Genomic DNA, 140437 nt, shown 5'->3' with positions numbered 1-140437 from the left:
AAAGCTGTAATAATCTCCCAGGCCCCTCCTCGTGGCATTGTGAGCTCAGGTGTTGCCAACACCTGTTTAAAATGCTCCTCCCGGAGAAGCCTGGTCCTGGGAGACACAGTCAGGCAACGTCTACAACAACAGGCAAGCCTTTTCAAACCTGGGCCCAAGTTCAACTGCAACCGCACCTTTTCATGTTCAAATAACGTTAGACTCACAGATAATTTATGCAAGTAATACCTAGATTTGCCACGCACCGTTCACCCTCGATCTGACATTACTCCTGTGTGAGCCGCGCGGTTATCACAAGTGCTGACCGCTCCGCAGACTTTGCTTGGCTTCCGCGGTTTTCCGTCATTTCCTCGGCGAGCATTCCACCGAAAGGACTTCAGATCCCACTCCCGGGGAGTGGGGATCCGGGGGGCAGCCCCACACACGCCTCATGGTCCTGTCGTTGGGGTCCCCCCAGCACCTCGTGGGCCCCCGGCTCCCAGCGGGCTTCCTGGGAGGCAGGCCCCCTGTCCACCGCTCCTCAGCGTCTCGCTGCCGATGACAGGGACGCCGACCGTCTGGCCGAAGGACCATCACTGGGCTCCCCCGTGTCACGGTAACTGTTTCATCCTGTGTGGTCAGTGAGTATCTTGGGGAGACGCTCTGAAGGGGTGTGTGTGTGTGTGTGTGTGTGTGTGTTATATATACACACACACATATATGTATCCTTTGACCACTAATTTTGCCTCCATGAGTGGATCTGGCCACAAGAACTCTATCACTGTGGTGTTCTGATCACCATTTTCTATTTTCCTGATTTTTTTTTTACATTTCTTCACTCTACTTCTTCTGTGAGGAAGAGCTGCCCTTCCCCTCAGCTCATTTATTGTTTCAGTTGTTTCTATCAGTCTGAGCTCATGGGCGTTCACTTTATTTTATGGGTCATAACAGAACCTTTATGACTGATCGGTCACTCACGCTGTTCCGGCCGTGGTCACCGGGAGCCCTTCCGGGCAGCTCCCTGGGGAGCCCCTCCTGGCTGCGGCAGCACGGTCTCCAGCTCACCTTGTTTCCCCTGCCCCTGCCTGGCACCAACCGATTCTCCAAGGACCCCTGGTGCCTTTCCCCCGATATTTCAGTGGTGTTCAGAACCAGATGTACGGCCCGGTGAGCTCGCACGCCTGGGTGTCGTCGCCTCTGGCCCCGTTGATGGCCGGAGTGAGAACCGAGTGTGTCGGCTAACCCGGGGGGCGCACGCTTTCCGCATCTGCCATCGGTGCGCACACCTTAAAAACCACGACGCCTCTGACTGGGCCCCAAACGGGGGTTTGCTGTGGCCACACCTGCCACCCTGCAGCTTCTCTCTCCGACATGAGAGCCGGGGCCTTCATTGTCTGAGCTGTGCTCCCTGTTTGTTCTTATTTTCCATTGACAATAAGGTTTTATTGCTCGGTGGTTCTCCAGGAACTGCTGGCGATCGAGGGGGAAGCTGCTGTCGGAGGCGGGTCAACATCTCGCCGCCGTGGGGGCTTCTTTCTGCTGCGGAGGCGTTTCCGAGGACGCTGGGGGAGGGACTGCGTTCCCGGCAGGTGCACCGTCAGCCCAGCCGCGGGCCCAGGTGGATGTCTGCCTGGGGGGCCGCCAGGGGTGCCTGCGGGGCCCACGCTGGGCCGTGCGGTTTGTCCCTGGTGCTGCCCGGATGTCCGGCAGTCGTTCGTCACACGCAGCTTCACATCCCCTCCCCGGGCGTGCAGGGCAGTGGTGCCGGGCTGCCCAGCTCTCTCCGGTGTCGGCCGAGGGTGCACCTCGTGAAGGTGCACCCTCCTGGGGGAGCGCGTCAAGGCTCTGCCTCCCTCCCCAGGTGTCCCCCAGGGGTGGCTCCCGTGTCGCCCTGGCCGCTCCCCCAAGCCCTGGAGCCGCTGCCAGGCCGCTCCCCTGACTGGCTGGGCCCCCCTCGTTTCGGGACACGCTCCCTCCCCCAGCTTCCTGAGGCCTCCAGTGGCCCCCGAGGCCCAGGTCCGGGTGAGGCTGGATGGGTGTGGCAGCCCAGGAACACACCCAGACCCTCTGTTTCGTTTCGTTTCGTTTTGTTTTTCACCAAAGTTTACTAAAGAAGTGCTTCGGAGCTTGTTGTGTGCCTTTGGTTAATTTTTACAGTTCAGAAATCATCATTTTTCACAGTTTTGTCAAGCTTTCGCACTGCTTTTTGGAAAGAGAATTTGCTGAGCTTCTGACTTTGCCTTTTTGCTAATCTCCAGCCATCACAATATTTTTCCTTTCCGTGGCCTAAAATAGATGTTTCGCTGAAGACTGACTGTGAGTTAAGAGTCTGGAAATTCTTAAATCACCATGTTTGCTTTTTGAGACGAGCCCTTTGCCCCCGGCATGTACCCGACGCGGGCAGCAGGTTGTGGGGACGGGGAGAAACACTGACATACTCACCCTCGTTGAATCGCGTCGGTCGGATCTGGTCTTCACTCCAGTCTGTGAAGACATTTAGACGCTGAATCGTCATTCGTACATATTTGTAATCCCTGCCAGATTTGCATAATCTAAGGATATGATCATCAAAACCTTTATAATGAAGCTCAAAATGCCAATGGGAATTTTGAGCAGAAAGAGGGCCAGGAAGGCCAATTATTATTCTAATTTTCCATCACCTTAGCCTCTGGCTTTACATTCCTCAGATTGTGCTCATTCTGCAAGCCCCCAATTTGACTTCGTGAAGTTGCTGCAGCAAGGAGCTGGTTAGTTATTGACCAAGAAGGGGCGCACGTGGAATCAGACAGGAAGTGTGGAGGAGCAGGAAGTGGCAGGTCGCAGCCACCCAGGGGGCGAGGGGGAGCCCGGGGCAGGGGGAGCCGGACGCCCGTCCCTGGCCACCCGAGGGGGCAGCACCCACGTGGGACACAGACGGGATGGGATGCAGGCACGGCCCCCTGGAAATCCAGGGGAGGGTGGGAGGGTCCAGAAGAAGTCTGACCCTAGCCAGGCAGCTCGGTTGGCGGTAGCCTCCATGGTGGTCCTGTAACCCAGGCCGTGGGTCCCAGCCCCGGTTGGGACGCAAGTGGGAGAACCAATCGCGTTTGACTAGAACAGTAAACATCAAAATCAAAACACACCCTCGCAAATCAATGAACAAACCCTCGGGTGAGGATTTTTTAAAAGTACTTTTTAAAAAAAGAACTTTGTTCCCAACGCCACGATGTCGTCCTCTCAAGGACCGTGTTGACCAGAACACAGGAAAACATGGGGGGGTGGGCCTCAGAAGCAGAGCTGAGCGCTGAGCTGGCGCAAACCCCGGGGACGCGGACGGGAGGGAGCCGAGCGAAAGCAGGCTTCGGGGTGGGTGGGTGCGTCCCCCCGGGGCGCCCTCTTCGTCCCTGACCCTGGGTGTTTGCGTTGGCTTCTTCCAATTTTTAAATCAGTTTTGGCAGAGACTTGTAAATGTTGTTGGTCTTTTCAAAAAAAGCTACTTTTGGATTTGTTCTTCCTCTTCAGATTTTTTTTTCTTTAAACTAAATTCTGCTAAAAAATGTATGTTCTTTCTGCAGTTTCAGATTCCTTGAATTCTCCGAACTTATTTTATTGGATGCTTGGGGTATCCATTTTGAGACTTTCTTGCATTTTGACATAAGCACTTAAGATACACATTTAATTCCAATTTTAACTGTAGCCGCCACATTTAATATGTAATATTGTCGTCACAAGGCCAAAATACTTTTAGATATATATTTTGGTTTATTCTTTTCTCTATGGGTTATTTCTTAATTTCCAAACATATAGATTTTTAATAATTTTTCTGTTCTTTTCCCCTTTTGCTAAGTTCCAACCTGGTTTCAATGTGCTTTGAGAGTGAGGAATGCATGGCACCAGCCTTCTGGTGTTTTTGTAAATGACGACTCTGTGGACCAGTGTGCGGCCACAGTTTAACATGTTATGTGTCATTGAAAATGAGGCACGTTCTGAAATTGCTGTGTTACTAAATGACAACTAAGTGGAGCTTTTAAACTTTATCATTTTAACCTTCTAAGGCATGTTTAACTGTAGTCCTTATTTGCCAGTTACTGAGATAATGTTATGAAAACCATTCCACCAAGTTGCCCCGACCAGCGTGGCTCAGTGGGCTGGGCGTCGCCTGAGGAGCAGAAATTGTTCCGTCTGGTTCCTGGCCTGGGCTGTGGGTTCGGCCCCGGTGGGAGCACACCGGAGGGGGAACGGGCGATGCTCCTCTCTGACCGGAGCCTCTGGCGGGTCAGCCTTCTGGGCCCCCGACTGCAGCAGAACCTGTGAGGAGGCCTTGGTAGGTTTCAGCCTTGAAATGCTGAAGTCAGGCATGTGTGTGTGTGTGTTTCTGCCACGTACCACGGTCAGGACCGGAGACGCCCGGGGCACAGCGGGCACCGAGCACCCAGGCCCGGCGGGGAGGGGCTGCTTTCGCAGCAGCTCCCAGCCCGGCTGACCCCGGCCCGCTGGCCTGCTGCTCCCCGAAAAGGACAGGGAGTTTGGGAGGATTTTGTTTACATGACGCTAAGCCCCAGATGACCTTAGATTCTAAATAAAAGTTTCATTTGTTTAACAGGTTTGTTTTTAAAAGGAAATAAATCATATGACAGTTTTATTATATGTATTACAAACTAGAGTGGTGAACATTTTACTCAGCGTTTAAAAATCTTTAATTAAGACCTTTCAGTACATAAAGCTTACATAACAACATCCAGCAAAAATCTAAAAAATCTAAACACGCTTCTAAAAGCCAGGATGGTGCCGCGTGCATTAGCAGTCTCGGGGCTCCGGTCTGTGCTGGGGGAGGCCTGGAGTGTCCCCTGTGGTCTCACCCCTCGGGGCCTCCGCTCCCAGGGCCACCGGTCTGGTCGTCTGGCACTGGGCGAGTGGCGTCTGTCTCCCACGAGGTGCCGGTCAGGACTGGGCTGTGGTGTCCACAGGCGACGAGCGCTGGTCCCCAGGGCTGCCTGGGGTCAGCCGTGCACCGTGCCACCCCCGGTCCGGGCTCCTGCTCAAGAGCACCCCCTTTTCTGTGCTGGGACACCCGGCCGCCCCGGGGGGTGGGGCTCTCTGATGTTCACCAAGGCGAGGGGCGGCAGAGCCACGGGCTGTGCCCTGCGGGAGTCGGGTAAGGGGCGGAGCGTGTCGGTGCCACGCCTGGAGGTGACACGACCCACCCACCACGCCCAGGGGACGGGGCTCTGTGCCACGTCACACGCTGTCTGCTGTCCTGAGGAGGCCGTGTTCCCGTGGACCGGGAGCTCTGCGGGTCCGCACGTGGGGGGGCGGCTGGCCCGAGGCTGTGGCGTGGCGTCGCTGCGTGACATGCAGGAGAGACGATGCCCCCTCACCCAGGGAACCGGTGGGCTGCAGCGGACTTCCCTCTGCACCTCGGGAGGCGCCGGGCTCGGCCGCAGCCACTCGGTCGGCACGCCGGCTGCGCCGCGGCCTGATGGGGGCGGCATGGGCGTGCCGCTGTCCACGCGGGGGTGCCAGGGGGTGCTCAGTCACTGCCCCTCCACCACGGAGCGTCTGTCCTTGGAGTAGAGGCATCCACGGCGGGTGGGCAGGCAGCCCGTGGCGACGTCCCGTCTGAGGAAAACGTCGGGCTCTCGGTCGGCCTTTCCCGAGGACAAGGTGGCCTCTGCCAGCTGCCGGGAGGTCGCAGCAAAACGCTCACCCCGTGAGGCTGTGACGACGCGGTCCTGCCTGTGGGCGGCAGTAAGGGCCCCCTTCCCCACACAAACACCACAAACACGCACCGCCTGCAGGGACCAGGACATCCCGGGCACTCCTCCCCAGGCGCCATGCTCCCTGCCTCCCGCCGGAGAGGCTGCATGAGAAGGTGAGAAGGAAGCGGGCTGGGGGTCACGCAGGTGTCCTCCGGTTCTACCGGGGGCCGCGCTGCAGCCAGAAGCCCGTGGCACCAGCCTGGGCGCGGACCCAGCCCCCGACCAGAACAGAGGGTGTTGCCCAGACCGCAGCCCTGCCAGTGGCACAGCCTGGCCGCTGGGTGACCTGTGTGTCCTTTGCCTGCATGGCCCATGTGTGTGTCTCTGCGTGTGTGTGCGTGCACGTGCGTGTAGCTCATTTGCCTAGTCTCCAAGAACCTGACGAGAGTCTTCTGTATTTTTGTGTGAGCGTAAATCCGTCTTACTTCCTCGACACGGACATTTGTGCGGCTCTCCGGATCGTTCCTTCCCAGCGAGGGCCTGATGCCTCACATGTGGAACGCGTCCAGTCTGTCCTTCCTGGAACCAGCGTCGTGCGTGTTTCCCCGGGTCAGTGCGGAGCCCGCTGTGCACTCCGTGTTCCCTAATTACACGGGTTCACGGCCACACGTCTTGCGCCTAAGGCTTCCTTCCTTCTCCACCCACTGCCTCTGGCTCACGTCCGCCCCGAGGTTCCATCTTGGCTCCCGTCTTTGGGTGACAGCAGCCAGGGCGTGGGGCCGGCCATCCTGGATTCTGGAACCTTCTCTGCTCCTGTCTTGTGAGTGGCAGCTGTGCCCCTGCAGGTACCTTCTCCTACACGGCCCTGGGTGTCACAGCAGTCACCAGTCAGCCTGTCTTGTAAACTTTAATTTTTTTAAGATTTTATTTATTTATTTTTAAAGAGAGAGGAAGGGAGGGAGAAAGAGGGAGAGAAACAGTAATGTGTGGCTGCCTCTCACTCACCCCCTACTGGGGATCTGGCTACTAACCCAGGCATGCGCCCTGACTGGGAATCGAACCGGCAAACCTGTGGTTTGCAGGCCGGCACTCAGTCCACTGAGCCACACCAGCCTGGGCTGTTTGTAAACTTTGAAGCTCAAGTCTTGCTATTATTATACAATTATAATAAATCCTCCACTCCTTGCTTCTTCCTTGGTTGCTGGCCTAGATATTAGAATAATTCTGTCCTTTCTGTTTTAAAAACAGTTATGTTGCGTATATGAAATCGGTGATATTTGACTGTTTTTACCTGGGAGAATGGCTACTCCCCACGGCTTATCCCGCGGGATAAGAACGCGCCGCAGCGACCCTGCGCACGGCGGAGACCCTGAGCGGCGTCACTAGGCGAACCGTGGAAGTGCGGTTTGCGTCCCGTTTGTGAGGGGTTAGCGTCCCAGAGTGAGGTGTCTGCGCTTCCCTTTCACCCTTCTCCCCGGAGGGGTTTCCCTAAACGGCTGGCCCTTCGTTTTCTGGTCACACGGAACAGTGTCACCTAACACAGAGAGGCCAATGGGGTCGGTCATCATCTGCAAGGCTTGTCTCGTGCGGGGGTTTCGGGTGTAACTTGACGGAGAGTCGGCCACCGTGCTGAAGGTTTCTCCAGCACTGGAAGGCGATGTCTCTGCTCTGCGGGTCTCTCGCCTCCAGAGGGGACTGTCCCCTCCCCTCTCTGGGGCAGAGGCTTGGGGGCGGCAGGGGAGGAGGCTCAGCTGCTCGGTGCAGAGGACAGTTAGCCCCCTCTGCCTCCAGACAGCACCCCCTTTCTCCGGCGCCTCACCCCCACTGTGCCTGGACTGCCATCCCCCTTGTCTGCTGTCCTGGTCACCTGGTCCCTTTTCGTCCCCTCCCCCCCATCACTCCCCTCTCTGTGCTGCGTTTCCCATGATATCACAGGGGGTTCTCGGAGGGAGGACTTGGTGGGTATTTGCTCTGCCCTCTTTCACGCGGAAGGCTTCTCCTTCTAACAAACAGCTAAGCTTGAGAGCAAGGTTAAATGCATCCAGGAACTCAGCCTTTCAGGACAATGTGGACATCGCAAAGCCCCAGCTTACTGGGGTTCCTGAAGGTGGCGATGGGGGAATAATCGATTCTTTAGCCTCGACTTCGTTTTAAATATAGGATGCCAGGTTTGTGTGGCAGTCTTCACACTCAAAAAGTGCGGATCCAACCTGGATAATGTTTTTTCCTGGTGCTTCCCCCGTCACTCCTACCGAACGCCCTGCTGGGACGGGGAGCAGCGGGAGGGACACAGGGACCAGGCAGCAGCGGCCCTGGCTGCACCGTCACAGGGGAATGAACTGAGGTTCAGAAAACATTGGTCAGTGGCCAGAGTGACACTAGAGCCTGGATTTTACCTTTCCTAATGGAACGTTCTTTCGTCCTCCCTGTGGCGTCCCAGCCCCCGAGTAAGTTTCTAGGCGAAGGCTAGGAGGCTGTGAATGTGGGGTCTCAGGCTGAGGACACTTTGCTTCTCTCGTCTTTCATTGCCTCAGGGTGTGGGGGTGGATCTGGCAGGCCTCTGCACGGTGCTTGGAAAACTGGGGCTCCCATGGTCTCCCCGGGTCCTCACTAGGCACTCTGACTCCCAATTCCTTCCCCCACCTCTTGGGGCCCTGGTGGCCGAGGTCCCACCTGGGGTGCCGCTGCAGCCGGGAGGGGGAGTGCTCCAGTCCTGCTGGGCCCCTCCTGTCCTAGCGGAGCTCCCCAGCTGCGGATGAACGGGCTCCCAGACAAAGGGGGGTTGTCAGATTGCTGACATCGGAGAAGCAGAACACCTGTGAGGTCACCTGAGCCAGCAGCTTCCAAATGTGTTGAGGGAGATCTGGGGAGCATCATGAGCTACAGAACTTACCTTGAAATTCTGCCCCAAGTGATTGGGCACCTTTGCCCCATTGTACAGTTTCTGACGTGGGCACACACCCTCCAGAGTGTGCGCTGCGCCTGTGTGACGGGGCACACACCCTCCAGAGTGTGCGCTGCACCTGTGTGATGGGGCACACGCCCTCCAGTGTGTGGGCTGCACCTGTCTGATGGGGCACACGCCCTCCAGAGTGTGTGCCACACCTGTGTGATGGGGCACACACCCTCCAGAGTGTGCGCTGCACCTGTGTGACGGGGCACACACCCTCCAGAGTGTGCGCTGCACCTGTGTGATGGGGCACACACCCTCCAGAGTGTGCGCTGCACCTGTGTGACGGGGCACACACCCTCCAGTGCGTGGGCTGCGCCTGTGTGACGGGGCACACACCCTCCAGAGTGTGCGCTGCACCTGTGTGACGGGGCACACACCCTCCAGAGTGTGCGCTGCACCTGTGTGATGGGGCACACACCCTCCAGAGTGTGCGCTGCACCTGTGTGACGGGGCACACACCCTCCAGAGTGTGCGCTGCACCTGTGTGATGGGGCACACACCCTCCAGAGTGTGCGCTGCACCTGTGTGACGGGGCACACACCCTCCAGAGTGTGCGCTGCACCTGTGTGATGGGGCACACACCCTCCAGAGTGTGCGCTGCACCTGTGTGATGGGGCACACACCCTCCAGAGTGTGCGCTGCACCTGTGTGATGGGGCACACACCCTCCAGTGCGTGGGCTGCGCCTGTGTGACGGGGCACACACCCTCCAGAGTGTGCGCTGCACCTGTGTGACGGGGCACACACCCTCCAGAGTGTGCGCTGCACCTGTGTGATGGGGCACACACCCTCCAGAGTGTGCGCTGCACCTGTGTGACGGGGCACACACCCTCCAGTGCGTGGGCTGCGCCTGTGTGACGGGGCACACACCCTCCAGAGTGTGCGCTGCACCTGTGTGACGGGGCACACACCCTCCAGAGTGTGCGCTGCACCTGTGTGATGGGGCACACACCCTCCAGAGTGTGCGCTGCACCTGTGTGATGGGGCACACACCCTCCAGAGTGTGCGCTGCACCTGTGTGATGGGGCACACACCCTCCAGAGTGTGCGCTGCGCCTGTGTGATGGGGCACACACCCTCCAGAGTGTGCGCTGCACCTGTGTGACGGGGCACACACCCTCCAGAGTGTGCGCTGCACCTGTGTGATGGGGCACACACCCTCCAGAGTGTGCGCTGCACCTGTGTGATGGGGCACACACCCTCCAGAGTGTGCGCTGCACCTGTGTGACGGGGCACACACCCTCCAGAGTGTGCGCTGCACCTGTGTGATGGGGCACACGCCCTCCAGTGTGTGTGCTGCACCTGTGTGATGGGGCACACGCCCTCCAGAGTGTGTGCTGCACCTGTGTGATGGGGCACACGCCCTCCAGTGTGTGTGCTGCACCTGTGTGATGGGTCCCGTCACCTTGAGAAGCTTTGGGTCGTGAGTAGGACGTTCCGTGAACAGGATCTCAGGCCGAGAGCAGCCAATTACAACCACTAACCGCCCCTCACGTGCCGGTGCTCGAGGACCCCCTTCTTCCTCTTCGTAAGTCAGATTCCGTCCAGCAGAAGCGCCCGCAGACCACGATGTGGAACGCGCCAGTTCTCAGGGGCTCCCCCCCCGTCCTGGACCGGGACACTGGACACTCGTGCGACCCAAGGACAGCTGCCCGGACCCTGTCCGTCTCCTCCTCTTGCTGCGATTCCAAGAGCTGGTCCTTCACAACAGCTGGGGTGTAAATCATAAAATTTTAAAGTTTAGAAAATATTCCACCATTAGAGCTATGAATTACAAAACCTGAATTTAAATTCTAAAATGTGTGGGCTCTCATCCAGAAAACATATTTTCTGGGCACCGAAAACCACAGGGACTTTCATGTGGGGTCTGTGTGTCACAGGAGGTGCAGCATCCGTATCGGCAGGACATAATCGCACGAGTCCCGTGGCTTTTCCTTTGTCTCTAAACAAAGGCCACTGATCCGTGGCTGGAACCCAATCCGGTGCGGCTGCAGGCTGTCCGGGCACAGCCCCCCTTCCCGCCCAGCCTCCGGAAGCAGCGGCAGCAGGAGGAGCTGCACCGGAGCAGCTCCGGCCTCCGTCAGCAGGTTTGGGGGGGGGGTGCGGGGGGCGCTGGAGCTGGGCCCCTCCGACCTGCATCTGTCTGATGATTTTTACCCACCAGAGCCACGGACATGTGTCCACGTGCTTTTCCCCGTGTGACCGCGCTTCTGGTCCTGAGATAGCCCCACGTAAAATAAGGAAAGTGTCCTTATTTGATGCTTCTGAGAAGTCAAATATTCACCTGTATTATCAAGCATCCATTCCAGGTGGAAATGTGTTAAAGTCAGATTTAAACCCTGCAACTATAAGTTCGGTTGGTCGATGTGCAGCTGTTTTCAAAGTTGACTGACTGTAGTACTCAGCACCACCCGTCGTATTTGGGAGACAATACGCCAAAAGTGAGTAGTTATTATTTGGGGGTGTATGAAAACGAAGGGGACACGCCCGTCCCCCTTTCTGGGTGTTCCAGGGGAGGGTTCTGGAGGCAGCAGAGTCTGGGAGGAAACGGTCTCTTCCACATTTCTCTGCACTTACCACGGAAAAACCTTTAGAGTCCTTGCACAAATCAAATCTCAATTTACTCTGAGCAGCCAAAGGCCACAACAGCATTGAGAGTAACAGCAACCCCCACCCGCGAAGGCCCACGGGTTAAAGATTTTGCACAGCCCAGTGTTGGGTGGGAGCGGCAGATTTACTGTGCAGAGGAGTTTCCTTCCACCAAAATGCTTTTCCCGTCCTTGTGAGGTGGTAAATTATGTGTTGTTACTGCTTCAGTTCAAAGCAAGTTTTTGTTTTTCTTTGTGGCGGTGTGATGATTCTTAGAGCGTGGATTCCTTTGGTGCTGGGTAAAAAGAAGCTGCTCGGTGGAACAGGAGAGAAAAGCGACACAGATGACGTGGAGGCGCTGCAGCGTGAGACGCAGGGCGCGGGCTGGAGCAGGAGAAGGGCCGGCGCCGGGATTACCGGGAGGCCTTCCGCACAGCAGCCCCGGGTCCGGGTCGGGAGCAGGGCTGCAGAGCTCAGGGCACAGCCTCGAGGGGTGGCTGGGAGGCTTGTAAAGCAGAAACCGCTGCAAAGGAGGAGGAGTCCGGGGTCGGGGAGGGGAGCCCACTCTCGCAGTCAGGGGAGAGGGGGGCAGGCGGAGGGAGCTCAGCGGCCCGGGGTGCGCGGAGGGGAAAACCGGAGGAAGCGGAGCTCGAGCGCCCCCTCGCGGCCCCCTGGCCTCCTGCTCCCGTCTGCCCAGGTGACCTGCGGCCACGGTCCAGTTTGCTCCCCGCGGTCTGGGGCACCGAGCGCTGCGGAGCCAGCGCCTCCGCGGGGCAGTGGGGACACCAGTAGCACACCCTCTTGCACGAGCAAGGGACCCTGCGGTCCTTGGGCCTTTCCTGTCGCGTCTGAGAGGTGGCACGCAGCTAGGCATTTCCCAGCAGGGTGTCTAAGGGAACAACGCGGCGCAAAAGCGGCATAACCGCATGTCGGTTGGGTGAGATACTTAATGCGAATGAAAGGGATGCTTAAACACTGCACATCTGCCTGACTTCCTGGGCGTTCTTGGTGATGGTGCTACAAGACAGTCATCTTTCCTTGGGGTGCCGTTTTTGCCAAAACAGATTTTCGGATTTGTTTTCCCCGTGTTTGGTTCCGAGCACTTCCTCCACCTCACCGGTCAGCACCTCCCAGTCTGAGGCGCGGGGAAAGGCCGCCTGCCATCGTCGGCGCGCCTGGCGGTGAGGAGGGGACAGTGGGCGGCCCTGGGCAGCACGTGCGGAGTCTGAGGGGGCAGCAGACGCCCAGCCTGCCCGCCGGGCCTGCCCCAGCCAGCCTCGCCCAGGGGGGCCTCGGCGCCTGCCCCCCGCAGCCGACCCAGACGCTCCCAGGCTGGGCACGGTGCCCCCCAGCACCCCTATCCAGCCCTGCAGGGGGCCTTGGGCTCTGCACTGTCATCTCGGAAGCACGACCTGAACGTGACCCCGTGTCACTGAGGCCACCGGACGGCCCGTGTGGGAGCCACCACCTCCGATCACTGAGACCACGGCCACTGGTTCCCAGGGGTCCCTTCCCAGCCTCGGACGGCCTGTTGTCGCCCGAGAGGCCCACTCCGCCGGACCCCTTGACCCGGACCTCCAGGGGGCCGCCCAGCTTCCCCACGACCCGCCTCAGCTGCAGGTCCTCAAAACACGTTCTCACCGGCTCCGGCCAAACGGCCGGAATGCTGTTGCCCGTCCCCTCGCTGTTCACTGCCCGGTGCTCCGTTTCCTTTTCTCCACTTTTTCTAGTTGGAAACTATTTCTTGTGCTCCACTTATCACGTGCTTAAATTTAAGTTTTTCTCCGTTCTTCTGGGCATCGGCTTCCCTGCCGAGGGCTGCCACTCAGCACTTCCTCACCTCGCCCAGGCTGGGCCGGGAGAGCGGCTCTGTCCACCAGTTCCTGCCGGCTGCCCGCCTGCAGAGCCTCCGGGCTACGGCCGAGCGCTCAGGACCCGGCCGAGCGTCACAGGGCCCACCACGCCCCCGCTCTGCCGCCACCGAGCACTTGGGTCCTGGCCATGCCAGCAGAGGAACCTCTGCAGTCCCAGTCCTGCTGCCTCAGCAGCCAGCCCCTCCCTGCGATCTCAAAGCTCCTGTGACCTGCGCACCTGACCCGCACACCTGTGCACCTGACCCACACACCTGCACGGTTGGCTGCTGCTCTGAGGTCATGAGGTGTCCCCCCAAGCCCCAGGGGCACCCTTCTGAGTTTGACAGGTCTTTGCAGTCAGGATGCAGTATCACCTATAAGGACCTGCAGCTACTCCACATGCCACTGGCCGTGCTGCTAAATTATCATTTATTGGCTCGGTTGCGTTTGGCACAAACTTCCCCGTTGGTGCATCTCCCTGCTCCCAGGGACGACAGCAGCGAATGGGAAACAGAGCTGCTCCTCGACGAGTTCCTGCCAATAGGAAAAGAGTGAGGACCAAGGGCAGCAGCGAGAGCACTTTGTGACTTCCGTCCTTTAATGATCTTTGAAAAGAAATGAGAAAAATAAGACGATTTTTATAATGAAGACAAAGTAGTGAGAGCACACTTTTGTGACTTCCGTCCTTTAATGATCTTTGAAAAGAAATGAGAAAAGTAAGATAATTTTCATAAACTGTTAGATGTGCACATTTTAGCGCGCACACACACACACACACACACACGTCTCTGACACGTGGCTGAGTCGAGCACCTGCCGTGCACTCGCCCAGACCAGCGGGCACCTCAGGGCGGCAGGTTCCGTGCGCTCTTCTTTTTTGTGCTTGACTGAAATGATTCAATGTTTCACAGTAATATGCATAGTTTCACTTGAAAAGACAAGTCATTTGCTGAGTTCCACCTCTGGTTTGGCAGACTAACATCTTGTAAAGGCCTGGACTTCTGAACACACGGCGGCAGGAAACAACTACCGACAGCTCTGAGAGGCGAAAGATGTGAGCAGGGTTTAGAGAGTCACCAATGTGGACGAGGGTGTCCCACGGGGCGCGTTTCCCGTTGCGGTGGCTCTCACCTGCTAAAACGTCGCTAAAATTCCCTCTTTCTTCCTGGCCTGAGAAGGGGCCGGGGTGACGACACATGGGGGGGAGGGGAGGCAGGGGGAGGGCAGAGGGCTGGCGGTGGCTGTGTAGAGACTGGGCCCAGGTCCACCTGTGAGGGCAGCCCCCCACCCACCCCCCATTTGCACAAAGGGAGAGTGGAAGGCGGTTATTGCCACAGAAAAGGAACAAAGAGAAGGGGGCATATGGAAAGGGAAGCCACAGCTACATTTTAAATACAAGAGGACAGAAAAATGAAATCAAGAGTGTTTTTAATCTTAGAAACCGGCATACACCCATAATGGACACTGGAGTCAAAGAAAGAGGAAATGATTACCTAAGAAATACAGAAAAAATTTCCAGAAGCAATAGGTTCAAAATTGCTGTGTCTCACTGACTATTCTGAGTAATGAGCAAGAAGAAAGTAACACCAGTATGTTATCATTGACTATCATAACATCTGAAAGTGACCTTAACGTTTTCCAGAAAAAGGGTAAAGGTCACGTACAAGGTAGAAGGGTCTTCCAAATGTCGTAAAACTCTACACATCAGCATCAGAATCTGCGAGGGCTGCCTCCCAGACACACCCCAGTGGGGGATGGAGCCTGCAGCCTAGGCGTGCACCCTGACTGGGGACAGACCCGAAACCTTCTGGGGTACGAGATGATGTTACAGCCGACTGACCACTGGGCAAGGTCCAGAAGGTGCTTCACATTTCTAAGGGAAAGTGGTTTTCGACCTGGATGAATTATATACACACACACACACACACACCACGCCACAGCAAACTGCACAGCGAGCTGGAAGAAAGAATAGAACCAGCTTTATACACCTAAGGGCTCCTTAAAAGGCGGCTGGAAGTTGCACTCAGGCAAAAGAAGGAGTGAGTCACGACACAGGAGGACAAGGGCCCTGCCAACAAGTGCTGACCCAGGACAGAGGGGGAGGCACCCCGGGGAAGGCAGCCCCAGAGAACGCAAGGTCACGGTCACCGTGGAAGCCGGTGGCTGCGGCTGGGAGGTTTCAACGACACAGAATGGACCCATACACTCAGAGGGACTAGCTCTGAACATTCGCAAATGTTCACACAGGGGCAGCAATACATCCGTGGAGCATTTGTGAAAGAAATTATAGCCTTGAAGAGTAAGCAAGTGACAATTAAGGAATTAATTCAGGAGAACAGAAAGCGTCATGGGAAAGGAGACGTAGTCGCAGGGAGTGTGGCTCGGCAGCCACAGCGTGAACACCGACTGCTGCCGCCGTGACACGGCCAGTTCGCAACGTCGGGAAGACATCAGGAACGGATGGATGCCGGCGTCTGCAGCGGAACAAGTGGGCAGCAGGGTCCCGTGTGGCCAAACTAAGAAAGGGTCCCCTGAGCACAGCCGGGAGGGCGGTGTTGGCACCGGCAGGTCGATGTGGACCTTCCCCCGGGGCTGCCCAGTATCTGACCACAGGATGGCATCGTGAGCCCAGAGAAGCTGCAGGCTCCTTGTACCTGGTCACAGTGCCTGTCATTCCCTCGGGGAAGAGGTGGCTCCGATTGTAAGTTGACGGCTCTCCAAACACTGACTCACTGGGAAAAACAGCCTGCTTGCCACGAGGCATTGACCTTATGCTAGTAGAACCAATAGCAATCCTCTGGGCCACCCGGAACCTCTGGCTGGATATTAATTAACCAGAGAAATCTTTAGGGTGTGGTTAACCTTTGCGACTGGCCAGATCCTGGGGGAGATAAGGGCTCTGGCAAGCTGTGAGCATTCACGGGATCTCCCGTAGCCCTGCCGTAGCCCCTGAAGTCCCACGGAAACAAAGCGGCCTCCTGGTGGGCTCCAGCAGGTCGCACTGATCTGACGCGGTGAGAACCGGGGCAAGGCGGCGAGGCTGCCTCCCCACGGTGGCGTTTAATTCGGCCACGGTGGGACCTCCTGCCGCCCAGCCACCACACACACCACCAGGAAGCAGCGTTTCTTACCTTCTGCAGCAAAAGTCCTAGAAAGCCCCCCTCTACAGGGTCCGGAGGACCAGTGGCCGAGGGCCGGGCTTCCTCGACTCACACGAGTTCTTTGTAAGCCGTTTTTCGGACAAACTGCACACCTTTGTGTCATTTCCTCAATTACCTGACCGTGTAAGAAGTGTGGCAAGGCTCCAGGATTTCCGGGGCCTTCGTGTGTGTGAATGAGGCTGTTGGAGGCACGAAAAGCCTGCCCACGCATAGGACAGCGGAGGGACAGGAGCCACTGCGTCCTGGGATCCCCTCTTCCTCTGAGTCTCCCACTTTCAGGTCCCGGAGGGCCGCACGGGCCGGGCCCCCCGGGGCTTCCACGTACCCAGCCAGATCCTCGCCCTTCTGCAGCCTGGTCTTTGGACTCCCTTCCCGTGGGTGTTGCGTCATTCCCCCTTCTGTATTAAGGAAGTTGGGGGGCGGGGGGGGGGGTTGCAGTGACTCTGATAAGTCAGCCGCTCCCCCGGCAACAGTTCTGCTCCACTGACAGTCCCCACGCACACGGACCACGGACCACGGACCACAAAGGTTGTGCGGTGTTTAACTGGCCCGTGCCACCGGAGGCTGCTGAGCTAGACACCAAGCACCACAGGCCAGCTGTGCACAGGCTGTGGTTCATCCGTCCTGACGTTCTCCCAGCAGGGGCACCTTTTGACCCCAGCTGCCAGGTCCTGACCACTCCCAGCCCCGGAGGAGAGGCTGACCCTGCTCTGGCTGCCGGGCACGGCTCACGGGTGGCTCTCCTGCGAGAGGCACAGAGGGGCGGCAACGGGCCTGCCGACGCCAGTCCTCGTGGGACTCGGGGCTTTGCTCCCCGAACTTGACATCAGCGTGAGTGCCGGGCGGGACTCCCAGCTGCTGTGCAAACCGTTGAATCGGCCCCTGGTCCTGAAGACGGGACGAAGGAGAGCTCCGGGTGGCACACCGTCTGTGTCCCCGATGCTAACGGACCTCGGGGTTGGACGTCTGCTCACAGGTGCTCTGCGGCCTCGAGAGGAGCTTGCCAACCCCTGAGGCCTCGGTTTCCCCGACAGCACAGTGGGACAAATGGACTTGAGTCTTAGTGCTGTGGTGCGGTGCGTGCAGGGTGGTGAAGGTGAGGGCGCCTGGCACACGGCTTGGCGTCTCTCCGGTGCTCAGCTAACGGTCGCTGCCGGCACGGCTGAGCAAGTGAGTGGGAGTCAGAGGCCACAATTCCACCGAACCAAGGTTGTGAGGGTCTTCTGCGGGCCCAACCTAAACTTCATGACTGGTAGCACAGCATCCAGATGTCATTTAAAACTTGGTTACAAAATAGCATTTTAAATGTGGGAACCCACCACGCAGACACACACACACAGGGAATGCAGCTCTGGAGGGCCTTGGTGTGTAGGAATTGTAAGCACCGAATTAACAAGCTGCACGATTTCACCTGCTTTCCTTCCGGGCCTCGGTCTGTCTGCTGTCTGCTGTGGCATAACGGTGTTTCAGAAAGTCCGCTCGGTGCCGTTACGGAGTAAGACGGCTGCGCTGTGAGTACAAAGTGGTGCTTTTCCTTAAGAAAGACTTAGCCTGAGGTGGCAGGGAGACCCCTGCTCGTGGACTTATTTTCAGCAATAAAGAGGACGTAAGGGACTCAGTAACACTAGAAACAGAGCTCAAATGACCAATACACATCATAGTCAAATTCCGCCTCTTTTTGGAGGAGAAATTCTGTAAAGTCAGAAAGCCATGCAAAGACCAAAAGCATTTCTACGCACCATCACCAAGGTGACCCTCATCAGAAGATCCAGGGGTGCGGGAGGGCGCCCCGAGTCCCAGAACTGCCGCTTCTGCCCCTTCGGCACCCAGGTCCCTGCCTCCCTTCAAAGTCCTCCCACCCGTTTCAGCAGGTGCGCCTTGGAGCTCAGCAGTCAAATAAGTCTAGGCACCTTAGGAAGCAGGAAAATGTGGCCAGCAAGAGTGTGACAAACGCGATTCAGTCCTCCCCTGTAGATGAGGGCCACGGGCTCTGCCACAGCCCCGAGCTCCCTCAGAGGCGGGGCCTGGCTGGAACCCCGGGCACGTGTGTGCCCCCCGGCCAGCTGTCCCGGGAGAGGCCGTGTCTCTTGTCCAGCTGCAGGGCATCCGTCTCCCTCCTCCTGTTCTGGGTCCCCGACCCTGAACAGCGGTCAGCTAGAAGCAGCCTTTTGCCAACATGAAGAGGGAGGGAGGAAGGGTGAGAAACTGCTTGCAGCCCCCGCTGGAAGAGGCGTCCCTGGGAGCCGTCCTGCGGTGAGGAGCTCTCTCTGCAAGTGGCCACAGTCACTGGTGGGGGGACAAACCCACAAGAGCCGGGTCTCAGCCCCTGGGGCCGCTTGGTGGGCCCTGGGCGCGCTGGGCCAGCCGGTCTGAGGCTGCGAGCCCCCCACCCCGGCCCCCCCACCCCCCCACCCCAGGCAGGTGTCTGCTTTCCTCTCTGTCCCCTAGCATCCGCCCCAACGCCTAACACGGAGCCAGTGACCCTTCACCAGCCCCCTGCGCCGCTCCCCCTGGTGGGGCCCCAGCTGCAAACACCAGGAAGACGCAGGCCCTGGCCTCGGGAAGTTCAGGGGTCCGTGCAGGTATGGACGTCAAGTAACCTGACTCCACCGTCCAACATTCTCTCCTGGGAGGGCAGAGGGGCAGAGTGGGTGTGCGGTCCCACCTCCTGCCAGCGTGGCCTCCCCTCGGCCGTCCTCGCGGCTGAGGGGCACTTCCCAAGGGCTCTGCTTCTTCCGCTCGCCCGTCCCGGGCGGTCAGGCGGTCTCTGGCCCGCGTGCCCGGCTCCGGGACGTGAAGCAGGCCCAGGACAGAACTCGGGCGCTCTGTGTGCCTCCGCCCGAACCCGTGCCGGCCCGACGGAGGTGGGTCTGTCCGGGAGCAGCAGAGAGAGGCCAAGCCCCTGGCCCCGAGCTCCGCGGTGGACGGGCGAGGGCGGGCTCGTGGTGGCGGCGGTGGTGGCGGCGCAGAGACTGGGGTCTGAATCGGGCATTTTAGGAATGAGAGGATCTTCCTCAGCCTAGAAACCCAGACCGGGCGTAAGATCTGAATGTCTATCAGGTTCGTGGGTGAGTTTGTCTTCTGTCGTGATGGACGATTGCCCCGCACGTAACGCTTCTCAGTGACCGGAACTCTCCCGTGAGACCCCGGTTTTCACCTTGCGGGAACCGTGGGTCCACAGGCTCAGCCGCGGTTTTGACCGCGTTTTGACCTCCCTCCCGCTCGCCGGCCGCCCGTCTCCCGATCGGCCGGTGTCCGGTTTCAGTCCTGGCGCCGAACGGCACGGAAAGTGCCAGGACACTCTTCGACGGGAGCTGTCAACGCTGACACTTGCTAAATCACACATTTCTGCTCAGAACAAAACAAGGGAGTTTGAACACGCACCAGGAGTCTTAGTCACGGAGCCCTGCGATCACAGGTGTTGCCCAACAGAGGCAGGCGGGGGCGGGGGGGGGGGCAGGGCAGGGCACGCTCAGCGGCCGTCTCTGTGACTCACTCTGCAGTCACACTTCGTTCCCCACAGAACCGCCTCTTCCCCACATCAGCGTCCCGCCGCGTCCCCCCAGCTTCTTACACTCCTGGGGCCTGTGGGCGACCCTTCTGGACCGTGGTCACCTTCCCCTGGTCAGCCCTGAGCCAGGGCCCGGGCCTCCGGTGGGCGGGCGACTGACTCCCTCCGAGCTGCCCAGAGTCGGCCTGCAAGGCCCGGGGCAGAACGGGGCAGCAACTCTGTTTTCTGTCTGTCCGTCCGTCCGTCCGTCCGTCAGAAGGGACGCACGCAGCCACCGCACGCAGCCGCCTGGGAGGGGGAACGGCAGCTGCCAACCGTCTCCCCTTCACCTCGGCCCCCCCTCCCCTCAGGGCGGGAGCGTGCACACACGTTCCGGAGACGTCCTGCTCAGTCTAGTTAGCCGCGCACGCTTTCCGTGCATCTGCACGTCCTGCCGCGGGGTGGCCCCGGCAGCGAGATTCTCAAATACCAGGGCAATTAAAGCCATTACGCAGTCGCCACTCACGGGGCCGCAAACCCTAACAAACGCATCCGTTGACTTCAATTAAATCCTCAAAATGTGCCATTGGCTCGGACGGCCTCCGGCCTCACGACTCTGCAGCCGGCTCCCAGAGGCACAGGTTGGAGGTCTGACCCGTCAAAGGAGCGAGAGGCCCAGGCGGAGTCACAGCTGCCGAGTCCAACCACAAACAGCAACCGAACCGAGTGCGGCTTCGGCCTCTCTCGGCAGTGGGGTCTTAAACAGTGCTGCACCAGTTCAAGCAGCCTCGAAGCTCTGATGGAGATAAACGAGGAAGGTTTATCCAAGCGTCTTGGCGTGCACAAACGGGGGGCACAGGTAGACGCAACCCCAGGAGGGTTCTGCAGAAGACGGGACGCTGAGTTCTCACAGTGAGAAGCCCCCACCCCCGCTCGAGAACAGCCTGTCCTGCGTCCTCTGCCCGAGCACAGGCCCAGGACGGCCATCGGCTGGACGTCGGGGTCTGGGCGAGGGACGCCCGTGTGGCTGGAGACACCCTGCTCTTCTCTCCGATGCAGGAGGGAGCTGCGGGTCAGCCAGTGCAGCAGCTGTGACCCAGGTCCCCAGGACTCGTACGAGGGCGGCCTGGCCGAGGTCGGGGAGACGGGCGCAGGGTCAGGGTGGGGTGGGGCAGCAGGAGGTGGCCACAGGCCCAGGTCCTGTGTTCCGAGGATTTCTATTGGCCACAGGATGGGGGGAGGGAGTTACCTGTCGATGGAGGGGCACAGGTGGTGCCAGCTTTCCCAGGGGATGTGACCACCCCAACACGGGTACACGTGGGGTCTGTTAGCCTGAGTCCCTACTGCGCTCCAGACCCCGTTTGTTCACCCCACTGTAAAGCAGACACGTGACAGGAGGCCGTTAGTTAAAGTTGGGGCAGTCACCCACAGTTATTTATGGGCTCCTTCTATAGACACGAGGGACCCCTCCCAAAACAGGCAGTGACCAGAGGCAGGTAATGAAGCAAAGTTGTGTGACATGCGTCTTCTTTGGGCACTCGGGGCCCCCACCCCCTTCCAGGCCTTGGGGTGAACACAGAGCCTGAAAGCCTTTCTTCCCCAGACCTTGGAAACGATACACAGAACGTCAAGGACGTCCCTCCTCCGGTGCTGGCGCGGTGTTTCCTGTGGTGTGGGAACACCTGGCACTGTTATCCGACCAGGCTCAGGGCCGCTGAGCCGGTGGGTGAGCCATGCCTCCCTCCTCCTCCCTGCCTCAGTTTACCATCTATCCTCCCTAAGACCGGGAGGTCTGGTCACATGCTGTGGGCCGGACACCTGAGTCCTTTGGGGTCAAGCCAAGGGTTAGGTGCGTCCAGGACCAGAAAGTTAAAAAAGTTTAAGTCCGCAGGCGAGTTACGTAAGAAGAGAGTCTTTCTTCCTGCCTCAGCCGCCATGATGTTAGTAATTTTAGCAGCTCAGTTAAAGTGAGTTTGTTTTACCCACTCCCTATCTTCACTCTTTTCTCACCGGTTTGGAATTTCCTGGTCAGCACTAGGGAGGGAACCCGCCTGGTAGGACCCCTCTGCTCCCCTGCGTGAGGCTCACGCTTTGACTCCCTCGATCCGCCGTCTCTCCGCCCACCAAAGCCTCCCCCTCAGCCCACCCCCCGCAGCGGCCTCGGTTGCCAGGTGGGACGGCGCTGGTGCCCCATTGCTCAGTGCAGCCGGGCAGATCTCCACACCCACTTGGCTGAATTTTGTTCTTTAACACACCTCCCGTGAGCACTGAGCTTACCAGCTGGGTGACGAATGCCTTTGATTTGTATGCATTTTCTGTAACCATATCTACAGACACTCAGATTCTGACCCATGAAAATTTCTTGCGTGAGGATCACTGATTTCCGTAATGACGGGGCTCTTTCCAGCCTGTTATCACCACGTTTCTCGACATAGTCCGGGGGGACTACCCCAAGGCAGCCCCTGGGCCAACTCGTACTTTCCGATTCGCCGAGGAAATGCTGGCACCACTCAACTTCCATCTCGCCGGCCGCGGTTGTTGGTGTGAGTGCTCCCCCCCGAGAAAACGGGGCGGGGGGGGGGTTGGCTGGCCTTCCGAAAGTCTTCCAGGGTGGATGTCTTCATCCAAAACCATGCCAATCATCCTGAGATGGTATTTAACTTATTTTCAACATTTAATTCATTAAGTAATTAAATTATTTTTTAATGTATCGGAACAGGGGACCAAGATTCTGGTCACTGTTCTCCAGAGTTTTCCATCTCCAACTACCACTGGGTTTAAGGAAAGTGGGTGCAGTAAGGAGGCAGATAAAAAGGCAAAGTGCCTCGTTTCCAGAATGACCAGCTACACAGAGAAGTGCTCTGACACAAAGTTAAACTCGGAAACCTCACACAGCCAGGCACCGGAGAGGGACGGAGGGCCAGGGCCAGGGCAGAGAGCCCCCCTCCCACCGAAACGACGAGAATGGTGCTGGGGACAGCGGGCTGCAAGCAGAGCATGTACCACCGGCAGTGAGAACTGGAGACTCCTCTCGGCACCCACCTTCGTGCCGGGCAGCCTTCGCCTCACGCCTTGTCCATCAGAACAAGCGTCCAGTCTGCCCTCTTACCTGCGAGAACTGTGGGCCCAGAGAGGTGTGCGCACCCACCGAGGTTCCCACAGGTGAGGGCCTGACCTGGTGCCCAGTCCCTGGGACCCGCCCGGACTCGGAGAGGCTGGCGCAGGCACTGTGAGGAGGCCCGTGCAGGTTCAGGAGCAGGGAGTGGGGGGTACAAAGGAAATCATCCTCTCCCCTCGTCGTGGAATTCTGTGGTGTCAGGTGTTTTAGAGGCGTTTTGATGAAACTGGCAGAGGTCTGGAGGAGTAACTTTTGAAAAACGCAGCGTCCTCCCACGGGCTGCTGACCCTGCGGGATCCTCCGGACCCTCTTCCTGGGCCTGTTTCTCGGCCCGACGCCCGTGACTCCTTTGGGAGGCTCCGGACTCACAGTCTGCGCCCGGGCTCCAACGCTGCGCTCGGGTCCGTGTCGGTCATTCGCGCATCGGACTTGCTTTGGACCGGTGTCCTGGCTGTGGTGTCGCCCTGGAGCCCGCAGGCCACCCCTGCTCTCGGGCACCCTCTGCCCCCCCCTCCGGCCGCCCACCCTGCCGCCGGCTCCCTCCCCTCGCCTGGCCCTCCCCAGACTCAGTGGTTCTTTACCTCTAACGGCTTCCTTCCTTCCTACCCCTGGCGGGTGGCTTCTACTCACTGTTCGCCTCGGCTCGGGTGGGGAGCTCTCAGAACCCCACCCCCCGCCGCCGTGGCGGCTCTGCCCGGACACCTCAGTTACAGACACGCATGGTGTCCTTCCCCGCTGCTCGCCTTTGCCCCAGCACCCCCTCCCCCAACAGGCTGCGCGCGGAGCCCAAGACCCCAGCGCAGCTTCTGTGATGCAGGGAAAACCAGTCCGCGGGGTAACCCAGGAGCTTGTTGGCTCCCCCCGCCCCCCCCCCCCCCGGCCAGCCGCTGTCTTCCTGTCGGTCCAGCTCTGGTTTTGGCGACCTGCCCAGTGTCCCTGCGACCTTTCTCTCTCCCCCACCTCACGCGCACACGCCAGACCCTCACTCATCTACCACCTGCCGGCTCCGTGGCCACGGCCGTCACTTCTCTGAGCCTGGGTTCCCACCTGTGAGGGGGCTTACGGAGACACCCAGCTCCCAGCCTCGTCCCGCGCGTGCACGGCCTCCCCAGGAGCCTCGACGTCGGCAAGTGTCAGCTCCACGTGTCAGGCCGCGGTCTCGGACGAGCCCAGCTCAAGGACTCACCGGTGGGGGGGGTTCCAGCTGGGGACGTGCACGGTGCTGCTGCGGAGCCCCCTCCACACTGCAGAAAGTGCCCTCCCTCCCTCCCACGCACGTGACGGCAGAGGAACGTCCACGGAGCAGGACCCACCCACAGCGGAGGCCCTGCCCGCGCAGCCCCGCCCCCGAAATGCGTCTGGGCGTCCGCAGGGCGGACTCGCGGCGGCACCCGCTCCCCGCGTCTGTCCCTCGGGCCGCCGGAGCCTCCTCTGCACCTGGGCCGCTCAGCGGTGCCGAGGCCTTGGAGATAGATACACACACGGTCCTGAGAACGGCGTGACCCTGGCTCGTGGGACCCTGGGGACCCTGGGGCGTGGAAGGGGCTGCTCACAGTGGCCCTTGGACAGCAGGTGCGGACCGGGGCTTCCGGCAAACCCAGGTGCGCAGCCGCCCCGCCCGCAGCGGCAAGCTCTCCGCTCTGGCGGGGACGATGCCACCCCCGTGGAATGCTCGGTGGTCTCCCCTCAAGGGAGTGTGATTCAGCTGTCAGGGGTTTCCTCACGTCACCAGCCTCCCCGCCCACGAGACCCCCACCGGGACGTCCACGCTCCGCCGCCACCGGGAACCGCGAGGGCGAGACAACACTCGCCTCCCGGACGCCGCGAGCCGCTGTCTGGGGAGCAGGACGAGGCCTGTCCCAGGCGCCAGGCGGCGGACGGACACGCGGAACTGTGCGTGGACAGTGCAGACTTCACGCCGCGAGGAAGACCCGGCTGCGGGTTCCCATGCTTCCCGTTCTTCACGGCAACGCGTGGGCGTGTCTGACGGCTGTAACAACCGCGGGAAGGGGCCAGCGGGATGGACCGGGGGGCCGCGGGGCAGCGAGAAGCGACGCCCCGAGAGCGGCAGGAGCGGCTCCCTGGCAGCTGCAGGAGGTGCTGCCGGCGGTGAGCCCCTTGGGGTGCTCTTGGGGCGCTCACTCCCCGGCTCGGGGGTGCCTCCTGCAGCCGCAGTGACGGGGAGGGAGGAGGGAAAGCGGGGTGACGCCTGACTCACGAACGACCCCATCACCGGGCGAGCGGTCTGGGGCCAGCCAGGAGCGTGCCGTGGTTTCCTGCAGGTCACGAGAGCGGCAGACCCCCTGTGACCGGGGAGGCTGGTGTGTGTCACATTCTGAGCCAGGGAGACAAGAGGAGACCCGTCCTGGAGGCGCTGGTGGGCGGAGCCTTGGGCCTGCGAGATGACCGCCCCCCCGCGGCCCCCCCCACCCCGCCCCCGCCGGTGTGCCCGGGAGCTGGGCCTTCGCGCTCCCGGACTCTATTCACCCAGTGTTCGGAAGCCACGTGGTCCCACGTGGTCGGCCAACGGAATCCTCCCAAAGGAAAGGACCAGCTAGAGTTTATTTTCGTGAGAAAATAGCGCAGATGTCGGGGACGCTAGGTCTCCTGGTGGCAAGCTGCAGGTCTTAGGTGTTCCCACGGGGAAACACAGGCCCTAGGACCTGGAAACTTGAGAAGCTCATGCTAAAATGGGTTGCCGCTGACATGTAATTTTTTTAAAGAATTTATCTATTTATTTTTAGAGAGGGAAGGGAGGGAGAGAGAGAGAGAGACATCAATGTGCGGTTGCTGGGGGTCATGGCCTACAACCCAGGCATGTGCCCTGGCTGGGAATCGAACCTGCGACACTTTGGTTCACAGCCCGCCCTCAATCCACTGAGCTACGCCAGCCAGGGCTCTGACATATAATTTTAATGCCGCTTTAATCAAAACACACGCACTAACAAACTGGCAGGGAAACTGGAAGTGGATAAGTGATAAGAACAAGAGAAGCTGACCCCAGCGGTCCAGCTCTGGGGGCTGGGGCTCTGAGGCCGGCCCTCTGAAAACTCAGGCCCTGGAAGGAAGAGCAGCGGGTCCCCAGGTGTCAGTCCATCCACCTGAGGCAGCCCAGGCCTGAGGCCTCGTCGGGTCGGCTCCCCGGGGCCCGGCCGCCTCCCGGCCTCCGGCATGTCTGGGCCCTGGCTGCACGTGCGGTGGGGTGGAAACTCTCTACGCTCCTGCAAATGTTTGTTTGCGCACCGTGTTTTAGGGAGCGGTCATCGGACTGTGACTCAGGAGTTACTGGCCAGAGACTCCCCACCCCCTGGACGGAGTCCATCCTCGGGCAACTCTGGACTTCCCAGACCCGAGATTGCGCAGCATCGGCCAGCGCTGTCTCACCCAGCCTGTCACGACGCAGAACGGGCCCCCGGCCAACCTGGAGTCTGCCCGAGACGGGTCAGCAGAGGGGGATGTCCGGGCCCAGGGGCCTGGCCCGCTGGCCCCAGTCCTGCTGCGTCGTCTTTGTGTCCGTGTTAGGGCTTGTTTGAGAGCCTCAGTTTCTCCCTCTCGGCCAGAGCAGGAGGCTGTTTGAGCCCGAGCCACAGAGCCAGAAACCCAGGGCCGCGGACGCCACCGGAGACGCTGGGACGTGGCGGAGACAGGCGGGCGCCTGTGCAAGGGTCTGGCCAAGAGGCCTGCTAGCCCTGCGGTACCTTTGAAGCACTCTTCTCTGCTTGTCTTCACTATTTCTGTGCCACTCGTGTCCTTCAGAAAGTTAGCTGGGGGCCCAGCAGCCGAGCTCCGGTCCCTCTGCTCTGCGGTCGCGCTGGCCGGTGGCTGGTGCAGGAAGGAGGCCCGGTCTGCGGCCTCTGTGTCCCCCGGAGCTCTCGGCTTTCTGGCTGAGCCGTGGGGCAGGCAGCCTCCCCTCCCTGCGTGGCACCGTCTGCGTCCTACATGCTGCCTGTGATGCTGGGCTGCATGTGCACATGCGCGAGCCACACACAGGGTTTAATGGGGAAACCATGTCCCTGCCAGGGGGTCCAGCAAGCACCTCAGCTCCTGGCTCCAGGAGCAAAGACTCCTGAATGGGCTGAGATGAGAGCTTGGGGATTTTACAGCCTTGGACTGGGCCCTGACTCACCACTTTGCTTTTTATTTTTTAAAGATTTTATTTATTTTATTTTTAGAGAGAGGAGAAGGGAAGGAGAAAGAGAGGGAGAGAAACATCCATGTGTGGTTGCCTCTCACGCACCCCTTACTGGGGACCTGGCCTACAACCCAGGCATGTACCCTGACTGGGAATTGAACCAGTGACCCTTTGGTTTGCAGGCTTGTGCTCAATCCACTGAGCCGCACCAGCCAGGGCTGACTCACTTTAAATGAACTCTGTAATTTCAGTTACCAAAAAACCTCATGAAAATACCACTGTTACTTTTAGAGGGCCCACGCTAAAAATAAACCACGAATGAATGGGGAAAGCACCCTAAATGGTACCTTGTATTTAATGACCAGATTGCTCGTTGAACCGAGGGTAAGCTGCGCTGCTGTTGCCTCTGGGCCACTGCCTCCCATGCAGACTTGTTCCCAGTGGACTCGGTGGTCACACTAAGCAACATCCTGGAGATTTTATTTCGGAGTAGGAAACAGTCTAACGTGCATGCATGTTCAATGATTGTGTGAAGCCAGACTTTGTAGACATTTTCAAATTCTTTTTTTTTCATGCAACTGTCGATTTCTGTCTCTGAGGATGTGATATTTGCTTGCAGTCAGGTGTTCATGGGTCTTCATCGTGTGCGTGTGGGAAATAACCTGAAGAGTTTGTGTTTCCTTCTCTATAATTAACGAAAGCGTGAAGTAAATCATTTGGCTTCCTGGGGAAACTGTTATTACCACTAATAAGAGGCGGGGTGACTTTTCCAGGACGCGACAGATGTCAACAGCATTAAACGGCAGGAGACCTTCCAAAGTGTTTTGGCATCCCAGGAAGAATGTTAATTGCTGTTTTCCGGTTTGGGTCCCCCAGGGTCCGTAAGGTTCGGTTGCAGTTACAGTTACAATTCTGGCTCATTGTTCCTTCGTAACTGGCAGCCTTGGACCTCAGGGCCCCCACCCCGGGTGGCGGGAGGCTCTCAGACTGGACACGTTCGCCCCCACACGGCGACTTGTGGGCGGGCGGCTGACGTTGACCAGCATTGGCTGCCGATGGCCAGGGAGGCCCGGACCCTCCCCCTGGGACTTTCCTGGGCCTGCACTCCCTGAACCTCCGCACCACGCCTCCCCTCACGCGCCTGCCGCTTTGGGACCGGCTTGTTGACTTGGGTGCCCCACCGTCTCACTCTGCCTGCCTGTGGCTTTGTGGACCTGGCACTTCCCCGTGACCGTCCCGGCTGCGCTCCGTGGGCAACCTGTCCCCTGCCTCAAGCTGGCTCCTTCGTGGACTCCACCGTCGGCCTCACGGTGTCTCTGCCTCAGCCACCCGGGCTCCTCCTCGGGCACCCGGGCCCTCCAGGCTCGATGGGCCCCTCTGACACTCCCCCCGCCTGCCCTCGGGGCAGCCCCTGGACTCGCAACGTGACTTCGAGGTCAGCCTGGTTCCCCAGCGCAGGAAATGCCTGGGAACACTGCGGTCAGTGACTCTGTGTTTGAAGAGCGTGATGTTTCGCAATGTGCTCCCTGATGTTGTGATGCAGGCGCCCGTGGTCCAGACCGGTTCCGAAGACAGAGCCGAGATCCTGAGAAGGTGAACGGTTCTTCAGGGGGCAGCATCGAGGGGTGGACAGCGACAACCGGGGCCCTGAGGTCTCACCTGAAAGGAAGGTCGGAGGACAGGGAGGATGCTCGCCTGTGGCTTTAGTGGCGGAGGAAGCGACCGCACGTGTGGGCGGCCGATAGTGCGGAGAAGGCCGGCGGGAGCCCCTCCCCACCGGCCCGCAGACGGAGCCGGGCTCTGCGGACTCCCGAGTGCCTCTGGCCTCCAGAAACCGGAGCTGCTGCGTCTGCGCTGTTCCGGGGAGTCACCGAGGTTGTGCTCACCTGTTCCAGCAGCAGGTAGGGAAGGAGTGCGGCCGCTCGCCCACATGGCCCGGTGTCTGCGGTGGGAGCCGTGCACTCGCACGCGGCACAGGGGCCGCGCCCCAGGACGAGGCCCCGCCCCCGAGCCTTGTCGCGGCTCGCAGGAACGGGGCGCTGCCCACCCACTCGATGTGGCTCTTTCACCACACACGGAGGCGGCGGCCCGCCACTGACCCCCGAGGGCCCTCCTGGACCCTAGTGGGCTGTGTTTTAAGGAGGAAAACCAGTGCCGGTCTGCTCACCTGGACTATGAACTCCACGACCTTAGCAAAGTTCCGACGGGCTCCCCGAAGAGGCTGCGGAGGCGAAGAGGGTTGTGGGAGGCGGCCAGGAAAGTGCTGCCCGTGCTCCCCGGTCTCGGAGCTGAGTCCGGGGGCTTCAGGGAGGAAGGGGGAGAGAGAGCTCCTCAGAGGCAGGGAAAGGCCCCCCACGCTGCCCTCACCATCCCCATAAAAGCCCGAGGCTGCTGCAGCCCCCCCCCCCCCAAGGCCCCACTCAGGTGCACCTGCAGGTGGCAGAGCCCCAGGTGGCCCCAGGCCTCCTGGCTCCCCAGGGGAGCCACCCTGTGGGCCAGAAGCAGGAGCCAACGGGTCTGTGCTCTGGGTCGGCCAGCATCCAGGTCTTCAAGAAAAACCGTCTCAAAATCAATAAACTTCCTCCTGAAGGGTAAAATAAATTATTAAACTTTTCGATTTCCTCCAAAAGTACACCTCTGTACAGGTAATTTATTATTTGCCGTCCTGTTTAATATCCAGTTTAATATTTGGTTTCGGGAGCTTCCTCATCTCTCTGATTCAGAGGGTGACATAATGTCACTTCAGTGTGACACCGTTAAACACTGGCTGTATCTCAGGAGGCTGCCCGTCCCTGGGCCAACAGGGCACAGGTGTCAGCCGCTGCCTGTCCCCGGCAGCCCCTTCCGTTCTGGGCGCAGCCCCAGACACGACGGTCGTGTTTTCTCCAGGCCCACAAGCCGCACCTGCCCTCTCGGAGTGCGCTCCAGTGCCGTGCGGAGCACCCGTGGGTGGCGCAGAGCCGTGCTCCCCGCAGACTGGCATCGGCCAGCGCCTGGGAGCGGCCAGCGCCTGGGAGCGGCGTGGAGAGAATCGTGCGTGTGCGGCTGCAGTTCGACACCAGCGTTGTCTGCGTCCAGGTTGAAAGGTCAGCGTCTGAACTGCTGGCTGGAGGCGAATCACACTGGTTCCTGGGAAGAACGAGGTGCCCCTGGTGGCTGGCGGGCTTCCCCCGTGATATTCCCGAGAAGTCGCCAGCGCCCCGCACCCCGCTGTCAGGGACCCGCACTTCTGATGCCTCCCCTGCCTTTCCCCAGCCGTCTCCCTCCTTCCCCAGGTTACGGCGAAGCTTCGTTAGCGTGACGAGCCCTGCAGGACACGGCTGGTTGCTGAGGAGCCGAGTCTGCCAGGCCAGGCACACAGCAAAGGTCGCACAGCAAAGGTCACACAGCAAAGGTCTCACAGCAAAGGTCGCACAGCAAAGGTCGCGGCGCAGCGTCTGGACCTCTGTTTCCTTTCAAGGAGCCGTCTCAGCGGAGCCTTTCTGGGAGTCTCCTTGTGAGCAAGTTCGCCCTCCTGTGTGCCAGGAAAGTGTAAGAAACATCCCCCATCAGACCAGCCGCGCTCCCTCCACAGGCCGGGGCGAGGGCTCCCCTCCCTCAGCCCCTTCTCTCTGAAAGTGGGACCCCAGGCACAGAGAACGCAATTCCCAGAGCGAAGTCCCACAGGTGGTCAGAACCGCGTGCGACCAGGTGACTCTACGGGTCGTCATCCAGACGAGGTGCCCTGTCAAGAGAAGGGGGTCAGCAACTACGTCAGAACAACGGGTGTGGACTCGCACCGGGCCGGAGACCACCATCCCGCAGTCGGCCCCCCGGCACGGGTCAGCAGGGAGAGAGAGAAACACGTCGGTGCAGCGGTTCTGCTGAAAATGGAAGTGGGCTTTGATGGAGAAAATAATGTATATTTTCTTTCACCAACTCAGCTGAAAAAAACATTTTCAGGCTTATGCAATTTGCAAAATGTAATACATTTTGAATTCATTCTTCATTAGTATTACTCTCACATCATAGATCTGGATTATTATAACTAAAAAACAACAAAGCAATTCGGTAATAATGTCATTTTTCAAATTCTCCTGCTGGAGTAAAAGGAGGCAAAAAATTCATGCATCAAAGATTGGACCTTAATAATTTTGAAAGTAAAACTTTATACTTTGCTTTCACATTAGATTCAGAGATATGCTATTATCCGTATGTGAAAACAAATTTTAAGTTTTGTGAACAAAAATATGACATTGTAATTAAACTTCTGATTATGGAGTGAAAATAAGACATAAAAACATGTTGTTATAATAAAAATCTGAGTGATGAATTTTAATGTTTGCCTTAAAGAAATAGCTGGAAATCAGAGATGTCATAATTGATCCAGAAAATACCAAACAAATCTACAAAGTACAGATACGTGGCTAGTTGTTAGGGATTCAAGTAGGGAAAACTGAAGTTTCTCATCCTGAGGGACGTACGTGATCTTATTTATTTATTTTTAGAGAGGGGGAAGGGAGGGGGAACGTGGGGAGGGCCTCTCACTCGCTCCCAGCAGGCCCCCACTGGGGGCCGGCCAGCAGCCCAGGCCCTGCCCGACGGGGAGCCGACCGGACTTTCCGTTTGTGGGCCCACGTCCAGCCCGCTGAGCCATGCCGGCCGGGGCCGGCACGCAGTTTTCCAACGGCACTCCGGACCGTCCTGCATCAGTCCTTAGGGCCCCGCTCACTGTTTTGTCTCTCGGCAATGGCTGTTCTGAGCTGTAAAAATGTGGAGTTTTACAGGTGACAACACGCAGACCCTGAGAGCTGCGTTCCGTGTCCAGAAGAACAGAGCTTGCGAACGGCAGAGCCAGGCTCAGACACGGTCCAGGGAACCGAAGCCAGGGGTCCCCTCTGTCAGAACCACTGCGCTCACACACGAGACGGGCAAATCCGAAAAGGAGACACTTTGGGCCAAACGACCCGACACAGAGTTGCTCCCCTCGGACTGACAGGAGACAGACCGGGCCCGGCCCCACCAGGCCCCACCCCCCCGGGAGCGCCCTGTGGGAGGCGGTGTGTCCCACCCAGGAGTGCGTGTCCCTCCCTCCTCTCCCCGCAGCCCCTTGCCAGGTTTGTGCAGGGGTGGGCAAAGGTAGGGTTACGGCTGTGAGTGCGTGTAACACAGGTTATTCTTGTGTCACTGACTGCTGTATTATCAATAGTTTCCACACACGACTGTGAACCTCCTTTTGCCCACCCCTGTGTACGCATGGCCTTTGCTGTCTACCTGAAGAACCTGGGGCCCTCTGGTTCCCAGGGGACCTGGCTCCCTCTTTATGGGATTTGGCCTCACAGAGACTAAGGTGTAGAGGCCCACCTGGCACGAACCTGCCACCATCTGATTGGAGGTGGCTGGAGGTGGGCTGGCACAGTGAGCCACACCTGCTGCACCTGCTGAGTCACCAGCAGCCCTCTGGGGCCCACAGGTGCTTGGGTGCTTTTCTGGAACATGGGTCCCGGACCTAGGGCACCTTCCTGCCGGCTGCCCTCAGGAGGGGCAGCCAACGGCAGCTCCCAGGTCGGCGAGTCTTGCCGTTGGCCTTAGCAGGGCAGACGCACAGACACTGCACTCTGGCAGGTGTTTTTAGCTCTCTGTCCAGCTTTGGGAAATAATGCAATTTCGGAAACACTGTCTCTTACACTTTTAGCATTCCAGCATAGGCTGGCTCAGTGCCTTGTGAACCCGTGGTTTACATGTTGCCTTGGTTACAGCAAAAACAGCCGTTTTTCTGGGCCTTCGGTCAGGCTTCACCTAAATCCAAAGAGCCTTGCCCCCGCCTGCCCTCTGAGTCCCCGCACCTGGTGCCCGGGTCCGGGTCCGGGTCCGGGTGCGGGCCCGGGACAGGGCCGCGCGGGCCCCTGAGCCTGGACCTGATCCCGTCCCCCGTGGGTCGTGGGCTCTTCTACCAACACCCGGACTCTCTCCTGCTGCGCGCTCTCTGCCCTTTATGTCCATTTACTTTCTGACGGTAAAGATCTGTGCTCAGGTACAGACAGAAAACCGAAGCTTCCAAACGTGTTGAGGTCACTTTAACAATTCAAAGGACACGGGACACCTGCCGGGGTGGGGTGGAGTGCCCTTTCCTCCCGCCCTCCCCCACTCCGGAAGTGCCAGCCTGCGGCGGTGACCCACGGCCCTCCCCGGGCAAGGAGGAGGCCGCTGACGCCCGGGGCTGAACGAACTCGGTTCTTCCCGGTCCTTGGCGCAGAGGGGACACGGGGACGCGGCTGCCCGGCCCTCCCAGCGCCAGGTGGGCGGTGAGGGGCGGAGCCAGGTGGAGGGAGAGGCGGGCGCAGCAGGCTGGCAGGAGGTCAGGGGCGGGGCGGTGAGTAAGGCGAGGTGCGGGCTCGGGGGAGGGGGCGGGGGAGGGGGCGAAGCCTGTGGGAGGTGAGGGGCCAGGCTGAGCCTCTCAAAGCGCCGGGGAGCGGGCGAGAACCCGTAGGGAGGAGTCGCGGCTCTCCAGTCGGCACGGACCTGTGTTCCCCAGCGTCGGTTCCGGGGCTAGCGGACTCCGGGAGCCGGTCCCCACCCTGGGCGGACTTCGGAATTGACCCTGGACTGCCGGGCGCCGCACCGGGCGCCCCACCGGGCGGTTTTCCGCGGGGCCGGAGCCCCAGCAGCTCTGCCAGCGGGAATGCACGCGCTGCCCAGCCTGGACGCGCCCCGGATGGAGCGGCTTCTGCCGCGGCGATCGGACGCGGCGGTGCCGGCGCGCAGGAGCGCGGTGGAGAGGCTGGCCGCTGACCGCGCCAAGTACGTCCGAGGCCTGCCGGGGGCAGCCGGGGATCCTGCCCCCGAGGGCAGCAGCCCTGGGGCGGGTGAAGGGCCGGTGGTCGACCCTCGGCCCCCGGCTTGCGCCCCGGGTGCCGTGGCACGCAGGACAATAGCGCGGAAGCCGCTGAGGCCGGATTCGCTGGTCATGTACCGGCAGAAGTGCGAGTTCGTGCGTGGGCCGAGCGCCGACAGTTTCGGGGGCGGCCTGGTGAGAAAGTTCCTGCCGGGGTCAGGCAAGGAGAAGACGTCGGCGTCCCCCGAGAAGTCCCCGGCGGGGGGAGAGGCCACGGCCAGGGGAGAGGAGGCGGCTCCAACCAAGCCCAACCCCGCAGTGGCCCCTGGTCCCCCCGAGCGCCCCTGCGTCGCAGCAACAACCACGGCGCGCCCATGCGTCCCGGCAGCGGCCCCGGCGCCCCCAGCGCGTCCCAGCGTCCCGGCAGCGACCCCGGCGCCCCCAGTGCGTCCCAGCGTCCCGGCAGCGACCCCGGCGCCCCCAGCAGCGACCCCGGCGCCCCCAGCGCGTCCCAGCGTCCCGGCAGCGGCCCCGGCGCCCCCAGCAGCGACCCCGGCGCCCCCAGCGCGTCCCAGCGTCCCGGCAGCGACCCCGGCGCCCCCAGCAGCGGCCCCGGCGCCCCCAGAGCGTCCCAGCGTCCAGGCAGCGACCCCCGCGCCTCCAGTGCGCCACAGGGGTCCGGCCCGGCCGGGCAGCCCAGAGCCGCGAGTGACCAGGCGCAGGGGGCTGCAGCGCTCGCAGTCGGACCTCAGCTCCCGCTACTCCATGTCCGCGGCGGAATTCGACAACTTCTTCCAGTTCTGCGGCCTGGAGCCCGAGGTGGTGGAGGCGCTCGGGAGGGAGAACTTCTCCGCGGGCTCGGACCGCCTCGGCCTAAAGGTTCGCAGCGTGAGCATGGCCACCTCCGACAGCGGCTTCTCCCGGCACAGCGGCAGCGACGAGGGGCTGCAGGAGGAGGAGCTGATGGAGAAGCTGCCCAGCTCCACCTCGGTCGTGGAGAGGAACGCCCGCATCATCAAGTGGCTGTACACCTGTAAGAAGGCCAAGGAGACCCTGGGCCCGCGGCTGCAGGGCCTGGCGTGACCGCTGCGCCCGGAGGTCGGGACCCAAGGGTGAGCCGGGGTGTCTGTGCGCGTGTCTGGGAGGGCTCCGCGCGGGACGGCCAGGCCTCTGAGGTCCGAAGGGACCCTAGAGATTGAGACGCAGAGTGCTGCCTGTGGACAGTCCAGGTCCCCACGGGCCAAGCGCCCTTTCTCTTGAACGCACCACTTCTGACCGCCGGGAGCGGCACGCTAACACCGTCCCAGCTGGTGCAGTGCTATGAAAAGAAGGAAACTGGGGATTGTACAGAGCTGTCAGAAAGCAGCCTCGCCCTCCGATATCACCGGTCTGGGTAGAGCTGTCTGTGCCCCGCCCCCCGCCCCTCGCCCGGGCCGCCGCCATCGCCCCTGCCCCACAGAAGGGCACGCTGCTGGGGGCGCGGCGTCTGCAGCGTCTGGTCAGCGCTGGGGCGTTCGGGTGGCCGGGAAGCCCTCCGCTTGGCTAGACGTAGTTTAAACTGTTCGAGAGCTTTCTCAGCGGCGCCCGCGGGGGCCGCGTAGTCCCGAGAAGGAGCTTCCGCGCTGACTGCGCGCCGGGCCGTCTGGTCGCTGGGGTCCGACCCTCGTGGCTCCGATGAGGACGCGGGAGGTGCGCCTCTTGCCCCTGGACACCAGCAGCGCAGGGCCGGCCTCGAGGTCTTCACGCGGGAGCTAAGGAACCGGATTCTCGCTCCGCGTGCGCCCCTCCTTCCAGGCGCCGGCGGGGCGGGTGCTCCGGGGACAGGGAAGGGAGAGCAGGCCCTACCTCTTCACGGTTCTCCTAAGGGAACCAAGGATTTAACCCTTACAGCCTCTTTTCTTCTCCTGCCCTTCAATGACAGCGATGCAGATTTTTAGAAAATCACGTGGTGGAAGTAATTCTGTCTGCCCTTGAGATAAGCTCATTGAAGACAGCGTCAGTTCTTAGCGCGGCGGGGCAGGTGCCTGTGTGCGTGGCTCACCTGTCACCGGCGGGTGAGGACGCAGGGACGTCTCGGCCTCGGTGCGGGCGTGAGAGTGAACAAGCAGAGATGCGTTCGTGGCTTGTTTTAGACTCGGAAGGATCGCAGCTGAAGTGGGTCCTTATAGTTTATTGAATTTTATTTTCCACTAGCGTAGGCCCCCAAGAATGTAAGCAGGTAGTTAAAATTTTAACATGAAGGAGATTTACTTGGGCCTTTCGCAAGCTGACTTTTGGAGCTGGAACACAGGCGCCACGAATGTCTGGGTGTGGAGGACGGAAGTTGTCATGGCTCCGCTCGGCCCCAGGGCGCCCGGTCCAGGGCGCCCGGCCCTGAACTGGACGTGGGGGCTGTGCTGTGTCAGTCCCCGCCTGCGCTGACCGCGTCCAGTGGCCACAGAGTGAAGGCAGATGGTCCCCAGCTCCGCACGCGGTGCTTCTGTGCGGGCGATGGTCCGTGTGTCCCCACTTCCTGATTGGAGCCCCGAAAAGAAAACAAGGAAAACCGCTGTCTGTTGGAGCTCCTAAAATGTAGATTAGTAAGTCAGTGTCCTGCAGGCCGCCAGAGCTCCGTGCACAGGCAGCAGCAGAATTCGTGGCTGGACAGTGACCAGATGATGCACAAACAGACCGGAGTAGACCTCGACAACAGGAAGTGAAAGGCTTCCCCTGTGACCCCTCTGCACCCAGGCCCCACCCCCACCCCCACCCCTGGGCCCGCAGTGTCAGGCAGTGCCCTGGAGAGAATCTGGGGTGCAGCCGATGCAGTGCCCTTTCCAAGGCCCGTCCAGGGCTGAGCGAAGGGAGAGTGGGCGAAGTTGGCTTGGCCCCTGAGAACTGCCCGTGCCCAGGAGGAGCAGTGGGGGGAGGGGGGAGGGGCCGACACAGCAAAGTGCTCCAGTGGGTGAGCCACCCTCTCCCTGCCTCCCTCTTAGTCCCGTCTGTCCGAGGCGGGCAGTGCCGCCTGGCTCCTCAGCTGTGCCACACTGTTGCTCAGAAGGGAGACTGACCTGCCCCCTGGGCTGTGCACCCAGCAGCCACCAGCTCTGTAAACATTTACTTCACAAACTTACTCTCCTAGACCCCAAACAGGGTGCGAGATCCTGGAAACTTTGGCCCAGGAGACCTAGTGTCTGTCTGCTCGAGAGTGGGGAGGAGGCCTGGGGCGGAGACGGGGGACGGGTCTGCTTCTGATCACAGCCCCTCGGCTGACGCCTGTGGCCCGAGGAAGAGCCAGCGGGACCCCGGCGTGCGGCAGGGCGCCCTTCCCCTTTCTCCTGGGGGTCTTTAGCAGCCGCCCCCTCCTCAGGGGGTCACTGGTCTGGGACTGCTTTCGTTCGTCACCTCTGGACGCTGAGGAAGGAGCAATGAAAGCTGTGATTTCCTTCTAGCTTATCAGGACATTTGTGTGGAAATTCAGGCAGCTTCACTTTAGGATTTCATGAAAAATTCAGAAAACCTGAGATGAACAAAGACATGCTTTCTAAGTGAAAAAGAAAACGTATATCTTATCTGGAGGTTTATGTCCCATTGGTAGGTATTATCAATTAGAATGAAAATATAGCCCTGGCTCAGTTGACTGAATGCCGGCCTGTAAACCAAAGGGTGGCCAGTTCGATTCCCAGTCAGGGCACAGGCCTGGGTTGTGGGCCAGGTCCCCAGTAGGGGGCGTGTGAGAGGTGACCCCACATCGATGTTTCTCTCCCTCTCTTTCTCCCTCCCTTCCCCTCTCTAAAAATAAATTTTAAAAAATAAGGGAAAAATATACCACCCAGAAGTAAAGAACAAGTTAATAAGTTTATTGCCCCCATGGAGTGAAAAACGTTTGCTTTTCAAGCCGAGAGTTCAGAGCTGGGAAGGGCTCACGGAGCGCGCCCCCGAGCCTGCGGGGATCATCATGAGGAGCAAACGCTGCCACGTGGCTGGTGCCGGCTCGGCGTCCCGCTCCCAGCGTCTGTGTGCCGAGCGCCGCTCCCCTGTCTGCTGGCGGTTACTCATCTTCCTGTCCTTCCAGTCACTGGGACGGCAGGCCTGCCCAGATTAGGTCTGTGGTTTCCTGGCTTTGGGGTGGAATAGATGTCGCTGACTTGAATATTGTTATGAAAGAGTGGTAACTTGTCCTGTGGGTTAGTTAGGGGTAAACAGTTTAATTTTAAGGCAAAGGTCTCAGGTGTCCCACAGCTCTCTTCGCCTTGCTCTTTGATAGGAAAGGGTCCCCGTGGGGTCTCCGCTGAGGGGACGGGCAGAGCTGGCCTCACCTTGGGCGGAGATGCCCTGGGGAGCAGCAGACACGCCCCCGCCCCGGCCCCTCCTTCCCGACCAGCGGAGGCTGCAGGCCCTGACTCAGAGAGCACTGCAGGTGCGTGGGGCTGAGTGCCGTGAGGCGCCGTGCTCTGTCCTCAGGTCGTACCTGGGCCCTCTTAGACACACCTGTGGGCGTGTTTGCCTGCACCTGGGTACCTGGACTGCCTGCCTGTGTTCTGCTCCACTGGCAGCTCCATGGAGGTCAGCGCTGGCTTCACTAACAGTCAGGGAAATTGTCTACTGCCCGTGAGGAGTCGGAGGGAAATAAAAGTGAAAGGCAGCCAACTTCTTTTCCAAATTTAGGGTGCACACAACATCACAAAGCCAAAGACTGCAGGGAGCAGGCTTGGAAGTATAATGCTGACCTTTCGACTTTTGCCAGGACTGGTGTTGATTCACGGCTTTTCCTTACCCCTCAGGATGCAGCCTTTCCAACAGCAGGGACCCCTGAAGCATGTCCCAGATGACTGGAGACCCCAGGGCCACACTCCCTGCCGCAGGCTTTGTCCAGCACACCCTGGTGGCCACAAGGGACCCACTGCAGGAGCTGGAGTAACCTCAGAAAGCCTGGAGCTGAGAAACCGGGAATTAACTGGGTGATTGCAGCCACTGCCTGGCCAAAGCTCCAGGAGGTGTTTGCTTCCTCGTTGGGGTGGCCCCGCCCCGGCCTCCGGCAGGCAGTGGACAGGGCAGTGGGGGGTGGGAGAGGGATATGTTCAGGGGCATCGTTTTGACTGGTTTACGAAGAGACACCACGATGCATTTTAACCGTACCGAGATTTATTTTTAAAAGGAAGAAAGGCAAAGAGCAGGAGAACCAAGCATGCCGTGGTATTTACTGCCTTCAGTCATCTCGGGCCATCGGCACCGTCCCGTCGGCGTTCCGGACCCACGAGGAGGCGTCGCACTGGGCACACACACAGACACTCAGCGTCACGCCGCCAACCAGGCCCCGGGGTGACACAGCACTTTCAAAATCACTGGAGGGCTGCCCGGCCTTCCACTAATGCCACTCCCACTGGGCGGCAGACCGTGCAAAAACTGGGAAAAGACGAGAGTTGAGATGCTGCTAAAAACACTTTGCCGGTACCTGGGCAGTTTTTTGAGAGGCGGCAGGAGCACCATCAGTGCCCTCAGCAGCGTCTGTCCGTCCACGGCTGTCTGAGAGCTCCGAGAAGGGGCGGGAGCCCCAGCTCCAGGGCACCGGCCTGCCCTGTGCATGTCACCCGCCCCCTCCGAGACGGTGCCGGGCACCCCTCGGGCAAAGGGCGTGTTGCAGGGGAGGGCAGGTGCTTGCAGATAAGGAGTCCCCGGGGTCCAACCAAGCTGCCCGGGCACCCAGAGGGAGGCAACAGCCTTCGGCTCAGAGCCTTGGGCGAGAGTGTCTGTCGCCGCCGCGGGCCACCCCGGAGAGACTGTCACCCTCGAGTGCCGCCAGACTCCGGGTTTTATCAAAACACATCTCCTGCAGAACAAACTTATTCGAGGGAAGAATATGGACAGGAGAGAAATGCGTTTCCAAATGGTAAAATATTTTTGAACCGACTCATTTTGTTATATTTGTGTATGTTTCTAATGTTGAATTCTGTTTTGTAAGTTTTACTATGAAAGTAGGTCTTTGAGTTACTTAAATATTTATTTTCACACAATTGGTCTTGAAATGATTTTTATTCACGTCATATAATTTTAGTTTCAGCAGAATGACTTTAAATCACTTTCCCCTTTCTCACTTCCTGCACTTTCTCCCAGTTGTCTTCTTGCAGTTGCTGTTTAATTGCCTTCCGGCCTGGGGCTGGGGGCGGAGCCTCTGTGCGGGGTGAGGCCCGTGCAGTCTGCACCTCGGAGGTTCCCTCGGCTGTTGGGCCGGCCTTTCTCGGGGTCCCTGGGAGGACAGCACGTTCCCTGCTCTAAGGTTGCACCCCCACCCCCCACCCCCGGCGCCCCTCTGAAAATGCTGCAGTTCCCTGGGTCGCACCTCATTAAACACGAAGATGTTGAGGATGAGGGGACCCTTACAGGACCTTCTCCTGCACCCAGCTCGTTTCTTCGCAGGTGTTGCGTCGGTTTTGCAGGTGAGCGCTTTAGGTGAAATTGTTGCGTGGCTTCCCACACTCACAACAGGAGGAACGGAAACTTAGGTCAAAATTATCTCACGTCAAAACGGTGCTGACTCACCACCCACCTAATAGATGAAAAATGTTTTCCAAGCCTTGGTTTAGTCACCAAGACCTCCCAGAAGTGCTCGTGCTTGCCTGGGGCACCGGACGGACGGGGCGAGTCCCTCAAGTGGATTCCGGAGTCGCCTCGGAGGCGTGTGCGGGCGGGGGCGCAGGGTGTGCTGGGGAGGACGAGCGCTCTCCCGACCCCGAGGCGTCCCAATTTGCCAAGTGACTTGGAGAAAATCTAACCGTGCAGCTCAGGCTGAATGGAAAAGCTTGTGATTGCTGTTTTGCTTTTTTGAAAAGTAGCGCAGTAAGGAACACGGTGGGAAGGACACAGGGGTGGAAAAGCACGGAGCACAGCCTGGCAGAGCGCCAGCCAGCGCGCGCCAGCCGCGGGCGCCGGGGAGCGAGGCCCCGCCCAGGGGGAGCCTCCCTGCTGCGCGCGCTCCCGTAGTTTTCGCTGCGGTCCCGGCGCAGGAATGAAAAGACGCTTTGTGAGACGCTGCCCTGGGCCAGCGGGCCAGCGGGCCAGCGCCCAGTGTGGACGCAGCTAGTGATTCTTACTGCGGTTTCTAAACAGAGCTTCTGCTGCATGCTTACTTGCAACGGAAGTGCAATACGGGGCATGTGTGTTAAAGAAACAAAGTATTGTATCATTTATTGACCTAAATTTATGCACTTGAACAGTGTGAACACCATCGGAGCCAGTGTCTGTCTATTATACTTTCTCCCGTCTCCCTGATGTCACCCACCCCTCAGGACGTCCGTGTGAGCGAGGGGAGCAGCCGCATCGGTGCGTCACGTGCCGGGGCCCCACCGCGGTGTTGGCGTGCCGCAGGAATTTTCCAAACGTGCGACGCCTGGCTGGTTAGTCGGGGGCACTGACCCCTTGTTCCTCAGAGCGTCGAGTAAGGAGCGACGGCAGCCAGCACAACCACAGCTGTCTGGTGCGAAGAGTGCAAGTTACACCTGTTCTTGGTCAGATGGGCCGCAGCACGTAGTTTTTGCTGCATCGAGAACGTCAGGAGCTAGTTTGTGTGCGCCGTGAGATGAAGAAGGCTGGAAGTCACCGCTCGGAGTCTTCCGGGAGGTGGGGCGCAGTGAAACCAGTCTCGAGTGTTTAGGACGGTGTTTGCCTTTCACTGATGTTTCATCATCAGTCTGCAGCGGGGAAGGACGCCCTTCCCCGGGCGCTGTGAGCGACCTCATCGCAGAGCCAGCACAGAGGCCTGAAAGCCAGCGCGGCCGCTAGCCTTCCGCCACCTCACTGAGCAGTGGAGTTCGCGCTCGGTGCCCGCTGGGCTTGGGGCGGGTGCAGCGGGGGCGGGGACCTCCGGCCTGCCGGCCCGGACCCTGACCGCGCTGACCGGGTGCGTTTGAGCCCTGCAGGCGCTTACGCCCATGGGTCCACCTGAGTCCAGAGACAGGCATCCCCCAGGAGGATGAGAACACCCTGCTTACGCCCACAGTGACCAGGGCCCGGTGCCGGGGGGCTGTGGACACTCCGGTCTCGCCGTGTGGGGCCACCGCAGAGTCTGAGGGCCGTTGTCTGTTCTGCCTTCACGTAAACCGGTTCTCACCCTTTTCAGTTGCTGTGTCTGAAAATCCAGTAAAACGGGAAGCGATGAGATGATGCCCGGTGGTTTGGTGTGTGAACTCCGCTTGCGTGTGCAACAGGGAAATAAACAGATCTCACACCGCCTCCGTGTTCCGGGTCGGAAACGCCGGGTCAGAGAGCGAGTCCTCCCACAGCCAGGGCGTGGGCAGCAGCGGGCAGCGCAGGGAAGCGACACAGAAACCCCGGAACGGGCGGCTGCCCGGGGTTCTCCGCGCTTGCTGCCCAGGCCTCCAGCTCTGCCGCTGACTGTCACCTTCGTGTTGTCTCCTCGAAGAGTGTGGTTGGAATGAAGTGCTTTCTGAGGGGAGGGTGCATTAGCCCGTTAACAACTACTCATCTTTAACTCAAAATAGAGTGTTGGCTTCCTTGGAGAGGGAGAGCCTGGGACGCAGGAGCAGCCGGGGGGGCGGGGCCGCAGTGGCAGCGGAGCCTGCGGGTTGCTCGGTCTGAGTGTGTGTCAGCCAAGGGCCTGGACAGGGAGGCCCAGCATCTGCTGGGCCCACACCCTGCAGGGCAGCCCGTGGCGTCGCAGCAGCCGTGCCCCTGAGCTGTCGTGACCTTGACCTGGGATAAGCCACCGGTGACCACGAGCAGAACTCGCCCACGTGCATTCACCACGAAGCCGAGGACAGCGCTGGGCATCCCCAAGCCCCCTGCCGGGACGGGCTCAGCCCCTCGGAGGACAGATATGCATTCGGGTGGGGGTGGGGGACGAGTAATGACAGTCGATGGAGCAGCAGACATGACAGATGCAGGCGGCCGGGCTGTCTGAACCAGAATCGCAACCCAAACCCAGAATGCGAGGGAAGAGTCGAGCGACCGGCGAGGAGCGCGTGTGAACTGTGATCGGCACGTTTTCTTCGCTGGAGGTTTGTTCCACCGCGGCCCCTGGAGGCCCTGCTCCTGCTCCTCCGCGGTGTAGAGCTTCGGGGCCCTGTAATCAGTGAGAAGCAGGACACGACCACGCGGGGCCTCAGGACTCGGTCCGCATCTGGTCAGGAGTCGTCGTTGGGAGGGACTGTGCATCCCCCCGTGGCTTCCGTGAGTCCACTTTTCAAAGCTGGGGAAGCGCAGCAAGTCCATGCAGCAAAGATGCAGCGACTGGAGGACCCGCCCTGGGAGGCGGGCGGCAAGGCTCAGGCGGGGACCAGCCAGGCCAATCGCCATGACTCGAGGACCGCGGTCTCCCGAGCTGTGCGGCAAGTCTTGGTGACGGCATCCGGAGTGTGGGGGAGGGGGTGTGCACCCCGGCTGTTCTCACTTGGCATCACCCTGCAGGCGTATCTGAGGTTCCAGAGACAGTGTCCACGCGGCCACCTGCTGAGACGGGCACACACCCACTTGGCCAGGAGCACGAGCTGGAAGTTACTCGCTGCACCGCGTGGCCCCCCCAAAGCGCTCACGCAGCCGGAGCGATCCTGAGCAGAAGCCCGAAGCTCGCTCGCGCTGTCCCACCCCCAGGTTGCAGGCTGGGCGGAAAAGCTGCCGTAACCCAGCAGGAGGACACTGGCACCGAAGAGCACGTGCGGACGCATGGAACAGAACGGGGCCCAGAAATAAGTCCACACCCACGCGGCCAGTTAGCCCAGGACCAGACAGCAGGGGCGCACGATGGGGCAAAGACAGAAGTCTCGCTGGCGCCCGGCGTTGGGAAAACCAGGGCAGGTGCGTGTTAAGAATGAAGCAGATCACTTTCCCACACCACACACAAAAATAAGCCCGAAATGGGTAAAGACTTAGAGGTAAGGCCTGAAACATAAAACCCCTAGAAGAAAACACGGGCAGCAAACTCCTTGACACTGGTCCCGGCCCTGTGTTCCTGGAGGTGTCTCCCTGGGCAAGGGCGAGACAGGAAACACGAGCAAGTGGGACCGTGTCAAACTAAAAACCTTTTCACAGAGGAGGACCCCCAACCTGCTGCATGACCAGAGGTATTCACCAAAGGTGCGTCCAATAAGGGCTTTAATACCCAAAACATATGAAGAACATACACAATTAGCATCAAAAAATGAAACCAAGTGGTCCAATTAAAAATGAGCAAGGGACCCTAGCAGACATTTTTCCAAGGAGGACCAGCGGACATCTGAGCAGATGCTCAGTGTCACTAATTGTCAGAGAAATGCAAATTACAGCCACAACGAGGCATCGCCTCACACCTGTCAGAATGGCCACCATCAATAAATTAACACACGGCAAGTGCTGGCGAGGACGTGGAGAAAGGGGACCCTCGTGCGTGTCAGTGGGACACAGACTGGGGCAGGCCCTGTGGAAACCAAGTCTGGAGATTCCCCAAAACATTAACAATGGAACTGCCTTACGAGCCAGTGACTTCACTCCTGGGTTTTTCTCCAAAGCAGATGAGAACACTGGTTTGGGGAGAGGTGCGCCCCTGTGCCGACTGCAGCCCCATGTGACGCAGCCAAGGCCCGGAAGCATCCGGACGCCTGTCGGCAGCAGACAAGTGGGTGCAGAAGAGGTGGTGCACGTGCACAGTGAGATGTCACTTGGCCACGAAAGGATGAAATCCACCATTTGTGACACCACAATGGGCACAGAGGGCATCGTGCAGAGCGCAGTGGGTCCAAGAAAGACAAGTACCACCTGGTGTCACTTGTGTGTGGAATCTAAAAAACAAGAAACAAAACAGAACCAGACTTGCAGGAACAGATTGGTGGCCGCTAGAGGGGAGGAGGGTGTCCTGGGGTGGAGGGGACCAAGGGGTACGCACTCCCAGCCCCAGAAGTCACGGGGTGTCCTGTGCAGCACAGACCGTTGTCACCGTATGCGGCACGGTGACAGGTGATTACCGGACTTATCCTGGAGATCACGTCGTAAGGCATGTAAATGTCACATCACTGTGTTGTACGTCTGAAACTAATGTAACACTGTTGTCCGTCAGCTACGCTTCAATGGAAATAAAGTTGTAAGAACCACGTGTTCCCGCCCTCCCACCTCCCAGGAGGAGCTCAAGGCCCAGGCCCACACCGCCCTGTGCACACAGGCCCAGAAGGCAGCCCCCTCGCCTGTCCGGGGCTTGTTCTGAGATGGCCCGACAGGTGCACATGAGCAGGGCAATTAGCCAACCCTGTTTGCCCGAGACTTCCCAGGGTCAGCACTGAGTCCCCTGTCCCGGGAAGCCCCCCGCCCCTGCAAACAGGGAGGGGAAGGCGGGAAGCCCTGAGAGCCAACTTCCCCTGCACCTGGGGGGACCAGCTCCGGGGGGGAGCTCCCCACTCGAGGGGCTGCGGCCTCAGCAGCAGGACCGCGCCAAGTGCTTTACATTGGCTACTCCTGGTGACCCTCATGACAGCCGGCGAGGACCAGCATGGTCTGTAGGAGAGGCTGAGGTGTGGAGAGACTGAGTACTTGCCTCAGTCAAAGAATTAGTCCGTTGGAGACATAAGGGTTTGAACCCACGTCCGCCTGGCTGCAAAGGCTGCCCTCACTGTCTGCAGCAGGGGGCTCTTCAAGAAGCAAAAGCCAGCCGCAATGTGGAGAGGACTTACTACCTCGTCAAGTGCACACACGGATTCAGCGCCAAAGCCTAAGCAGAACTCAGGTGCAGGACACCACCCCCAACTGCTCAGGGCCCGCCTGCCATCTGCCGAGTGGCTCAGGCAGGTTGGGCTGCCTGGGGTGACCATGTGGCCCCAACATCTCCCACGCCGAGAAATCTCAGAGCAGCAACCATTTGCGTGGCAGGAAAGGCTCGCGTGGTTCTGCTCATGCTGCTCACGTCACATAAGATGATTCGTGTAAAGAGGGAGTCAGGGAGAGCACACAAGCTGAGCCAGCGGAGCCCAGGACAGTGCTGACCAGCATCCGGGAGCTAAGCCACTAAACTAGGGGTGGCCCATGTGACCCCAAAGTGCAGCCACCTCAGGGTGAGTCACGGACCCCAAGGCTGGAGAATGTGGGGACCTTCCAGGACTCTACGGCAAAGTGGGGCAGAACCGTGATCCTTGGGGGGGCCACCTGTTCACCATTAAGTACGTGGGGAATGACCAGAGTTAGGAAAGAGAGGGCTTCTTTAGAATGTTTCACACATCTTTGGGTTTGTGATTTTTTCAGCAATAGTAAAAAAAAAAAGGGCCCAGATGCCGGATGTGCACATTCCGAATACCTGTGTGCAGCCCATGTGCCTTTCAAGGCTGCACACCTAGTGCTGTTTCACAGGTGAGCAGACAGACGGAGCCAATGTCAACAAGCTCAGCGGGCAGGTAGGGGCAGAAGGAAGCATGACTCACCTGTGGGTGTTGTTGGCCTGGGCGGAGGGAACTGTCCCGACTTGAAGGTCACAAGGTGCGTCACACCGGGGGCTCACCTCACGCCGGCCCTGCTCACAGGGTGTTTTTGTGGGCTCCCTGGGAAAGCCACTGAGCTCCTTGGTGCCGGAACCTGGCCCACCCCCCACCCCCACCCCGGCCTTCTCCCTGCAGGAAGGTTTGCTAGCGAAGACGCACCTGCAGCAGTGGTTAAGCTCAAACCTCCAGCCAAGAGAGGTGGGGCCTGTGCAGGCAGCTCCTATGGCTCGGCTCGGGAACCAGTGCCGGAGCCGCTGGCCTGGCTGGGCCACTCCCCAGGTCCCTCTCTGCTCAAGGCTGACAGTGGACATAAAGGGTGGGGACACCATTCAGGGCCTGTACTGCACGGGGAGCGCCCAGTGGACGGCATCCGTTATCGTTATAATCGTGTTAATCCTCTCACTGTTCAACCGGTATCCTTCCCTAATGAATCTGAAACACGCGTGAACCGGTGCACATGCTCAAGCTGCCCTCACTCTGGTAGTTTCTGCCTCTCTGGGTCCCGCAGCTCCCACGGGGACGTGGGCTTGCCAACCAGCTCTGCATGGGCTTATGGCGTCACGTCCCTCGGCGTGAACCGCCTGCAGCAGAGGGCGGGTCCGCGGCGGTCACCTCGGGGGGTCTGGAAAGCGTCCCCACCCCGGTCTAGGGCAGTGAGGTGGGTTGGCACGTCCAGGCGGAGGGCCGGGAAGGAAGCAGACCCACGTCGTGGCCCAGAGGAAGCGCCCGGGACGTCGGAGGACCGCGGGCGCTCCGAGACACCTGGAGCCTGAACGGGGTTCACGCGCAGTGACCATGCCCGCGGTGTCCGGAAGTTCAGAGTTCATGAGGCTCTCACGCCCCGCCGTCGCTCAGCTGCGACCCCATGCACTGGCTAGAGCTGCCTGGGCCGGCGCAGGTGGGGAAGAGCCCCCTCGCCTCCCAGAGGGCTGGGCTCCCCCAGGGCTGTGCGCCCGAGGCACAGGCCTGCGGCGGCCCTGCTGTGAGGTTTTCCTGAAACCCAAGGGTCGTTCTCGTGAGACGCTCCCCTGAGCACTTCATCCGGTGCAGCGAGAGACCCAGTCCCAGCCCCAAGCTCACTCTTCTGCGTGGAGCCTCTCATATGCCGAGTGCCACGTGCGTGTGCGGGCCTGTGGGGGTTGCAGGGTGTGTTGCACAGCGACACGGCTGTTGCCTTCATGGCCCTGGCTGCACACACACAGCAGCTTGTGCGTTAACTTAGTTAGAGCAGCCTCTCCCTCTCGGGGAAGGAGAGCCTGTGCCAGTTATTTCAAGGCCGCCTGACCCCTCACACCGGCAGAGCAAGTTCCGCCACCTGCTGTGAACCGCCGCGGGCCTCGATGCAGCCGGAGCAGGAGGGGCCGTCCCCGTTTTCAGACGGACTCCTCCGGAGAGAGGGAGCAGTCACCGAGGCTGACAAACGGTCGCTTCCAGTCCTCTGGCTCCACCCAACACTCTGCAGTCGGGATTCTAGGGCTCATAAGAGTTTGTGGGTTTTTGTGGGTTTTTTTCTAGTTCTTTATAACAGCTCATGTTGCATATTCAGAGTCTGTAGAAGGAAAAGTAAGTTGCAGACTGTTGCCTGAGAACTCACAGTCTGAAATCAGATCTTCTCAGTTAGGTGGGAAACTCATTCCCACCCCAACATCTCTTCCTGTCCCATCAGCGAACCAGCAGGACACTCGAGCACTGAACCCTTCAACGACCCTGCTGCTGGTTAGCCACGAGGAGCCGGAGCCACCTGGTTCCCCGGCCCACGGGCGTGTGTGGAACAACACCCCACGCTGCGCGGGGTGTGCGACCCCGAGCAGAGGCGGTGGGAAGGGGACAGGCTCCGGATGAGGCCACAGTGGCGCCGAGTCTCCAGTCAGGATCAGAATCTGCAGGGGCGCGAGGGACCCACGCGTGGTCTGTGCTCCAGAGAGGAGTTTCCCCTACGCGCCTGTCCGCCATCGCACGCCCGGGACAGAGCGCAGAAGCGCGGCCTGAAACCCGGGCCCGAAGGAATGCGGCCGGCAGGGGGCGCCGTGACGACGGCGTCCCCGCGAGGCCCCCGGGGGGCGGGGAAGCCCGCGAGCTGGACCCGAGAAGCAAGGGTCCCGGGCACAAGCCGGTCCCCGCGGCGGGCGGTGGCCCTGCCGCGCGCGGGCGGACGTGCCCCGGGCCTTCTCCCCCCCTGGCGTGGAGGAGCGAGGTCCGCGTCTGCCGAGGCCGCGGCTGCGGAGCAGAGCACCCGCGTTTCGGAGAACCTCCGTGTTCACGAGAGCTGGCAGCAGGCAGGCGTGTCCCTCCCGCTCGGGGTCCACGCGGCAGGGCCTCCGGGTCGGAGGGCGCGGCGAGACGATGCGGGGGCGGGGCTTCTGGCGCCCGGCCACGCCCCTCGGGGCGCGGGCGGGGCCGCTGCTCCCGGGCCAGGGCCCGGCCCAGGGCCGCTCCGCGTCCCTCTCCCCGCTGGGAGCTGTCACGGAAGGCGGTGTCTAGGGCTCCTTCAGCCGCTGAATGCAAACGTCAGGCCTCAGAACAAAAACAACGTGTACTCACCGCCCAGAGCAACGAGATGCTGTGACTAATCATAAAACAAGCCCCAGAAGGGGTGGTACCACAAAAAACTCGGGCGAGATTCTCAGACACCTCGTGCCCGGTCAGTGCGTGGCTCAGGCCCCGCGTGGTCCGTGGCCTGCCCACTGCGGGGGTCTCCCTCACCCCTGCACTCTTGGGGGGTCTTTCCCGCCCCCTCTGCTCCTCCTCCCCCCTGGCAGACCAAATACCGGCCGGCTCTGGTGCCGGGCGAGCCTCCGCCTGTGCCCTCGCCCAAACTCCCGTCTCCCCAAGCCTCTCGGCCCATCGGCCAGCCCCACCGTGGGCGTCCGCAGCCCCTTCCTCCGCCCCGTGTTCCCGCGGCATCGGCATCGGCGTCGTGAAAGAGACCCCTGGGCCCACCCCTCTCTCCGTGACAACAGCGGGGGCGGGGGGGGGGGGAAGCGCACCTATGAGAACCTTCTGAGGAAAATAAACTGATGCGTGAAAACGTGGAAAACTGCGCTGTAGCCAGAACCCGGGGAGCGAGGGAGCTCAGACAGACACAGGACTGCAGAGACTGGGCCACAGGCAGATCACAGTCCGGGTGGTCTTGGGGCCAGATAACGAATACGGACTTTTTAAACCTCAAGGCTAATGGGAAAAACCATTAAAAAATGTAAGGAATTAGATGGCGTCATCGAATTATGTTTGTATTTTCAAAAGATCACTCTAGTTGATGGATTCAAATGGATCAAAGAGACTAGGGCCCCTCTTGTAGTGGACGTGTGGGGGCCTGCAGCTGCCCCAGGGTGTGAGTCAGCAGGACCCTGGGGGAGTCTGGCCACAGAGGACAGGGCTGGGAAAGGGGAGGAGGGGCGGTCAGGAGAGGGGTGGCCAGGAGAGGGGTGGTCAGGAGAGGGGTGGTCAGGAGAGGGGCAGAGAGAGAAGGGGCCCCGGCCGGAGACCCACAGCCAGTGGTGGTGTTAGGCCGGGTCAGCGGGAGACCAGCAAGACGGCACCGGCCTGACCCACGGCAGACAGAGAACCAAGAGGTCAGATGTTTCGTCTTCATTCGTTTCCTTCGTTGGGGTGGGGGGGTGTTCTTTCAAATGTGCTGTCAAGTTAGGACTGAAAGTGCCAAATTTGACAAGGTGTGCCTGAGGGAGGTCAGGTGATGCCTGGAAAGGGAGGGGTGGGCCCAGGCGAGCAGGCAGTGGTGGCAGGAAAGAGGAAGGACAAGGCCCTGGTCACTGATGACCGTCGACCTGGTGCAGGTGCCGACGGTGGACCTGAGCCCAGGGAAGCGCGGACATTGGCATGGGCCTGCCCGAGCCCCTCTGTGGGGTGGAGCCGTCACCTGCCCCCTCGGCGCACCGTCCCTGGGGGCTGCCTGTCCCCCAGTGCTGTGCTCCGGGGACACCCCCAGGCTTCTCCCCCCACCCCCAACCGCGCTACCTCAGGTCTTCCAGCTCGGCCGTGGGGAAGGGTTTGTGCTGGAACGACAGGTGTGTACTCCCTGCCGAAGCGAGAAGGTTCCGGCTGGAGGAAAAGCCTGGGAGACGCTTGCTGTCGGGGGAGGCACAGCCTGAACAAAACGAGTTTCCCACGGGACGGGTCACTGTGCTCAGTGAGTCAGAGCATTGGCCCCAGGCAGGGCCCCAAGGGCCCCCGGCCTCGTGCCTGCCCTCCACAAGGACACCGAGAACCAAAGGAACAGTGCATGGCGCCTGAGGCTGAGTCTCCCCACACCGGGCCCCGGGGGGTGGCGGAGCAGAAACCCCACCGGAAGCAGAGCTGCAGCCCAGTGAGCCGGGCAGCACACCTGCTGGCCTACCTGCAGCACGAGTGACACAGGCCGCCTCCACCCAGGTACGGTGGGCCCTCTCCCGCCACAGGGGCCTGTCCTGGACGCTCGTTTCCCGTCCCCACCATCCCTCCGGGCTCCAGCGGAAGCTTCCAGATGGCTCAGCAGCTACACGCAGAACTGCGCCTGGCCTTGTCCCTGACGTGCGGGATCACGGTGAGGAAGGTGCCCACTGGGACGGGGAGCGCCGGGAAGAGGCAGCGGCTGCACGGGGGGAGGGTTGCGTCAGAAACAGACTTCGTGCCTGGCGGTGTGGCGCGAGGCCCGGCCGCCCAGCTGAAGAGAAGGTGTGTCCCCGAAGCGAAAGGCCCAGAGCCTGGGGGAGGCCAGAGGTTGGGCTGAAAAAGCCAAAAAGGGAACATCTGAAAACAAACCCAGGCCTAAATGGTGAGTGGCCCAGAGCTGAGGTCTTCCTGGCAGGGCCGCCACTTTGCCCGCCCTCGTCGGCTGTGCCCAGCTGTTCGTGTGAAACCTGCGTGGCCGGCGGAGCAGCCTCATGGCCACCGGGGTCCATGCGGAGTGGCCAGAGGACCGTGGCCCGCTCAGCGGGCAGGACGCTCGGGCCCTACCCGGGCCCCGGGAGGGGGCAGAACAGATGCAGCCACTGGAGCCCAGCTCGGCGGGAAGAGGCTCGGTCTGCAGAACCGTGGCCCCTGGGCGCGGAGAAGGGGAGGGCCGTCCAGCACCACATTCCTGGAAAGGACCCTTTGTCCCTCTGTAAGACCCACCGTCCCCCGCAGGGAACCGGGGGAAGGAGCAGTTTTCCTAACCAATTCCCGAACCTCTGTCGTATCGCAAACCTCGTTCCGTGGGCGGGCTTCACCCGGCAGCAGGAGCTCTTCACGGCCGACGGCCAGCGCAGGTTGGCTGCTGGCAGCAGACGGTTCCTCTGGAGCCCAGACCCAGTCTCCCAAGGACGGAGGACGTGTGTCGCCAGCCAAGGGGCCCCGAGAACAAGGAGCCCCGAGAGTGGTCGGCGAACACAGCAGCAGCACTCACGTCTGCCCCGCCACCACCACCACCGGAAAGCTGCGGCCTCAGGGTGCCGGCCGTGGCCCAAACCCACCGAATGGCAGCCGGAGGGGGCCGAGCCCCCCAACACGCAGCACACCTTCCCGAGGTCTCAGCTTCCTCGTAGGAGAGGCCACGGCCTTCCTTCTCCGCGGTTTGTTTTGACGGACAGCTGCTTTCCTGCAAGGAGCTGTGCAGTCATTTGAAAGACAGACCCCCCCACACGTCACACTGACGTCTCCAGCGGCGTCACTCTGAGGGCACGAACACGTGTGCAGCGACCAGTCGTTTGCCGTGAGTCTCCTTTGCGTTTTCCACTCGGTTTCTTGCACGTGCCACACCCATGACACCTCCCACGGGTCCCCACTTTGCTGTCACAGCTTGGAGTGGCGTGGGGGTCGACCTTCGCACGCCCAGCCCAGCATCTCACCTGCACCTCGTCTGTACAAAACTCTGAACTCGGTTCCCTCGGGAATTGCAAAGCCGTCTCCACGTCCGCCTGTAGCTGGTGCACAGCCCACGTAATGAGATGGTGCAGGTGGGACAGGACTGGCACGGACAGGCGTGAGGACCAGCTGCTGGCCCTGGTGACCTCAGAGTCCCGTGTGTCAGCTGCGACGTGCGAGTGACCAGAGCGGCCCGAGCCCGAGACACAGGCGACCCTGCCCTGGCGCGGCGACCGAGGGGCTGGGCGGAGCTCTCTGTTCAACAGTGTCTGTAACGCCAGCCACTCCAGGCGGGACAGTGTGTGTCTCTGTCACTTTTCGAACAACGTCAGGTCCCTGGCGTCACCGTGTGAGAGGAAGGGAAGCGCCGCAGTCAGAGGACGTGGAGGGTGGTGGGCAAATGTCCCTCGCACCCAAGGCGCCCTGCCGGGCCCTCGGTCGTCCGCCCCACAGCCCCCCCACTGACGGGGGGCGCTGTTCTGACGTGGGGCGTTCACCCGTGACTCCGTGAGTTCGTCTCGTCACGCCCCAGCACACGCGGCGTGACGCCCCACTCGGTTGCGCACTGGATGTTGGGCGTAGGTGCAGCGGGTTGAGCAGGACGCTGCCCGGAGAGAGCGGTCGGCGAACACGGAGCGGCCTCACGCCGGCACCGCCCCCCCCCACCCCGCCCTGCGGCGCTGAGTCGCCCGTCGTCCTCGCTCTCTGTTCACAGGCCCCCGCCCCCACCTGCCTGTCATTGCCCTTCAAGCCGTGGCACTGTCTCGACCACGACTCGGAAGCCCTGTGGCTCCGTGTTTGTTCCCGTGTTCGCAGCAGAACCTGAAGACAAAAGCCCATCGAAGGCGAGTGACAACCCCAGGGCACAGGGAGGAGCCGCCCCCGCCCCCGACAGCTGTGGCTGGTTCCGTTCTGCAGAAGCCACCACTCAGAAGTGTTCCTGGACGCGTCCCACCTGGGAATGCCAGTTCCGTGTCGCGTCGCACCTGCCAGAGAGAGGCAGGTGTCCCAGTGCCAAGGCCTCAGGGAGGCCCCACAGAAGTTGCTCAGGGGCGTCCGGCACGTCCTCCCACGAGCCTCCGCTTCTCCTCCTCTCTCACCTTTTCCCACGCACTGCAGTCCACTCGACGAGTGTGGGCGCCTCTCTCTCGTGGGAGGAGGTGTGTGTGCAGAGCAGCCACCCTGGCTCCGGGGGCTGCCCCCAGTGGCCGCAGCTCTGGCCGGATCGGGGCCTCTGGCTGGAGGGCAGGCGGGGCCCTCTCAGAGCACACAGACAGAACCGCCCAAGGCTGGGACCATGCTAAGTGCCGACCACTCAAAACTGGGCCTGCGTCACCGTGTGGTGCCCTGGGCAGGGACTCACCGAGCTGTGCCGCCCCGCCCCCCCCAGGCTCTGGTCCGCTCCCGTCGTCAAAGGAGGAGTTCAGTGCGCCTGTGAGCTGGTTCTGTCTCTTGCAGCCACACGCACGGCAGCGCCTTGTTGTCACGGTTCGTCCCTTTGCTCCCGAAGTGCCGACAGTGGTGTCTGTCACCTTCCTCAGATGTAGGGTGCGGGCCCATGGACCCCGCAGCCTCAAGCGGGGGCTGCCCTGAGTCCAAGCGGCAAATGGGGACTGGTTCACAGGGGCGGGCGGAGCTGGTTTGGAGGCAGAGAGGGGGACCTTTCCGGGAGTGAGGGACACGCAAGTTAGTGTGAGCAGGACCGGGGTGAGAACTGGCCCGGGACCCATCGACGATCTGACCCGGAACTGACCAGCAAGGCCGACGCCTGCTGTGGAGCGGTGTATGCGCACGTGAGCATGCATGCGGCGTGGACATGTATGAGCATGCGTGCAGGTGTGCCTGGGTACACTGAGGGAAAGTGTGCCCTGGACAGAGATGGAGGGAGGCACGGTGGCAGACTGGGGTGTGTTAAGAAAGAATCTTCCGGAAGGGAGAGTCCAGCTGCTGTATTTGCAGGACTTCTCCCCACGGGGCGTAGTGGCATCACTCACTGTCTCTGGCAACAAGCTCTCCGTGTCGGGGCCTTCCCCGTGGACGCTCAGTAAGTGCCAGGTGCCGACCTCACCTTCCTTTCCTCCCTCGCCTTCAGCCCCCACCCCCTCCTCACGGTCAGGTGAGGAGAGGCCCGGGAGAGAGTTGAACCGAGAGTAGGCAACACCCTGACGGCCCCAGGGCGCCATCCCGGCAGGGCTGCTGAGTCAGGGTGAAGCCCCGGCCCCCGCCCCCCACGCCCAGCCCCCTCGCCCAGCCTGGAGCGCACCCGCTGCCTGGTGCCAAGGGATTCCTGCAGCCTCAGCCTCTTCCAGCTTTGTCAGCGTTCGAGAGGAATTCTCTCCGAGCAGGAGGGCCTTGTTCGGGTCCTCGCAAACCGCCCACTTGGAGCAGGGCTGCGACAAGCCCAGGCCAGGTCCCAGTCATTAGTGGGACACAGGCCCCCTCATTGAGGAATAAAGCAGAATGGGCCACGGTGACTTTGGAGCTGTGTGTGGACGTTGCCAACCAGGAAACAAAGCTCTTTCAGCCCTCGAGGTGTTTGAGATTAAAAAGATCTTCTGAGTGCCCCTCAAAATGAATTTCAAAGGAGTTCCATAGTCAAGTGCATTACTGTGACATTTAAAAACATTATGAATAAATAAAGGTCTGAATATCTTCCGTTGAGGCAGAAGCAAAGTGTCTCCTACGAAGAGTGAAGAGTCCGCTCTGGCTGGTGTGGATCAGTGGACTGAGCGCTGGCCTGCAAACCAAAGTGTCCCAGGTTGGATTCCCAGTCAGGAAACATGCCTGGGTTGCAGACCAGCTCCCCAGTAGAGGGTGAATGACAGAAAACCACACATGGATGTTTCTCTCCTTCTCTTTCTCCCTCCCTTCCCCTCTGTCTAAAAATAAACAAATGAAATCTTAAAAAAAAAAAAAAGACGAGGAATGCAGCATTGTGGACCCTCTGTCTTGACCAGCCCTGGCAAGTGTGGGTCGTTCTGCGGCTGACCCCACTGTCCTTGCCCTGCATTTGCCTCAGACCCCTTCTCTGCAGACGCCTCTCCCTGCGCCAGGAACCGCAGGGACACTTATGCTGCACAGTCCGTGGAGACAGAGTCCGAGGCATTTTCCTAACGTGCCGAGGGCAGTTGGAAGGTGAGAAGCTCCATCCGAGGCCACGGCTGCAGGAGGGCCTCTCACTGCCGGCTGGCGTCAGAGGAAATGGCTCTTCCTTCGGGGCCGCTGAGGTCCAGGCCTGCACCGACCATGACTGACACTGGGCTGCTGGACGTCCTCCCCTCTGCTCGGGACCCCTCCTGGCCCAGCTCGACCCCCACGGCCCGGAACGCTCGGCTGCACATCTGAGTCCCCACGACCTGAGGTGGAGCTGTGTTTCAAAGTCTGGCTGCTAGTTATTCCCACAAACACATTCCTTGCTTGCTCCCCAGCCACCCCCCGAACACCCAGTGCCCACTGTTGTCTTCTAAACAAGACTCACATTTTTACCCCCCGGGGGCGCCCTTCCCGCCTGTCTTCCAGATCCGGTTCCCACCCCCTGCAGCAGCCCTCGGACGGGTGGGCTGGCTGGAGGCACTGTGTGAGCAAACAGCCCCGGAGCTCCGTGCCAAGGGCGCTTCTCCTCGGGGCCTTCACGGCTCAGGTGGGAGGGGCTCTGCCCTGTGCCAGCTGCTGAGTCCGTGAGAAGCGCAGCCTCTCCCCCGCCTAGCAGCCTGGAGCACCTCAGCTGTCTGGTGCCAAACCAGAACCCCGGCTGAGCGAGGGCCGTCCACGCTCCACCCTTCGCTGCGGAATGGAGAAGAGGGCAATGGTGAGTCCCTGCTGGCATTTGGCGATGTTTGTTGGAGTGGTCACGTGGTCGCATGCCCCCCTCCTCACCTGCAGTGGCCGAAGAAAGTCACGCGGCCGTGCCTCACTGTGAGGACGTGGCAAGGCAGACCCTGATGAGTCCCTGGAAGTGTTTGCAGAGCACCACACAAGGCTCCCCAAACCTCAGTGTTGCTCCCGCTGGCCAGGGGCCCCAGCCTCCAGGGAGCGCTCCTTCCTGCAAGTGCTTAGGATTTCCAGTGCAAACCCGCAGGCTCAGGGCAGCGGCCCACGTGGAGCACCCACCAGAGAGACGCAGGGGTAGCCACACAGGCATGCGTTTGGCTCTGGGCATGACCCTGCCGTGGGAGCTGGAGGAGTCTCCTCCAACATTCTTACCTCGGAGACAAAGAGAGGAGAGGCAGCAGGGGAGAGGCCCCTGGGTGCCTCACGGGGCTGGGTGTGTTTTCCTTAGCTTACAGCCCATTGTGCTTAGGGTTTATTTTTACTAGGACATCACCCATTTTCTTCAGGGTTCCAGGTTGAAGTAGTAGGTGTCCCTTGTTGGCCTTTTAATTCTCTTTCTAGTTTTTTACAGAATTGTTATAATCAATAAACAGATATTGGTACATTATCACAAACTGAAGTCTGTGTTTTGCTCAGTTTCCCACATTCAAGGCTCAGTCTCAGTGCGGGCACCTCTGCCTGTGAAAGCCCTCGCCATCCCCAGCCGGAGAGGCTGGTGCTGGCCTCCCGGGTTCCTGGCGACGGAGTGGGGTGGGGCGGTCTGAAGTGAAACCAGGAGGAGGAGGTGGGGCCGAGAAAGGGTCTCGACACTGTGCCGATGCGGGAGACTGTTCTCCAGGCTGGGATGGGGGAGGCTGTGGGCAGTTCTCATGCATGGGAAGGGACGGGGTCAGATCCCTAACTTTGAAAGATCAGCTGGTCACAGTGTGGAGGCTGGATTGGGCGAACTGGGGTCAGGAGGCAGAGGGAGCAGTGAGAAGACAGGTGCGCGGTGGTGCTGGTCTGAGCTGAGGCGGGACCCCGAGTTTGTGGAGGAGCAGGGGTGTGAGGACCAGAGAGAGGCTGTGGTCAGTGCCGCCCTGAGGAGGAAGCCAGACCCGTGCGGAGTGAGTGCCCACGGGGAGCTGGGCCGTCTGGACACCAGTACGAGAGCTCATTCTGCTGAAAGGAGCCTATTTGCGGGACTCTTGACTTATTCGGCCCAGAGAAGGTAAGAAGGGACACAGAAGGGAAGGGGGAGGGAGAGTGAGGCTGACCACATGTCGGGCAGGAGCGAACATCCCCCCTCACTGAGTCCTCCCAATGCCCCGAGAGGGCCTGTCACCCCATCTGGCAGAGACTGAGTTTACGTTCATTTGCCTGAGGTCGCGCAGCTGGTGGGTGGTGGAGCCAGGAGTCAGCTCTGCCCCTGTCTGTGGCTCAGGCTCTTCTCCAGTAACCTAACTGCCACCCTCGACTCCATCCTGAGCCCCTAGGAAGCTAGTGCCAGGCGAGGCCCCTGAGGAAGGGGACGTGGATAGAAGAACGGATTTCAGACAGTGGGGGGACAGGCAGGGAGTAGAAGTGGGGAAGTCACTGTGACAGGAATCTGGTGCGGATTGTGCTCCTGCGAAGGCCCAAACCACCTCCTCCTCCCTGTCTGCCCCCCTCCCAGCTGCCTGCCCACGTCCCACCCCAAACACCAGTGGGGTGAGTGCGTGGCAGGCTGGACCGTCAGGTCACGTGCAGATTTTCCTCAGATAGAGCAGCCAAGGGTTCACCTAAAGCTGCGAGGACTGGGGATCACTGCACTTGTTCAGGGCCCTGTGAGTGCCTGCTCTCCTGGCCCGCCTCGGCCCAGCTGGGCCTTGGTCTGGACTCGGAGCAGTTGGAGTCAGTCCTCAGCTGAAATGCCTGTAAAATGCTGATGGCGAATGTTCCTGCCTCAGCTGGCAAATGGGAGCAAAAGGCATGTGATGGGCTTAAAATAAGAATCGTATCAAAGTGAGCTTATTAGCAAATCTGGTTTCTTTCTCTTTTCGGGGGGATTCTCATTTTAGTGTAGAGTGGGCAGAGCCCTTATGCCAGGAAAATGTGGTTTTTGCTGCCACCTCGTGGGGATTTTGAGAATAATACTGCAGTCATTGTGATCGGGAAAAGCTATCCTCTGCTGCCCTCTCGTGTGTACCTTGAGAATAGCACCTGAACGCAAGGAATCAGAAAACGCTTAAAAAATTTTTTTTAAATACATTTTATTGATTATGCTATTACAGTTGTCCTATTTTCCCCCTTTTGTTACCCTCAATCCTGCACACCCCCTCACACCCACATTCCTCCCTTTAGTTCATGTCCATGGGTCGTACAAATAAGTTCTTTGGCTTCTACATTTCCTGTGCTATTCTTAACCTCCCCCTGTCTATTTTCTACCCACCATTTATGCTGCTTATTCTCTGTCCCTTTCCCCCTCTCTCCCCCTCCCACTCCCCTGTTGCTAACCCTCCATGTGATCTCCATTTCTGTGGTTCTGTTCCTGTTCCAGTTGTTTGCTTAGTTTGCTTGCATTCTTGTTTTAGGTTCGGTTGTTAACAGCTGAGAGTTTGCTGTCATTTTACTGTTCATATTTTTTACCTTCTTTTTCTCAGATAAGTCCCTTTAACATTTCACATAGTAAGGGCTTGGTGATGATGAACTCCTTTAACTTGACCTTATCTGGGAAGCACTTTATCTGTCCTTCCATTCTAAATGATAGCTTTGCTGGATAGAGCAATCTGGGATGGAGGTCCTTGCCTTTCATGACCTGGAATACTTCTTCCCAGCCCCTTCTTGCCTGTAAGGTCTCTTTTGAGAAATCCATGGACAGTCTAATGGAAACTCTTTCGTAGGTAAATGTCACCTTATCTCTTGCTACTTCTAGGATTCTCTCCTTCATTTTAATCTTAGGTAATGTGATTATGATGTGCCTTGGTGTGTTCCTCCTCGGGTCCAACTTCTTTGGGACTCTCTGAGCTTCCTGGACTTTCTGGAAGTTTCTTTCCTTTGCCAGATTGGGGAAGTTCTCCTTCATTATTTGTTTAAGTAAGTTTTCAATTTGTTGCTCTTCATCTTCTCCTTCTGGTACTCCTATGATTCGCATGTTGGAATGCTTAATGATGTCCTGGAGGTTCCTAAGTCTCTCCTAATTTTCTTGAATTCTTGTTTCTTCATTCTTTTCTGGTTGAGTGTTTCTTTCTTCCTTCTGGTCCACTCCACTGATTTGAGTCCCAGTTTTCTTCCCATCACTATTGGTTCCCTGTACATTTTCCTTTATTTCACTTAGCATAGCCTTCATTTCTTCATCTAATTTGCAACCAAATTCAACCAGTTCTGTGAGCATCCTGATAACCAGTGTTTTGAACTGTGCATCTGATAGGTTGGCTATCTCTTTGTGGCTTAATTGTATTTCTTCTGGTGCTTCGATCTGTTCTTTCATTTGGGTCATTTTTTTTTGTCTCCGAGGGACTGTTGTGTAGTGAGGGGCGGAGCCCTAGGTGCGCACCCGGGTGGGGTAACCCACGTCCCTGCGTTGTGACGCTGTACGTGGGGGAGGGGTGGAGAGGGAACAATGGCGCTTGCTCTGCTCTCTGCCGGTTTTCAGTCACTTCCCCTGCTTCCCACAAGCAAAGTGGGCCCTTCTGGTGCTGGTTCCCAGGTGGGTGAGTTTGAGTACATTCTAGGACCCCGTGGGTCTCTCCTCGAACTCTCCTGTGAGGCTGGGAGCTCTCCCCCAGCCCCCACAGGTGTTTTCCAATCAGAGGGTGGAGGCTTTATCTCCCCGCTGGGGCCCTGGGTTGCTCGGTCTGTCTCGCTCCCCAGTCGTTCCCCCCGGTTCACCTGCGTCGGACCGTGGGACCCCCACTCCCCCAGCCGCTGCCTTGCCCGCCCCAGTCCTCCACCACCACTTTGCACAGTGTCCTCTCCATCCGGCTGCCTGTCTCCGCCCCTCCGACCTGCCTGGATGAATGTGTCTCCTTGAACTCCTTGGTTGTGGGACTTCCATACAGCTCAGTTTTCTGTCAGTTCTGGTTGTTTTTGGTTTTTAAATGGTCGTTGTCCTTCTTTGGTTGTGTGAGGAGGCACAGTGCCTACCTACGCCTCCATCTTGGCTGGGAGCCAGGAAACGCTTTTTTCTGAGGCTAGTGTGCGCCTTGGGAATAAAAGTGGAAGAGTTCTGCTATTTCCTGCTCACCTTGAGTACAACACTTGCGAGAAAGTTGCCAGAAAACGTTTTTCCTTGCGGCCTGTAGTGGTGAGTGAGTGCCAGCGCGATGGGTAGCAGACAATATTGCGCTCTGCTGCCCTCTAGTGTGCGTCCTGGGAGTGACGCCTGTGTGCAGTCAGGAAAAGCGCTTCTTGCTGCCGTGTCCCGTGCAACTAGTGAGTGACAACTGAATGCGTGAACGTCGACCTCCGCGCTGCCCGAGACCGCCCTCGTGGAAGAAACACCCCAGCCGCCAGCAAAGCCCCGGAGGAGCGTGGGCGCCCGTCGGAGCCCCCCGCGCCCGGGTAGGGCCGCCCGCATCCCTGCCGCCCCGGTCTGGGCCGCGCCTGCGCCGCGCTCAGCTCGGCCTCCCTGCGGCCCGACGGCCCGGCCGTCCCGCAGCCCCTTCTCCGGGGACCGCAGCCTCCCGCTCCTCGGCCCTGTCTCCCCCCACCCCCCCCAGCAGCCGCAGGACCTGTGGGCGCCCGCCGACGCCCCGGCGCGGGCCGCGGGAGCCAGGGTCCCGGGACGGGGAGTGGAGGGGGCGCGGGCGCGGGCGCGGGCGCGGGCGGCGTCGGGCCCTGGAATCTCTGCAGCCGCCGAGGGAGGAGCGACCAGGACGCGGCCCGGCGCGGGACACCGGGGCCGGGCTCGGGGGAGAAGCGTCGTTTCCGGCTCGAAAAGGGCGCCGGCGGCGCCGGGAGGGCCGTGGGGCGGCCGAGGTGCGAGCGGGGTGCGGTTCCTGCCGGTGACGCGGGGTGGGGGGGCGGCGTGTCTGGAAGGACCGCGGGACGCGGGCGCGCGGCGCTGGGCAGCGGTGGGTTTGGAGAGGGCGGACGGGAGACGCGTGGGGGAGGTTTCGAACGGGTTACCCGGGGGGCGGGAGGGGGAGGGCCCGCGCAGAACTGGGTGGGACGGGGAGCGCTGAGGTTTGGGGCCCCGGAGCGGCGGGCGGGCGGCGGTGCCCGAGAACTCAATGGACTGGGGGGGCGGGTTAGGGCGGTGGGGGAGAGAGGTCACCGGGCGGCGCGCTCCAGCGGGTTTGCGGGGCCTCCGCCGCCGGGTGGCGAGGGCGGGAGAGCGCGCGGGCGGACGGGTGGTTCGCGGAGCCGGAGCGGACTGAGGGCGCACGTGGACGCGCTCTCAAAGGCCGTCTGGTTTCCTCTCCCTTTCTCTCCCGGTTATGAGAAGAAAACAGAACGGGAAACCGGCGTCCCCGCAACGGGGCGGAGGAGCGAAGGACTGTCCGCGTCTTTCGGGTGCAGGGACAGGGAGTCGCGCTGCCCTGACGCGACATTTGCACTCGGCACGTGGATGTTAACCTGGCGGTTAGGAAAGGGAAGGCTGGGAAATGACTTAGGATTCTCATCTCATTTCTTCCTAAGAGGTTAGTTGCCAAAATTCGGTTTAGGAAGAGAGCTTCAGGACAATCAGTTCAGCTTCAGACAGTAAGATTCCTAGCCCCAGCTTGTTAACTCTGTTACCGTATTCCTTGTGTTTTAAAGTTGTGGGAGTTGCCCAACAGAAATCAACCTGCCAGGTATGCTGCCCTTCTTTCTAAATTAGCTGCATGTCCCCCACTTCACGTTTGAAATCGAATACTCTGTTCTTCCATTTTCTAAAATACCCCGTATGCCCAATATTACCTCATTGTGTTTGGTATTCATTTTAATAGGAATCCCCCTTGCGCATGTATTAGATGTTGAATTCCTCCCATTAATCAGATCACGGGAATTTGATTGGTATCTCAGGTGTTAGAATTTAGAAGGAAAGACAAACGTAATTTTTTAGTGCCCCACAGTGTTGGTGAACTGGCCATGTGACATTCATGGGCGGCACACTAACTTCTGGAAAGTGCAGCGTCTGAGAGATCATGGACATCTCCTGCCAAGAGTAAGCACTGTTGTTATTTTTTGTTCTTCAGCCTTTTTGGTCTATTTCTGCGGGGCTTGGTATAACTTAGTAGTGCCAGGACTTATTTTCTTCCATTGTACACTTACATTGTCATGAAAAGCTATTTCTGAGACTAGCTGCTTGGACTTAGAGAGTCAGGAATGTTCTTTATCGGCTCCTGGGTCTTTTCACACTGTGAGGACTCGCTTCTGCTCCTGCATCTGGCAGCTGGGCTCCATTGCCCAGCTCCAGCTCCGGAGTCTGGCTGTGGGGTTGTGTTTACAGATCTGGGTTCCATCTCCTGGGTCTGTGGCCTGGGGTTGAACCTGTGCTGTGTGTGTGGGATCTGGAGTCTCTCTGGGTGTGGCTTTGTGTCCTGGGTGGGAGTGTGGGGTCCGTGTGCAGCTCTGGCTCTTAGCTGTGATGTGTAGAGCCTGGTGTCCAGCGTTTGTCATCAGTCTCTGGTGTCTGTGGTCTGGCATTCAGGGTGCATGGTCTGGCCTGGGTCATGGGGACAGTTTGGAAATTGGTACCAGAGTCTGGGGTTCAGCGTTTGGTTCTGGGTCTGCTCTGGGGCCCAGATTCTGTACTGCAGGGCCTGAGTCTGTCTTTGGCATCTGGTGTCAGTGAACTGATGGTCATTGGCTAACCATCATTGATCATTGATGGTCATTCAATGCCAGCAGGAATTCCAGAGTTGGGGTTGGAAACTGTATTTGGTGCAACTAGCTCAGCTTTTGACACAGAATGGCTGCTAAGAAGCTCAGTGTTGTTCCAGGTGAATCATGAAGCAGCACCGCTGGGGGTCAGCCCAATGCTGCTGCCACTTAGGCTGTGAGGGGGCCCTGGAGCGAGGCAGCCCCGGGGCAAGTTCCCCCTCAGGCTGTGCTGCTGTGCCCATCCTGGTCTGGTCCCTCATTTCCTCTCTGCTCGGCTGCATTTGCACACAAAGAAGTACACTTTAGAAAAGGGGCCCCTCTGAGTGAGGAGATCGGGCTGCAAGAGCAGAGAAAAGGCCCCTGGTGTTGTCACCACAGCAGTCTGGGTTGTTATTATTTTAAAATTATGCTGAGTTTTCCTCTCGTACCTTTTTTTTTTTTTACCCAAACTGAGACTGCTTTTTTTGTGGCAGTTTACTTAAATTATACAGAAAAATAAAAATTAAATCAAAATCCTACCCAAACAGGTAGTACCTGTTACTATTGTAAGTATATATACCCTTCCAAGACATCTCTCCTTGCACATTTCCATTCTTCTACTTTCCTGGATTTAATTTATTAATCTGGGCTTGTGATATGGATGCAAAAGTTGTGAATTTTCAGCTGTCTCCTCCTAATGTGCAGATTTATCACTATCTTTTCCCATAGGTTTTTAGTGTATTATTTTTATTATTATTTGGTTCTTATTATGTTTTAACTACAATTGTGATTTCTTTTGAGGGTTATTTAGAAGTGTATTTCATAATTCTTAAATGCAAGAACTTTCATGTTAACTTTTATGACATTTCTAGGTTAACTACAATGAGAACAAGAAGCATGCTTTGTATAATTTCAATCAGTTGAATTTTTTTGAAACTTGCTTCATTACAATATGGTCAATGTAAAAACTGTTCCAAGCATGCATCTCTGCTGTCATCCCGTGGTCATTTTGGGAATCACACCTTAGTGCAGGTCAGCAGAAAAAGTTGTATATACTTGGTTCTCTGTGAATGTTGAATCCAATTTGCTGCTCATGGTGTTTTTTACATCCTTACTAAATTTTTAGCTGGTCTCTTGTTTCTGAAAGAGTTATGCTCTATTCCTGATGAGAGAGGTTTGTTAAGTCTATTATGATTATAAATTATTTTTGTGTCTCTGTTCTACATAATTTATGATGTTAAACACATGGTGAATTTGGACTTCCTGGTGAATGAAACTCATTGATAGGAAGTGCTCTTCATCTCTAGTCATGCTTGTGACCTTGAAGCCCACCGCATGTTATTATGTAATTTTCATGTGGTTTATGTGTGCATAAGACAGGGTGGGGCAAGAGTAGGTTTAGAGTTGTGAGGATGAGAAACAAAGTTTATTGTTGTCTTTTATTTAATAATTATGATACTAATCTCCATGTGAACAACTGTAAAGCTGCTTTTTCACCATCCTGTGTACCTTTCCTATTCTTTCACTTTCAATCTTCTTTCACCCCATGTTTTAGGTCATTCATATTTTCTCCCAGTTTGTGTCTTGTCCCTTTATTCACTGAACTTTTTCAGAGTGTTCTTTAATTTTGTAAAGTATATGTTATTCGTGTATTTCTTTATTAAACTGCATGTCCACAAGTATATCTGATTCCTGGCTGTTTTTTGTTTAAATGGAACACTGAACATCAAACCTACAGGTGAGTTAGAGGTGGAAATGGGCTGGAGGTGAGAGGGCGCCACAGATGTGGGTGGGGCTGGGTGGGAGGCGGACTGGAGGTTAGGCGCTGCTGGCCTCTGGTCTCCATGGTCACGTAGTGATGCTCATGGCCTTACGTGATGCAAGCAACTCGGTCCAGGGACAGCAGGTGAGCTGCATGGGGGCTATGAGGTGAAGGGGGGGTGGGGAGCAGATACAGCCACCCTGTGGGGAGCAGGAAAGGGGAGCCAGACTGTTTCTGGGGTACATGTCTGAGGACCCAATGTAGCTGACCACTTCCTGTGGGACCATGCTTCTATATGTATCAGATTATATTTCAGTTATAGATAGCTTTGGTAAATGGATATACAATGATACCAACTTTTTAACCCAAAAACAAGATGATATTTTTTATTTGTTAAAATTTCTGTTATTGAACAGCAATTTCCAATTTCATTCATACAGATCCTGTACACTGTTGTTAAGTTTATTTCTAGGTTGTTGTGGGGTTTTTTTTTTTTACCTGTTTTGTTGCTATTCAGTCTTTTTAAAAATTATATGTTTAATTTATTATTTCTACATATTTACTTCTGCAGTTATTTTCCCATCACTGTTATAGGGTGCAGCCAAGAGGGGAACCCCAAATAGGGATTTGGAATGGGGCCCAGAACTCAGGGTGTCCAGGAAATAATAGAACCACACTATAAAATGTCCTCATTGTCCCCCCACCCACCCCCACTCCGCCAGGTGTGGGTTGGGGGAAAGGACAAATGGAGCAGGGCCATTGAAAGCTGTTTTGCATAGCAACAGCATTGCAGCTAACGTAGTGTGGTCATTTAACATATCTATAACCTTTAACTGTTACACAGATATGTTAAATAGCTGTGGCCATGCTCTGAGCCAGCAGAATGGAAGTGACTCCGCCCCCCCAGGATGTAGCTGGGAGCAGGTCCCCTGAGTTACAGCGCCTGTCTGGGAGCCTGGAGAAGATTGGCTCCATGACATGGGGCCACGCCTGCCCAGACTCACGATGGCAGCCCAGTGAAGCTGGAAGAATATGAGAGTGCTGGCAAGTGTAGCCAGTTGTGGGCTGAGTTGGAAATGGGGCTACAGAGGAAGATTGGCATGGGGATTTAAACCCAGAAGCAGCGGCCATGTGAAAGAGAGAGACTCGGAAGCCATTGTGGAGGAGGACCACAGCCAGTGCAGAGGGAGAGAACCACTCGGTCTTTAGCAGAGTAGGGACTCTCGCAGCCCTGTGAGAGAGAATCACCGTGCGGCTTTAGCAGAGAACCGCCACTTGGCTTTGGAAGAGTGGCGACTCCCCTCCTTGCAGCCATTGCGGAGAGACAACCCTGCAGCTGAGGCAATAGAGGGGAGAACCACGCAGCTTTGCCAGAGTGGGGACTCCCATGACCAGTGTGCAGAGAGGATCACTCAGCTGTGGCATTGCAGAGAACCATGTGGCTGTGGCCATGTAGGAGAGCCATGCAGCTTTGCCAGAGTGGGGACCCCCGCAGCTTTAGAAGGGGGAACCACCACTCGGCTGTAGCTGGAGATCCCAGCAACACAACCGATGGTGCTGGGAACCGAGGGAGGCCTACCAGCCGAGCACGGATTACTGGGAAGAACTGGGGGGCTACCTAAGCCACGAACTTCTGTTTCTTTTCCTGAGATACGGTACCCCAGACTGGGCAAAGTGGGGAAGGAAGGACTGTGTGTGTTTGTGGGTGTTTTAAGGGACTTTGGGATTTTGATGAAGACATTAGGTCACTCCTTTAAGTCTGTACAGCATTAAATAAACATTTCCTTTCCTTTTCACGCATCTCTGACATTGAGAGACGTCTTTCCTATAAGGCGGCGGACATAATGAGCCTCGTAGGAGGTCCTTTCGATAATAGTGTATCGCCCTTGGTCCCCTCTGTTCTGTAGCATCACTGCACCAAATTCTATTTGTGGTACTTTTCAGTTGATTATCATGAGTTACGAGGGTAAACTTGCTCTTATGCAATAATGATCATTCCATGGTTGTAGCTGTAGGTGACCTAGAAATAGTTAAAGCTTGAAAGAAAACAGGAAGAAGTGAGGTAATATGAGGAGCTACAAAAATTTTCTTTGTTAGTCATAAATATATTAATGGCTAAATAAAAGAGTAACATCCTTCTTAGCATTTTAAATGGGCTTAGGGCCTGGAAGCATGGTGTCCTAGAAATCAGAAGCATTTTGTTGCATGAAATGTGCCCCAGGTAGGTACTCTGAAGAACACAGAATGTAGCAAATGTCCACATTTTCAAAGAGGAAAACTTTAGGTGGTGAAATCTGGAACCCAACAGAGTAAGATTCTTTGTTCTAAGTGACATTATGAATCAGTTATTAAAGGGATATGTGAGCAATGGAAAGAAGCAGGGATCCTCAGAGGACTACTGTGTGTAATCACACGGTGATCTGGTCTCCTAAGTGGACAGATCTTCCTGTGCCTCCTGACCTATTGCCTAGGACACTTGTCCCTGACATTTGCAAGATGACTGGCATTTTTTATTTTTTCAGTTTTTGCTTCCATGCTTCCTGTTCCAAGAAAGGCAGCCTTTGAGATCTAGGATGCAAAAGGATATACTGTTTGTATTCCAATGGAGTCTTCATGATACAGAGTAGGGTTTCTCATTTTCAGCACTGTGGAGTTTTTGGTCCAGAGGATTCATTCTGGGGGAGGGGGGTTGTCCTCTGCATCATAGGTGCTCATTAGCATCCAATAACCCTATTCACTGCCAACACCCTCCCTTCCCTTCTCCTCAGGACAATCTAAAATGGCTCAGTACTTTGCCTAAAGTCCCCTTGGGGGCAGAAATCACCTTTGGTTGAGAAACAGTTTGAAGCTTTGATCATTTTTGAAACCAGAAAGATCTTGGTCTGGTATGCAGTCTTGTTACTGTTTTTCTATGTAAATTATTTTCCACTCTGACTGTGATTTACTTTGGGAAGGTATTTAGAAATGTATTTTAAAACATCCAAACATAGGGACTTTCTAGTTACCTTATGAGTGGTTTCCACATTAATGGCAAAGGGGAGCAATAAACATAGTTTGTGAGACATTTGTTGAAACCTGCCTGATAGCTAAATATAGTCATTTTTTTAAAAAGTTCCAAGTGTGCTTGAGAAGCATTTTTAATTTACTTTGTTGCTGCTTAAACAATGAGAAAAAAATTATTCAAAATTCTACCCCAAGAGGTACAAAGAACTGCTATCATTTCATGTAGATACACTTGCAGATACGTCAACATGCACGTTTCTGTCCACTTTCTCTGGATTTCATTTACTATTTTAGGTTATAAGTACAGGCACAAAACTTGTATATTTTCAGCTTTTATTTTTGATGCTGTGCATTTAAGGGTGAAGATGTTTTACATAAGTTTTGGTATGTAGTATCTTTATCCCTATTCAGTTTACTTTGTAATTCAAATTGTTTTACTTTTGAGGTTATTTAGAAGTGTGTTACATAACTATCAAATATAAGGACTTTCTATTCACCCGTTTGTAGTGAATTCTAGCTTAAGTGCAATGAGAGTACTTAAGAAACATATTTTATATGATTTCAATGCTGTGATGCTTGTTGAAACTGGCTTTATATTGTCTTGGCCAAAACAGGAAAACTTTTGGGAAGATGGAATTATGAAGATGCCTGAAAGATTGAAGAAAGCAGTGGGACAAAATGGTTAATATGTTGTTCAATGAGATTATGGGTGAAAACGAAAAACATCTCTTTCATTGTGTCTTTACCTAAAAACCAAATGAACTTTTTGGCCCAGCGAATAGAAGTGTTCCACGTGTGCATCTCTGCTGCCACCTCGTGGGAATTTTAAGAATAACATGTTAGTGGCAGGTGAGCAGAAAAAGTGGTTGGCTGTAGGAGAATATCCATGAATGTTGATTGCAATGTCATTGAGACGTGCATTTAGTAAGTTTTGAATATCAGACTTACTAGTTACCTTTTGTTCTCGATTTCTATATTAACAGCAATGACAGAAAGAAACATACTGTATATCATTTCAGTCCTTTGAAATTTGTTAAAACTGGCCTTAGCACAGGATTGTCCCTTTGAAAAATGTCCCAAGTGTGGCTCTCTGCTGCCATCTCGTGTGTCACCTGAGATGACAAATCTCGTCCCACCTGTGTGGCCCTGGGTTGTCTCCTGGTTGTGGCTTCATGGTTACCTGCCTTGCACTCCCGGGCCTCACTGCACTCCGCCAGCTGCAGGCAGAGGAGGATGGTCCGCACTGCACTGGACAGGGACACTCAGTCCTTTGACCCCCTGCGGGCGATGCAAGGCCCTCCTGGCAGCTGGTCACTCTCTCAGGCTGTGTCTGCTGCTGTTGCCACAAGATTTAACAATTTTAGCAAAGCAGCTTATTCTCAACTGAATGATTACGTTAAAGAAATTTGGAAGAGCTTATTAGTTTAGCTTGTGTCCTGTAGTTTGTAGGATTGCCTACCAAAAAGCAACATTCTGCGAATGCTGCACTTTTCATAAATTTCCTTGTCTATCACCCATTTTACCACTATAAGACCCTGTGTCCCCATACTCCCAAAGGTTCTGTATACCTGATATCACCACGCTATCCAGTATTCATTTGTACTCATGCACACATTAAATGTTGACTATCTTGTATTGATCTGATTATGTTATTTTGAGTATTATCCCACAGGTGTTAATGCCGACAAGGTTTGTGGAGAATAATCCCTTTTTAATCCCCCGCAGTTTTGAAAAGCTGTCAGAGGGGAATGAATGGTGAGACAGCGCTAACTCCTGAGCCTGTTGCAGCTGAGAGATCATGGACATCTGCCCTCCAAGGTCAGCATCCTTTTTGTTCACTCTGTGTTTGGCCCATTATTGCTGGGTTTGGTAAAATTTTGAAGTTTACATTTGGAGAGACAAGGGTTTTAATCTTACTGAATCTCGGGTTGCTTACAATGGGAGGATCTGGTTCAGCTCCTGCCTCTGGCCTCTGGCAACCCAGGCCCAGCATCTGGCCCCAGCTCCACATTCTGGCCGTGGCATCCTGGTTACAGATCTGCGTCCTGTGTCCAGGGCCTGTGCTTCAGAGTCAAAATTATTTCGGTTGTGTGTCTGCAGTCCTGCACCTCTTAGGATGTGGCTTTGTGTCCTGGGTTTGCATGCGAGGTCCATGTGCAGATGAAGATTTTGGTTCTGGTGTATGGAATCTGGTATTAAAGGTCTGGTGTCAATCCCCGGCATCTGGTGTTTGGCCTTCAGACTGCATGGTCTGGCTCGGGTGTGGGCACATGGCTTTGGGTTTTTTGGCTTTGGGCCTGGGGTCCAGGTTTTGGTTTGGGTTCGTTCCAGAGTCCAGGTTTCAGAGTCAAAGGTCTGTGTCCAGGCTCCTGAATTTGGCTCTGGTGTCTGGTGTCTGTCAAGAGATGATCATTGTGTCAAATTCAATGCCAATATGAGTCCCCAAGTGTATGGAGTTGAGGCAGGTTAGTAAAAAAGGTAGGAAAATTCCTTGTCAAGTGGAATGGGAAATGTGAGTTTGAGAGCTAAATGAGGACAATGATTCACAGCCAGGTAATAAATCTGAGGATCTTATCTTCCCTAACCAAGGGCATTTGAGAGAAAATCATTCACACATTCCAGAGCACGCAGGGGGAGACCCACCTCAGTCCCAGCCCTTCTCTGGTGACTCTTCTGAAGGAGAAGTTCACCAGAGAAGGACCCTGACCACTCTGTGTGCCCGCTTTGTTGCATCAGCACATCGAAGGGCACCCCTGGAAAGCTGAGTATTCTGTGGAGCTGACTCTTCTGAGACCTCCTCTAAAGTCCTCAACGTTAGAAAACAGGTAAAACCCTAAAGACAGCGCACCCAGCATGCACTGTTTGTTGAGCACACACGTGCCTTCCCTGCTCTTCTTTGCTGCATATCTTCACTGTGTTCCTCCTTATCTCCTCGTCCCCGTGAGACTTGCAGCCAGGGAGCAGTGGGCAGTGGCAGCTTGTCCCGGGTCACCCTTGATTCTGTCTCCAAGGACCTTCTTTGCATCTGACTTTTCTGTTTCCCCAGAAGCAGCTCTGTCTGGCTTGCTCTTGTTGCTCTGACTGTGCCTCTTCTCTCTGAAGCCCTTTCTTTGTTTCACTGCCCTTGGATTTAATATTCAAACTCTCAAAATGCCCTAGCTTTGTGTTGTGAAATTTTTACTGCAGGAAGTCAAGAACCTACACACATGAGACCTTCCCAGGGCAAACCTGCCTTGGGTCCAGTCCCTTTTCGGTGACAGAATAACCAAATTTTGTGTATTCATTTACCTGTACATGGACATTTGAATACTGTCTACCTTTCAGTTGTTGTTACCAGTGTTGTTATGAATAATCATGCATAAGTTTGTTATAACATCTGCCTTCAATTTCTCAGGTATGTGTTTCGAAGTGGAGTTCTTGAATACAGTAGGGTAATTTTTTTGAGGAAATGCCAAACTATTTTATACAAGGTCCGCAATATTTTACATTTATGGAAGAACTGGTCAATTGTTCTAATTTTTGTTTGTGATCATAAACATTTCTCAATTTTGCTTTCTCGTTATAGTCTTTGCAGTGACTGGGAAGGGTATCACGCAGTGATGTAGGCATTGAACATCCTCTCTGATTTTTTTTACCACTTGTATATATGTCTTCTCTCTAGAAGAGACTATTCAAGTTCTTTAAAAATATAGGTATCTCTCCATTGATGAGTTATAAAGTTCTTTGTTGTGGTAACAAGAGTCTTTCAAAAGTATAATGTGCAACCATTTTCTTCATTTCCATGGGTGGTCTTCTTACTCTGGGAATAGCTTCTCCTGTTACCCAGAATTTTGTAATCAGGAGGATACCACATTTACTCATTTACTTTAATCACTTTTGCTCTGGAAGAGTATGCCTTGATATGCCAGCAGCAGCCTCATGTATCTCGTGTCTAATGTGCATCATCATTGCATCATTCAATTTGCTTGATGTAATATAACTTTTTTTTTACAGAAACATGCTTTATGTTTTTAGACATTAGATGTTTGTGTTTCAAGGGTTTACAAGTTTAAATAGGAGGACAGACTGTTCTCTGTGGCATGATGTCCAGAGCCAGGCATCTGGAGTCAGGGACAGGCTTTGGACACCCAGTCCAGTGTCTGGTGTGTGGCATGGTTCGGGCTTAGGGTTAGGGGTTGAGGTTGCAGTTGATGCCGTGACTTGTCTTTTTTTCTTCTTTTAAAGATTTTATTTATTTTTAGACAGAGGGGAAGAGAAGGAGAAAGAGGGAGATAAACATTAGTGTGTGGCTGCCTCTCATGCACCCTGCACTGGGGAACCTGGCCTGCAACCCAGGCATGTGCCCTGACTGGGAATCAAACCAGTGACCCTTTGCTGCATAGTCTGGTGCTCAGGCCACTGAGCTACACCAGCCAGGGCCCATGACTTGTTTTTAACCTCATTCAAAACCCTTTTTTTTTGGACTTTATTGTGATAGCTGTCGTATCAGCAGCATGCATTAAAAACACTGACCAGAACTGTTGAATATTTGTGTGGCCATTTTTGCACTGAAGATGGATGAGCATAGCAACAGTATTGGCATATTAGGCTTTGTCATTTCAAGAAAGGTGAAAACACAACTGAAATGCCAAAAAAAGGCTGTGGTGTGTGACTGACAGAACGTGTCAGAAGTGGATCGTGACGTTTCATGCTGGAGACTTCTCATGTGCATTTGCCCCCTGGATTATATAGACCAGTTGCAGTGGAGAATCATCCAATCCAGATGTTAACTAAGTACAGACAATGTTACCGCACTCGGGAGCAGGTGACATACTCAAAGTGTCCTAATCAAGTGTTGAAAATCATTTGCAGCAGCTCTGTTACATTAATTGCTTTGATGTTTGGGTTCCACAGAAGTTAAGCAGGGAGGAGCGGGGAACTCTTCTTGACCACATTTCCAAATGAATTCTCTACTGAAATGTAAGGAAAACCTTCTAATTCCAAGACAAACTGGGGAGGAAGGATGAACCGTTGATATTTGAGACTAATGTGGAACAGAAGAGGCTGTGGGCACATGGAAGGAACCACCACCATCCACTCCACAGGGTGGTCTGCACCCAAAGGAGGCCATGCTGTGTATGTGGTGGGGTCCTTAGGGAGTCCTGTAGTAGGAGCTCCTCACCAGAAACCAGGTGGTTACTTCTGACAAGTACTGCTCCCCATCAGACCAAAGGAAAGCACCACCACAGGGAAAGAATCTGGAGTTTGTTAGCAGAAGACAGTGATCTTCAGAGAGGATAAGGCGAGAGCACACATTTCTCTGTGGTGACCGGGAGAAAACAGTTGCAGCCTGGCTGTTCCGATTCATCCACAGCACTCACCCACCCACCCCTTTGGATTGCCTTTCCAAAATTCTCTTAATGGAGAAAAATTTGCATTCTGTGGAATCGTACCTGGGAGATATCTCTGCTCCAAAATGTAAAATGTTATGGGGAGATGGAATGGCGAAGTAGCCTGAAAGAAGGCAGAGGGCAGTGGAACAAAGGGGTGAATATGCTGTCTAGTCACATTGTTAGGGAAAATGGAAAATGTGCCTGCCAGTGCATCTCACAGTGAAAACCGAAGGAACCTTGTGGCCAAGTCCATAGCACAGTATGTGTTCTGAGTGTGCATCATTTCTGCCATCTTGTGGTCATTTTGGGGAATTACACCTTAGTGCCGGTCAGCAGGAAAAGTGGATCATTTCAGTGGAATATCAGAGTTTTGATGGCAGTGGTATTTCCAGGTGCATTTGAAAACATCTAAATGTAAGCACTGTCCTGGTACGTTGTGACTCATTTCCAGATTATGGGCAAAGGGAGGAATAAGTGTGTCTTATGTGACATTTGTTGGAACTGGCTTTGTAGCATAATAAAGTGAGGTTTTTAAAAGTTCTAAGTATCCTTGAAAATTGTTTGTAATTGGCTTTGTCTGTTGCAGCTTCCTTAAGCAATGAGAAAAGTAAAATTTATTCAAAACTTTCCACCCAGAGGTTAAAAAAAAAACTCTATCATTTCATGTGCGTGCCCCTCCGGACGGACATGTCTGCAAGTGTGTTTCCTCCACTGTGCCTGGACTTCTTTTACTATTTCAGGTTCCTCGTATGGGAGCAAAACTTGTACATTTCCACTTCTGTTTCCAACGTGTGCATTTAAGGGTGAATATTTCTTTCTGAAGTTTTTGTATGTAGTGTTTTTAGAATCATTCAGCTCAAATTATTTTGTAGCTCAAATTATTTTGTAAGTCAAATAGTGGTTCATTTTGGGGGTTATTTATGAGTCTATTTCATAATTACCAAACAACAGAACTTTCCAGTCACCCACTTTCAGTGAATTCCAGCTTAAGTGCTATGAGAACAAAACACACACTCTACATGATCTCAGTGCTATGATGCTGGGTGAAGCCTGTTTTATCCCTGGTTGGCTAAATAGTTAGTTTGGTCCCCACCATTCCTTCCTTCATCCCCATCTCCCCACCCCCGTCACGTGGCTCTGGTTCACATACTTGTCTCTAACTTCATTCAAAACCATTTTGTTTTGCTGTATCATGACAAATGTTGTATCAGCATGAGTTAAGAAAAACTCATGAAAATTGTTGAGTGTTTGTGTGGCCATTTTCATATTGAAGGTAGATGAACATAGTAATATTTTCAGTACATTAGGCTTTGGTATTTCAAGAAGGGTGAAAATGGCAGTAAACAGAAGAAAAGATTTGTGGCGTGTACGAGAAGGTGTTGTAACAGATTGAACATGTCGGGAGTGGTTTGCAGCATTTTGTGTGGGAGGTTTCTCACGTGAAGATGCCCCAGGGGCGAACAGACCAGGTGCAGTGCAGAGCCATCAAGTCCAGATGTTCACTGAGGACAGACCATGTGAGGCCACACGGGAGACAGGACACATACTCAAAGTACCCAAATCAATTGTCAGAAATAATTTGCACCAGGATAGTTATAATTATTTTGGTGTTTGTGTTCCACACTAGTGAAGTGTGACAAAAAAGCAACCACCATTCTTGACAGCATTTCCATGTGGGATTTTCTTCAGAAACATAAGGAAATTCTGTTTCTGTTTCCAAGACAAATTGTGAGGGTGGATGAACAGTTGACACTTTACAATAACGTGAAGCTAGAGAGATGTGTGGGGGGTGGGGGGGTGCAAAAGAATGGAACCACCACCTGCCACTCAAAAGGATGGTTTTCATCCAAAGTGTTGTGTAAATGGTAGCTTAGGGTTAAGGTTAGGGTCAGGGTCAAGGTTAGGTTTAGGGTTAGGGACCCTGTCTGTAGGCCCACACTCACCCTGCTCTTGGTGTCAAACTAACTGTCAGGCTGAAGTGAAATGTCCAGGGTAAGGCCAGACCATGGAAAATTAGGTGAGTGGTGGGTGGATGTGGAGTGGGTTGGGGGTGTTTGAAGTGAGCGGGGGCAGGGAGCAGCTGCAGCCAGCCTGTGAGGAGCTGAAAAGAGTGCTCAGACTCTTTGTGGGGTTCGAGTGTGAGGTCTGTATGTAAGTGAGCCATTCCTGTGGGACCATTTGTCGTGAGCACATTGCGTAGACCGTGTACTGGCTTTGGGAGTGCCTGACTTCTGGTCCCTGTTCTCTGAGCATTGCCAGGGCCAGCCTCACAGGCTCTCAGGAGGCAAAGCTGAGTCTGAAGTTGAAGTACTTCGGGGGTAAGTGTTGTAAGCTACAAAAATGAGAAACATTACCAGTGGCAAAGCAAAGACCCTGGGAGGGTTCTTCCATGTCCAAAAGAACATAGCTTGTAAACGGCAGACCCAGGCTCACATCACTTTTAGAGACAAAAGGTTAGGAGTTTCCTCTGTCAGAACTGCTGCAATGCACACGAAGAAGTGCAAATAACAAAAGGAGCCATTTTGGGCTAAACAGTTAGAATTTTTCCCTGCGGACTGTCAAGAGACCCGGCTGGATGAGTAAAGAAAAGGCTTCTGGTGTCCCCACAGCAGTCTAGATTATTATAACTCAATTGTTACAAATATTCTATATAGAATTATTTATAATTCTATAAAACTATTCCATGTTTTCTGTGGTACTTTTTCCTAAAATGAAAATGGCCTTGTTTGTTGCAGGTTACTGAAACTATACAGAAAAATGAAGTTAATTAAAATCCTACCCCAAGGAACATTAACTGCTACCACTCTAAGTGTATCCCTCCCAGATATGAGTACGTGCACATTTCCTTTCTGCTACTTTCTCTGGATTGGACTCACTACGCGGGGTTCTTTGTGTGGGTTCAGAGCCGTTGGAGCTCCAGCTTCTGTCCTTTCCTGCTGTGTGAACTGAAGACCGCACGTTTCCCTGTAGTTTCTGGTATGTAGTGCTTTTCAGTTCAAATTCTTTTCCGACTGCAATAGTGATTTATTTGGGGGTTAATTAGAAGTGTGTTTCATAACTCCTAAATATAAGGACTTTCCAGCTACCTTTTGTTACTGAATTCTAGATTGCCTGCAATGAGAGCAAGAAACGTTACTTTCTATAATTTCAATCCTTTGAAGTTTGTTGAAACTTGCTTCATAGTACCGGTGTGCTTCTCTGCTGCCATCTGGTGTTCAACTTGGGAATAACGCAGTGCAGGTCCGCAGGAAAAGTTGTGCATTACAGTGGATCATCTAGGAATGTGGAATCCAATGTTATTTAGATGTGCGTTTCATCACTTTTAAAAAATAAAGACTTTTTAGTAACCTTTTGTTACTGATTTCTAGATTAAGTGCAATTAGTTGTAACAATATACTTTACATAGTTTGAAATTTTTGAAGTTTGTTGGAACTTGCTTTACAGTACAATATGATCACTGAAAAAATGTCCCCTGTGTGCCTCTCTTCTGCCACCTGGTGTTCACGTTGGGAAAACACCTTGGTGCAGATCAGAAGGAAATGTTGGGTAGAGTGGATCACCCCTAAATGTTGAATCCAATTTTGCTGCTCATGTTTTTATTTTTGTTAAGATTTTATTTACTTATTGGTAGAGAGAGAAGAGGGGAGGGAAAAAGAGAGGGAGAGAAACATCGATGTGTCTATGTGTATAAGAGATACATCAATCGGTTGCCTCTCACATACCCCAAGAATCTGGCCTGCAACCCAGCCATGTGTCCTGACTGGGAATCCACCCGTCACTGTTTGGTTTGCAAGCTGGTGCTCAGTTGTCTGATCCACACCAGCCAGGGTTCATGTGAAGTTTTTTATCTCTCTACAGGGTTTTTTTTGGGGGGGGGGGTTGGAAACCAGTTTGCAGATTTGATCCCTGGTCAAGGCACATGCAAGAAGACTCAAGCAATGGCTCTGACTGGTGTGGCTCAGTGGGCTGGGTGTTTGCCTGCCAAGCAAAAGGTCTCCAGTTCCATTCTCAGTCAGAGCACATGCCTGGGTTTGAGGCAGGAGAGAGTCAGGAGGAAACTCCGGAGGTACTCCAGAGCTGAGATCAAGGACATTGATACAGGACAGAGACCCTGTTCTAAAACCGGTTGTTCCCGCTTTCTTAAAAAGTGCTGAATCATGGTGAATCATGAATGCACCTGCGCAGAAGATGCTACGTGATCCCTGCTTCATTATAATAGCATTGTAATAAATCAGCATTGTGGGACCCCCTCCCTAGTGGTCAGTCAAGGAAGATCATGGGAGACCACACGCACAGTAGCTTTAAAGTAATGCATGGGCAATAAAACCCAGCCAAAACTAGCCAGGAAATATCGCCCTATAAGGACAGAATCCCTCCATCCCCTGAGATCAATATCTGCTCCAAGTCAGCTCCCATGTTCTGTGGAGTGTACTATCACCTAATAAATCTGCTCTCTCTATGTCTGCTATAAACTCTCTGTGTTCAGTTGAATCCTTTGTCTGTGATCACCAAGAACCTGGTTACCTGTGCCCACCTGTGACAGGTTGTGGGCCAGGTCCCCAGGTGGGAGCATGTGAGAGGCAAATGATGGATGTCCCAAACAAAAAATAAATCAATAAATTTAAAAAATTAAAGAAAACAAAACACAGTTTCTATGTGGATCTGCATGTATTAATGGACCTTCTATTCTTTTCCATCAATCTGTCTATTCACAGGGCATTACTCCACACTTTTACTTACTGTAGTTTAATAATACAATACACCTTTTAATCCTTCCTTATTTTAACAGATAAACTTAAATTGGTCTTGTTTTACTTTACAAATTTTTGCTGAGCCCTGGCCAATGTGGTTCAGTTGGTTGGAGCCTTGTCCTGCTATGTAGGATAGATAGCACACTGAGGCAAGGAGAAGGAGGAGGGAGTCATGTCTCACCCACTTACTCAGCCGTCCTGAGCCTGATCTGACCTTAGTGCCAGGTGTTTGGAACATCACAAGAAACACCATGGTAGCACAGTAGGAGAGAGCCCTTGATATTCTAGGTATTGTTTCCACTGTCTGGGAAAAAAGCCTTTGAAACTGTGTGTTAATTCCAAGGTCTGGTTGGTGGGTGGGAGGGGGTCCACAGAGCCCAAAGGAAAAGCCCACAAAACAACTTTGGTTACTTGCCTACCTCTGGTCACCACCTGTTTTTTGAGGGAGTCCCTGATGTTTGCAGAAAGAGCCTGTAAATAACTTTGGGTGACTGCCCCAACTTTAACTGGCTCCTGTCACTCATCTGTTTTACAAGATGAACAAATGGGGTCTAAGGATTCAGGCTAACAGACCCACACACCTAAGTTTGGGTAGTCATGTCCCCCGTGGAAGCTGGCATCACCTTTACCCACCAATCAATATGTAAATTCTTCCCCCCCATCCTGCCAACTACATACATCCTCAGGACCAAGGACCTGAGGCTCTTGCCACCCTTGCCCTTGCCTGTTGCTGCCCTTACCTTGCCCTGCCCGGAATCTACGCCTTTCACACCTCCTTGGCAAGGCCCATTGTCTTCCATGAGAACATGTCACTAATAAACCCTGCTTGCTCACTAGTACACTGGCTGATCTGTATTTCTTTATTGTGTCAACAAGGAGAACAGAGTTTCTCCCATAAACTGAAAGGCTATAGTTCAAGCCTTAGTCAGGGCACATGCCTAGGTTACGTGTTCGGTCCCTAGTGGGGACACATACCAGAGGCAACCCTTCGATGTTTCTCACCCTCTCTCTCCCTACCTTCCCTTCTCTCTGAAATCAATAAACATATCCTCAGGGGAGGATTAAAAATTTTTTTAATCTAGATCATATTACCTTTATAGATAATTGTGGGAAATGGAGATCATTGTATATTTTTCTATCCAAGAACATGCTGTTAATTTCCTGTCGTCCAAGTGTCTTTTTGAAAAAAAGATTTTATTTACTTTTAGAGAGAGGGGGTGGGAGGGGGAAAGAGAGAGAGAGAGAGTGAGAAACACCTATTAGTTGCGTCTTGCATGCGTCCCCAACTGGGGATCGAACCCTCAACCTGGGCACAGGCCAGGACTGGTAATCGGGCTGGTGACCTTTAGGTATGTGGCACAGCACCCAGGCCACTGAGCTACCCCAGTCGGTGTTGTTCAGGTATCTTTTATTGGGTAGCGTGTTATAAATTGGTTCATACTGATCTTGCACATTCTTGTTAAGTTTATTACCAGGCATTTTACCTGTTTTGTTTCTACTGGGTCTTTTTAAAAATTGTGTCTTTAACTTACTCTTTTGTAAATAAAGGATATTTAATTATGCATGTAATTTCTCCTACATATTACTTAATCCTATTATTTGTAATAATGTAAAAGTTTATTCTAATGAGTCTCAAGGTAAGCAAACTATCATGTAATAATAATCACATTATTTTAGTTATATATAACTTAAAAATAACTAAGGCTTGGGAGAAACATGAAGAAATAAGACAATGTGAAGTGTTAGAAAAATTCTTTTTGTTAGTTGTAAGTTCATTAATGATTAAAGTAGTAACAGCATTCTTAGCATTTTAAATGAGTTAGGGCCTAGATGCATGATGTTCTAGTACTCAGAAATCAGAAGTATCTTGTAAGTGAAGTTGTGCCCCTTGTAGGTAATCTAAGGAACTTATAATATGGCAGATGTGCACATTTCCAAAAAGGAAATTTTAGATGGTGAATTCTAGAAACTAAAAGATTCAGATTATTCTAGTTATGTAGTAGAACAGCTATTAATGAGTGTTGTACGGGCAATGAAATGAAGCAGTGACCCTCAGATGTGCGCCGTGGCGTATCACAGTGTGGTTCCGTCTCCTAAGGTGTCAGACCTTTTTTGCTCCCTGAGAGCAAAGTGACATGCGGTTTCCATTGTGGCAGACTCTTCTTTGAGTTCCACGCAGAGCAGGGCTTCTCATTCTCAGCACTGCTAAGCAGGACAGACAGCAAACCAAGGTTGCGGGGGAGGGGGACGTGTTCCACCCAGTAATTCAGCAGTCCTAAGCGGGGTCAGGTAAGATTTTCAGAGGTTCCAAGGTCACAAGAAAGACCAGGATGAGCACACCAGCAGCTGGAGGGGAGCCTTTGAAATTCTTTGTACCATTTTCTCCATCTGGGAAGGGAAGCCTTTGAGATTCTATGTTAATCCCAAGGTTGGGAGAAGGAGGAGGAGGAAAACCCTGGAGGCTCACTGCAAGCATGAAAGCCCTGAAACCCCAGCCCACGTGGCACTCAGACCAGCTGGGGGCAAGCTTGCAGGTTCCTGTCAAGTGCATGTCACAAATAAACCTGCTACCTCACTTTCACTGTGCTTGTTGTCCCTTGCCTGAATCCATTTTCCGAGCAGGACAAGAACCGAGGAGGGGAAGTCCCCTGACTTGGGTCTTCCCAGTAACAGTACTGTGGACCTTTTGGGCCAAGGAATTCTTTCTCCTGCTTTTTGTTTTGTTTTGTTTTGTTTTGTTTTCTGCATTGCAGGTGCTTGTTAGCATGCATTACCCCTATTCACTGATGGCCAGTAATACCCTCCCTCACTTCTGCCCTCGTGACAATCTGAAATGTGTCCCTGCTTTACCTAAGGTCCCCTGGGGGCAAAATCACTTGTGCTTGAGAACCACTGACCTTCACTGTTTGTGGAACCTGAGTGATCTGGCTTTGGCACACAGTATTATTATTATCACCCAATTTATGTTACTTCTAACCCCAATTGTGATTTGTTTCGGGGGGTTATTTAGAAGTATACTTTATAATATCTAAATAAAAGAATTTTCTAGTTACCTCTGTTCCTGATTTCTAGATTATTAGCAATGAGAGCAAGTAACATACTTTATATAATTTCATTCAATGGAAATTTGGTGGAACTTGCTTTGTAGCACAATATGGTTAATTTTTTTCAATTTGTGTGTTCATTTTTTGCTCTTTCCAGTCTGAAGCTGTAACCAGGGCATTTAGAGTTATACAAGTGACAATTACACAGAGAAAAAATACCAAGACACCAAGTGAGATGCTTGGCGGAGGCAAACCACAGTCAGGGGTGTTGGCAGGGGCAGGACTGGGAGCCAGGGCTCAGGGGCTGGGTGGCTCCTCACAGGCTCCTGGCTGACAGTCAGCTTCATCCCATCCCAAGACCCAGAGTCCAGTCAGACAAGGAGCACCGATCCTGCCAGCAGGGGCCGAACACCTCACAGCCCTGACCCCAGGTGCACCACTGTCAGGAGGAAGAGGCAGTAGCAGTCAGTGGCTGTGCCAAGCCTGCACACCCTCAGGCCATCACTGTGGCTGCAGGGCTGGGAGCGGAGCCAGAATTCGGGCCTGGAGTGTCTCCTGCAGCCACCCTCCTGCCCTCCCTATCACAGCCCCTCTGACTGTGTTTCCAAGGGGAGCAGATTTCTCCGTCCTGAGCCAGGCCTGTGCAGTCTTCAGGAGAGTCCAGCTGGAATGCCTGACCACCCCAGGTGAGACCCTGACATCCGTCTGTCACCTTGGGGGCAGTGCTGGGTTTACTGCTCGGGACCAGACATGCCTTCATATTTCTGTCACTGGGAATAAGGGCACAAACCCCTGCCATTCCCTGTCTGTGTCCTGGCATCTCTGTCTTGGGATCAAAGGACACAAACTGTGGCTTCATCCAGAGTGGGGAGGGCTTCCCAACTGTAACAAGCCCAGCAGTAGTGGCCTCCCAGTTCAAAGAAACTGGCTCCTGCCCCCCTCCCTCCCTGTCTCTGGGATGGGATGAGTGTGATGCTGGAAGTGCAGGGGCCCCTTGCTATCAGGAGGACAAAACTCAGGCCCAGGAAGACAGAGCAGAAAGACAGCTGAAGCTGTGTGCCTGGTGCTGCTGCTGGGCTGCCTGGCAGCCGGGTCTCTGGGCCTGGAGTGAGTGCCAGAGCCTTAGTGCAGTTGTGCTCTTGATCCATCTTGCTGACATTTCCGGGCATGTGGCTGAAGGTGTTTCTGCCTCATAGACTTGAGACCATGCACATAAAACATGCAGCACATGCTGCTCTGTGACCCGGAACTGATAGTTCTTTTTGGTCAGCCAAGACCCCGAGCAGAGATCTGAGAACCTGGCTGGTCTGGCTGCTGTCTGGACAAGCACTGACCACAGGAGGCTCACGTGTCACGGTGGCTGGACCATCACAGGAAGGATGCCTGTGCCCATCCCTGATGCCACTGTGAGGGGAATTTGTGGTTAGAGTCAGAGCCCCTCGCCTGACCCCAAGACAACCACATCCAGATTTTGTCATGGACTCTGCCTGCTGCCCTTGTCTCCCCATTTGAGTTACTGTCCAGGCCACAGACAGCCACCCTTGCCCTGGGACAGAGGGTTGGTCAATGTGTCCCCGTGAGGCCCAGAGCGTTCTAACAAGCCACCTGGCTGAGGACCACAGGCCTGGGTGACACTGTAGCTCAACACAGTTCATGAGAACACAGTTCATGGGACTTAAGTGAGCACAGTTTACAGAACATGAGCTGGCCCCTGCTGGACATGGTCAGGCTGGAGAGGGGAGGGTGGCTGTTGCCACCAGTGAATGTGAGTCCAGCTGTCAATGCAGAACTTGACACCTTGGAGGTCATCACCTTGAACCATCGGGCTGTACATGGATACGCTCTGCAGACAGACACATGGTGCTCTGCCCTGGGGATCAGAGGCCAGTTGGGCTCGTCCACCTAGTGCCCCCCAGAGAGCAGATGAGGAGCCCCTGAGGCAGCCACCCAGAAGGACCATCCTCTCTGTTAAACGACCAGCTTCTGGGCCGGGTCCTGTGAGGCGTTCAAGGCAAGGCTGACAGGCAGCTCAGCTTCTGCCCCGACCCCCCACTCCAAGGAGGCAAAGTTTGGTGATCTCAGACCATCCTGTCCCAGAACTGACCTGAGGAGACTTTACCTGGATTGGGATCTGATCCATATACCCCCAGTCCCAGCAGCAGATAATGGGTTCTGGGACCCCTTCAGTTATGTGTTCCACTCTTACAGTGGTGGGTGATGCTGGGCGTGTTTTCTATTTTCAGCAGAGATTGTGGTCTGATTTTGCGAGAGGCCATTTCATCCTGCTACGTACAGGGCAGTCTTGTGAGTGCATTTCTGATGTTCTCTGGTGATTCCTTAGGGGTAACTCTGCTCAGGGCTCAAAGTCAGCCTGAGAGCACCAGCAGGACCCAGTCTGCAGCAGGTGCCCCTTCTGACTGGTTGGTGCATGTTCTAATTAAGAGTCTGTTCTGGTTGGCTGGTGTCTACTTGATTGGTTGGTGTCTACTCTGATTGGCTGGTGTCTGTGCCCACCAGCTAGGACAAATATACATGGACCACACCACTCAGTGGCCCCTCCTGCCCCCCTACCCCGTCGGTCGGGCCCTGAAGTGAGCACAGCAATGATGCCCGTGTGCTGGTTGATGGTGAGCGTGTGGTGCTGAGGCACTGTGATGTGAGCCGTGGCTGCGTTGTAGGTGTTCTCATCATCAGCTGCGTCCTTTGCTGTGACTTGCATCCTGATGGTGCCTGCAGAGAAACTCGGAGGGGAGTTGATATCCCAACAGCAAACAACCAGCATGGCAACAAAATTAGCACAGAAGTCTGACGTGCAACATTCTCCCGCTTTAGTCCACTCACCGTGCAGACGATAGCACTGCCTGTGAGCTGATACAGCAGCACAGTCCACCACACTCCTGTAGCGAATTCCTGTAGTTCAGTGTTATTTGTTCACTCATTTGGAAGGATTCAGGGCTTCTTCTGACACGGCTGTTGCTGTGGGAACACTGTCCCCCATTCACCTGAAACTATCAGGGACCTGAGGGAAGGGCATGTGGCCGTCCCAGGTCTCATTCCTCTACCTGTCCCCCTGCTCCCAGGTTCTTGTACCTCTTTCTCTGACAATGTCAGGGGAGTCCCGTCTGGACATCAGCCTCACAAGCCAGAGGGGAGAGCTGGGTGGGGGAGTGAGTCCTGGTCTCTTAAACCAAGACTTCGGAGTTTGGTCCATGAATGAGCCTGAGGTGGGTATGCCCCTCATGTGATCATCAGGAGACGGTCGGTGCTGGCTGGTGAGCAGGGGTGTGCTGTGGGGACAAAGCCACTATGATGACAGAAAAGGAAGGAAAAGGGGGAGAAAACAGCAGTGGCTGCCACTGGAAGGAAAGGGGGACAGGAAATCAGTCCATCAGAATGTCCTTTCATGCAGAATTTTCAGTTTTGTTTATTTTTCAGCTGCTGCTGTCTACTCTGAGCTCAGGGGCTGGCCTGTCATGTAACCTTCTCGCCCAGTGAGGCCCAGAGCTTGTCCATGAGCACACAGCTCAGATCTGTCTGTGCTCAGGCCTGCCCACCTCCACCCTCTTAACCTTCATGTATAGCCCCTGGAATGTGAAAAGGGCCTACAAATGCGTCATGAATAACTTCATAAGTGGCCATCTGAAGTATCTGGAAAGTAAGGCAGTGACCCCTGGTTCTAGAACCTCCTAAAGCCATACAGGAGACACTCGCAACATCAAGGATCACTTCTCCCTGTCCAGGGTTGTCGTCCCCTGCAGCCACCGACTTCCCTTCTTACAACAAACACCAAAGCAGGTTTGTCAGCCTTGGCCGGATACTCAGTTGGTTGGAGCATTGTCCTGTAACTGAAAGGTTGAGGGTTCCATTCTAGTCAAGGCACATACCTGGGTTGAGGGTTCAATCCCTGGTCAGCATGTGTATGGGAGGCAACCAATCATTGCACCGATGTTTCTCTCTCTCCCCTCCCATCTCTCTAAAAGCAATGACAAAAAAAAATGTCCTTGGGTGAGGATAAAGAAAAAGAAAAGAAGTGGGTCAGTGCCCAGGCCAACGATGTTGTAGGAAACCTGGACTTTCTCATCGTTGTTCAATTTGATCTGAAGATGACACAGAACAGAACCTGAAAAGAACAATCCCCATCAGGTCTGAATTCCCTCAGCGGGGCTCTTTGGATGAGACCAGAACTTGCCCTTTGCCAATCCTGTGAGGTTGGAGTTGTTCAAGAAACCAGACCGATGCAATGAGCTAGAGTTTATTAGCAGGAGAAAATGGAGCCAACCCAGGGAGGCTGGGACTTGCTTGGTTGTTCATAGGGCAGGGTACAAAAACCAGCAAAGGGTAACTGGTTGGGGTGTCAGAGTCTGATTGGCTAGAGCTGGTGGCTGGGTGCCATTTCTGCTGACCATTGTTCTTGATACATCTTGTCAGCCTCAGGTTAAAGCTGCACCCTGTTATGCCTGATAGGCCGACCCCAGACCCCAGTCTTAGCTGAGCATCTGTTCATCCTGGGTAGGGTCGTCAGGCAGTTTCCCAGGCACTCAGTTTCCCGCAGTGCAGCTTCCCACCTAGTGATTTTCCATTCCTCCTAGGCCTGCCTAGGTCTGTCAATTCCTGACCTACATTTTTGGGAATGGACCTCAGTCATTCTCTGGGAAGTAGATGGGAGGGACAGCCCAGTCTCTCCTTTGCCTCTTGAGAGCAAGGGGGGCTTTAGGGGACAGCAGTAGTCCATCTGGTGCCCAGAAAGAGCTTCCTAAAAGGACAACACGAGAGAGACCACAGCACAAGCCTAACTGTCCAGTAAACCCAGAGGCTGTCAGCACCACACTGACCTGTGGGAAGGGCTTGGTTTTGCTGCATCCTGACCTATCATCACCAACCACAGTGTCTGAGGCATCTTGGGGGCCCTCATCAGAAGGCAGCACCTGGGCAAAAAGCTGCAAAGCCAAAGAGAAGTAGGCCAGGGCACAGAGGACAATGTCCATGGTCCCACCCGAGAGCCACCACTCAACGTCATGTTTCTCCTCTGCTCCCCAGAAAGCAGCACCCTCACCCCCACCATGGTCTCAAGGATTTTGAAACACCTTCCTCAGCGCAAGAAGACTGAGAGGAGGAGGCTGACATCCTGCGAGGCCTGAAGGTGGACTGTGCTTTCCCCTTAAATGCAGGACACTGGAGAGCTCTCCTGGGCCCCGAGCCCACTGCACACACTGCACACTCACATCCGTGGCGGAACTAGGCTGACGTGTGCCGTACAGACTCTCCCTGGAAACACCATTCTTGTCCAGCCAGGGGGGTTGGTGAAACCTCAGCCCAGCCCGGGGTGTGGGACCCAGTGTAACTGTGGAAACTGGAGGAAGGCATTCAAGGCATGTGGAAGGGAAAGAGGCTACTGAAGAAGTCAGACAGGGCTCTGTGCTGTTTGTAAAGGAAAGGTGTGCGGGTGTGCCCATGTGTGCTATGAACCGAAACCTCTAACTCGCTGTGTTAATTGGTGTGCCTTCTGGGTTATGGAATAATGGGTGCTTTTATTTTCTGTATTTCCCAAACTTACTTTTTTAAAACAATAACTCCATATCGTCAGAAAAAAAAAAATGTTCCCATCAAGCATGAGAGTCTGCAAAAGAAAATCTTAAAGTGTAAATTTCAAAATGTTACAGTTTTCTCCAGGTGATGAGATTAACAATCTCTTACTGTAAAAAAAAAAATTTTGTTTTTTATAAAAGCTCTCTTCAGTAGCTTTTAAGAGGTCTGATATTTGAGGACAGCACCTGTGGGTAACATACCTCCCCAAGGGCGGCTCTCAGAAGCTGACTCAGGGACTTTCCAGGGCAGTTAGGACCGGGGCCAGACCAGGGGTCAGACCAGCGACAGACAGGGCAGGGTCTGGATGTCAAGACAAATCTGCCAGATTTGAGAAAGGCTTACCTGACCCCAGCTTGGAGGGCAGGGAGCTGTTCCGTGTTTGTAGCTGACCATTCTGGTGAGTAACCCCCTCAACAACCCAGTTATGGTCCCCAAGCCAGCCCACAGCTCCCTTACCTGGGTGGCAGACAGAACATAAACCAGGTGGGGCTGGCCATAGCAGTCACAGAGTCAAATGTGTGATGGAGGCAAGTGGCCATGCCGTCCCGTCGCCTCAGCCACTGATGTCCTTTTTGCCCAAGGACTATTGACCTGCCCCATCCAAGTCACTCACAGTGTCATGTGGAGGAGTTGGGAAGCCAGCAGGTGCAGCCAGCATGGCCTTGGAGACATACCAGGTGTCATGGGGACAGGACGGTAACCTCAGCTGCCTATCAAGGACAAGAGACTCAGAATCCAGCAGATGTTAGGCTGCACTCACTCCTTGGAGCCTCCACTTCAAAACAAGGATGGTGGCTGCCAGCCACTGGCAGGTGGGAGGGGTGTGTAAACACCCAGCTCCCTACACAAGGTGGTCTGAGACCGTATGAACTATGCAAGCAAGGCTGAAACAAAAGGGCTTGTTTATGACTTAGCTTTGAGGGCCACACACCATTTTCACAACACACATCAGCCTCTTTGTGTGAAGGAGGGACTGTACAAGGTCAGGGGTGAGGGTGCGTGTACTTGGGGGACAACTTGGAGGCTGGCAACTACACTAGGAATGTGGTTTGCTGCTGAAGGGGAAGGAGAGGGAGTAGAACTCTCTCTACTCATCTTGAATTGCTAAGCCTTCTGGGAGAGCTCCAGGGTCTCTCCTGGTGGGGTGTCATGGTGAGCATGACGTGGCAGTCTGTGGGTTCCCCTTCCCACTGTATTTCAGTGCCAGCCCCTCTGCCAGCATCTCATAGGTCTCTGACCCTCTCTCATGGCCCATGCTGAAAGCCACAGAATATTGAGTTTATGGTGTTCTCTGGGCTGTGGGGGTGGGGGGAGAAACAGGGAAGGGAATCAGTACCCAAGAAATATACCTTCCTTTAAAAAAGCATAAAAGAACGTAATAGTGGATATTTATTATTGAAACCCACATAATTTATATAGACACTCTTCACAAGCCTGGCACTGGGGCAGAAAGGTCATCATTTCAGGTCATGGGGGTGGGTGTCCCTGTTTGGTGAACCCACCCCAGCAGGAACAGGATAGGTCATGCTTAGGTCTCCCTCATGCAGGAGAGGGTACGACAGGGTCCTCACTAGTTGTTCACCATCTCTCTGTATTGAACTCAGCTCTGGTTCTAAGAAAAGTGTGACCTCTGGGAGCTGTTAGCACCAGATGTAGGTGTTTGCCCTGTTCTCACCCTGAGTCTTGCTGGACTCCTCCGAATTGGGTCCATGGGAATTTTGTGCTCTTGGGCCATTGTGGACATTATCTGGGAATGGGTGGCCAGGAATGACCAACATCATGCACGTCCATTACCCCATTAGGCTTTAATTTACAAACAAAAGTTTAAAGATAAGGAGTACTAGTTTCAAGATGGTGAAACTAGTGAGGTGTATGAAGCCCTGTGGGACCCAGGTACAAGGAAAGTGCATTACGGAATGCACTTCACATGAAGCTCCTATGTTGCAGGCTTCATGAATGCCATATGCAGACTGGGTGCACCTGTCACAGGAGAAACTCAGTTCTTGCCAATGCAGTGAAGGATTACAGATCAGCAATTGTATTAGTGTGCAAGGAGGGTTTATTAGTGATACGTTCTCATGGAAGAGGACAGGTCTTGCTGAAGTGGGGGTGAAAGACAACAGCTTGGGTGTCAAGAGCACCAGGTCCTTTGTCTTCAGGACTTACATAGTTGATGGGATGGGAGCGAAGAAGTTACATATGGATTGACAAGTAAAAGTGGTGCCAGCTTTCACGGGGGATGAGACTACCCACACGTGGGTATGGGTGGGGGTCATTAGCCTGAATCCTTATCTGGCTTCACACACCATTTGGTCATCTTGTAAAATAGATCCATGACAGGGAACAGTTAAAGTTGAGGCAGTCACCCAGTTATCTATAGGCTTTCTGTAAACATTAGGGACCCTCTCATAAAACAGATAGTAGGCAGATGCAAACAATTGCCCAATTGTTTTATGGGTTCTTTCCTTGCTGTGGACCCCCCTCCCACCTTCTAGGCCTTGGAATGAATCGTTTGAAAGCCCTTCTTTGCCAGATACTGGAAATGATACCTAGAGTTTCAACGTGTTAGAATAGTTTCTTGTGATGCTGGACCATCTAGCAATAGAATTGGACCAGGCTCAGGACTGCTGTTAGTGGGTGACACATCTTCCTCATCCTCCCTGCCTTGGCTTACGATCTATCCTACCTAACACACCAGTGCCAACGCAGGTATGTGCTGTTCCCAGTGTCAGTTCTCAGCAAGGGATGGGCGAGGGTCTCGTTTCACAGGTCACTCTCAGTAGCACCTGCCTGTGTTGAGGAGGCTGTGAGGATGCCCAGGCTCAGTGACGGGGTGGTAATCTAGATGGAGGCATATCCCCAACCCCATGCTTCCTTCTCAGGGCAGCTGAGTCTATGTAGGGAAAGTAGTGGTATCTGCTCAAATTCTGAATTTGGCTATAGACCCCTACCCTGCTCTTTTCTTCCTTTGTCCAGCACTAAAGACCCAGAAGACATGGGCACTGACTGTTCAGCAGGGCTTGTGATTTCAGTGATCCTCTTGCCAGATTCTGTCTGTGCTGACTCAACTTTGAATGTCAAAAAGGCTGGAGTTCCCATTTCCAGTGTACAGACTAGTAAACAGGCAGAGACGTTGAGAATCTTGCCTTAGGTCACACAGCTGGAGAAGACAGAGCTCAGAATCACACCCACTATGTACTGATGTGGAACCTGTATGCTGTGCACCATGAAGTGCTGACCCTGAAGGGGCAGCAAGGAGAGTGAGGAAGACCAGGTACCCAGACAGAGCCAGGCTCACATCCATGCACAAGCATACATCCCTTGCTGCCATTCACCTCTGAGGCTCCAGAGGTTGTAGGAAACCAGAAGAGCCAAGGGAAGCCAACAGAAGATGGTAGGGAGCCTATTAGGAGAAGGACCCCTCCTAGGAGTCTGGGGAATTCCCTTCCCTGGTGAGTCTGTCTCAAATTCCTCTCTCTGGGCAATGACCCAAGTAGACTGTCTCAAGACTTCCCCATTTTGTAGGGGTTGAATTTCTGTGGCTGAGAGGATGAGTTCTTTGTGGCTCTTCCCGAACTCTCTGCTTTCAGTGATGGGGGAATGTGGGATGTGGGCTTCATATTTATATGGAGACAAAACTGTTCAGAATAAGATGTCAAAAACCCATGAAGGAGATTGGTGCTGACATTCCCATAACACTTATGGAACTGTTTGTCAATGTCATCTCTTGTCCTGAAACTGGAGGGTTTGTTTAACCAGTTACTGCTGTACTAATTAGAATCTTAGGGAAAGTAATGGGCCCTAGACTCCTAGTGGCTGTTGATAATCCAACTTAATGCTAATGACTCACTCAGGTTACCTGCAAACATAGGCTTTCTCCTGAGTGTGTCCTCTGGTGTGTGATGAGAATTGACTTCCGTGAAAAGCCTCGCCCACATTCCCTGCAAACATAGGGCTTCTCCCCTGAGTGTGTCCTCTGGTGTGTGATGAGATTTGAGTGCTGTGTAAAGCCTCTCCCACACTCCCTGCAAACATAGAGCTTCTCCCCTGAGTGTATCCTCTGGTGTGTGATAAGACCTGACTTGCATGTAAAGCCTTGCCTGCACTCCCTGCAAACATAGGGCTTCTCCCCTGAGTGTGTCCTCTGGTGTATGATGAGAACTGACTTCCTTGTAAAGCTTCGCCCACACTCCCTGCAAACATAGGGCTTCTCCCCTGAGTGTGTCCTCTGGTGTATCATGAGAACTGACTTCCGTGTAAAGCCTCTCCCACACTCCCTGCAAACATAGGGCTTCTCCCCTGAGTGTGTCCTCTGGTGTGTGATGAGATTTGACTGCTGTGTAAAGCCTCTCCCACACTCCCTGCAAACATAGGGCTTCTCCCCTGAGTGTGTCCTCTGGTGTATGATGAGAACTGACTTGCGTGTAAAGCCTCGTCTGCACTCCCTGCAAACATAGGGCTTCTCCCCTGAGTGTGTCTTCTGGTGTCTGATGAGATGTGAGTTGCATGCAAAGCCTCTCCCACACTCCCTGCAAACATAGGGCTTCTCCCCTGAGTGTGTCCGCTGGTGTATGATGAGCACTGATTTCTGTGTAAAGCCTCTCCCACACTCCCTGCAAACATAGGGCTTCTCCCCTGAGTGTGTCTTCTGGTGCATGATGAGACCTGACTTGCATGCAAAGCCTCTCCCACACTCCCTGCAAACATAGGGCTTCTCCCCTGTGTGTATCTTCTGGTGTGTGATGAGACCTGACTTGCATGCAAACCCTCGCCCACACTCACTGCAAACATAGGGTTTCTCCCCTGAGTGTGTCCTCTGGTGCCTGACAAGATGTGACTGCTGTGTAAAGCCTCGCCCGCACTCCCTGCAAACATAGGGCTTCTCCCCTGAGTGTGTCCTCTGGTGTGTGACAAGATGTGACTTCCGTGTAAAGCCTCGCCCACACTCCCTGCAAACATAGGGCTTCTTCCCTGAGTGTGTCCTCTGGTCTCTGATGAGATGTGACCCATCACTGAAGCCTTGCCCACACCCTCTATGCTTGTTTGTTACAATTCTTGACATTCCTACTTTACCAAAGAACTTGCCTGTGTCCTCTGGACTCTCTTTCTGGTCTTTGTGGGGCTCTCCCTCCATCATTCTCTCATGCCCACTAGAGCTCCTCATTCGTTCTTTGGAAGGTTGGAAAAAGGGTCTTGAGATTCTCCTCTGACTGATTGTTTTAAGCAAAGGTTTTGACCTCTCTTTGACCTCTTGACCTTCAGCTTTATCATTCCAGCTGGGTGTACGAGTATGTTGTTGCTGCTGATTCCGATCCTCTGGACAGGGTTCCCCTACTTGGAGGTGTTTTCTTGCAGATGTTCCCAGGAGAATCTGAGAGGGATGATTGACTTTCACATGTTGGCTGAGGAATTTCTGACTGGAGAAGGCCAGAGAGCAGGAAGGACATGGATGCATGTCTGGCTTTGGTTTTGCTGAAAGACAAAGGTTTGGTCAGGACAGATGTTGATGAAAATGCCTGGGCCCCATGATTAGTTTCCTGGTAAGACCTGCCCCATGAATCCTTCTTACTATGGTGACAACACAAGCTCTGTCTCCCACAAAGTGTCCACTTGTCATCTATTTTCCTTTTTTATTTTTATGCAGTGCATCTTCTTCAGAAATCAAGAAAACCCGTATCAAGGGTCTTTTCTAATACTGCCCAGACTAGGGACTTATGAGGAGCATGAGAGGCCACTTCACTCCCTGGGTGGATGGAACTGCAGTGACCTTTTCCATTTTTAGGTATCTTCTAAGTCATGTTAGAGAGGAAAACCAGAAGCCCCAACTAGGAATTGCTTCTCTGTTTTCTAAAACAATGAAATAAAATGTCCTTCCTGCCCTTGCTTGTGTGGCTCAGTGGGTTGAGTGCCAGCCTGTGAAGCAAGGAGTCGCAGGTTCCATTCCCAGTCAGGGCACATGACTGGGTTGTGGGCCAGGTCCCTAGTAGGGGGCGTGTGAGAGGAAACCATGCATTGACATTTCCCTTTCTCCCTCTTCCCCTCCAAAAATGTCCTTCCTAAAGCCTCACACCAAATATTTATGCTTCATTTCATTCAATGTTAGCCCATTTCAAATACACTAAGAAATTATATTTCAAAGTATTTCTCCATCCACACTTATCATGCCTGACTCCTCTTCCTTTCTGCCCAATCCACCATGTGCTCACACATGGAAATGAAGTAATCTCAGGGGATTCCCTACTGGGGTTTATTTTCTAAAAAGTAACAAAGCATGATCAGAACAGAGAACACACCACTCTACAGCTGACGACTGCACACTTGTACTCAGGGAACTCCCAAGTGTCTCAACTTGGGCCAGCGGCACTGCATGTCCACGTGGGTAAGTATCTGAACTCTGTTCTTACCCTCTGTGCTGAGACTGAGACCTGAGTGACACTCAGCCAATTCAACGCCCCACCTCTTTTCTTCCCTGAACTAGGTCCTCGCTAGGCCTGGGATCCTCTGCCTGCAGGTATTTTTTGTAAATGTTATCTCCTGAGGAGCCCTTCCCAGACCACCTGCCACACTATACCACCCCTCACACTGATCCCTAGGCACTTGTCCTGGACTAGTTTTCATCAAAGCACTAACCACTGTGTGGTGTTATGCACATGCAAGTACATATGCCTGGGTTTCCTTCCTTCACCTGTCAGCTCCTCAAGAGCAGTGATTCTATCCTCATGGTAATCTGTATTTCCATGTCCTCTGTGTGCCACAGAGTAGGAGGACTTCACATAATTCACTGAAATGATGCACAAATGTGCTCTGCCTGAATGGTGCAGCTCAGTGGGCTGGGTGTTGTCCCACAAACTGAAAGGTTACAAGTTCGATTCCCAGTCAGGGAACATGGCTAGGGCTGTGGGCCAGTTGGGGTGTGCCAGAGACAACGGATTGTTTCCCTTGCACATTGACTATTTTTCTCTCTCCTTTTCACTCTCTGTAAAAATAAATAAAATATTCTTTTAAAAGATTTATGTTCAGAAAATGAGGAAGGGAGTGAGAGGGAGAGAAACATCCATGTGTGGTTGCCTCTCATGTGCCCTCTACTGGGGACCTGGCCTGAAACCCAGCCATGTGCCCCGATGGGAATCAAACTGGTGATCCGTTGGTTCACAGGCTGACTCTCAATCCTCTGAGCCACACCAGCCAGGGCAAAATCTTTAAAAAAAAAATAAAGAATGCCTATAAAGAAGAAACATTTTATTTAGAAGTATAGAGGAAAATTAAGAAACAGGAATGAAAGTATCAGAAAAAGTGCCTTGGTGACAGAGCTGGTTAGTGCTTGAAGACTTTTCCTTTTTTGCCTCTCAGCATTTTAGCATTATATAAGGTTGTGTATTTTGGGCATGAAATATTTTAAAAATAAAGTATAAAAATTTTGCCTAAGAGTCAAAGGCATATGAATGAATTGTGAATTTCTGAAGCATCTAATTTGAAACTTTAGTTACTTTAGAAGGGACTTTTCTCTATTTAAAAGTTGGATCATGAATATTTCTATGGAGAAGTCTCTCTTTTCTTTCTGTTTTGAAGAACAGTGGTGCCTACCTCTCCTGGCTGCGAGCTCTCTCTTCCACTTGCTGCCCCACTTGCTGCCCAGCTCCTGGCCATACTCGTCCCCGAACCAGACCAGCAGCTCACAGCCCGGCCTGATGACCCGGCAGGTTCGGTAGAAAATCTGCCTGTGGTATTGAAAGGCCACCAGGTTCTGCTCTTCATCATCCCGGGCACAGTTCACATACCTGGGATTGAGGCAGAGGAAGGGAAAGAAAACCAGTGATGAGTTCCCACTACCTGTTACATCCATGTCCAGCTGCTCACTGATTCTTAACGCCCTCAGGCTCTGGTGTTGCCCACTGCCCCTCATGCTCCCAGGGAACCTTCTGTTCAGTGTCTGAGCCTCTTGTCAGCATGTCATGTGAATTTCTACCTCCAAGTCCTGCTTGCAGTGCTAATCCTGCCTAATACCTGTTTCCAAAAACCAGTTCTAGACTTAACCCCCACCCTGACTGGCCATAATATCCAGTGATCACTGGCTTCCCCAAGCTCTAAATCAAGTTGTCTCACACCACAGAACCTGGTGCTTGATCTAGGGCTCTGCTTCTAAATCAGCTAATTTTCCAGTACTCAGCCCACATCTGGTTTCTCTTGAGAGGCCTTTGTCCAACCCCCCTACACTTTATTTAGGGTACCATTCACTTGCCTGGCCCAAGCTTACCATAGAAAATTGGAGGTCCTTTTGTCTTAGTAAAATAAAGCAGAACAATAGTAGTTGATTCACATTGTTATCCCTCATAAAAGAGAGCCCCTCTCAGGAAAGGGGCCCATGACCATTCCTCTGCAGGTTTCAGAGCCCAAATCTAATTAGAAGTGAGGCTGGAATGGTGTGCTGCCCTCACAGGTTTAGGCCACACTTGGTTAGTGGTATCTCGACACTGTGCGCCTCGTGGAAATGATAGTTAAATGTTTCTAAAAGTAATTGTGTTTTTTGTGTCTGTCTGCAAGAAGTCCTTCATAAGGACATGGGTTGTGTGATCTGTGTAAGTAATGTATTCCTTCACCTAAACTGGAATATAGTCAGTGCTTAATTAATGTTCATTTGATAAATTAAAGTGTAATCCAGTGTCCCTGGGGAATCTAGGCTCTTCAAGGTCCTTTCCAGAGCCCAAGTTGTTTCTAGTAGAGTTTTATATTTTGAGGACATATGTTATACTTTTTTCCTAAATGTCCCCTGAAATGAAAGAACACTATATAGAGTAAAAGAAGAAAAAAGGATGAAGGGAGAGCACTGAGCAAGGCATGAGAGGGAAAGATTTATGGGCTTGGGGGGATGAGTGTCCCCTCTGGCACCCAGAGACCTGTTGACCTCACCTCATCCAGTTGGCCCAGGATCTGTCCTTTCCATCCACATACTCGTAGCAGTTTCTCGCTTTGGCGATCTGTGTGTCAGAAAAGAAGTTAAAGACCTTTTATTTCTTTTGTGGGGAGGTAGTAGTCAGAAGAATTATTTTACTCTACTGTCATTAAAGCTCTTCCAGCGTGCATGGGGATTCAACTGCCAGTTGTCACCACATGATATTTTTCTTAGTCATCATCTACACATCTGAGTCTACCTGTCCAGTTCAGGATGTGGACTCTTTTGTGTCTGCACCACTTTGCTCCCGCTTACCTTCTGATCCTTAGACAGGAGCTCTGTGTTCATGTAAAGTCCAGTCAGTACACAGAGCTAACCACATTATCCCCTCCATGACTAGCGCATAAGAGGCGCGTTCCCTCCAAGCCTCAGTAGGAGTATGGGAAGCCAGAGGACAGTGGTAGAGGTAAATAGTTCTCACCAGCCAGGAGTATCTGCTCTTGGCTGCCTCTTCATCTTCTGTGATGTGTCCTTCATAAGGGCCAAAGAGCAGACCCACTGGCAAGTCTGCTGCCTCATTCCACACTCCAAGCCCAGCCTCAGGGATGCCCGATGGCCCGATTCTCAACCCAGGGGGCAGGGTGAGGGCTGAGTGGTGGGGATGCCCCTTGTCCACTGCAGTGTCCTTCACAAATGTAGGGGGTCCGTGCACCGCACAGCTGTCGATGAAGAAGTTCTGACACTTCTCACAATCTGCAGGTGAGAGGAACATGGGTTAGGGAAGGTATAGCGCATGTTCCTGGACACAAAGAGCTTCAGAGGGAGTCCATCACTGACATCATTGAGACTCAATCCTGTACTCCAGGTCACTAGAGGAAAGGAATGATTTGGGGACCAAAGGACCAGATGAAATTATTGTAGAATATACTTCTTAGTGAGGGTCACTTACAAAGGTAGTCATCATCCTGGGGCTCATTGACCTCTTGGTACACACGGCCCTTTCTTTTTCGTAGGCTGTACATCTTCCCGTCCATTTCCCTTCTCCTGATCTGAGTTGGAGAAGGGCAGGTGAGCGAGGTTGGTTGGGTCTAAAGTGTTAGTTCCCATTTTGTCAGATAACACAATCTCCTCCCATCAAATTATTACCCATCCTTTTGCATACTCTGATATTTTACTCCATCAACTATTGATTCAGAAGACTAAGACTCCACACTAACTACAGATGACTGATTCAATTTTAGTTTCTAGATCTCCCTATTACCAGGTTTACTTGCCAACCTTTAATCATTCATAACATATTTACTGAGTGCACTTTGTGTGTTAGGCATTGAGGAAAGGCCTCGGCACACAACACCAATAAAGTGTGGTTGCTATTATCACAGATGGATTTATTGGACAAGTTGCATGGGTCAACTGTTTCAAATTTAATTTAACATTTTCAAATAATATATGAGTGAAGTATCCTTGTCTTCACTTTACACATTAGCATTCAGGAGCTCAGAGAATTTATAGGATTTCCCAAAGCTCCAGTGATAACTTCAGTCTCGGCTTAGCCCAGCTTAAATCCAGGCCTACCCAAAGTCTGCCCCACATACCTAGGTCATACTTATCAGCCCTTCCACAGGACTTAGAGGAACGAAAGTTTCCAAATTTTTTCTCTTAACCTGATTTTCATCTAGTGTGCTTTCCAAAGGCACATGCTTCTCCAGGAGAGGACACTGGTTTCTGGGCATGCTCTGAGTCACTTGCAGTCATCAAATTTGCTGTTCCTGCCAATTCCTTCAAACTATATTCATTGCTTAATGGCACCCTGGATGTTGCCTTCAATGTAAGAGTGACATATTAAAAGACAACATGTATTTAAATTTTTAAGGCTTATGATACATTTTACATGCATGCCTTTAAAACTTCAACCCTTGGAAATACCTAAGGAGTGTGAATATAGAGGGGATAGGGCCAATGAATCCAAGATTATAACTCTTGCCTTATGGATCTTTTCTTTAAACTGTGTCTACAGTATTGACAGTGAAGGATATTTGGAAGAGAGTAAAGAAATAGTTGGCAGAAACATCTAGACAATAAATAAAATGGTGATAAAATTTGAAATACTTTAGAAAGAATATTTGTACTTAGATTAGCTGGTTCCCACCAATTCTGTTTGAATAATGCTGTATCAGTAGCTAGTTGTTTTCAGTTTCATGATCTATAACATGCTAATTTTCAATGTTCTAGTGAACATGCAATTACATAACGCTCACAAGTGTTCTGTGAATTGTGTAATACAGTATGAAGTGAGATTACAGTCCTGCTATCAATTTACCCCTTAGCTCTCTCCATATTTCAAAATTCACTGAAATTACCTTTAGCGTTCATCAGTCATCTTCTAGTTTAATTTGTAATTGTGAAATCATTCATTTGGCAAACATATGGGGGCCCCTAAGGGCCCTGACCTGGGCCTGTGACCTCTGAGAAGGCTCAGGTATGGACCAGCCTCTCAAAGAGCTCACAACGCATAGGTAGGAAGGCTGAACAAATGATTCTAAACAGGATAGAGTGGCCTCATTGGTCATTGGTACTAAGAGAAAGAAGCTGTTACTTCACCTTACAAGAAACAGCATTTGAAATGAGTTCCAGACTGATAAGTTTCTGCTGAAGAGTATGTAACCTATATGAAGTCCTTAAGTCATTTTGTTATTTTTTGTTTCTCAATCATCAAACCTGAAGCTCCTCAGGGGTGGGAGATGCTTTCTTTGCTTAGAGTGGGAGGCTCTGATCCTGGGGATTTTACATTCCTCTTCATCTGGGACCATCCATTGTACAAACTGCCTAGACAATGTACACTGTCCTCAGTCAGAGGGTCTTCATGCATCTCTCACTTCAGCACAGCAGAGAAGAACTTCGACTATAATCATCAGTCAGATGAATGATGTAATGACACATAGATAAGACAATGTAAACTTGAGAAAACTATGAAAGTTTATTTTTCTAATTTTTAAAAAAGATTGTTTATTTTCTTGAGAGAGAGGAAGGGAGGGAGAAAGAGAGAGAGGGAAACATTGACGTGAGAGAGAAACATTGATCACTTGCCTCTCCCACATATCCCAACTGGGAACCTGGCCCACAACCCAGGCATGCGCCCTGACCAGGAATGAACCGAGTGATCTTTTGCTTTGTAGCACGTCACCCAACCGAGTCATGTTGGCCAGGGTAAAACTATGCAAGTTTCAGTGAGTTAGTAAGTGGTTTAGAGAAGCAACTATGGGTTAGATTGCACTACCACTGATCTTAGACATCTAGTCAAACCTTTCTATATCTCTGAAAGGTTACTTCCTCAATCAGAAATGGTGACAGTTATAGTACGTACCTCATCGAGTTGTTGTAATGTTTAAGTGAGTTTATTCACACAGAATTCTTAAAGTCTGAAACACTGTGATAATGAAACAAATGGTAGTTACTATTGTTGCTGTAGTTGTTAACCATTAAGATGATGATGAGTCCTGGCTGGTGTGGCTCAGTGGATTGAGCACTGGCCTGCAGACCAAAAGGTCAGCAGTTCCACTCTGGTCAGAGTACATCCCTGGGTTGTGGACCAGATCCCCCTGTTGTGGGCGTGTGAGAGACAAGATATATATGTGTGTCTCCCACATGCTTCTCTCCCTTGCTTTCTCCCTCCATTCCCCTGTCTAATAATTTGATAAATAAATGTTAAAAAAAAAGGATAATGTCGCACAATGTATTAAGAGACCAGCAAAGGAAGGTGGCAGTTCCTAAGATATTTTCTGCATTTTTCTACTCTTACCTGCATTTCTATCCATGAGGAAAACTTTCTTGTCAACAGGATTTGAGAAATACTCACCTTCTGGTGTTTACTGTGTTCTCTTCTGAAGGCCACCCAAGGTTTGACTGAAAGATGATGAGAAATCAGTGTTTTGGTTGGAATGTTTCCAAAAGCTGGATATTCTTATTAGGGGCACAGAAGTCTGAATGAGAGTAGTCCAAGAACAATCCCAGGATGGCTGGAAAATGTTTTCTGATGTTCATTAAGGCCTATGGTTCCATTGGGGCCATGTACTAATTGCGTTAGAATGAGAAAAAAAATAGACAAAGTGTCATCCATGCTTCACCCTATGTTCATAAAGCATCTATTACATTTATTAAAGAATAAATTGGCCTCTCCTGACAAAAATGTAATAAAAGTAACTGCACAGAAACTCCATGTCTTCAACATAACCCTTTCTCCGTCCTGTTTTCTTCATTCACACTGGCCTTGTCCCGGCTGAGGGCACCAGGACCACCCAGCCTCCTTTCTCTGGTATCCTCCCCGCCTGGGCACATACTGGCCACCCTCGCCCTTCCTTAGTCATTAGACTCTGGTCAGCACCCACAGTCTGTCGACCCCAGAAACAGAATCCCAGTCTCGTTAAAGATCACATCTTGACTTCAGCTGTGTTTCGACCCCAGACCCATGAAAGTGGACCGACCCCACCCACCGAACACTCACGATACTGGACAGAACGGCACCACAGCCCACATCAGGAAATGAAACAGTGACCAACCCCTCCCACCCTGGCCCTCCCCCGCAGCTCCCGAAATCACCACGGTTAACACTGCTCCCCGTCCGTCTCCATGCAGGCCATCAGGCAGCCAGGTGTGGGGACACTCCTAGGCGGCCAGACCTGCCTCCCTCTCTCGTGCTGATGACTCTTCTGAATTAGTTATTTCTTGTTCATTCATATGTTCTTACACATTTACTGCTTACTAATGCATCTATAAATACAGATGATTACGTTGCCCACGTGCAAGTTGACGGGAATAGCCCGTCACTGTACGACACACTGTTGTGCATCTTGCTTGTTCGCTGCACCAGCAAACCTGTTCCCTGGTTACGTCCTGAGATGCCGCCCGACCCAAACCAGGTCCGAGTGGGGAGGGCAGCGCTGGCTCCTCCTGCCGCTCACCTAGCTGCCTCGGAGCCCGTTCTTCATCCGAGTCCTCACGGTCCCCCTCCTGGAGCTCGGTGGCCCGCCTGTGGTGGTGACACAGGAAAGTCGGTGGCGGGGCCTTGAGATCTGGGAAGAGACAGAACCTCTGTCCTGGAGCAGAGAGCGGGGAGGAGGGACACGCCCAGGAAGCCCGTGGGACTGGCTCCGATGGGACGGGAGAGTGAAACGAGTGGCTGTGGGCGCTGCACTGTCCGCCGCAGCCCCGCTCTGACGTGAAGGAGCAAACTCCCCCTGATCCGTGTCCATGGAGGAGGGAGCTGCAGGCGGATGGGGCCCCCTGAGCCAGGGCCAGCCCAGCGCCTGCTGGGTCGCCCGGTCACCTGCGCGCTACCTGGGCTGGTGAGCGCGTCTGAGTTCCTCTTCACGTCCCAGCGCGGCCTTTCTCCCCGAGGGCAGGGCGCCCAGAGAGGGGGACGGAGGGGCTGGATGGGCCGAGACGGAGGCGCCCGCAGACCCGCTCGCGGGGTGGGGTGGGGGCCTGTCCCCGCCCCTCCCCCCGCCTCAGCGCGGGCTCGGAGGCCGCGGCCCAGGCGTCTGAGGGGCCCGGTCAGCCGGCGGGCCTGAGGCGGCGCAGGAAACGCGCTTCTCCCGGGGAAGGGCCCGCAGGCGCCCCCGGGGTCCGGAGAAGCCCGCGCGAGGCGCAGGCGCAGGCGCAGTGTCCGGCAGGCAGACCGCCGTCTCTCGGGCTGAGAGGCCCGGGGTCCCTCAGGACTCGATCTGCGTCTTCCGGGCGGAGGGCACTCCGCGTCCCGGGGGCGGGGGAGGGTCAGGCCGCCGCGGCTGAGGGGGGTTGGGGCGTCTCACGAGGGGCTTCCGGGTCCCCTCCACTGAGTCGGTTTCCAGGACGACGGCATTCGGGGTCTCTGCGTTTGGGGAGGTTTGGTCTTTCCGGGCGGGCGCGCTGCAGGAAGGGCGCCCCGAGCCGAGGGGAACTGGGGTTCCAGGCTGTTTGGGGGTCTGAGCGTTGGGGGTCAGGAGACGGGGGGTCCTCCGGGTTAGCGGACGCGGCCCCTCGGTGCTGAAGGGGTTCGGGCCCCTCGGGAGCAGGGCATCTGGGGTCTCTCTGGCTGGACTGGGAAGGTCTCGGGCTGAGGGTTCCACAGGGCAGGGCTCCCCGCTTACCGGTCCGTCTCCCGGGGCCCCTGCCGCGCTGCCCACCTTAGCGGACTGTCCAAGTCCATGGGTTCCCGCGTAGGGAGGAGTGAGGGCGCGGCAAGGTTCCTACTTGGATAACCAGGTGGGATCAATCCGCCAATCAGTGCTGCGATCCCAGGGCCCTGCTCGCCAATGGGCGGTCAGAAGAAGCTGAAAGGGCGGGACAGAGGGGCAGAGCCCCCTGGGTTGGAGACTAGCCGGCGGAAGACCCGCCCCACCCTGCCGCGATTGGCTACTCTGGGTCTCCTGAGCGCCTGTCAGTCTGCAGCGAGGACGGGTGGGCGGTTTCCGTGTCCCCTTTTCCTGCGGATGATGAGGGACCCGCCCCCGCAGGACCTGGAAACCGCAAGCCGGGTCGGGCCCTGGGGTGGATGTGGCCCTCCTGCCTCCTGACAAAGTGTCTTTGTTCCATCAGACTGTGGTCAGGATCCCCGACTTTCGTCTAGACTCGTCTGTGCCCTTCCTTATTAAACCCACTTTCAGCAAACGCTGCATAAGCAGTGAGGACCCGGTCAAGACTGCATTGCATTCCGTGGAAACTTAAGTCAGTAAATCCTGACCATGCAATTCATAGACACAAAATAAGTTCCAGAGGGCTCAAGTGTTTAAACACAACAAATAGAATAATAAGTATACTGGAAAACACACTGGGAGAATTTGATGTTTCAGAGAAGTGGTGTTATGATTAATAGGTGTGTTTAAGTAACTCAGGTGTAAAAACATTTCAGGAATAGGAAGACAGGATAAAACCAAACAAAACTAAATAAATTTAGAAATGCTGGACAAACCTGCAAGTATTTTACATAAAAATAACATCAAATCTGAGGGCAGAGGTCCACAGAGAAGGGTCAGTTTAGCTGCTACAGGCTTTCATGGAATACAGTGGGAAGAGTGTTTCTGGTCCTTACCTCGTTTTGAGCATGTAAATATAACTTGATTTCCATGGATTTGAAATGAGCCAACTAACTGTAATTATTACTGTGAAACTGCATAAAGGGAAACTTCACTAAAGTGGAGTTGGGGGTCAGTGGGGGAGCTGTCACATGGCATCACCCAGGGTCAATTACAGGAAACATTGTCTGTCACAGGCCCCAACATATAGATAGTACCATGTGCTCCCAGGAGAAACCGACTCCCCAGCACCTCAGCCAGAGAGAAACCATGGTCACCCTGAACTGACACTTCCCTCCAGCGCACATTCGTTTGAAATGACCCCTCCCAACTTCCTCCTTTCTCCCTGTAAAATAACATCCCTCTCTTTTTCTTATGGAGCTGGCCTATGGTTTTTTGCTACAGCTTGCTTGTCCTAAATTGCACTTTTTTACTGCTTGTGAATAAACCCCTTATCTGCTGGTAAAATAACTGACTCATGTATTTTTAAGGTCAACATAATTTGGTCACCAATGTTGGGATCCAGAGGACTCCTGAAATCTGTGAGGCTGACAAGCAAGTAGGTGCAGTGTCCTTGCTCTGAAAGACTAGGGGAAGGGTCTTTCACTGGTGCAGACTTCCCAGTGATCAGTTTAAGAATAGTCATCCAGAAATAACATCCTCATACCCTCTGACCCAGAAATTCCACTTTTAAAAAATTTCCCCCAGTAGCCCTGAGTTGGTAGCTCAGTTGGTTAGAGTGTCCTGCCTATATGCCAAGGTGGTCAGTTCGTTCTCCAGTCAGGGCACATACAAGAAGCAACCAATGAATGAATACATAAGCAGAACAACTAACTCTCTCTCTCTCTTCCAAATTAATAAATGAAATGAAAAGAAAAAAATTAAAAATTCCCCCCTAGTTATGTTTCCCTGTGTATGAAATGAAGTATGTTTAATGTATTTCATCCAACACTTATATAATAACAGATATAACTTTAAAGTTTTCAGTAGAAGAGAATTTGTTAAGTTATGGTTTGCTCACACTGTGAAATATTATAGAACATTAAAAGTGGATGAGAACATATGATATTTCATTCAAGAAACAGAATGTAGTAAGGTAGTTCTAATGGATTTTAACAGAGAATAGTTTCTAAGTAATGTCATGTTAGAAAAGTATCCTGCAAAACAAACTGTGTTAAAAAAAAGAAACCCAGGCAGAAGACATGTGCTGAGGGAGACACAGGCACTAGTCACAGGCATCAGGGTCTGGGCAAGATGCAAGGGAAAACTTGGTTTTCCTTTGTGTCATTTGGAATGTTGTGTCATTTGTTTTCTCCTTTACTTAAAATAAACCTATCTATAAATATTTTTGTAGATAAAAGAATGGATGAGAAGTAGTTGATTGTATGTGTATGCATTTACAAATAACTCAACAAAAATTCTGCACACCCTCATTAAATCCAGGGGTGCATGCTGCCTTCCTTATCCGAACAGCACCTTGGCCACCCAAAGTGTCCAATTTGCATCCAAAACTCTATTCCAGCAGGAACATTTCCATAGTGCAAAATATACTGTGTCACACAGTTACTGTTTGTTTGAGAGATGAAAACCATTTATTATCAAAACGATGAATTTTATATTTAAGTGTTGGATCCAAGGTCATTTATGGAAATATTATTAAGAATATTTTCAGCCCTGACTAGTGTGGTTCAGCTTTTGTGTCTGGCATCTGGCAACTAGGGTTCCTTGCCCAGCTCCAACTCTGGAGTCTGGTTGTGGAGTCTTGGTTACAGATTTGGGTCCCGTCTCCAAGGTCTGTGGCCTGGGTTTGAATCTATTTGGCCTGGGGTCTGGGATCTCTTTGGGTGTGGCTTTGGGGTCTCTGGGTTTGTATATGATGTCAATGTGCATGCCTATAAATTTATAGTCATTAGCTCCAAGTCAATGCCAAGAGGAATCCCAGAGTTGGGGTGTGGTGAAGAAGGAAACTTTAGTGCAAATACCTGAATTTTAATACAGAATGGCCATGAGTGCAGAAGGGTTGTGAAGAAGCTCAGTATTGTCACAGGTGAATTATGAAGCAGCACACCATGTATCAACTCAGTAGTGCTGCTTTTAGTTACTTGGCATCAGGGCTGTGAGGAGACCCTGAAGTGATGCAGCCCTGGGGCTAACTCCCTCTCTGGTTGTGCTGCCCAGGCCTTTTCTGCTCATCTACATGACTTCTGGTCTAGACCTTTCATTTCCGCTTTGCTGGGCTGCATTTGCACATGAATAAGTGAAAATTGGAAAAGGAGCCCCTCTGAACGACTAGATCAGGCTCTGGTGTTGTCACAACAACAGACTAGATTATTATTATTTTTAAATTATGCCATGCTTTCCTCTAGTACTTTTTAAGTCCAAACTGACATGGCCTTTTTGTTGTGGTTGTTGCCGCTTACTTAAATTATATAGAAAAATTAAAAATAATTGAAAATCCTACCCAAACAGGTAATAACTGCTATTATATTAAGTATATATGCTTCTAAACAAGGTGGGGGTGTGTGGGGTGGGATGGGCAGACAAGGGCAAAGGGGAAAAATTGGAAAACTGTAACAGACTAACAATAAAAAATTCAATAAAGAATGGGTATATACCCTTCCAGACATCACTACTTGCATATTTCCATTCTTCCACTTCTTCTGGATTTAATTTATTATTCCAGATTTGTAATATGATGCAAAATTTGTGAATTTTCAGGCTTTCTCCCTAATGTGTGGATTTATCAACACATTTTTTCAGAGTTTTTTTAATGTACAATTTTGGTATTATGCAGTTCAAATTATTTTTAACTGCAATTGTTATTTAATTTGAGGTTTTTTTAGAAGTGTATTTTATAATTTTTAAATATAAGGACCTTCTAATTATCTTTTATTACTGATTGCTAGATTAGCTGCAATGAAAGCAAGAAACATACTTTATATAATTTCAATCCTTTGATATGTTTTTTTGAAACTTGCTCCACAATACAATATGGTCAATGTAAAAAAAAAAGAAAGAAAGAAAGAAAGAAAACAAAAAAAAGTTCCAAGTGTGGTTCTCTGCTGCTATCTGTTGTTCATTTTGGGAATAACACCTTAGTGCTGGTCAACAAGAAAAGTGGTTGATTCTGGTTGAATGTCAATGGCTGTTGATGGCATGGTATTTAGAAGTGTGTTTTTAAAATATCTCAAGGTATGGACTGTCCAGTTTCCTTCTGACTGGTTTCCAGATTAGGGAAAAGGAGGCCATAAATGTGTCTTACGTGCCATTTGTTGGAACTTGCTGTATAGCATAATAGAGTCAGGTTTTTAGAAGTTCCCAGTGTGCTTGAAAATCATTTGTTATTTGCTTTGTTTATTGCAGCTTCCTTAAACAATGAAGAAAGTAGAATATATTTAAAATAAATTTTAACCCAATAGGTTAAAAAAATAAAATCACTGTCATTTTATAAGTAAAAATCAAATGAACAGTTTGGCCAAGTCACTAATACGTATCCCAAGTATACATCTCTGCTGCCATCTCATCGGAATTTTGGGGAATAACATCTTAGTTCAGGTCAGCAGGAAAAGTGGTTCATTATAGTGGAATATCAGTGACTGTTGGCTTTTTTTCAAGACTGTTTTGAGGTACAAGTCTCAAGTCCCAATGTCAGTGACCACCAGTTCCTTGGGATCACGTTTTTGTTTTTTTTTTTAAGATTTACTTACTTATTTTTAGAGAGGGAAGGGATGGAGAAAGAGAGAGAGAGAAACATCAATGTGCGGTTGCTAGGGACCATGGCCTGCCACCCAGGCATGTACCCTGGCTGGGAATCGAACCTGCGATGCTTTGGTTCTCAGCCCAAGCTCAATCCACTGAGCTATGCAAGCCAAGATGGGATCACTTTTTATGAGCACATCATCTAGACAGGACATTGGATTTGGGAGTGCATCATTGGTTCTTTTCTTTGAATATATTTTAAAATTACTCTTTGTGTATATAAAAGACATTTATTTCTGCATGTTATTTACCACACAATTTACTAAGTTGTATTATTTATAATAACTTTCAGTTGATATTCATGAGTTGTCAAGGTAAATAAGATATCACGCAATAATAAAATTAAGTTAATTTAGCTGTATAAAGCATGAAAAATTAGTTAAAGCTTAGAATAAAACATGAAGACAAGAAGAGTTAAAAATGTGTTAGTTATAAGTTCATTAATAATTAAAGAAAATAGCAACATGATTCTTAGCATTGTAAATGAGTTCAGGACCTGGAGCAGTGGTGTTTTAGAAATCAGAAGTATTTTGTAAGTAACATTGTGCTCCTTGTATGTTATCTGAGGAACTCACAGTATGGCAAAGGTCTACATTTTCAAAGAGAATGTTTGATGGTGAATTTTGGAATGTAGAAGAGTAACATTATAGATTATAAGTGATTTTAATAAGCAGTTATTGAAGGGTGATTTACGGGCAATGCAAGAAGACAGTGACCCTCAGTGCTGTGGTTTATCACAGTGTGGTTCAGCCTCTTAAGGTGTCACATCTTCCTTGGCTTCTGAGCTTTCACAGGTGTCTTCTTAGCCAAGGCCATTCCTCCCATCTTTCCGAGATGGCCAGCACTTTTATTTATTTTTTGTTGTTGTTCATCTCTCAGCCTCCAGACTGCCTGCCCAGAGAGAGGCGTGATTTCAGATCTAGGGTGCAAATTCACATGCTGTTTGTATTCTAATTGACTCTTCATCCTGCTTCATATAGAGTATGGTTTCTCATTGCAATGGGATTGGGGGATTTGTCTCCACATTGGAGGTGCTTATTAGCAATCATTATCTCTATTCAATGCGTGACAGTAACTTCTACCTTAACCCTCCCTAAGGACAACCTGAAAGGTCTTCATACAATGTGCCAAATGACCCCCTGAGGGCAACATCAACCTTAGGTTGAAAACCACTGATTTTTTTTTTTAAAAAATTATTTATTTATTTTTAGAAAGAGGGAAAGGGAGAGAGAAAGAGAGGGAAAGAAACATCATTGTGTGGTTGCCTTTCATGTGGACCCCACTGGGGACCTGGCCTGCACCCCAGCATGTGCCCTGACTGGAAATCAACTGGCAACTCTTTGGTTCCCAGCCTGTGCTCAATCCATTGAGGTACACCTGCCAGGGTGAAAACCACTGATCTAAGTTCTTTAGCTTCTTCATTTCCCATACTATTCTTACCCTCCCCCTGTCTATTTTCTACCTACCATCTATGCTACTTATTCTCTGTACCTTTTCCCCTGTTCTCCTCCTCCCACTCCCCTGTTGGTAACCCTCCATGTGATCTTCATTTCTGTGGTTCTGTTCCTGTTCTAGTTGTTTGCTTAGTTTTTTTCTCTTTTTGTTTTAGGTGTGGTTGTTAATAATTGTGAGTTTGCTGTCATTTTACTGAACATGTTTTTTTTATTTTCTTTTTCTTAGATAGGTCCCTTTAACATTTCATATAATAAGGGCTTGGTAATAATGAACTCCTTTAACTTGACCCTATCTGAGAAGCACTTTATCTGCTCTTATATTCTAAAGGAAAGCTTTGCTGGACAGAGCAATCTTGGATGTACGTCCTTGCTTTTCATGACTTGGAATACTTCTTTCCAGCCCCTTCTTGCCTGTAAGATCTCTTTTGAGAAATCAGCTGATAGTCTGATGGGAACTCCTTTGTAGGTAACTATCTCCTTTTCTCTTGCTGCTTCTAGGATTCTCTCCTTCATTTTAATCTTGGGTAATGTAATTATGGTGTCCCCTGGTGTGTTCCTCCCTGGGTTCAACTTCTTTGGGACTCCCTGAGCTTCCTGGACTTCCTGGAAGTCTATCTCCTTTGCCAGATTGAGGAAGTTCTCCTTCATTATTTGTTCAAATAACTTTTCCACTTGTTGCTCTTTCTTTTCTCCTTTTGGTACCCCTATAATTCAGATGTTGGAACATTTAAAGATGTCCTGGAGGTTCCTAAGCCTCTCCTCATTTTTTTTTTTTGAATTCTTGTTTCTTCATTCTTTTGTGGTTGAATGTTTCTTTCTTCCTTCTGATCCACACTGTTGATTTGAGTCCCAGTTTTCTTCCTATCACTATTGGTTTCCTGTACATTTTCCTTTGTTTCACTTAGTGCAGCCTTCATTTATTCATGTAATTTGCAACCAAATTCAACCAATTCTATGAGCATCTTGATAACCAGTGTTTTGAGCTGTGCATCTGATCAATTGTCTATCTCTTTGAGGCTTAGTTGTATTTTTTCTGATGCTTTGATCTGTTCTTTTGTTTGGGCAATTTTTTTTGTCTTGATGAGCCTGTTACATAGTAAGGGGTAGAGCCTTAGGTATTTCCCCAGGCAGGGCAACCCACATTCCTGCGATGTGACCCTGTGTGGGGGGGAGGAGTCCGAGATGGTACAATGGCCCTTGCTCCACTCTCTGCCGGATTTCAGTCACTTCCCCCATTTCCCACAAGCAAATTGGGCCCTCTCTGGTGCTAATTCCCATGTAGGTGGGCTTGTGTACATTCTAGGACCCTCTGGGCTTCTCCAATGAACTCTCCTGTGCAGCCTCAACCCCCACAGGCGTTTTTAATCAGAGGTTTGAGGCTTTATTTCCCCATGCAGGAGCCCTGGGTTGCCTGGTCTGTCTCTTTCCCCAGGTGTTTCTCCTGGTTTATATGCGCTCGGATGTGGGACTGCCGGGTCCACAATCCGCTGCCTTGCTGGCTAACTTCAGCCTTGTGCACCCCATTTCATAATCTTCCACCTCCCTGGGTCTGCCAGCCGCTGCCTTGCCAGGAGTCCTCTCTGTCCAGCTGCCCATCTTCACCCCTCTTACTGGTCTGGATGAATGTGACTTCTTTAACTCCTTGGTTATTGGACTTCCATACAATTCAATTTTCTGTCAGTTCTAGTTGTTTATTTTAAATTGTTGTTGTCCTTCTTTTGGTTGTGTGAGGATACACAGTATGTCTGCCTATGCCTCCATCTTGGCCAGCAGTCCAGGGTGAAGAAATCTTTCTGAAGTTTTGATGTGTAATGTTTTTAGAATCATTCAGCTCAAATTATTTTGTAACTCAAATAGTGGTTCATTTTGGGGGTTATTTATTAGTCTGTTTCATAAGTACCAAATGACAGAACTTTCAAGTAACCCACTTTCAGTGAATTCCAGCTTAAGTGCTATGAGAACAAAACACACACTCTACATAATCTCAGTGCTGTGATGCTGGGTGAAGCCTGTTTTATACCCGGTTGGCCAAAAAGTTAGTTTGGTCCCCACCATTCCTTCCTTCATCCCCATCTCCCCACCCCCGTCACGTGGCTCTGGTTCACGTACTTGTCTTTAACTTCATTCAAAACCATTTTGTTATACTGTACCATGACAAATGTCATATCAGCATGAATTAAGAAAAACTCATGAAAATTGTTGAGTGTTTGTGTGGCCATTTTGATATTGAAGGTGGATGAACATAAGTAATATTTTCAGTACATTAGGCTTTGGTACTTCTTTTTTTTTCTTTAAAGATTTTATTGATTTATTTTTAGAGAGAGAAGGGAGATAGAGAGAGAGAGAAACATCAATGTGCGGTTGCTGGGGGTCATGGCCTGCAACTCAGGCATGTACCTGACTGGGAATCAAACCTGTGATGCTTTGGTTTCCAGCCCATGCTCAATCCACTGAGCTATACCAGCCAGGGAAGGATTTGGTATCTCAAGAAGGATGAGAATGTCAGTAAACAGAAGAAAAGATTTGTGGCATGTATGAGAAGGTGTTGTAACAGATCGAACATGTCGGGAGTGGTTTGCAGCGTTTTGTGCGGGAGGTTTCTCAGATGAAGATGCCCCAGGGGTGAACAGACCAGGTGCAGTGCAGAGCCATCAAGTCCAGATGTTCACTGAGGATAGACCATGTGAGGCCACACGGGAGAGAGGACACATACTCAAAGTACCCAAATCAATTGTCGGAAATAATTTGCACCAGGATAGTTATGATAATTATTTTGGTGTTTGTGTTCCACACTAGTGAAGTGTGACAAAAAAGCAACCACCATTCTTGACAGCATTTCCATGTGGAATTTTCTTCAGAAACATAAGGAAAGTCTGTTTCTGTTTCCAAGACAAATTGTGAGGGTGGATGAACAGTTGACACTTTACAATAACGTGAAGCTGGAGAGATCATGGGGCAAAAGAATGTAATCATCATCTGCCACTCAAAAGGGCGGCCTTCATCCAAAGAAAGTGTTGTGTAAATGGTAGGTTAGGGTCAGGGTCAGGGTTAGGTTTAGAGTTAGGGATCCTGTCTGTAGGCCCACACTTACTCTGCCCTTAGTGTCAAACCAACTGTCAGGTTGAAGTGAAATGTCCAGGGTAAGGCCAGCCCATGGAAAATTAGGTGAGTGCTGCGTGTATGCAGGGTTGTGGGAGGGAGTGTTTGAAGTGAGTGGGAGCAGGGAGCAGCTGCAGCTGGTCTTGGAGGAGCTGCAAAGGGTGCTCAGACTCTGTGCAGTAGGAGTGTGAGGTCTCTATGTAATTGAGCCATTCCTGTGGGACCACTTCTTGTGAGCACATTATGTAGAGCACAGACCAGCTTTGGGAGCGCATGACTTCTGGTCCCAGTTCACTGAGCATTGCTAGGTGCAGCCTCACAAGCTCTCAAGAGGCAAAGCCGAGTCTGAAGTTTCAGGGGTAATGTTGTAAGCTACAAAAATGAGAAATGTTACATGTGACAAAGCAAAGACCCTGGGAGGGTTCTTCCATGTCCAAAAGAATGTAGCTTGTAAATGGCAGACCCAGGCTCACATCACTATTAGAGACCAAAAGGTTAGAAGCTCCTCCATCAGAACTGCTGCAATGCACACGAAGAAGTGCAAATAACAAAAGAAGCCATTTTGGGCTAAACAGAATTTTTTCCCTGCGGACTGTCAAGAGACCCAACTGGATGAGTAAAGAAAAGGCTTCTGGTGTCCTCACAGCAGTCTAGATTATTATAATTCAATCATTACAAATATTCTATAAAACTATTCCACATTTTTCTGTGGTACTTTTTCCCTAAAATAGAAATGGCTTTTTTTGTTGCAGGTTACTGAAACTATACAGAAAAATTAAGTTAATTAAAATCCTACCCCAAGGAACATTAACTGCTACCACTTTAAGCGTATCCCTCCCAGACATGAGTACGTGCACATTTCCTTTCTGCTAGTTTCTCTGGATTGGACTCACTACACGGGGTTCTTTGTGTGGGTTCAGAGCCCTTGGAGTGCCTGCCAGCTTCTGTCCTTTCCTGCTGTGTGAACTGAAGACCGCCCATTTCCCTGTAGCTTGTGGTATGTAGTGCTTTTCAGTTCAAATTCTTTTCCGACTGCAATAGTGATTTATTTGGGGGTTAATTAGAAGTGTGTTTCATAACTTCCAGATATAAGGAATTTCCAGTTACCTTTTGTTACTGAATTCTAGATTGGCTGCAATGAGAGCAAGAAACGTTACTTTCTATAATTTCAATCCTTTGAAGTTTGTTGGAACTTGCTTTACAGTACAATATGATCACTGAAAAAATGTGAAAAAATGTCCCCTGTGCGCCTCTCTTCTGCCACCTGGTGTTCACGTTGGGAAAACACCTTGGTGCAGATCAGAAGGAAATGTTGGGTAGAGTGGATCATCCCTAAATGTTGAATCCAATTTTGCTGCTCATGTTATTTTTTTTAACATTCTATTTACTTATTGTTAGAGAGAGGGGAGGGGACGGAAAAAGAGAGGGAGAGAAACATCGATGTGTCTATGTGTATAAGAGATACATCAATCGGTTGCCTCTCACACACCCCAAACTGAGAATCTGGCCTGCAACCCAGCCATGTGTCCTGACTGGGAATCCACCCGTCATGTTTGGTTTGCAAGCTGGTGCTCAGTTGTCTGATCCACACCAGCCAGGGCTCATGTGAAGTTTTTTATCTCTCTACAAGGGTTTTTGGGCTTTTTTTTTAAAAAAAAAACCGTTTGCAGATTTGATCCCTGGTCAAGGCACATGCAAGAAGACTCAAGCAATGGCTCTACTGGTGTGGCTCAGTGGGCTGGGCACCCACCTGCAAACCAAAAGGTCACCAGTTCCATTTCCAGTCAGAGCACATGCCTGGGTTTGAGGCAGGAGATAGTCAGAAAACTCTGGAGGTGCTCCAGAGCTAAGATTAAGGACATTGATACAGGACAGAGACCCTATTCTGAGACCGGTTGTTTATTAGCGATACATTCTCATGGAAGAGGACTGGTCTTGTTGAGATGGGAGTGAAAGAGCACCAGGTCCTTTGCCCTGAGGACTTATATACTGGTAGTTGCTGGGATGGGGGAGAAGTTACATACTGATTGGTGGGCAAGGTGGTGTCAGCTTCCATGGGGAATGTGATTAACCAAATGTAGGTATGTGTGGGAGTTGTTAGCCTGAATCCTTACCTCGCTTCAGACCCCATTTGGTCATCTTGTAAAATACATCTGTGACAAGAGTTAAACTTGAGGCAGTTACCCAAAGTTACCAGTGGGCTCTTTCTGTAAGCACTAGGGACCCTCTCATAAAACAGATAGTGACCAGAGGAAAGCTATTAGCCAAATTTGTCTTGAGTGCTGTGGACCCACTCCCATCTTCTAGGCCTTGGGACAAATACAGTTTGAAAGCCTATCTCTGCCAGATACTGGAAATGATACCTAGAATTTCAACATGTTAGCATGGTATTTCTTGTGATATTGGAACATCAGGCAATAGGATTGAACCAGGCTCACAACTGCTGAGTTTGTGGGTGAGACATGTCCTCCCTGCCTTGTCTTACCATCTTTCCTAACACACCAGTGCAGGAACTGTTCCTAATGTCAGTTCTCAGCAAGGGGTGGGCTAGGGTCTTGTTTCACAGGTCACTCTCAGTATGACCTGCCTCTGTTGAGGAGGCTCTGAGGGTGTGCAGATCAGTGGGAGGGTGCTGACCTGGACGGAAGCGAATCTCCCTCCTCTGGCCTCCTCAGGGCAAATGAGTCTATGTGGGAGTGGCATCTGCACAAATTCTGAATTTGACTATAGACCCCTACCCTGCTCTTTTCTTCCTTTGTCCAGCACTAAAGACCCAGAAGACATGGGCACTGACTGTTCAGCAGGGCTTGTGATTTCAGTGATCCTCTTGCCAGATTCTGTCTGTGCTGACTCAACTTTGAATGTCAAAAAGGCTGGAGTTCCCATTTCCAGTGTACAGACTAGTAAACAGGCAGAGACGTTGAGAATCTTGCCTTAGGTCACACAGCTGGAGAAGACAGAGCTCAGAATCACACCCACTATGTACTGATGTGGAACCTGTATGCTGTGCACCATGAAGTGCTGACCCTGAAGGGGCAGCAAGGAGAGTGAGGAAGACCAGGTACCCAGACAGAGCCAGGCTCACATCCATGCACAAGCATACATCCCTTGCTGCCATTCACCTCTGAGGCTCCAGAGGTTGTAGGAAACCAGAAGAGCCAAGGGAAGCCAACAGAAGACGGTAGGGAGCCTATTAGGAGAAGGACCCCTCCTAGGAGTCTGGGGAATTCCCTTCCCTGGTGAGTCTGTCTCAAATTCCTCTTTCTGGGAAGTAACCCAAGTAGACTGTCTCAAGACTTCCCCATTTGTAGGGGTTGAATTTCTGTGGCTGAGAGGATGAGTTCTTTGTGGCTCTTCCCAAACTCTCTGCTTTCAGTGATGGGGGAATGTGGGATGTGGGCTTCATATTTGTATGGAGACAAAACTGTTCAGAATAAGATGTCAAAAACCCATGAAGGAGATTGGTGCTGACATTCCCATAACACTTATGGAACTGTTTGTCAATGTCATCTCTTGTCCTGAAACTAGAGGGTTTGTTTAACCATTTACTTCTGTCCTAATTACAATCTTGGGGAGACTAACGTTCCATGGACATCTTAGGGCTATTGACATGTGATTTAATGGTAATGATTCACTTCACCTGCAAATATGGGGCTTCTCCCCACAATGAGTGTCTGAGATGTGACTATTGTGTAAGGCCTTGCCCACACTGCCTGCACAGAGTTCCTTTCCTGAGTGTGTCCTGTGATGTATGATGAGAACTTCTGTGTCAAGCATCACCCACACTCCCTGTAGACATAGGGCTTCTCCTCTGATATCTGATGAGATCTGACTTTTAGATAAAGCCTCACCCTACTACCTGTAGACATAGGGCTTCTCCCCAGAGTGTGTCCTCTGGTGTCTGAGGTGATGTGATGGGTCCGTAAAGCATCGCCCACACTCCATGCAAACATAGGGCTTCTCCCCTGTGTGTGTCCTCTCGTGTCTCATGAGATGTGACCGCTGTGTAAACCCTCGCCCACACTCCCTGCAAACAAAGGGCTTCTCCCCTGAGTGTGTCCTCTGGTGTCTGAGGAGACGTGACTTGTCTATAAAGCCTCGCCCACACTCCCTGCAAACAAAGGGCTTCTCCCCTGAGTGTGTCCTCTGGTGTGTGATGAGACCTGACTTGTCTATAAAGCCTCGACCACACTCCTTGCAAACATAGGGCTTCTCACCAGAGTGTGTCCTCTGGTGTATGATGAGAACTGACTTCCAGGTAAAGCCTCGCCCACACTCCCTGCAAACATAGGGCTTCTCCCCTGAGTGTGTCCTCTGGTGTGTAATGAGAACTGACTTCTGTGTAAAGCCTCTCCCACACTCCCTGCAAACATAGGGCTTCTCCCCAGAGTGTGTCCTCTGGTGTGTGATGAGAACGGACTTGTCTGTAAAACCTCGCCCGCATTCCACACAAACATAGGGCTTCTCCCCTGAGTGTGTCCTCTGGTGTGTGATGAGACGTAACTTCTGTGCAAAGCCTCGCCCACACTCCCTGCAAACATAGGGCTTTTCCCCAGAATGTGTCCTCTGGTGTGTAATGAGACCTGATTTGTCTCTAAAGCCTCGCCCACACTCCCTGCAGACATAGGGCTTCTCCCCAGAGTGTGTCCTCTGGTGTCTGATGAGATGTGACTTGTCAGTAAAGCCTCGCCCACACTCCTTGCAGACATAGGGTTTCTCCCCAGAATGTGTCCTCTGGTGTCTGATGAGACCCGATTTCTGTGCAAAGCCTCGCCCGCACTCCCTGCAAACATAGGGCTTCTCCCCAGAGTGTGTCCTGTGGTGTGTGATGAGACGTGACTTTCGTATAAAGCCTCGCCCACACTCCCTGCAAACATACGGCTTCTCCCCAGAGTGTGTTCCCTGGTGTGTGATGAGACTTGACTTGTCTGTAAAGCCTCGCCCACACTCCCTGCAAACGTAGGGCTTCTCCCCAGAGTGTGTCCTCTGGTGTGTGATGAGATGTGACTTGTCTGTAAAGCCTCGCCCGCACTCCCTGCAAACATTGGGCTTCTCACCAGAGTGTGTCCTCTGGTGTCTGATGAGACCTGAATTCCAGATAAAGCCCTGCCCACACTCCCTGCAAACATAGGGCTTCTCCCCAGAGTGTGTCCTCTGGTGTGTGATGAGAACTGACTTCCAGGTAAAGCCTCGCCCACACTCACTGCAAACATAGGGCTTCTCCCCTGAGTATGTCCCCTGGCGTGTAATGAGATGTGACCCATCACTGAAGCCTTGCCAACACCTTCTGTGCTCAACTGCTACAATTCTTGATATTCCTACTTTCATCAATACCTTGCCTGTGTCCTCTGGACTCTCTTTCTGGCCTCTGTGGGGCTCTTCCTCCATCATTCTCTCATGCTCACTACAGCTCCTCATTTGTTCTCTGGAGGGTTGGAAAAAGGGTCTTAAGATTCTCCTCTGACTGATTGTTTTAAGCAAAGGTTTTGACCTTTCTTTGACCTCTTGACCTTCAGCTTTATCATTCCAGCTGGGTGTACTAGTATGTTGTTGCTGCCGATTGTGATCCTCTGGACAGAGTTCCTCTGCTTGGAGGTGTTTTCTTGCAGATGTTCCGGGGAGAAACTGGGAGAGATGATTGACTTTCACATGTTGGCTGAGGAACTTCTGACTGGAGAAGGCCAGAGAGCAGGAGGGACATGGGTGCATCTCTGGCTTTGGTTCTCCTGAAAGAGAAAGGTTTGGTAAGGGTGGATATGTTGATCAGAATGCCTGGGCCACACAACTTGTCTCCTTGTAAGACCTGCCCCATGTGTTACTGTGGTGACAACACAAGCTGTTTCCCAGTGACCACTCGCAGTCTATCTTCCTTTTTTTATTTTTATGCAGTGCATCTTCAGAAATCCAGAAAACCCGGCCCTGGCTGGTATAGCTCAGTGGATTGAGCGTGGGCTGAGAACCAAAGTATCGCAGGTTCGCTTCCCAGTCAGGGTACATACCTGGGTTGCAGGCCATAACCCCCAGCAACCGCACATTGATGTTTCTCTCTCTCTCTCTCCTTTCCCTCTCTAAAAACAAATAAATAAAATCTTAAAAAAAAAACATCCAGAAAACCCCTATCAAGGGTCTTTTCTAATACTGCCCAGACTAGGGACATTAAAGTAGCATGAGAGAAAGTTTCACTCCCTGAATTTCAGTGACTTTTCTCAAGTACAGGTATCCTGAGGAAATCTAGGAATTGCTTCTCAAGTTTTCAGTACTATAAAATAATATGTCTTTCCTGCCCTTGATTGTGTGGCTCAGTGGATTCAGTGCCAGCCTGCAAAGCAAGGACTCACAGGTTAGATTCCCAGTCAGATCACATGCTTGGGTTGTGGGTCAGGTCCCCAGTTGGGGGTGTGTGAGAAGCAACCACGCACTGATGTTTCCCTGTCTTTCTCCCTCTTCATCTCTAAAAGTAAATAAATAAAACCTTAAAAGTCCTTTCTCAAGCCTCACACCAAATATTTATGCTTCATCTCATTCAGTGTTAGTCCATTTCAAATATCCTAAGAAGTCCTGTTTCAAAATATTTCTCCAACCACACTTCTTACATGCTGATTCCTGTTCCTCTCTGGACAATCCACCATGTGCTCTCACTTGGAGATGAAGTAATCTCTAAGGGGATTCCCTAGAGAACACACCCCTCTACAGCTGACGACTGCACACTTCCACTCAGGAAAGTCCCCAGTGTCTCAACTTAGGTCATCAGCACTGCATTTCCAGTGCTAAGCATGTGTGATCTCCGTTCTTACCCTCTGTGCTGAGACGAGACTTAAGTGACCCTCAGCCAATTCAACACCACAGCTCTTTTCTTCCCTGCACTAGCTGCTCCCTCTATCTGGGATTCTCTGCCCACAGGTATTTTTGTAAATGTTATCTCCTGAGTGAGCCCTTCCCGGACCACGTGCCACACTGTACCTCCCCTCACACTGATCCCTAGGCACTTCTCCTGGACTAGTTTTCTCCAAAGCAGTATCTGCCATGTAGTGTTATGCACAGACAAGCACGTGTGCCTGGGTTTTCCTCCTTTATTGGTCAACTCCTCAAGAACAGTAATTCTCATCCTCATATTGATCTGTTTTTCCAGGTCCCAGGATCCTCTGTCCCACAGAATAGTATCTCACCTGACAATTCACTGAAATGGTGAATGTGCCCTGCCTCAATGGTATGGCTCGGTGGGTTGGGTGTTGTCTCACAAACTGAAAGGTTACAAGTTCGATTCCCAGTCAGGGAACATGCCTAGGGTTGTGGGCCAGTTGGGGCGTGCCATAGATAACCGATTAATGTTTCCCTTGCACATTGATTTTTCTTTCTCCCTCCTTCCCACTCTCTGTAAAGATAAATAAAATCTTGGTTAAATATGTTTGATTTATGTATTTATATATTTTCAGAAAAGGGGGAAGGGAGAGAAGGAGGGGGAGAGACATATGGTTGCCTCTCACATGCCCCATACTGGGGACCTGGCCCAAAACCCAGGCATGAGACCCAATTGGGAATCAAACTGGCAACCCTTTGGTTTACAGGCCAGCACTCAATCCTCTGAGCCACACCAGCCAGGACAAAATCTTTAAAAAGTAATGAATGCATATAAACAGAAATGTTTTATTTAGAAGTATGGAGGAAAATTTAGAAGAAACAGCTATAAAAGTGTCAGAAAAACTGCCTCAGTGAGAAAACTGGTTAGTGCTTGAAAATTATTTCCTTCTCAGTCATCCAGCACTATATTCAGTTGTGTATTTTGTTCATGAAATATTTTAAAAATAAAAAATATAAAAATTTTGCTTAAGAGTCAAAGGCATATGAATGAATTGTGAATTTCTGAAGCGTTTGATTTGAAACTGTAATGACTTTAGTGTGGATCCTACTCTTAAGTAGAGTTGGATCCTGAATATTTCTATGGAGAATTCTCTCTTTTCTTCCCGTTTTAAGGACAAACACTGGTGCCCACCTCTCTCAGCCGAGAGCTCTCTCTTCCACTTGCTGCCCCACTTGCTGCCCAGCTCCTGGCCATACTCATCCCCGAACCAGACCAGCAGCTCACAGCCCGGCCTGATGACCCGGCAGGTTCGGTAGAAAATCTGCCTGTGGTATTGAAAGGCCACCAGGTTCTGCTCTTCATCATCCCGGGCACAGTTCACATACCTGGGATTGAGGCAGAGGAAGGGAAAGAAAACCAGTGATGAGTTCCCACTACCTGTTACATCCATGTCCAGCTGCTCACTGATTCTTAACGCCCTCAGGCTCTGGTGTTGCCCACTGCCCCTCATGCTCCCAGGGAACCTTCTGTTCAGTGTCTGAGCCTGTCAGCATGTCATGTGAATTTCTACCTCCAAGTCCTGCTTGCAGTGCTAATCCTGCCTAATACCTGTTTCCAAAAACCAGTTCTAGACTTAACCCCCACCCTGACTGGCCATAATATCCAGTGATCACTGGCTTCCCCAAGCTCTAAATCAAGTTGTCTCACACCACAGAACCTGGTGCTTGATCTAGGGCTCTGCTTCTAAATCAGCTCACTAATTTTCCAGTACTCAGCCCACATCTGGTTTCTCTTGAGAGGCCTTTGTCCAACCCCCCTACACTTTATTTAGGGTACCATTCACTTGCCTGGCCCAAGCTTACCATAGAAAATTGGAGGTCCTTTTGTCTTAGTAAAATAAAGCAGAACAATAGTAGTTGATTCACATTGTTATCCCTCATAAAAGAGAGCCCCTCTCAGGAAAGGGGCCCATGACCATTCCTCTGCAGGTTTCAGAGCCCAAATCTAATTAGAAGTGAGGCTGGAATGGTGTGCTGCCCTCACAGGTTTAGGCCACACTTGGTTAGTGGTATCTCGACACTGTGCGCCTCGTGGAAATGATAGTTAAATGTTTCTAAAAGTAATTGTGTTTTTTGTGTCTGTCTGCAAGAAGTCCTTCATAAGGACATGGGTTGTGTGATCTGTGTAAGTAATGTATTCCTTCACCTAAACTGGAATATAGTCAGTGCTTAATTAATGTTCATTTGATAAATTAAAGTGTAATCCAGTGTCCCTGGGGAATCTAGGCTCTTCAAGGTCCTTTCCAGAGCCCAAGTTGTTTCTAGTAGAGTTTTATATTTTGAGGACATATGTTATACTTTTTTCCTAAATGTCCCCTGAAATGAAAGAACACTATATAGAGTAAAAGAAGAAAAAAGGATGAAGGGAGAGCACTGAGCAAGGCATGAGAGGGAAAGATTTATGGGCTTGGGGGGATGAGTGTCCCCTCTGGCACCCAGAGACCTGTTGACCTCACCTCATCCAGTTGGCCCAGGATCTGTCCTTTCCATCCACATACTCGTAGCAGTTTCTCGCTTTGGCGATCTGTGTGTCAGAAAAGAAGTTAAAGACCTTTTATTTCTTTTGTGGGGAGGTAGTAGTCAGAAGAATTATTTTACTCTACTGTCATTAAAGCTCTTCCAGCGTGCATGGGGATTCAACTGCCAGTTGTCACCACATGATATTTTTCTTAGTCATCATCTACACATCTGAGTCTACCTGTCCAGTTCAGGATGTGGACTCTTTTGTGTCTGCACCACTTTGCTCCTGCTTACCTTCTGATCCTTAAACAGGAGCTCTGTGTTCATGTAAAGTCCAGTCAGTACACAGAGCTAACCACATTATCCCCTCCATGACTAGCGCATAAGAGGCGCGTTCCCTCCAAGCCTCAGAAGGCATGTGGGAAGCCAGAGGACAGTGGAAGAGGTAAATAGTTCTCACCAGCCAGGAGTATCTGCTCTTGGCTGCCTCTTCATCTTCTGTGATGTGTCCTTCATAAGGGCCAAAGTGCAGACCCACTGGCAAGTCTGCTGCCTCATTCCACACTCCAAGCCCAGCCTCAGGGATGCCTGATGGCCCGATTCTCAACCCAGGGGGCAGGGTGAGGGCTGAGTGGTGGGGATGTCCCTTGTCCACTGCAGTGTCCTTCACAAATGTAGGGGGTCCATGCACCGCACAGCTGTCGATGAAGAAATTCTGACACTTCTCACAATCTGGAGGTGAGAGCAGCAGGAGTTAGGGAAGGTATAGCACAGGTTCCTGGACACAAAGAACTTCAGAGGGAGTCCTACAGTCACATTATTGAGACTCAATCTTGTACTCTATGTCACTAGAGGAAAGGAATGATTTGGGGACCAAAGGACTAGATGAAATTATTGTACCATAACTTGCTTCTTAGTGAGGGTCACTTACAAAAGTAGTCATCATCCTGGGGCATGCTGACCTCTTGGTACACACAGTCCTTTCTTTATTGTGGCCTGTACATCTTCATGTCATTCTCCTTTCTCCTGAGTTCTGAGTTGGAGAAAGGCAGTTAAGTGAGGTTAGTGGGGTCTAGAGTGTTAGTTCCCATTTTGTCAGATAACACAATCTCCTCCCATCAAATGATTACCTGTCCTTTTGCATACTCTGGTATTTTATTCCATTAACTATTGGTTGAGAAGACTAAGACTCTAACTACAGATGACTGATTCAATTTTAGTTTCTAGATTTTCCCATTACCAGGTTTAACTTGCCAATCTTTAATCAATCATAAAATATTTATGGAGTGTACATTACATTTTAGGCATTGAGGAAAGGCCTGGGCACACAACACCAATAAAGTGTGGTTGCTATTATCACAATGGATTTATTGGACAACTTGTATGTGTTATCTGTTTTAAATTCAATTTAATGTTTTCAAACAATATATGAGTGATGTTTCCTTATCTTCATTTTACATATTAGCATTCAGGAACTCAGAGAACTTATAGGATTTACCCAAAGCTCCAGTGATAACTTCCGTCTCAGCTTAGCTCAGCTTAAATCCAGGCCCATCCAAAGTCCTCCCCACATACCTAGGTCATACTTATCAGCCCCTCTATAGGACTTAGAGGAACGAAAGTTTCCAAATTATTTTCTCTTACCCAATTTTTGTCTAGTGTGCTTTTCAAAGTCACATGCTTCTCAAGGAGGGGACACTGGTTTCTGTGGGCATGCTCTGAGTCACTTGCAGTCATCAAATTTGCTCTCCCTGACAATTCCTTCAAACTATATTCATTGCTTAATGGAACCCTGGATGTTGCCTTCAATGTAAGAGTGACATATTAAAAGATAACATATATTTAATTTTTTAAGGCTTATTATATATTTTACATGCATGTCTTTAATACTTCAACCCTTGGAAATGCAATATCTAGGAAGTACAAATATTAGAGGGGAAAAGGCCAATGTGGGTAATGAATCAAAGATTAGAACCCATGTCTTATGGCTCTTTTCTTTCAACTGTCTCTATAATATTGAGGGTGAGGGATATGAAGAAGAGAATAAAGAAATAGTTGGCAGAAACATATCTAGACAATAAATAAAATGGTGATAAAGTTTGCAATACCTTGGAAAGAATATTTGTACTTAGATTAACTGGTTCCCACCAATTGTTTGAAGAATGCTGTACTAGTAGCTATTTGTCTTTAGTGTCCTGATGTATAACATGTCAATTTTTAAAAATATTTTATTTATTTATTTTTAGGGAGGGAAGGAGAGAGAGACAGAGAGAGAGAGAGAGAGAGAGAGAGAGAGAGAGGGAGAGAGAGAGAGAGAGACAACAATGTGCGGTTGCCAGGGGTTATGGCCTGCAACCCAGGAATGTACCCTGGCTGGGAATCGAACCTGGGACACTTTGGTTCCCAGCCCGCGCTCAATCCACTGAGCTATGCCATCCAGGGCTACATGTCAATTTTTAATGTTATAGTGAACATGCAATTAAATAATGTTCAACAAAGTATTCTGTGAATTATGTAATATAGCATGAATGTTCTGCTATCAATTTACTCATCAGCTCTCTCCATATTTCAGTCTCACAGAAATTACCTTCAGCGTTCATTAATCATCTTCTAGTTTATTTTGTAATTTTGAAATCATCCCTTCAGCAAACATTTGGGGGCCCTCAGGGGCTCTGATCTGGGCCTGTGACCTCTGAGAAGTCCTAGGTATGGACCAGGCTCTCAAAGAGCTCACAACACAGAGGTAGGCAGGCTGAACAAATGATTCTAAACAGGATGAGAGTGGCCTCATTAGAGCTCAGACAAAGAAGCTATTACTTCTCCCCAGAAGAAAGGGCATTTGGAATGAGTTCCAGACAGATGAGTTTCTGTTGAGGAGTGTGTAACCTATATGAAGTCCTTAAGTCATTTTATTATTTGTTGTTCCTGAATCATGAACCCTGAAGCTCCTCAGGGGTGGGAGATCCTCTTTGATTAGAGTGGGAGGCTCTGATCCTGGGGATTTTACATTCTTCTTCACTTGGGCCCTCCACTGTACCAACTACCTACACATTGTACGCTTTCCTTAGCCAGAGGGTATAGTGCATGTCTCACTTCAGCATAGCAGAGAACTTTGGTTGAAAGCATCAGTCAGATGAATGATGTAATGACATGTATAAGATCATGTAAACTTTAGAAAACTATGAAAGTTTTATCTTTTAATTTAAAGATTTTGTTTATTTTCTTGAGAGACAGCAAGGGAGGGAGAAAGAGGGAGTGGAACATTGATGTGAGAGAGAAACATTGATCAGTCACTTTTCACAAATACCCCCACTGGGAACCTGGCCCACAACCCAGGCATGCGCTCTGACCAGGAATCAAACAGGTGATCTTTTGCTTTGCAGGATGACACCCAACCAATTCATGCTGGCCAGGGAAAAACTATGAAAGTTTTAATGAGTTTGTAAGTGGTTTAGAGAAGAAACAATAGATTAGAATGCACAACCACTGATACTGTGATCTTAGACATATAGTCAAACATTTCTTTATCTCTGAAAGATCACTTTCCTCATTGTAAATGGCGACAGTTACAGTACCTTCCTCACCAGGTGGTTGTAATATGTGAGTTTATTCACATAGAATTCTTAAAGTCTGAAACATTATGAGAATAAAACAAATGGTGGTTACTATTGCTGCTGTAGTTGTTAACCATTAAGATGATGATGAGCCCTGGCTGGCTTTGGTCAGTGGATTGAGTGCTAGCCTGCAGACTGAAAGGTCACTAGTTCCATTCTCAGTCAGGGCACATGCCTAGGTTGTGAGGGGCAACCTATTCATGTTTCTCTCCCTTTTTCTTCCCTCTATTTCTCTGTTTCTAAAAAATCGATAGATAAAATCTTTAAAAAAGGATGATAATGTCACACAATGTATTGAAGAGACCAGGAAAGGAAGGTGGCAGTTCCTAAGATACTTTCTGAATTTCCCTTCTCTTACCCGCATTTCTATCCATGAGGAAAATTTTGTGGTGAACAGGATTTGGGAAATACTCACCTTCGGTTGTTTACTCTGTTCCCTTCTGAAGGCCACCCAGGAAGGTTTGACTGAAAGATGATGAGAAATCAGTGTTTTGGTGGGTAATGTTTCCAAAATGTGGAAATTCTTATTAGGGACACAGAAGTCTGAATGAGAGTAGTTCAAGAACAATCCCAGGATGACTGGAAAATGTTTTCTGATGTTCATTAAGGCCTATGGTTCCATTGGGGCCATGTACTAATTGCATTAGAATGAGAAAAAAAATAGACAAAGTGTCATCCATGCTTCACCCTATGTTCATAAAGCATCTATTACATTTATTAAAGAATAAATTGGCCTCTCCTGACAAAAATGTAATAAAAGTAACTGCACAGAAACTCCATGTCTTCAACATAACCCTTTCTCCGTCCTGTTTTCTTCATTCACACTGGCCTTGTCCCGGCTGAGGGCACCAGGACCACCCAGCCTCCTTTCTCTGGTATCCTCCCCGCCTGGGCACATACTGGCCACCCTCGCCCTTCCTTAGTCATTAGACTCTGGTCAGCACCCACAGTCTGTCGACCCCAGAAACAGAATCCCAGTCTCGTTAAAGATCACATCTTGACTTCAGCTGTGTTTCAAGCCCAGACCCATGAAAGTGGACCGACCCCACCCACCGAACACTCACGATACTGGACAGAACGGCACCACAGCCCACATCAGGAAATGAAACAGTGACCAACCCCTCCCACCCTGGCCCTCCCCCGCAGCTCCCGAAATCACCACGGTTAACACTGCTCCCCGTCCGTCTCCATGCAGGCCATCAGGCAGCCAGGTGTGGGGACACTCCTAGGCGGCCAGACCTGCCTCCCTCTCTCGTGCTGATGACTCTTCTGAATTAGTTATTTCTTGTTCATTCATATGTTCTTACACATTTACTGCTTACTAATGCATCTATAAATACAGATGATTACGTTGCCCACGTGCAAGTTGACGGGAACAGCCCCTCACTGTGCGACACACTGTTGTGCATATTGCTTGTTCGCTGCACCAGCAAACCTGTTCCCTGGTTACGTCCTGAGATGCCGCCTGACCCAAACCAGGTCTGAGTCGGGAGGGCAGCGCTGGCTCCTCCTGCCGCTCACCTAGCTGCCTCGGAGCCCGTTCTTCATCCGAGTCCTCACGGTCCCCCTCCTGGAGCTCGGTGGCCAGCCTGCGGTGGTGACACAGGAAAGTCGGTGGCGGGGCCTTGAGATCTGGGAAGAGACAGAACCTCTGTCCTGAAGGCAGAGAGCGGGAGGAGGGACGAGCCCCAGGAAGCCCGTGGGACTGGCTCCGATGGGACGGGAGAGTGAAACGAGTGGCTGTGGGCGCTGCACTGTCCGCCGCAGCCCCGCTCTGACGTGAAGGAGCAAACTCCCCCTGATCCGTGTCCATGGAGGAGGGAGCTGCAGGCGGATGGAGCCCCCTGAGCCAGGGCCAGCCCAGCGCCTGCCGGGTCTCCAGGCCCCTGAGCCCAGCGCGTGCGCACGCGCTACCTGGGCTGGTGAGCCCGTGGAAGTTTCTCTTCTCGTTTCAGTACCGCCCTTTCTCCCCGCTGGCAGGGCGCCCGGAGAGGGGGACGAAGGGGCTGGATGGGCCAGGGCCGAGCCGCCTGCGGGGGCGCCCTTGTTCCTGCGCCGCCTCAGCGCGGGCTCCGCAGGCCGGGGCCCAGGCGTCTGAGAAGCCGGTTGCGGGGGTGGGGGGCGGGCCTGTGGCGGCGCAGGAAACGCGCTTCTCCCGGGGACCGGCCCGCAGGCGCCCCCGGGGTCCGGAGAAGCCCGCGCGAGGCGCAGGCGCAGTGTCCGGCAGGCAGACCGCCGTCTCTCGGGCTGAGAGGCCCGGGGTCCCTCAGGACTCGATCTGCGTCTTCCGGGCGGAGGACACTCCGCGTCCCGGGGGGGGGAGGGTCAGGCCGCCGCGGCTGAGGGGGGTTGGGGCGTCTCACGAGGGGCGTCCGGGTCCCCTCCACTGAGTCGGTTTCCAGGACGACGGCATTCGGGGTCTCTGCGTTTGGGGAGATTTGGTCTTGCCGGGCGGGCGGGCTGCAGGAAGGGCGCCCCGAGCCGAGGGGAACTGGGGTTCCAGGCTGTTTGGGGGTCTGAGCGTTGGGGGTCAGGAGACGGGGGGTCCTCCGGGTTAGCGGACGCGCCCCTCGGTGCTGAAGGGGTTCGGGCCCCTCGGGATGAGGGCATCTGGGGTCCCTCTGGCTGGACTGGGAAGGTCTCGGGCTGAGGGTTCCACAGGGCCGGGCTCCCCGCTTACCGGTCGGTCTCCGGGGGACCCTGCCGCGCTGCCCACCTCAGCGGAGGATCCTCTCTGATCTCCCGGGCTTCCCGCCCTGGGGAGGAGGTTCCATCCTGGATAGCCACGTGGGCACAACCCGCCAATCAGTGCTGCGATCCCAGGGCCCTGCGCGCCAATGGGCGGTCAGAAGAAGCTGAAAGGGCGGGGCGGAGGGGCGGAGCCTCCTGGGGTTGAGACTGGCCCGGGGAAGACCCGCCCCGCCCCGCGGGGATTGGCTACCCTGGGTCTCCCGAGTGCCAGTCACGCAGCCCGCAGCTCGGAGGCTCGTCTAGTGAGGGATCCTCCTCCCAGGAGCTGGAGGCCCTAAGCCTAAGCCGGAGGCCGGACCTTAGGGTGGACACGGCCTTCCTGCCTCCTGACAAAGTGCCTTTGTTCCTGCAGACTGTGGTAGGGTTCCTCAACTTACATCTAGGCCCGTCCGTGCCCCCACCCTTTCAAACCCACTTTCAGCTAGAGCTGCCTAAGCAGTGAGGACGCGGTCCAGACTGCATTGCATTCCGTGGAAACTTAAGTCAGTAAATCCTGACCATGCAATTCATAGACACAAAATAAGTTCCAGAGGGCTCAAGTATTTAAACACAACAAATAGAATAATAAGTATACTGGAAAACACACTGGGAGAATTTGATGTTTCAGAGAAGTGGTGTTATGATTAATAGGTGTGTTTAAGTAACTCAGGTGTAAAAACATTTCAGGAATAGGAAGACAGGATAAAACCAAACAAAACTAAATAAATTTAGAAATGCTGGACAAACCTGCAAGTATTTTACATAAAAATAACATCAAATCTGAGGGCAGAGGTCCACAGAACAAGGTCAGTTTAGCTGCTACTGGCTTTCACGGGATAAAGTGGGAAGAGTGTTTCTGGTCCTTATCTCGCTTTGAGCACGTAAATATAACTTGATTTCCATGGATTGAAAGTGAACCAATTAATTACTGTGAAACTGCATAAAGGGAAACCACACTAAAGTGGAGTTGGGTGTCAGTGGTGGTGCTGTCATATAGCATCACCCAGGGTCAATTACAGGAAGAATTGTCTGTCACAGGCCCCGACATATAGATGGTACCGTGTGCTCCCAGGAGAAACTGACTCCCCAGCAGCTCAGCCAGAGACAAGCCATCGTCACCCTGAACTGACGCTTCCCTCCAGCGCACATTCATTTGAAATGACCCCTCCCAACTTCCTCCTTTCTCCCTGTAAAATAACATTCCTCTCTTTTACTTGTGGAGTTGGCCTATGGTTTTTGCCCCAGCTTGCTTGTCCTAAATGGCAATTTTTTACTGTTTCTGAATAAACCTCTTATCTGCTGGTAAAATAACTAACTGCTATATTTTTAAGGTCAACATAATTTGGTGGCCCGTATGAGGATCCAGAGGACTCCTGACATGTCTGAGGCTGATGAGCAAGCAGGTGCAGTGTCCCTGCTCTGAAAGACTAGGGGAAGGGTCCTTTGGTGCAGACTTCCCAGTGATCATTTTGAGAATAGTCATCCAGAAATAACATCCTCATACCCTCTGACCCAGAAATTCCACTTTTAAAAAATTTCCCCCAGTAGCCCTGAGTTGGTAGCTCAGTTGGTTAGAGTGTCCTGCCTATATGCCAAGGTGGTCAGTTCGTTCTCCAGTCAGGGCACATACAAGAAGCAACCAATGAATGAATACATAAGCAGAACAACTAACTCTCTCTCTCTCTTCCAAATTAATAAATGAAATGAAAAGAAAAAAATTAAAAATTCCCCCCTAGTTATGCTTCCCTGTGTATGAAATGAAGTATGTTTAATGTATTTCATCCAACACTTATATAATAACAGATATAACTTTAAAGTTTTCAGTAGAAGAGAATTTGTTAAGTTATGGTTTGCTCACACTGTGAAATATTATAGAACATTAAAAGTGGATGAGAACATATGATATTTCATTCAAGAAACAGAATGTAGTAAGGTGGTTCTAATGGATTTTAACAGAGAATAGTTTCTAAGTAATGTCATGTTAGAAAAGTATCCTGCAAAACAAATTATGTTTAAAAAAAACACTAAATAAATGAACCCAGGCAGAGGTCGTGCTAAGAGGAAACACAGGGACTAGTCACTGGGCAACATGGAGGGGAAAACTTGATATTCCTTCATGTCATTTGGAATGTTGTGTCATTTGTTTTCTCCTTTACTTAAAATAAACCTATATATAAGTATGTTTTGTCGATAAAAGAATGGATGAGAAGTAGTTGGTTGTATATGTATGCATTTAAAAATGACTCAACAAAAATTCTGCACACCCTCATGAAATCCAGTTGCACATGCTGCCTTCCTTATCTGAATAATACCTTGACCATCCAAAGTGTCCAATTTGCATCCAAAACTCTATTCCAGAAGGAACATTTCCATAGTGCAAAATATCCTGTCATGTAGCTACTGTTTGTTTGAAAGATGAAAACTATCTATTATAAAAACAATGAATTTTATATTTAAGTATTGGATCCAAGGTCACTTATAGAATGCTATTAAGAATATTATAAGCCCTGACTAGTGTGGTTCAGCTTCTCTGTCTGGCATGTGGCAACTAGAGTTCCTTGTCCAGCTCCACCTCTGGAGTCTGGCTGTGGGGTCTTGGTTACGGATCTGGGTCCTGTCTCCAAGGTCTGTGGCCTGGGTTTGACTCTATTTGGCTATGGGTCTCAGATCTGGGGTCTCTTTGGGTGTGGATTTGGGGTCTGTGGGTTTGTGTGTGGGGTCCATGTGGCTGTCTATAAATTTATAGTTGTTGGCTCCAAGTCAATGCCAAGAGGAGTCCGGAGGCTGGGGTGTGGTGAAGAAGGAAACTTTAGTGCAAATATCTGAATTTCAATACAGAATGGCCATGAGTACAAAAGGGTTGTTAAGAAGCTCAGTATTGTGACTGGTAAATTATAAAGCAGCACACTGTGTGTCAGCTCAGTAGTGCTGCTTCTTAGCACCTGGGCTGTGAGGAAGCCCTGAAGTGAGGCAGCCCTGGGGCAAGTCCCTCCCCTGCTGTTCTGCTTAGGGCTTCTCCACCCTTGTACATGACTTCTTGTCTAGACCTTTCATTTCCTCTTTGCTCGGCTGCATTTGTACCTGAAGAAGTGAAAATTGGAAAAAGAGCCCCTCTGAATGAGGATATCAGGCTCTGGTGTTGTCACCACAACAGACTAGATTATTATTATTTTTAAATTATGCTGTGTTTTTCTGTAGTACTTTGTAAGCCCAAACTGAGATGGCCTTTTTTGCTGTTGTTGCTGCTTACTTAAATTATATAGAACAGTAAAAATAATTGAAGATCCTACTCAAACAGGTAATAGCTGCTATTATATTAGGTATATATGCTTCTAAACAAGGTTGGGGGGTGTGGGGTGGGATGGGCGGAGGAGGGCAAAGGGGAAAAAATGGAAACTGTAATAGAATAACAATAAAAAATCATTTAATAAAAAAAGTATATACCCTTCCAGACATCACTACTTGCACATTTTCATTCTTCCACTTTCTCTGGATTTAATTTATTATTTTGGGTTTGTAGTATGATGCAAAATTTGTGAATTCTCAGGCTTTCTCCCTAATGTGTGGATTTATCAATACATTTTCCCAGAGTGTTCTTTATGTGCTATTTTTATTATCATTCACTTCAAATTATTTTTTAACTGCAATTGTAATTTAGTTTGAGAGTTATTTAGAAGTGTATTTTATAATTTTTAAATATCAGGACTTTCTACTTATCTTTTACTACTGATTGCTAGATTAGCTGCAATGAAAGCAAGAAACATACTTTATATAATTTCAATCCTTTGATATGTTTTTTTTAAACTTGGTCCACAGTACAATATGGTCAATGTAAAGAAAAGAAAAAAAAGAAAAAGGGAAAAAAAAAGCTCCAAGTGTGATTCTGTGCTGTCATCTCTTGTTCATTTTGGGAATAACACCTTAATGCTGGTCAACAAAATTGGTGGATTCTGGTGGAATCTCAATGGCTGTTGATGGCAGTGGTATTTAGAATCATATTTTAAAATGTCTCAAGGTATGGACTTTCCAGTTACCTTGTGACTGGTTTCCAGATTAGGGAAAAGAAAGCAGTAAACATGTTGTATGGACCATTTGTTGGAACTTGCTTTACAGTGTAATAGAGTCAGGTTTTTTGAAGTTCCCAGTGTGTTTGACAATCATTTGTAATTTGCTTTGTTTTTTGCAGCTTCTTTAAACAATGAAGAAAGTAGAATCTATTTAAAATAAGTTTTAACCCAAGAGGTTAAAAAAATGAAACCGCTATCATTTTAAAAGTAAAAATCGAATGAACCGTTTGGCCAGCCCACTAATACGTGTCCCAAGTGTGCATCTCTGCTGCCATCCCGTGGGAATTTTGGGGACTAACATCTCAGAACAGGTCAGCAGGAAAAGTGGTTGACTATAGTGGAATATCAGTGACTATTGATTTTTTTCAAAGACTGTTTCGAAGTACAAGTCTCAGGTCCCAATGTCAGTGATCAGTTCCTTGGGATCACTTTTTATGAGCACATCATGTGGAGCAGACAGTGGATTTGGGAGTGCACCGTGGGTTCTTTTCTTTGATTATATCCTTAAATTACTCTTTGTGTATATAAAAGATGTTTATTTCTGCATGTTATTTACCACACAATTTACTAAGTTATATTATTTATGATAACTTTAAGTTGATATTCATGAGTTGTCAAAGTAAATAACATATCATGCAATAATAAAATTACATTAGTTTAGTTGTATAAAGCATGAAAATATAGTTAAAACTTGGAATAAAACATGAAGACAAGAAGAGTTAAAATGTGTTAGGTATAAGTTGATTAATAATTAAATAAAAGAGTAACATGATTCTTAGCATTGTAAATGAGTTCAGGACCTGGAGCAGTGGTGTTTTAGAAATTAGAAGTATTTTATAAGTAAAATTGTGCTCCTTGTAGGTTATCTGAAGAACTCACAATATGGCAAATGTACACATTAATTCAAAGAGGAGAAGTGTTTGATGGTGAGTTCTGGAATTTAAAAGAGTAATATTGTAGATTCTAAGTTATTTTAAGAAACAATTATTGCAGAGTGATTTATGGGCAGTGAAAAGGAACAGTGACCCTCAGTGCTGTGGTTTATCACAGTGTGGTTCAGTGTCTTAAGGTGTCATATCTTCCTTGGCTTCTGAGCTTTTGCAGGTGTCTTCTAGCCAAGGACATTCCCCCCTAGTTTTTGCAACATGGCTGGCATATTTATTTATTTATTTATTTATTTATTTATTTATTTATTTATTTATTTATCTGTTGTTGTTCTTTAGCTCTCAGTCTCCAGGCTGCCTGTCCAAAGAGAGGCATGATTTCAGATCTAGGGTGCAAAGTCACATGCTGTTTGTATTCTAATTGACTCTTCATTGTGTTCTATATAGAGTAGGGTTTCTCATTGCTATGGATAATTCTTTCTTGGGAGATTTTTTGGTCTGAATTGTAGGTGCTTATTAGCAATCCTTACCTTTTTTCAGTACATGCCAGTAACTCCCACCTTAACCCCACCCTAAGGACAATCTGAAAGGTTTGCATACAATGTGCCAAATGTCCCCTTGGGGGAAAAGTCAACCTGAGGTTGAAAACCACTGATCTTGAAGCAGTGATCATCTTTGGAACCTGAGTGATCTGGCTTTGGTAAGAAGTGTTTTTACTATCATTCCATGCAAATTATTTTCTAACTCCAATTGTGATTTATTTATTTTTTAAAGATTTTATTTATTTATTTTTAGAGAGGGAAGGGAGGGAGAAAGAGAGAGAGAGAGAAACATCAATGTGTGGTTGCTGGGGCTCATGGCCTGCAACCCAGGCATGTACCCTGACAGGGAATTGAACCTGTGACACTTTGGTTCGCAGGCCGTGCTCAATCCACTGAGCTACACCAGCCAGGGCCAATTGTGATTTATTTTTAGGTGGTTATTTAGAAGTGTATTTCATAATTTGTAAATATAAGTACTTTCTAGTAATCTGTTGTTACTGATTTCTTGATTAATGGCAGTGAGAGCAAAAAAAATATATATATATATATATTTATATTTATATATACAAACCAAGTGGGGGAGGGGGAGGGGGCACATTCCCACCCAGTATTTCAGCAGTCCTAAGCAGGGTTAGGTAAGGTTTTCAGAGGTTCCAAGGTCACAGGAGAGACCAGGATGAGTGCACCAGCAGCTGGAGGGAGCCTTTGAAATTCTATGTACCGTTTTCTCTATCTGGGAAAGGAAGCCTTTGAAACTGTGTGTTAATCCCAAGGTTGGAGAAGGGCTGGGAGAAGGGCTGACAGAGGGGAAGCCTGGAGGCTCGCTGCAAACATGAAAGCCCTGAAACCCCAGCAGGTGGGGCACTCAGACTAGCTGGGGGCAAGCCTGCAGGTTCCTGTCAAGTGCATGTCACAAATAAACCTGCTACCTCACTTTCACTGTACCTGTTGTCCCTTGCCTGAATCCATTCTTTCCAGCAGGACAAGAACTGAGGAGGGGAAGTCCCCTAACTCCCCTCACTTGGGTCTTCCCAGTAACAGTACTGCTGACCTTTTGAGCCAATAATTTTTTCTCCTGGGTTTTTTTCTTGCATTATAGGTGCTTGTTAGCATGCATTACCTCTATTCACTGCTGGCCAGTAACACTCTCCTTCACCTCCACCCTCATGAGAATCTGAAATGTGTCCCTGCTTTATCTAATGTCTGCCTGGGGGCAAAATCAGTTGTACTTGAGAACCACTGACCTTGACTGTTTGTGGAACCTGAGTGATCTGGCTTTGGTACACAGTATTATTATTATCACCCAGTTTATGTTACTTCTAATCCCAATTGTGATTTGTTTTGGGGGGTTATTTAGAAGTGTATTTTATAACATACAAATAAAAGGATTTTCTGGGACCCTCTGTTTCTGATTTCTAGATTACTAGCAAGGAGAGCAAGTAACATACTCTACATAATTTCATTGAATTGAAATTTGTTGCAACTTGTTTGCAGGTTCCAAAAAATAGCACAATATGGTTAATTTTTTTTAATTTGTGTTATTTTATTTTTGCTCTTTGTAGTCCAAAATTGTAACCATGGACATTTAGAGTTGTCACAGGTGGCCACAGGTAACCAGGTTGTTGGTGATTGCGGACAAAGAATTGAACTGAACACACAGAATTTATAGGAGACAGAGAAAGCAGATTTAATAAGCGATAATACACTCCACAGAACATGGGAGAGGGTTAACTCTGAGCAGAGATTGACCTCAGAGGCCAGAGGGATTCTGTTTTTATAGGGCAGCTATTACCTGGCTAGTTTTGGTGGGCTTTTATTGTGCATGTACAAATAGTTGTATTACTTTAAAGCTATTGTGCATGTGGCCTCCCATGATTTTCCTTGATTGGACACTGGAGAAGGGGGTTGCCTAATGTTAATTTATTATAATGCTATTATAATGAAGCAGGGGTCATGTATCATCTTCTGTGTAGATGCATTCATGGGTCATCATGATTCAGTGCTTTTCCAGAAAGCAGGAACAAGTGGTCTTAGAACAGGGTCTCTGTCCTGTATGGATGTCCTTTATCTTAGCCCTGGGGTTCTGGAGTTTCCTCCCTCCTGACTATCTCCTGCCTCAGAGTTATACAAATGACACTTACAAAGAAAAAAAAAAAAAACAAGACACCCAAGTGAGATGCTTGGCAGAGACAAACCACAGTCAGGGGCATTGGCAGGGTTAGGGCTGGGATCCTGGGGTCAGGGGCTGGGTGGCTCCTCACAGGCTCCTGGCTGACAGTCAGCTTCATCCCACCCCAAGATCCAGAGTCCAGTCAGACAAGGAGCACCGATCCTGCCAGCAGGGGCTAAACACCTCACAGCCCTGATCCCAGGTGCACTGCTGGCAGGGGAGGAGGCAGCAGTGGCCATGAGAGGCTGTGCCAAGACTGTAGACCCTCAGGCCCTGAATCTGGCTGTCATCCCTGAGGGCTGGGAGTGGAGCCAGAAGTCAGGCCTGGAGTGTGTCCTGCTGCCAGTCCCCCACCACTACTACCTCCCTGTCACAGGCCTTTTGACTGTGTTTTGGAGGGGAGCAAATTTCTCCATTCTGATCCAGCCCTGTGCAATGTCAGGTAGAGCCCAGCTGGAATGCTCGACAGCCTCAGGCGAGATCCCGACATCTGCCCATCACCTTGGGGGCAGAGCTGGGTTTACTGCTCAGGACCATTTAGATGAGAGGGTAGTGTCCTGATGTGCCTTCATATTTCTGTTGCTGGGAATCAGGGCACAAAATCCTGCCATTCTCTGTCTGTGTCCTGGTGATGCGGACCCCACCCCACATGGTCTGTGTGTTGTAGCTTCAAGGAACAAATGCACATGGACTACCGAAGTCCTGTGGAGAAAAAGGGATGGCATGGCTGCTCTGTAAGTGAGAGAGAGCACCCCTGACCCCTGCCTGAACAGGCTTTTATTGCTTTTCTGGGCACATTACATCGAAGATGCTCCTCATTTACTATGCACAGGTTCACTGTCGGTGATTACCTTTTACAGATAACAAAGAAAAGAATGTTGCTAAATACTTCAAAGAGAGGAATGTTGCAGATCAAGGGAAAAGGTGTTTGAAACAGTTACACTCCATACTTGGGAGGTTTAGCACAGATTTTAGGATGTTAAAGACACGCAGTAAACGTTTCCTGCCTCAATCCAGGGTGAGGGAGTTTTAACAAAAGCAACCCTCATAGTAGCCTAGGTACAATGTAGGCTTGATTCCCACAGGAAAACCTATCCATGGGCGTGGGTCCTGTGTGCCAACCTCACTCCCCACTGGCCTTTCCAAGTAGGGGCTGGCTGCATTCCCCACGCCATGTGGAGCAGTTCTCTATTTCCTGGCTTCTCTGTCTTGGAATCAAAGGACACAAACTATGGCTTCATCCAGAGTGGGGAGGGCTTCCCAACTGTAACAAGCCCTGCAGTAGCGACCTCTCAGTTCAAAAAAATTGGCTTCCACCCTCCTCGCTCCCTGTCTCTGGGACTGGACGAATGTGATGCTGGAAGTGCAGGAGCCCCTCACTATCAGGAGGACAAAACTCAGGCTCAGGAAGACAGAGCAGAAAGACAGCTAAAGCTGTGTGCCTGGTGCTGCTGCAGGGCTGCCTGGCAGCCGGGTCTCTGGGCCTGGACTGAGTGCCAGAGCCTTAGTGCAGTTGTGCTCTTGATCCATCTTGCTGACATTTCCGGGCAAGTGGCTGAAGGTGTTTCTGCCTCATAGACTTGAGACCATGCAGGTAAAACATGCTGCACACACTGCTCTGTAACCTGGAACTGACAGTTCTTCCTGGTCAGTCGAAGCCCTGAGCAGAGATCTGAGAACTTGGCTGGTCTGACTGCTGTCTGGACAAGCACCGACCACAGGGAGGCTCACATGCCATGGTGGCTGCACCGTCACAGGAAGGATGCCTGTGCCCATCCCTGACACCACTGTGATGGGAATTTGTGGTTGGAGTCAGAGTCCCTCGCCTGATCCCAGAGGAACCACAGCTGGATTTTGTCATGGATTCTGTCTGCTTCCCTGGTCTCCCCGTTCCAGTCACTGCCCAGTGGTAGCTGCCCCTACCCTGGGACAGAGGGTTGGTCTGTGTGTCTCAGTGAGGCCCAGAGGGTTCTAATGAGCCACCTGGCTAGGGCCACAGACCTGGGCAACACTGTGGCTCAACACAGTGACACATGAACCACCAGGGAACAGTTTACAGGATGTGTGCTGGCCCCTGCTGGATATGGTGATGTTGTGCGTGGGTCACCGGCCAGCAGTGATCACGGAACGCTGTGGATGGCTCGCCGAAAAACACGCGAGAAAAAACACATGCACAGAGACAAACTAGTTTCTGTGGGGAAGTAGGGACGAAATGGCCACCCCCCCTAGTGGGGAGCACCCTGATTTACCATCCATACCTGCTTTTATTGGGCTCATTTTGCATAATAATTCAGGTAAAGTACAGTACTCATTAGGGGGAAGTAAGGAACTATAGAAAACAAGGAACTCTGCTGGTCTATTGAGTCAGGGTCAAAGAGCTGTAAGACTTTGAGGAACAAACTTCCTCCTTGGACCCCTCTCATTCAACTGAGAGCATTCTAAACAAAGAAGGTTTCACAGTAATTTACATGTTTTTTCTTAGGCCTGATCACCCGGGAATCCGCTCTTTTCAGCACAGAGCTGCACCACCCTGTCATTGTTTCAGGCTTAGGATGGGAACTAAGGCAATAAGGAGATTTTCTTCCAGACGATGAGAACTCAGGCTATGTCAAAGCCGAGGAGCGAGGGTCCATCACCCCCTTTTGCTGCAGCCCCCCCAAGTCCTTCTTTTGGGGGGCCTCCCAAAGTGATCGTGCCTGGCTTAGGTCGTTCCCCCCGTGGGGAATCTTACCCGTCTTTGGCTAACCGACCAAGCTTTTTGGGGTTCAGTTATGAATAAAGCAGCAGAAGCAGCATTCCTGCCAGGGAGATACGCTTTTGTCTCCTTGCTGGCTTACGGTTCCAAGGGCGTTCCCTTAGCCTTAGCCTAGGTGGGGGTTTCAGCTTCTGATACCAGTCAGGGTGGTTCCCAACATGGTGAGACTGGAGACAGGAGGGTGGCTGCTGCTGTCAGTGAGTGTGAGTCCAGCTGTCACTGCAGAATTTAACTTGTCACCTTGGAGGCCGTCACCTTGAGTCGTTGGGCTGTACAGGGGCACACTCTGCAGGCAGACACGTGGTAGTCTGCTCTGGGGATCAGAGGCAGGTTTGGCTCATCCACCCAGGGCCACCCAGACAGCAGTTGAGGAGCCCCTGAGGCACCTAGAAGGACCATCCTCTCCATTAAACATCAGCTTCTGGGCAAGGGCAAGAGACTCAGCATCCAGCAGATGTCAGGCTGCAGTCACTTCTTGGAGCTTCCATTTTAAAACAAGGATGGTGGCTGGCAGCCACTGGTAGGTGGGCGTGGGGTGGGGGGGTTGTGTAAGCACCCAGTGTCCTGTACAAGGTGGTCTGAGATTGTGTGAACTATGCAAGCAAGGCTGAAACAAGTTTCTGTTTCTGACTTAGTTTTGAGAGCCACACACCATTCTCACAATATATATCAGCTCAATTGTGTGGCGGGACTGTACAAGGACAGGGGTGACAGCATGTGCATTTGGGGGACACATTGGAGGCTGGCAGCTACACTAGGAATTTGGTTTCCTGCTGAAGGGGAGGGAGAGGGAACAGACCTTTCTACTCATCTTGAATTGCTAAGCCTTCTGGGAGAGCTCCAGGGTCTCTCCTGGTGGGAGGGGGGTGGTGAGCATCATGCGGCAATCTATGGGTTCCCCTTCCCAGTGTATGCCAGCCCCTCTGCCAGCATTACACCAGGACTCTGCCCCTCTCCCACGGCCCACGCTGAAAGCCAGAGAATATTGACTTTATGGTGTTCTCTCTGGGCTGTGGTGGTGGGGGAGAAACAGGAAAAAGAAACAAAACCCAAGAAATACACCTTCCTTTAAAAAAGCATAAAAGGAAACAATAGTGGGTATTTATTATTGAAATCCACATAGTTTATGTAGACACTCTTCTTCACAAGCCTGGCACTGGGAGGACAGAAAGGTCATTATTCCAGGTCATGGGGGTGGGTGTCCCCCTTTGGTGAACCCACCCCAGCAGGAACAGGGTGGGTCATACTTAGGTCGTGTCCCTCATGCAGGAGAGGGTATGATGGGGTCCTCACTAATTGCCATCTCTGCGTATTGAATTCAGCTCTGGTTCTAAGAAAAGTGTGACCTTTGGGAGCTGCTAGCACCCTTCCTCATGCTTATGCAGATGCAGATGTTTACCCCGTTCTCACCTTCAGTCTTGCTGGACTCCCACCATTGGCCCACTGGAATTTTGTCCTCCTGTGCCATTGTTGACATTATCTGGGAAGGGGTGGCCAGGAATGACCAACATTGTGCATGTCCATTATTCCATCAGTCTTGATCTCACAAACAAAAGTTTAAAGATACAGTAAGTACCAATTTCAAGATGGTATCAGTGGTGTATTAAACCCTGTGGGACCCAGGAACAAGGAGAGTGCATTACGGAAGCTCCTGTGTTAGGGGCTTCATGAACACCATATGCAGACTGGGTGCACCTGTCACAGGGGAAACTCGGTTCTTCTTGCCAATGCAGTAAAGGATTACAGATCAGCAAGTGTATTAGTGTGCAAACAGGGTTTATCAGTGATACGTTCTCATGGAAGAGGACAGGTCTTGCTGAGATGGGAGTGAAAGGCAAGAAGTTGGATGGCAAGAGCACCAGGTCCTTTGTCCTGAGAACTTATATAGTTGGTGGGATGGGGGCAAAGAACTTACACATTGATTGACAGGTAAAAGTGGTGCCAGCTTCCATGGGGGATGAGACTACTCAAATGTAGGTATGTGTGGGGGTCAGTAGCCCAAATCCTTCTCTGGCTTCAGACCCCATTTGGTCATCTTGTAAAATAGGTATGAGATAGGAGACAGTGAAAGTTAAAGCAGTCACCCAAAGTTATCTATGGGCTCTTTCTGTAAACATTAGGGACCCTTCATAAAAGATAGTGGACAGGGGCAAACAGTTAGCCAGTTTTATGGGTCCTTTCCTTGAGTGCTGTGGCCCCCCTCCCATCTTCTAGGCCTTGGGATGAATAGTTTGAAAGCCTCTCTTTCCCAGATGGTGGAAATGATACCTAGAATTTCCATGTGTTAGCATGGAGTTTCTTGTGATGCTGGACCATCTGGCAATAGAAATGGCCCAAGGTCAGGACTGCTGAGTTAGTGGGTGAGACATGTCTTCCTCATCCTCCCTGCCTTGGCTTACCATCTATCCTACCTAACACACCAGTGTGGGCAGATGTTGCTCCCAGTGTCAGTTCTCAGCAAGGGGTGGGTGAGGGTCTTGTTTCACAGGTTATTTTCAGTACCACCCACCTATGCTGAGGAGGCTCTGAGTGCACAAGCTCAGAGAGAAGGTGGTAATCTGGAGGAAGGCACATCCTCCACCTCATGCCTCCTTCTCAGGGCAGCTGAGTCTATGTGGGGAAAGCAATGGGGTTTGCTCAAAATCTGAGTTTGGCTACAGATCCCTACCCTCTCCTTATCTTCCTTTGTCCAGTGCTAAAGACCCGGAAGACAAGGGCACTGAAGGCTGTTCAGCAGGACTTGTGATCCCAGTGATTCACTTGCCAGATTCTGTCTGTGCTCACTCAACGTTGAATGTCAAACTGAAAGGCTGGAGTTCCCATTTCCAGTGTACAGACTAGGAAGCAGGCAGAGAGAAGTTGAGAATCTTGTCCTAGGTCACACAGCTGGAGGAGACAGAGCTGAGACTCACACCCACTATGCACTGATGTGGAACCTGTATGCTGTGCACCAGGAAATGCTGACCCTGAAGGGGCAGCAAGGAATGAGGAAGACCAGGTACCCAGACTGAGCCAGGCTCACATGTGTACACAAGCATACATCCCTCCCTGCTGTTCACCTCTGAGGTTCCGGAGGTTGTAGGAAACCAGAAGAGCCAAGAGAAGCCGAGGGAGAAGGGTAAGGAGCCGATCAGGAGAAAAAGCCCCACTTCCCAGGAGTCTGGGGAATTCCCTTCCCTGGTGAGTCTGTCTCAAATTCCTCTTTCTGGGCAGTAACCCAAGTAGACTGTCTCAAGACTTCCCCACTTGTAGGGGTTGAATTTCTGTAGCTGAGAGGATGAGTTCTTTGTGGCTCTAAGGAACCCTCTGCTTTCAGTAATGGGGGAATGAGGGATGTGAGTTTCATATTTGTATGGAGAAAAAACTCTTTAGAAAAGGACATCAAAAAGCCACGAAAGAGATTGGTGCTGATATCCCCATATTACTCATGGAACTGTTTCTTCATCTCATCTCTTGTCACGAAAGTGCAGGGTTTGTTTAACCAGTTACTTCTGTACTAATTACAATCTTGGGGAAAGTAAGGTTCTATAGACTTCTTAGGGCTACTGACATGTAATTTAATGGTAATGATTCATTCACTTCACCTGCAAATATAGGGATTCTCCCCAGTGTGTCCTATGGTGTGTGATGAGATGTGACTTTCATGTAAAGCCTCGCCCACACTCCCTGCAAACATAGGGCTTCTCCCCAGAGTGTGTCCTCTGGTGTGCATTGAGATGTGACTTTTGTGTAAAGCATCGCCCACACTCCCTGCAAACATAGGGCTTTTCCCCAGAATGTGTCCTCTGGTGTCTGATGACAAGTGACTTCTGTGTGAAGCCTCGCCCACACTCCCTGCAAACATAGGGCTTTTCCCCAGAATGTGTCCTCTGGTGTCTGATGACAAGTGACTTCCGTGTGAAGCCTCGCCCGCACTCCCTGCAAACATAGGGCTTTTCCTCAGAGTGTGTCCTCTGGTGTCTGATGAGAAGTGACTT

General features: G+C 52.1%; 4 protein-coding genes and 1 long non-coding RNA gene across 7 annotated transcripts in view; 1 reads left to right on the top strand and 4 right to left on the bottom strand.

The window, feature by feature from the left end:
• The first annotated feature begins 33365 nt into the window (after positions 1–33365).
• FAM110C (family with sequence similarity 110 member C) lies at positions 33366–38904 on the top strand. Of its 2 annotated transcripts, none has more exons than XM_036027619.1 (2): positions 33366–34862; positions 38528–38904. In XM_036027619.1, exon 1 carries the CDS (start codon positions 33612–33614, stop codon positions 34845–34847), a length of 1236 nt encoding a protein of 411 aa, XP_035883512.1. In that variant the 5' UTR covers positions 33366–33611; the 3' UTR covers positions 34848–34862; positions 38528–38904. The 2 variants fall into 2 exon arrangements, with proteins under 2 accessions (XP_035883512.1, XP_035883511.1); XM_036027618.1 differs by having other exon boundaries at positions 33366–34876.
• Positions 38905–69598: 30694 nt separating this feature from the next.
• Positions 69599–99563, bottom strand: LOC114498754 (histone-lysine N-methyltransferase PRDM9-like). 2 transcript variants are annotated; one of them, XM_036027616.1, is made up of 7 exons: positions 99320–99563; positions 98819–98922; positions 95969–96068; positions 95501–95772; positions 95037–95104; positions 93714–93907; positions 69599–69771 (listed from the first exon to the last, which is right to left on the bottom strand). In XM_036027616.1, exons 1-7 carry the CDS (start codon positions 99381–99383, stop codon positions 69614–69616), a joined length of 960 nt encoding a protein of 319 aa, XP_035883509.1. In that variant the 5' UTR covers positions 99384–99563; the 3' UTR covers positions 69599–69613. The 2 variants fall into 2 exon arrangements, with proteins under 2 accessions (XP_035883509.1, XP_035883508.1); XM_036027615.1 differs by lacking the exons at positions 69599–69771; positions 95037–95104; positions 95501–95772; positions 98819–98922; positions 99320–99563 and adding exons at positions 89965–90848; positions 91017–91601 and having other exon boundaries at positions 95969–95984.
• LOC118501023 lies at positions 70366–87951 on the bottom strand. Its single transcript, XR_004903592.1, has 3 exons — positions 87777–87951; positions 81772–81774; positions 70366–70376 (listed from the first exon to the last, which is right to left on the bottom strand). It is a non-coding gene; the product is annotated as an uncharacterized LOC118501023 (long non-coding RNA).
• Positions 99564–113144: 13581 nt separating the features above from the next.
• LOC114499791 (histone-lysine N-methyltransferase PRDM9-like) lies at positions 113145–123772 on the bottom strand. The gene is made up of 8 exons (XM_036027617.1): positions 123728–123772; positions 121343–121501; positions 120630–120731; positions 120159–120430; positions 119695–119762; positions 118371–118564; positions 115438–116106; positions 113145–114191 (listed from the first exon to the last, which is right to left on the bottom strand). The coding sequence occupies exons 3-8, from the start codon at positions 120652–120654 to the stop codon at positions 114157–114159; spliced, it is 1263 nt and encodes a 420-aa protein (XP_035883510.1). The 5' UTR covers positions 120655–120731; positions 121343–121501; positions 123728–123772; the 3' UTR covers positions 113145–114156.
• A 14443-nt stretch (positions 123773–138215) lies between these two features.
• The window catches only part of LOC114499686 (histone-lysine N-methyltransferase PRDM9-like), a 7469-nt gene continuing 5247 nt past the window's right edge, over positions 138216–140437 (bottom strand). The window contains exon 5 of the mRNA XM_036027611.1: positions 138216–139297. Within this exon, the coding sequence (XP_035883504.1) occupies positions 139245–139297 (53 nt within the window). The 3' untranslated portion in view covers positions 138216–139244. The remainder of the gene's footprint in view (positions 139298–140437) is intronic.

This window comes from Phyllostomus discolor, chromosome 6, assembly GCF_004126475.2.
Source record: "Phyllostomus discolor isolate MPI-MPIP mPhyDis1 chromosome 6, mPhyDis1.pri.v3, whole genome shotgun sequence".
In the NCBI taxonomy this organism is placed as follows: Eukaryota; Metazoa; Chordata; class Mammalia; order Chiroptera; family Phyllostomidae; genus Phyllostomus; species Phyllostomus discolor.
This window is presented reverse-complemented; position numbering and strand designations above follow the sequence as displayed.

What these genes read in the sequence shown, in the direction of transcription:
- FAM110C (XM_036027619.1), top strand. Translation starts at nt 33,612, where the DNA reads ATGCACGCGCTGCCCAGCCTGGACGCGCCCCGGATGGAGCGGCTTCTG.
- LOC114498754 (XM_036027615.1), bottom strand. Translation starts at nt 91,584, where the DNA reads ATGCATCCATGTCCTTCCTGCTCTCTGGCCTTCTCCAGTCAGAAATTC. An exon ending in ACACCAGAGGACACACTCAG is followed by an intron (nt 90,849 to 91,016) that starts GGGAGAAGCCCT and finishes AGATACACACAG; the next exon opens with GGGAGAAGCCCTATGTTTGC.
- LOC114499791 (XM_036027617.1), bottom strand. Translation starts at nt 120,654, where the DNA reads ATGCCCCAGGATGATGACTACTTTT. An exon ending in TCCTGGGCCAACTGGATGAG is followed by an intron (nt 118,565 to 119,694) that starts GTGAGGTCAACA and finishes CCTCAATCCCAG; the next exon opens with GTATGTGAACTGTGCCCGGG. An exon ending in AGAGCTCTCGGCTGAGAGAG is followed by an intron (nt 116,107 to 118,370) that starts GTGGGCACCAGT and finishes TTTCTCTTTCAG; the next exon opens with GAGAACCAAAGCCAGAGATG.